Consider the following 144,179-nt stretch of genomic DNA (forward strand, 5'->3'; position numbering starts at 1 on the left):
CGGATTACTTCAGTGAAACTGTAAGCAACATGGTAGAAAAGGCTCTCTTCCTGGGCCCTGCAAGATGGCACTCTCTCATAGTTGGGAGCTGGATCTCACAGGACATTTTGCTTCTGCTGGATCTCACAGGACAGGTAGACACTACTAGGGAGAAATGCCCCAAGCCACTGAAAGACGTTAAAAGTATCCCTCAGCACCTTGAATTGCACCTAGAAGTATATGTTGGATAGAATACTTTTAAATATAATACCACATGCTTACTTTTTATACTACAAAGTCTGTCTTAGAAATGAAAACTTAAGTGTGCATCATTAACATATACTTTAGTTTTTAAAATCACTTTGCAGGTGCAATGGTATAATAGTGTACTCACAATCTTCCTAAATAGTTTAACAGTGTAACTGGAACTTTTATTAAAAGGTGGAAATTCATTGTCACTGGAAAAAGGGGCACAAAAACTAAATTGCATTGATTGCCCATTCTGGCTAACGAAGCACAACTGTCCTCACTGCATATATAATTTGTTTAGAGCAAAGTGTGCAAAATACCTAGTATGACATTCACTCAATTGTCCTTTATACGCATATTTTGTGTCTCTACTTTTTAGAAGTTATTTAAATGCACACAAACTGAAGCTACTGCCTATATATAGTCTTGCATTTGCAAATAGATATTCAGATAAAGATTGTTTTCCAGCACATATGTGGAAACTTTTTTCCAGTTTTCCAGCAGCAGGGTTTTTAGGAAAAGGGAAGTTGATCTACTAAGAAATGGCTTTCACGTATTAGGACCCGAATATTTATATAATTGAGGTTAAAATCCAACTAATTTTTTAGCCTAGGTTGATCCCTCTATCCCACAACCAGAAGTATCTTCATGCAGAAAGCCTTTCTGTGAAAAAGATTAACCCCAGTCTGGGAGCCAGAGTCACTCTCCTTTCCCAATCTCTTCCCTCTGTATGCAACATTCTAACATCCCTAAAAATATGCAGTGCTTAAATAAGACTTGAAGTTAAGTGACACATTACATAAAGGTCTGGTCCCCCTAACAGTTTTATTTAAACAAGGTTGTAAAAGTAAAAAAAAAGTAATGAATAGAACTTGGAAATCTATGACCTCCAGCAAAAAATCAAAAACAAATTTGCATCAGTCAGACATTAGGACCAAAAGTGAACATGAGATACCACAGTGGTTAATACAGAGCATCTGACTATATGTGTTTAGAAGATACAATGGCACCAGAATATAATGAATTAGTATGACTGAACTGTTGATGGTTTCTGTAAATATTTAAACTGCTCTGATTTTGTAGAAGCAATAGAATCTTTTCAAGTTAATTGCTTTCACAAAATGCTTACAAAAGTTAGACCCCCCCCCAAACACAATCTAAATAAATAGTTTCTCTTAAACATATTGGGTTAGTTGTTCAACAGTGGCATATCAGTGTCCATTGGCACAGGAGCAAGTTCACACAAATAAAATAATGTAGCTTCACTGGCTTCTGCTTCTGTCAGAGGTTCCAGACGAACGAGTTTACTTTGGGTTGGTTGAGGATCCAGACTGCTTTCAAGGAGTTCATCCACTTCTATTGATTTATCTACAGAAGATGTGGTTTCTTGCATACTCTCTGTTGCTGTGCTTGGGTTTCCATCAAACAATGCAAGGAGAGGGAAAGCAGTATATTGAATGAGCTGTTTATCTATAGTAGAAGAAAATAAATCAAACCAAAATCATTATTTTAAACAGACAGAAAGACCATTTTTGTATTTTTACAAAATGAAAGTGAAAAAAAAATAGAGCACGTTCAACATACTGTAGAAGGTTACCAGTATGCACTGATTGCATTTTGTTCCTATCTAAAAAATAATTTCCAAAAATTGTGAATACTGGACAAGCAAACAACTTTACAGTATGAAACCTCAGTCACCTGTTTTAGGGTTTGAATTAGGCACATTTTGTGAGTCTTGTTGAGGACTATGACTTTTCATAGTTTCAATTCCTTTTGTTTCCACCTGCATAAAAGATGAGATGAAGAAAATGTTATACTAGAGAACAGAGACTTTCAAAGTAAAATACAGGTAGCCCTCATTTAATAACCATTTGTTCTATGACTAAAGTTACAATGTCCCTGGACAAATGGTACTTTCAAGCTGATCCTTGAAGTTATGGGTGTTGCAGGGGCCCTGCGATCACATGATCAAAATCTAGGTGCTTGGTAACCTGCCCGCACTGTAACTGCAGGGTGCGTTGCAATTTCCCCAAACCCACCTATCTCTCCCCCCCAATTTCTACCCTTTTACCTGCCCTGCACTTCACAGCCCCTCCTCCCTTGGTTCTGCTGCTCCCAGCTAACCTTTGCCATCTTCCTTCACTGCTGATGAGGTGTGCCGGTCTGGCCCTTTGTGAGGCAGGTGCTGGCCACGTGATGCCTTCTTCCCAAGGCCGCATGCAGCCTTCCTGAAGTCACATATAGCCAGCATCTGCCTTGTGAGGGGAGGAAAGCAAAAGTGAATTTGAGATGGCAAGGGCAGGGCAGTGTAAGGGAACATGTGGACTCTTCGGCCCCTGGCGGTAGCCCCCCTTCCCCCTGGCCAAGCTGTATTAGTGTTCGGCCACAGCAGTTACTTAGTTGCACACTGCCCTGCTTATCTGCCATTGACTTTATTAGTTGGAAGCCACGAGAAAGTTGCAAGGAGGTCCTTGCTTAAAAGCCCATGATTCTCATTTAATGAAGACACAGGGACCACCAGGACCACCATAGCTAAGCTATGTGCTTTATGACTGCATTGCTTAAAATTCAGTCCTGATTACTGTAATTAACAGAGGACTATCTGTATTCTGCAGCAGTATTTAAAAATATGTGACATGCTCTAACTAGAATAAACAATAAGAATATTAAAAAAACAATGATAAACTAATGTGCCAAGAAATAAATTTTTGGAATTGTAGAAATCTTCATTTGTATTTGCTCTACATATATGAAAAAGAGACTGGGGACATTAATACCATAATATACAAATTGTAATTTTATTCCTAGCACATAAATACTTTACATTATAGGATGTGCAAAGCATTTGGTGCACAGAGCAGCTTGTTTTGGAAGGTTTGGTCCTGGACCAAAAACATACATATTTGGTATATTTTGGTACATCCATGGAACAAAATGGAGCTGTTTTGATATGGACAGAAATAGTTAAAAGGACTGAGGACAGAAAAAGCCAAGATGTTGGCAGATAAGAGACGGGGAGAAAAGGAAAGTTATTGGAAGGTTATGAGATTTGGATCAATCTTTGGAATATGCCGTGGCTGAAGGGAGGGAAAAGAAAAAAAAAATCTGAAAAAAAGGGGGGGGAGAAGGCAGGCTGGTGGCATGGGCACGCTTGGGGACAGCTAAAAGAAAGTGCAGGGAGATGAACTTTGCCCAATTTTCCTATCCAGATTTTGTTTCATCTGAAGCTTGAACACATTCAAGGTTTCAGTATTGCAAACCGAGTTCCCTGAAATTGCTTTAACAAAACGTCTGGAATACAAAATCTTGTTGCAGGTTCAAACCAAAATAATTTCCCCATTTTACAAACATTACTATTTTGATAGTTCCAGAAGCATTGCTATGAAATTGTAGCACATTCCTGTACTAGATAAGATACAGAACATGGAATCTAGTAAGCAATGTAAAAAGAAGCTGAGATCAGTACTAGAAAGCATGGCCATTCAAACAAACAAAAGTAGTCTTAAATTATGACCTCAGTAAAATTCAGACTTTTAAAAATACAAACATGTGATGTTTGAACACATTTCACTGATGTGCTAATGTAAACTTACTTTTGTACTACTGAGATGACTTGTAGGGTTCATCTGTACAGAACTTGAAAAAAGCTGAGCAAAACAAAATGTCACATTTTAAAAAGAAGATTCTAAATAATAAAGTTGGCTATTTTTAAACCACACCAATGTTTTATGAAAATGTCTACATTCAAAATATTCTTTAGAAAATTTAAGAATAGGGTTTTTTTTTATTGTCTCCGAAACGTTAAACTTTGCAGTTGGCATTAATATAGTACCTTGATGAAATATTTTAAAAGGAAAAAGTTTTATAAAATTGAAACAAAAAAAAAGCAGCAAATATTTACATCCACCAGAAGATCTGGATCTATGCTAAATTGCCGTCCTGACAGCATAGCCTGAAAGTCCTCTAAACTGCAATCAATGCTGTCAAGGTAATCCAGGAGTTCCACCCTAAAGGAAAAAGAAGACACTCTAGCTTTTTGAGCAGTAACTTATTCCCTGCTTGCCACTCTGGACTTCTAAAATAAAATCAAGAAAATTATACTCTTTTTCATATAATGTAAAAATGCTTGAGTATTTTTCTCTACAGTTTCCAGAATATCAGCTGGTACAAAGTATAAAACCCAAGGGCAGCAGCATATAACTACAACTGCCTTGGACACAACCACCCAGACTATCTGAAATTCATCTATAAGTGATCAATATTTATCAAGAATCGAGATACACATTGCCCATGGAAATTGATTTCACAGAAAAACCTAATTATTCAGGAATTTAAAGACTTAGAGTACATGTGTTATTGTGGATTCAAGTAAGTATTCAATTATTCTAAAACCACTGAATTCAAAATTCAATATTCTATAGTAAGCACATTGGAATTTTCTGAATTTAGCCTGTTCCAAACAGGAAAACAGATAATCAGCATATCTGAAATATATGCACAATGTAAAATATATGTGCAATTTTAAAGGAGGAAGAAAATAAGATTGTGCATAAACTTTAAAACTAAAAATAACGTAAGAAAGTATGACTCACTTTCCAAGAAGATTGATATTTTGTGAGATCACTCCATTTTCACTAAGAATAGAATCCATCATTGACACTGGATCTTCTGACGTTAAAGTTGATTGGTTGTTTAACTGAACAGCACTAGACATTAATGGGTTTGCACCATCCGAGGAAGGACTCATTGATTCATCACAGGAAATACCAACTGGTTCAGCGTTTGTATTTTCTTGAATTATAGGTGTATATTCATCCTCATTATCATCTTCTACTATTACAATGTCAGGACTATAGCTGCAACGAAAATGTAAGATTAACAAAAATAAAGTGTTTCTTTTGTAATTCGATTGGAAGTAAAACTATGAAACTGTCTTCCTAAGCTTTGCTCAGACAGCATTTCTGTTTCTGTATTTCCCTTCAAATAATTAGAAGTTCAACACATTTTGGGGAAGTAACAGAAGGGAGATTACAGATTTACACAACAGAATTCCACACATTCCACATGCACATTTTCTAAAACTGAATAATATGACATTTTAAAATTTAACTAGTGTATATTGCATAGACTTTAAAAAAAATCACAATCCATTTCACTAAATCCACGAAGTGTTTGCAACACTACATTTATTAGGCATTTAGAACATTTGCTTCAAAACAAAAACAAACAAAAACAAAACAAAAAAAATGGCCGCTTTAGGTTAGCTCTGCAAAGCAAGCCAGGATTATTAATAATTTTACTTTAGTTGTTTGCTACTAGTCCTAATGGCTGATGCAGTCTGAATCAGGTCTTGCCAGATCAAAGCATCAATGCAGGATTGCCCAAAATTATAATTATGTTTATAACATACATAGATGTTTCTTACTTGGAATCTGAAACGGTATCTTCACTGGTTTCTGGAGTAACAGGTGCCTTTTCTTCATCCCCACTATCATCAGTGATGTCATAAATAATAATGTCATCTGACAGTTGTTCTTTTTGCTTTAAACCGTCACTCCTGTTATGTGAAACCTGTCCATTTACAAGCGGTAATAACGTAATTACATATTAAAGATAAAACAGGAATAAGGATAGAAGTATCTTTAAAGTGAGTAAGAAACAATTTTAAAAGTAGTACATTCAGTGTATTTGAAATGGATTTATAAATCATTAGTTCAAACACCATAGCTATGGAATTAAAATATGATTTCTAACAGGATAATCATTCTTAAATAATTTAAGAGTCATAACCTAACCTCAACTTACAATAGTTTATTTAGTGATTGCTCAAAGTTACAATGGCTCTGAAAAAAAGTGACTTATGACCATTTTTCACACTTAGGATCGCTGAGCATCCCCATGGTCATATGATCAAAATTCAGGCGCTTGGCAACTGACATGTATTTATGATGGTTGCAGTGTCCTGGGGGTTATATGATCCACCTTTCAAGACCTTCTGATAAGCGAAGTCAATGGGGAAATCAGATTCACTTAACAATTGTGTTACTAACTTAACAACTGCAGTGATTCACTTAACTGTGGCAAGAAAGGTCATAAAGTGGGGCAAAACTCACTTAACAAATGTCTCAGCAACAGAAATTTTGGGCTCAACTGTTGTAAATTGAGGATTAGCTCTATTGTCTTGTATCACAGAGGCTCTTACTCGATTTCGGGGAAAGAAATGAGCACACTTGCACACTTGCACTCGCAGCCATCAATGAAAAATATTTCTTTATTCAAATGGTATTTATTAGTAGTTCTCACTTCTATCCTGGAGACATCAATTTAAGCCTTCATGGGATGATACATTCTGTCTTTTTTCTCTTCCGTCATCCAGCTACACCCTATTTACAACTCACTATGCAAGGAGCAGTGATCAATCTTTTTTCACATTTGAGTGACATAAATTACAAAACTCTAAAAGTGGGATTCCAGGTTAAAACAAGGCTTCAGTCTCTTAATATTCTAAGCCATTACTTTAAGTCTCTTCTAAGGTTCCTACCTATTGTCCTAAAGGTGCTGCAACCATCAAAATTAACTAAAGCCTATCAATAATTCTATTTTGTAAAGATGGTGCAATTTTGATTACTGGACTTTAACTAATGCTTTACTAGATATAAAACTGCCTTTTTGTCTTTTAAACTAGAAAAAAATAATTTTTAACCTAAGAATTTAAGGATACAATGCAACCCACAAAACTAAAAATCTTAGTTAAGGAAATGGAAATATGCCACAAATACAAGAATAATTAATCTCACGATCTTTATGGTTTTCTTTCTACTGAAACTCAAACATTTGCATTGAATTGTATAGTTTGGTTTAATATAAACCATTATTTAGTGTCTTTGTAACTGAAGTCATTATAGTGGAAGGAGAGTTGTTATATTCAACAGAGGAAATAAATATGTTATTCTCTTAAAAACTAATAATGGGCCCATGTTTACTAAAAAATGGCATGGTCATAGAAAAGAAATGCAAGTTTATTCCAGTGGAAACCATTTCTACTGATAAAACCATGGGATGGTGATGCCCTCTATTTCCTGCATCTTGAAAAAAAGAAAGAACTCAAAGTTTAAGGGCCGATTTAAGGGAGAATGTAGAACATCAGGGTAGAAAAAGTACACCTGTGCAAAGTGATTTGAATTTGCACAACTTTGATTCTGCAGTACAGGTAGTCCTTGACTTATGACTACAACTGAGCCCAAAATTTCTATTGCTAGGTGAGACCTTTGTTAAGCGAGTTTTGCCCCATTTTACAACCTTTCCTGCCAGTTAAGTGAATCACTGCAGTTATTAAGTTAGTAACACAGTTGTTGAGTGAATGCAGCTTCCCCATTGGCTTTGCTTATCAGAAGATCACAAATAAATGATCACAAGGCCCCAGAACACTGCAACAAAATTGTAAAATGAGTCAGTTGCTAAGTGTCTGAATTTTGATCATGTGACCATGGGGATGCTGCAACAGTCATAAGTGTGAAAAATTGTCATAAGTCACTTTTTTCAATGTCATTGTAACTTCAAATGATCACTAAATGAACTTGTGGACTACCTGTAATCTGTAGTCTACAGCCACAATGAAAATAGTTGGAAGTCTGTTTATAACTGCAATCACTAATCTCCTCATAACAAAACAAAACTTCATTTAAACTGTTTTTCACCTGTATCTCAAACATCCCTACTAAGATAGTCCCCCCAAGGTAGATAACTATTTACTGTTTTATTTTTAAATATGTTTTAAAATTAACTCACATGATGTTTGTTTTCTGATGAGTCTTTGACAATCTGCTGAAATAAATTAGACTTTGGAGCCCCATTATTATTCAGAAGCAGTGGGCTAAATCAGAAAAAAAATATGTTAATGCAGTTCTAAAAGCTACATTTTTAGAAAAAATTTTTCCAGAATTTTCAAAAATGAGCTTACCGTTTGCGTTTCAGACTCACAAGCTGATTATTCTGAACGAGAGTAACAATGAATTGCACAATCTGCAGAAAAAAACAGAATGTTTTAGTGCATTTCAATCTCAAACAAAACTACATATCTCTATGGAAATAAGTCTGAACTTAACAGAATTTGTTAATTTATACTGGAAATTAAGTTTCTTGTGCATAAGAGAACAAATTGTTTATCAATAGTTGCACAAAAACAAAAGAGAAGTTAATAATTTCTTTGAATCTCTTCAGCTAATTATCAAATATAAAAGCCTGTATTTCAATATTCATTCCAACTTGCAGATTGAGACAACATAGATAGGGTGCTCTACAGCATGAGCACTATCACTTTGGGACCATGTCATTCCTAGATGCTTCAGATGGCCTGGACATGTGAGGAATAGCTGGTTCAGGAAGCTGTCAACACCTCTGTGGTTCCTTGATACCTCTAAAGAAATATTGGTGCACTCCCTTCTAAAGAAACTTTCCCTAAAGTAAGCAATACCAGTAGTCCTCAATTTAGGACCATAATTGAGCCCAAAATTTCTGTTGTTAAATGAGACACTGCCCATTTTACGACTTTTCTCGCTACAGTTGTTAAGTGAATCACTGCAATTGGTAAATTAGTAACCTGGTTGTTAAGTGAATCTGGTTTTCCCATTCACTTTGCTTGTCAGAAGGTTGCAAAAGGTGATCACATGATCTTAGGACACAGCAACGGTCATAAATATAAACCAGTTGCCAAGCATCTGAATTTTAATCACATGATCATGGGGATGCTGCACAGGTTGTAACTGTGAAAAATGTTCATAAGTGACTTTTTTTGGTGCCGTTGCAATTTTGAACAGTCACTAAATGAACTATTGTAAGTCAAGGACTACCTGTATTAGGCAACTATTGTCCTGCTTCTAATCTTCCCCTTTAAGGGAAGTTGTTGAGAAGGTAATATGGTTCCAGATGCAGAATGCTCTAGATTTAACAGATTATAGATTATATGGATCTTTTTGATCAATTCTAGAAATGAACAAAATGGGACTGGTCATTTTGGTAGATGACCTTTGACACAGTTGTCTTGACCTCTTAGGAACTTTCTAGACTGCCTACTATTGTTGGGGATTAAAGTCAATGTTTTACAGTGGTTCCACTCCTTCCAAAACAAGCAGTTCCAGTCAATGGCAGTGAGAAGAAAGGGCTGGTTCCATGGATGTTCCCTTGTCAGCTTCTCTTGCCCCTTTTTGACATGTACATGAGGCTGCTGGGAAAAATTTCCAGATAGCGAGGTAAATTTTTCCCCTCAGAGCAAGCAAGGAACATTTTTTCAATATTCATTATGGTTTTTAGAAAGTTATCTGTATTGTGCTGTGTACATATTTTCTTAGTAACACCAACATTCACAAATAACTTGAGCTAGGGTTTCTGCAATGAGAATAACTGATGGATAGCCAATACTTGAAATAATTCCTGCATTACAGCATTAAAAAAGATAATGTATATAAAAAGACTTCTGCTGAAGTAATAAGGAATAAGACTTTTCCACACACATTCCATATCTGCCCTGTTTTATTCTGGAGAATTTTTTCAGAGCTTTTGGGATAGTGCTTAAGAATTTACTATCGTGACAAAGAAGAACAAAATGAATGCAACCCAATCAGTCCAAAGGTAGTGAGTGAGGCTACCCCTACCCCCATAAATTTATTTTTGTTACATCTTTTCCCCCAAAGAACTAATCATCATTTACAGCATTTGAGTTAATTTGTAGGAACCAATTAATATACTTTTAAGATTCTGATTTTGCAGGAATTTTTACTCTCCAATTGCTGTCAGTAAAAAGTATTTAATCTGTTAATTTGTATTATATTCACTAAAACCATATTGTTTCCTTCACATAGATTATACATGAAAATGAATCTCAGAAAAATTAAGATAATTACCTTTCGAATAACTTGTTGCTGCTGCAGATGTTTTGCTCTCAATTCTGCTACCTCCCGCCAAAGAGATTCATTCTCTCTGTTTCAAGACATTTATAATTAGGGCAAAGATTAAAATGTTTGCATGTGAATATTAGAAATGTATCCTGAAAAACAATACTAACAATCACTAATATGACACAGATAATCCCTTCTATTGGTATGAGACATATAATTTTTAAAGTTATAGAAATTTTCATGTTAAAACATTTGATATTGAAAGGCCAGTTTTTCCAGTTTTGATAAACAATAAAGTGACATCATATTGACCAACGTGTATTTACCTCTTCAGTGCAGAAAGCCTGGATTCAATGGTTTCTTGTTTAATTTGAACCTTCTGAGCGCTGCTTATAATTTTAGACAGATCTTCTTGGCGAATTTTATTTTCTTCAGGTTTCGAGGAAGAAACCTATTTTTTTAAAAAAACAACATTCCAGATACAAATGAGTAATGATATACAAGTTGATAACAGCTTGAAATAGGTCTTCTGTGATAATGGAAATGGAAATTTGTTTTGGAAATAAATTCCAAAATACTATGATGCCTGTGAGATATGCATAATATAGGTAAACTTTAGCAAAAGGTGTTCAAAGATCTATAAAACTTTTCACTAACCTTTCTTTTAATATGTTCCAATAAATCTTCCCGTCCTTGTTTGAAATAGGGATGTTGGAACTCAACAGGACCATCTCTTTCCAATTTAACAATACCAGAATCCACATGGACCACTTTACGGAAACCATCTGAAAAATTACACCCACAATGTAAAAATCAACAGGAATATTCAAAGGCTTCATTCAAACAAAGTGAAGATTTCCATACTTAAACAATGTAACAAACCTTGCAATTCTTATGTAAACAGTTTTGCTAATGCACAACTGTCCTCTACTATCACCAAAATCCATTCTATTAATTTCCACAGAAACCAGTATTATTATATAAGACAAAAAAATTAGCATAGGAAGCAGTGCCTGATCACTTCCCTTTCTAGCTTCACAGATATTGCTGTATTTATGGGAAGTATGGGGCGATTGTAAATGCAACAGTTTTGTTACTATACCGCTTGATGTGTATAAAAAATACTATAAAAGTATAGTTCATCACTTTTGATACTTATGAGCCAGATAGTTTAAATCTGGAAGCAAAACTAAGAAAAACACCATATCCTAATTAGTGTTAGGTTACAGGAAGTATGCCTATGTTCTAAATATGTTTAACAAATACATGCTATTATCCTAATACAGTCTAACACGGTATTATTGCAAGAAAACTGCACTGATATGTTTACTATCATGGATTTCATTTGAAATTTTAGCCAACCAGAACTTTCTCCCCAAAGAATTTTACTCAGTAAACTAATACCCATGAAAAGTGAACAGAAATAATTTTAATCAATCCCCATACTCTCAACACCTCTTTCTACCTGCCAAAGAATGCCCTAACCTTCTAGAATAGATTTATTTTAGACTTTGAGGTACAAAAGATTGCATGGATAGAGGGAAATCAGCAGAAACGGCTTCCTTTCCAAGTCAACCAATGGAAATATCACTGTATCAAACATTTTCCCTTGTTGGAAAGTATTCTTCCAATTTGCAGGAAGTCTATGATGAATCCAAGCCATAATATATAAAAAAGATTGACCCAGCTACAACTGAGCAAACCTAATTTTTCAGGTGATACTTATTATCAATACTTTTTCACAAGTATTCAATATACTTGTGAAAAAATAGTTCTGCTAACTGATGCTTAAGGACATATTACAAAAGTCAAGTCTTTTCATAACCCTGAACTATAATATTCAATAATGACACAAAGCATGAAAAGAAATATTAACTATTCTTCTTGGATTTTAGTGTTTCAGAGGACCTAGAACACTACGCATTGAAAATTTCAGCAAATGCAATTCCTAAAATATAGCAACTACATTCCTTAGAAAATTGTTTATATTCATGATCAAAATTTAATCTTGAATGACTATAGAATGTACTGGTGTAAAACAAAAAAAATGAATCTACTTCAAGATTAATAGTATAAAACACTCCACATTTTAAGTGCAGCTCTAAATATATAATATTACTGAAAAAAATCCTCACACATATTCAGCTGCCTCACAAAGCTTGCCATGTTGTTGTGCTTGAAGTACTTTGGAAGAATCTCTTTTGCAAACTTTTGTTCATCTAATACAAGGAAACTCTGGCCATTCTGAAATTAAAGAGTCACACACAATTATGATCAGAATCTATATAAAATGAAAAATGCTTTGTATATATTTACAACTAACTTCTCACTGAAGCATTCTTTAATACAAATATACATATATATATATATATATATATATATATATATATATATATATATATATATAGTTTAAAAAATAGTTAATATCAAAATTATAAGAGTTTTCAGTGAAAATATTAAAGATTATGAACAAGATTAACACAGAATCTTAAAGAGGCAAATCATGAATACATTAATGACAGTAACTCAGATTAAAGTACAGAACAGTTTAATATTGTGCTTGACCATATAAGAACTGCCTAACAAAGTGAATTTTGGTTACTGGTTAGGTTATTTGGTTGTTCTAAAACACGTGGTGGCGCAGTGGTTAGAATGCAGTATTGCACACTAATTCAGCTCACTGCCAGGAATTCGATTCTCATGGTCTCAAGTTTGACTCAGCCTTCCATCCTTCTGAGATCAGTAAAATGAGGAGTCAGATTGTTGGGGGCAATATGCTGATTCTGTAAACCACTTAGAGAGGGCTGTAAAAGCACTGTGAAGTGGTATATAAGTCTAAGTGCTATTGCTGTTGTTTTGCTGCTATGTGTCCTCGGGAAAAAATGTAATGATGGTGGCACAAGTAATGATAAGGTAACAAGCTTGGAAAGATGTTCTTCCTTTTTATTTATTCATTTGGGGAAATATCAATTGCCTAATGAGATAAGTAACTCAGACTATCAGGGAATATGGTTCTTAGTTTCTATGGAAAAAGGGTTTATACAAGTGAATAAATTTACGAGGAAAATTTAAGTTTGGAATGGGAGAATAAAATCTAGATGTCTAAGCAAAAACACAGTCTAATTAATAGGCTAAGAATAACAGAATAGCAAATTGATTAAGAACCGAGAGGATCTAACAGAAAATTATCTACTAGAAAAGCAGGTTAATAAATAATAATAAATTAACTTGTGGACTAGAAAGCAGAATATGAGGAAACATTGGGTAGCAGAAGTAAGAAAAAATGAGGAAACAAGATTACTGTAAGACTCAGACAAAGTTTTGGTATAAAAAGACTAAAGAAAAGAAAAAAGAAAAAGGAGGTAGGAGGAGACCTGGCACATCAAGCACTACAGTCAGACAGGGCCCTTGATTGATACTGCATAGTTTGGCATATGTGACACAAATTACTGTATTTTCCGGCGTATAAGACGACCCCCGACTTCAGAGAAGATTTGCATGGTTAGAAAGTCGTCTTATACGCCGGAAAATACGGTATTTTTAACTACTGTTTTAAAATAGTAGCTATAGTATCTCTAGCACAGGGGTGTCAAACTCAATTTCATTGAGGGCCGCATCAGCATTGTGGTTGCCCTTGGGGGGGTGTGGCCTGGGTAGGTGCAGCCTACTGGGTGGGCATGGAGTGGGTGTGGCTACTGGGCAGGCATGGCCAGCTCTACATCATTCGCGTCAAGAGTGCCTGTGGGGGCCTGGGCAGGAGTGGGACAGATCTGAGGATCTCTGGCAGAAGGGGGTGGGACCAGGGCAAGTGCCAAGGCATGGTCCACTGGAGGAGCCTCACTGTTCCTCTCAGGCCATGCGGGGGGACTGGATGGTGGTGTGGGCTGCCCAGAGCCCTGGGCAGCAGAGGTCAAACTCCCAGCCTGGCCCTCAAGCACCTGCAGCACCAAGCCCAGCCCCACTTCCCAAGGGGGCACCCAGCTGCACTTATCTCCTCCTCAAGGCTGCTGCTGCTGTGATTGCTCTCCTTAGCCAGGTTGCACATGATGCGTATGAGGGCAAAGTCAAAGGGAGGCCCATTTCCTCTCCATGGGAATAGACACGGCTTTGTATCCAAAGCTTCCTTAGCAATAAGATGGGAGACCCCCAGGATAGGCGAGGAGGAGGAAAGGGGATGGTGAAAGGACAGCAGGGCAGGACTAAGAAGGAGTTCCCTCAGACCCTTCCTCTCCTTCCTTCTTTCCTTCCTTCCTAAGTACAGAGTGGTGGGAAAATATTTGAGATGAGGGAGGGAAAAAACAGGCAAGAAACGCAGCTGGAGAGGTTGAGGAATGAAGAAATGTACCATCACCTGGAAGTAGCTAGCACATGGCCCTCATCTACTTCACATATCTGGCTTGGTGGGCTCTGGGAGAGGGGATGCCATGAGCAGCGTGAGAGTCAACATTACCTGCACAATGCTGCCCAGCCCCCAGCCTGCCCAGTTTTGGCAGGGAGTGGGGCGCTCTCCTCACAATGCCGAGAGGTTGAGCTGGGTGATGCGAAGCTCATCAGCTTTGCACCTTGCTGCCTGCTGAAACTGGGCAGACTGGGGGCTAGGCAGCATTGCACTTCTCATCAGATTTGCGCCACCCGGCTCAGCTCTTGGTGCTGTGAGGAGAGTGCCCCACTGCCTGCCGAAACTGGGCAGGCTGGGGGCTGGGCAGCCTCGCACTTCTTTTTGGATTCGCACTGCCCGGCTCAGCCTCTCAGCACTGTGAGGAGAGTGCCCTGCTGCCTGCCAAAACCCCTCCCCCAGAGCCCATCAACCAGATAGGTGAAGTAGGCGAGGGCCATTTGCTGGCCACTTCCAGGTCATGGTGCATTTCTTCATTCCTCACAAAGGGTGACACCTCCCCAGCATGCACCCAGGGGACAGGGCTGACACAGCAGGGGCTGGTTCCTCGCTGTTTCCAGACGGCCTTGTGGAGCTAAGACTGAATATGTTTCAGCATAGATGACCACCACAAAATTGTACATTGGCTCCCGGCTGGCGTGGGCCAAGGCCAAGGCAGAGGAGGTCGTTCCCTCACTGTTTCCAGGAAGGCTTCACGGGCCACATGAAACCACTTCGCGGGCCGCATCCAGCCCCCGGGCCTTGAGTTTGCCATGTCTGCTCTACCATATTACCAGATATCACTTTTTCCAATTACACAGATTTTATTGTGTGCATGTGTCTATGTGAACCAGCTTTGTGTAGTGGTTAAAGTACTAGATTAGACACTAGAAGGCCCAGTTCTAGTCCTGCCTTAGACACAAAGCTAGTTGGGTGATCTTCGACAATTCATGTTCTCTCAGCTCTAGGAAGAAGCAGGCAATGGCAAACCAATCCCAAAGTCTTGCCAAGAAAATTGTAGGGACACGTTCAGGCACTCAGGAGTCAACACTAGCTTTAAGGTACTCTCCCCTCCCCCACCAAAAGTGTGTATAGTGTTTTAAAATGTTTAAATAGTGTTATATGCAATCACAGTTAGGACTGGAATCTCAGTCACTGAGTAAGCAGTTACTAAGCAAGTTGTCATGCAACTATTTTGTTCTACATCCGCAGTCCTGGTTGTGATTAAGTGATGTTGTGGATCATTAAGCAAAGTCATAGGTAAGGACAGTAAGATGCCTGGGGAAGGCTTCGCTCAGAAGCTGAAAATACTCCCTGCCAAAATCCAAGCAGCATTTTCAGCCCTGAGCAGAGATACTCATCTGTGTTCTGTGATGGCCTTCTCCCATCAACCCAACTGAGACCCCCTGCCCTCTTTTCCTTACCAAATTGCATCTACATTCAATGCTTAGATTTCAGCTTCCTCTCGTCTTCGGTGGTGGCTGAAAGAGCTGCCTACCAAAGGAATTCAGCTTCCCTCTGCACACAGAATGGAGCTCCTTCAGCAGAGTGCAGGAATGGAGCTCCACTTTGGCAACCTGCTGAAGTTCAGTTTCCCTCTGTATGTGGAAAAAAACTTGTCCAAGTAAGGTACAGGAATACAGCCCAAATATTCAAGATTTGACTTTTTGTTTCTGCATCCTGCCAAAAGAGGTCAGCTATCCTCCATGGGAAGGAGAGAGTACTTTCAGCAGGGTGCAGAAATAAAGCAAAATCTTAAAGATTTGAGCTGTTTCTGCACCTCATCAAAGGAATTCAGCTCCCTTTGGCAGGCAGCTCTTTCAGCCAGCCTCCAGAGACAGGAGGCAGTTCTCTCAGCAAGAAGCAGCAGCTTGCAACCTTCCCTGAGGGCTTCCCCCCTTTCTAGATAAGTTGGCAAAGATTGCAAATAGCTATCAGTATGATCATGGGGTTCTTAGTAACCCCCTTGTAAATGCGAATAGATTGCCAAATACCAGATTGTGATCATGTGACCATAGGAATAGTGTTGCAATGTTTTGTGATGGCTGAAGTGCTTTATCGGCTATAAAGCACTATTTTTCAGGCCGTTATAATTCTGGACTGATGTTAAATGAATGGTCATAAGTTGAGGACTGTCTGTATATAAACTAATTTTTTTGTTAGAGGCTTATAATACAATTGAATATTATGTATATAATCCAAATGACAAACTAAACATTATGGCTTTCCCAAATTCAATATTTTAATTTGAGATTTTTCTGGCTATTTTTCTAAATTATATATTTTGGGGAGAGTAATCTTAAATATGGCTGTGATCCTTAATAGCCCCAGCAACAAAATCAAACACGTGACAATGGTTGCTAAAGAAATCCGCATAATAGCAATGACAGGTAACCTGCCTATCATTATTTCCAGAAATTCTACAACAATATTACTCTATCCCCTTCAGACATGAGACAAGATGATCATTTTATTTTTATACCAGAAATATGCCCTGCCACTTTATGTAGCTTACTAGCATAAATATAAAATCATACCAATATAGATTTAATATACCAGGGTATCATGGGTTCTGCCAACAAAGGAGATTTAGAAACAATTATATTCTAGAAGACTAGAATTTATAACCTATTTTTATATCATTAAGATGACCTAATGGCCTATTTTACCTACTAGTGATTAATCCAAAATTCAATATTAAAACAAAGAAAAAGAATAAAATATCCAACTTATACTAAAAATAAATAGACACATGCAAGTGGACATGACATAAAGGCAATGTAAACTATGAATGTCTCCTAGGATCTGCTCAATGTTTGTTTTAGTCATCCAAAGAGTATGTATGAAAACTGATCCCCCTAGTTTCCAATCCCTGTTGCAACCTGTAGAGAGCCAAAAATAACCTTACAAGTAGTAAAACAAATCTTATTCACTATGCCAGAAGAAATAAAGTGGTACAAGATAATTTCATATTTTTTCTAATATTATTTATATTCCTTTGAGAAAAAAACAACTTTGAAGTTGTAACAAGGAAGCAGTTACAACAGTTACACCATCTCTCCACTTTCAAACATAATTATTTGGCACAGGAACAGATGCACTTATAAATTCTCTCGCCCTTAATATCTAGGAATTTTTTTGTAAGCAATTTCCTCAAAACAAAACAGTAACTTAAACGTTACATTGTATTCTCTGTAATATTTTGATACCAAATACTGATCTGTGAAGCAACTATCTCTCCTAGTACCGTATTAGGCTATATATGCACTATTTCCACGTATTAAACAGACCCAAGACAAGGACATTCATATGCTGAAAATACTCCAATATCTACTGAAATAAGCCATATTTATGATACCTGAATCTATTGATATTTATACAAGTTTTTCCACATGGAGCTGAGGAAGCTACAGTATCTGTTTACAAAAAGATATGGGGCAGTATTATTACCCCAATTTTTTTGCAGTCAATAACTAAATCCTAATTCGGTTTGCTTGCATTTTCTTTACCATATTTGAACTCAACCACTGTAATTTATGGAATTACATATCTGACCCTATTTTATTTAAACAACACTCCTTTAGTAAATTGCTTCCTAATTCCAACAACCACTGACAGAAAATTAGCTACCAAGACTAAATTTTTAAATTTTATCTTCCAACAAATATTTAATGAGAGGCCCTGTCTGGCTGTGCAATCAACACAAGTATAATCAATCAATGGTGGGTTCCAGTTTAAAAATGGCAAAACAGAAGAATGTGGAGCACAAACTCCACTTCCTGTTTATTACAAGACAAACCCTCAAACACAAATATTTTTCTTGCAAAAACTTTGAGGCCAACACCTTCAGAAAAACTTTCAAATAAAATGCCAAACTGACTTGGTGAACAAGAAAAATAGCATAAACTGAGACAGCCTGAAGAGACTTATTGAAAATGCAGAATTATATCCTACTTGAGAAAGAAATGATGACAGCCTAATATAAAAGTGAGTTCTTTGGGTTACTGGCAACACATTCAAAAATTTTGGGCCAACTATAGGGAGAGATAGGACAATTACTGCATTCTTGGTCTATTTTAAAGACCTTGAAGGCAATTTCCCCAGGTGCATGAGCCAGGAGGCTAGGCCTGTCCAGCTGGTAATGTGGCTTTTATTATTGAAATTATTATTTACCTCAAATGTCAGACAGACATAAAAATTTAAATAAATAGCTCAGCCAGAGGCTCAGGGCATACAATCAGTATGAACGTTAAATGGATGAATTTAATGAATTAACATTAAATTCAACACCCTCTTTTGGATACTAAATTAACACTACTGGAAAGTATAATATTCCCAAAGTCAGACTTTTCCACGCACATTTCTTACTCGCAGAAGCAGTTTGATTTGGAGCAGAGATGTCAAGAGGGATGCTTGATTAGCTAAGAGATCAGCTTTCTCACCCAGGACTACTGGGCATGTCAGGATTCCCACTATCGGCACCAGTTCTGCATACACCCCAGAGACGTGCCCCGTGCCGGTCTCGGTCCAGGCCCTTCTGCAATGATGCTTTCCGTTCGGAGGACCCCTCGGCGCCCTTGCAGTCCTCTTTGGACGCCATGTGACAGTTGGGGCCTCCCAACGGCCTCGTCCCCAGGAAGGACGAGGGCGCAACACGGGGCCGGGGAAATGACTGATGCGGGGAACGGGGGCGGGAGAGTTTACATGGAGAGGTGACAGGATCCGAGGACCGTCGGTGATCTCGGGACAAACCTTCACCCGAAAAAAAAAAAAACCCCTTGACTCACGCCAGATCACGCCCCCTTCCTCTTACACCGCCGCCTGCCGGGCCTTTTTTCCCGCCGTACGGGCGAGAGGGAGCCTGACCGCCAAAGCAAGGCTCTAGGGCAAGTAAGGGAAGCAAAAGGCCGGTTCCCTTCTCTCTCCCCCCCACTTCGCGGCGGGCCCCTCTCAAGAACGCCTACCTGACTCCAGGTGATGAGCTGGTTACTGGGTGCGTCGCCCACCAGCGCCCAAAGTTTACTTAGAAAGGCCGGGACTGCCGTGGCGGCGGCGGCGGCAGCGGCACCCGTGCTGCCCGCCGACATGACCGGCTGCTGCTGCTGCTTCATTATGGCTCGGCGGAGGGGGGGGGCAGAGCGGAGGGACTCTGGACCGGTATCCTTCCTCCTCTCGCCGGCTGCGGCGGTGCCGATGGTTCCTTGCCTGGCGCGCCTGCGCAAGCTCGCGAGACACGCGCGAGGCCGGGAGCCGCTTCACCCAGTCTTTACATAACGGGACCACGTGCGCGGCCCTCACGAACCACAACAGCCAGAAGCTTTCGCTGCCATTGGATAAGGGCTCGCGGGCTCGCTATTGGCTTGGCGCGGCGGGAGACGGAAATTTCCACCGACTGGAATGCAAAAGAGAGACCCGAGACTGCCAATGAGAATAGCGTTCGCCTAATAAGAATGAAAGAGACGCGCGCGTCAGCTGAAAAAGGGGAGGGGGTTGCCTAATGCTGGAGTTGCGGAGGAAAAGTTACCATAGCAACAGGGGACAGCAACCACAGCAACGTTGGAGAAAACACACCGGTGCTTAATTGAAGATTAACTTTCACTCCGCTGTTCCTCTGTTTACATGTCCAATCCTATACTCTTTTAATCCCCAGGAACTAAATTGGACCTACTCAGCCATTGTCTATAAAACTCAGGAGTGAACTGTCAGCAGTGAAATATTTAAGTGTATTTCAGTGAAGATTTGGAAAGTTTGTAATGCCGTGGTCAGGGACGTGGTAGGCCAGGGGGACAAAAAATTTTTCAACCGAAATGCTAAAATGTATGCTGGGATCAGAGTCGGAGTTAAATTTCATGCTTTAAATGATGCTTTTTTTTTTTTGAAAAATTGACTCTATATGGTCCACAGTGACAAATATTTGTGCAGCCGGGATCAGAATCGTTAAATTTCATTGTATAGAATGGCTCTCCACTTTTATTAACAGGAAATAACTAAAGTGGCCTGAGCTTGAACACCTCTAGCAAAGGTGAGAATGTCAACTCCATGAGCATTTGGTTTTGCTGTTTAGCTTTTTTTCTCTAGACACTAGGTAGAGTTTTGGAAATCACCAAATTGTGATGTAAAAATTAGAAAGTTCAATAAAGATACTTGAGTTCCCTTTCCCATAAGCAGATGCATATCTATGTGTGTTTAGAACTCTGGCTCAAACAGCTATGTTACCAGATCAAGATCAGCAAAGGCAGGCATTTTCTTACTTATTTTGCATTTGACAGCCTGTTACAAATAGCAAGCTATTTTTATTGAGGAGATTACTCTGAAGAGGAGCTAGTGAGTCTATATAATTTAACACTATCTTTTCTTCTATATATCATAATCATCCTGTTTTTAACACTTTGTCCTTTTCAACCATGCCTCTTTTCATCTAAATGACTATTCACTGTTTTAAAAACTTAATTTATTTATGACTAGCTGCCTGCTTTCGTTAAGGACATTGCTTATTAATGGCTTAGCACAGATGCCAAATAATTTCTTTTATGTGCCTTCATAGGTAATAGTTGGAAGTCTCTTCTAAAGATATGAACAGGAGAAAGGTATGTTTAGTCTAGTGAAAAGAAGGATGGGGGAGTGAAATAGAATAGAATAGAACAGAACAGAATAGAATAGCAATTTTCCAGTATTTGAGGGCTGCCACATAGATGGGGGGGGGGCAAACTATTTTGCAAAGTACCAGAAGGCAAGCAAGAAACAATGGATGGAAACTAATCAAGCAGCAACCTAGAAATAAGGAGAAATTTCCTAATGGTAAGAACAATCAACCAGTGGAATGGTTTGCCTTCAGTGGTTGTGGGTGCTCCATCACTGCAGGCTTTCAAGAAGAGACTGGATCGCCATTAATCTGAAATGGTGTAGACCAGGTGTGTCAAACTGCTGGTCTGTGGGCTGGTTGCATCATGCGGAGACTGCGCCCACCCCAGCTCCAGCAATGCAAAAAAAGTTGCGATATGTCGCAACATGTCATGTGATGCGGCAAGTTTGACACCCGTGGTATAGACTGTCCTGCTTAAGCAGAAAGTTGGATTGGATGACCTACAAGATCCCTTCCAACTCTTAGCAAAAATCATCTTTAGTGCATAGCAGAGAAATTTGCCCAATGTTTTTCTACCATTTTTCATTCAGTTTAATAAAAGAAGTTACTTTCTAAATTGTTTCAATGGAGAAATTCTAATAGGAGGAATGTGGCATTCTAGTACTTATTTAATTACAGGATGGCCAAGAGATGTAATACTGGCTTATTAAGATATAGACCAGAATACAAATAAAAGTGAATAGATCAATAAAAGTTTAAATTAAATTTAAAACAGTGTAATTTATTTCAGCTTTATACTAAACATGCCATCATCAGGTAAGTTCCTGTCACTAATGAGCAAAATTTTGCAGCCATACATGTCACATCTATTGGACAGAAAATAATTATTGTAAAATTAATTCTGGCAGTCTGGCCAATTTTTTGGAATGGGAGGTGACAGAGTTAACCTAGATCAACTATCAGTCAAAAGATATGATAAAAACTCCATATCCCACAATGCATGTACAGACTCAACCATAGTTTCAACTTGGAATTGTGAAATCCTGGAATGGGTGGGCAACTAATTTTCCCAAGAGGACACATGAGAAACTGGGACTGTTTTAAGGTGCCACTGATGCCATCCTGCCCCCTGCTGATGCCACCCCACCACTGACACTGCACTAACCTTCACCTCCCTACTGATGCCATGGGCCAGGTGGGGACTGCCTGCAGGCCTGATGTGCCCCACAAGCTGTAAAATGCCTAGGTCTGTCCTAAAATCCAAGCGAATAAAGCTTCATCTGCGCATGTGTGGGATCTAGGTAGTGTGCGAAACCACTACCATCCCAGTCTGTGGAAAAATTGTTTTTCACAGAACCGGTCCCTGGTGCCACAAAGGTTGGGGACCATGCCATAGAGGCACACTGCTCAGCAGCTGGAAGAAAGAGTTTGTCCTAGAGTAGGTCTATTGCAGTGGTTCTCAACCTTTTTAATGCCACGACCCCCAACCAGTCATAAGTCGAGGACTACCCAACTGGTTGTAAGTCGAGGACTACCCAACCGGTCGTAGGTCGAGGACTTTCCCTGCCCGGGAGCGCCGCACATGCGTGGTGCCGTCCCCTGAGCTGGCCGAGGCATAGCTGGCAAGCGGCAGAGACGGTGCAGGCCGACCACCGGCTGGGCCACTAGCTGGCCCAGCCCAAGGGAGGTAAGGCACCCGCCGGGCCCCACGCACACCAGCAACCCTCCCTGTGCCCGCTGGCCTCCCACCTCCCACCCCTGGCCCTCTTTTACTTACATTTTTAGTAGTTGCTCAGCAGGGAGGGGTGGAAGCTTTCAGACAGCTCGCCTTCGCTGCAGACAACTTGCAGCACCGTTTGCAGAATGGGACTTTTGGTGGGCTCAGTAGGGCAGAGACAGCCTGGACAATTCGTATTGGCTTTTGAAAGCCAATAGAATTAAACTCTATTCAAGAGAGTCTATTCTATTGGCTTTCAAAAGCCAATAGAATAAAAGGGAGTAGCACAGCTAAGGAAAAGGGGAAAAATGGCGGACTGCATTGTTTGGCTACCCCATGAAATGGTCATTCGACCCCAAATGGGGTCCTGACCCACAGGTTGAGAACCACTGGTCTATTGTAACCTGCAAAGATTCTTCCTTCATGTGGCATGTAATGTCCTTATGAGAGATACTCTGTTGTGATATTTGGGAAAACACTACTTTCCTGCTGAAACATCTTGGGATGGCTTCATCTTAAATTAATGTTATGTACAAGTTACCTGCTTGAGTAAATTTTAGGGTAATTTTTTTCCATTCACAGTATGGCTTTTGGTTAGAATTAATCTAATATGAAGTTTATGGTTAATTGTAAGTACAGTAGAAACTTTCTGTTAACAATAGATTGAAGGTAAGATCAGGCTTTGGCATTCTGATGTTCTATAGTTTAGCATGAGGGTTAGATTAATAAAAGCTACTGAAGGTTTATTGATGAATCAAAATGATTCTGGATTTCTCTTGCAATCCCCCTATCTCTTTTTTTCCCATCAAGTTTACGTATTATTGTCGGTATTAATCTTTTGAGGTGTTTGTATCACAAACTCAATTATTTGACAATCATGATCACAGTTTATGCTCCTGTGTGCTCAGCTGAAAAGTTCAGTTAAAATGTATTAGCTTTTTTTCCTGTTAAAATTGCTATCTATAGACAGCAATCTTGCCAACTATGCTTTTTTTCTGCAAGATCTTCATGAAGCTGGAGAAACCTTCCTTTTCATCTACTGTAGATTTATGCAAAAGTTGTGATAATATTAGGATTGCTTATATTGGTTAGTGTAAACTGTATTTTTCATACCTTATACATAATTTTATTATGATATTGGTTTATGTCATATATCATTTAAATTCCCCTATACTGAGCTTTTTTTTATAAGCAGACATTAAATAAAACTAATATTATTACTACTAAGAGGGAAGCATGAAACAATATACCATAGAAGGGATGTTGGCTCAGAAAATGTTGACATTTCAGGTGAAATTACATAGGGTAAGAGCAGCTTTGTGTTGTTGAAGGAAAAGTCTTCATCATGGTTCAGTCCAAGCCAGGAATAAATAACATGGCGACTGCTTTAGGAAGAAGGTTGTAGTTTATTGAAGAGGAGAGCCAGACAGGAAGATGGCTCTGGAAGAAAAGAGAGAGAGCACATGTAGGGAGTGGTTTTTTATACTCTCTGGAGCCTTTTTTTTGGAGTTGTTCCTGTGGCATAAGAGATAAGATAAGATAAGATAAGATAAGATAAGATAAGATAAGATAAGATAAGATAAGATAAGATAAGATAAGACAGCCTTTATTGTCACTTTTTTTACTGTGAGCACAATGGCACAGATCAAAAATGAAATTTACTTGCCTACTCTCAAAGTGAAACATACATGACACACATCTAAACATACTATGTACAACATACGTATAGACCCACACCCCTACATATACATATCAAATAAATATTAAATACTGTCCATCTTGAATATATAATGGAAGGAAAAAGCTTGAGAGTTCACAAGGTTAATACTGTATGGAATGAAACTATGGCTGAATCTGGATGTTCTGCTACGGATACCACAAAGCCTCCTCCCAGAAGGTAACAAGGAAAACAGGTCATGAAGAGGATGTGTAGTGTTCCAGATGATCTTACAGACCCTGCTCAAGCAACGCTTCTGTGCTATGTCCTGGATGGAAGGGAGAGAGCTGCCAATGATCTTTTCGGCCATCCTCACCACTCTGCACCGTCTTCTTGTCTGAAGCAGTGATGCTTCCAGACTAGACTGTGATGCTGTATGACAGGATGCTCTTGATTGTCCCCCTGTAGAAAATGGTCAGGACAGGGAGATGTGCTTTTCTCATGTGACGCAGAAAATGCAGGCACTGCTGTGCCCGCTTCTCCAATTTCTCACTGTTGAGCAACCAAGCCAGCCTACTCGTTAGCTGCACACCCAGGAATTTGATGCTGGTAACCATCTCCAAAGGTGAATCATTAATACACAGAGAAGTGTGGCTGTGCCTGTGTTTTCTGAAATTGACAATGATCTCTTTGTTTTTTCTGGTATTTAAAACTAGGCTGTTTTCCTTGCACCAGTTCACCAACCCCTCAACCTCCTTGCGATAAGCTTCCACCTTGTCATCCTGAATAAGGTCCACTACTGTTGTATCATCTGCAAAATTCACAATGTGAACTTTGACTTGAGTCTAAGTGTGCCCTTTGGTATCTGTGGGTTAATCCTATTATGGCCTGTCTTAGAGTTTGGGTGGGATATGTAGATTTTAGGTGTCTTTGTCTTCCTAAGCTTCTAGCTGGATTAACCTTCCTAACCTTCCTGGATTATTTATATCTGTGTTTCTACAGAACTGGTTTCTGCCTGGGGGAGGGAGACTTGGGACTATTAAGAAAACTGGGCATGCTTTTCTGTCTCTTTAAGATCCTTTGAGAAAATATATTTTTCTGCCCTTTTAATATTTCCTTCTCTGAGGGGCTGACTTCCCACAGGGTGTTTAAAAGCAGCTGTATTACTGAACAATCTACAGTATCTGTACATGAGAGGCCTTGTTTAATCTTTCTGGTATTTGTGTACAGGATCCTAGAATAGATTCTTGTGACAGGGTTAGCTGGTGAATCCAGTTTGCTTTATTGAAAATATATCTGTGATATTGGGCTTCTTATTAGTCCTCCATACCAAAATAATCCAAGCCAAGAAATAAGGGTAATGCAAACAGACTAAAGCCATACCAATGGATACTAATCTATTTTCAGTCATTCTAATTCAGATATTTGAACATTGTGTAGATTCAGACCTAGATATTTAGCCTGCTGACATTTCAGGTTGTCAGCTCTGAACTGTGAGGATTAAAACTGGCAAGTCAGAAGCAGAAAGCTGAAGATCAGACAAGGCTATCATCAAACACAATTCAGGGACTCTTCATATTCAATGCTGAGAAGTAAGGTGACCAACCGTCCTCCTTTAGGGAGGACAGTCCTCCTTTTGTAAGTTCTGTCCTCTCTCAAAAAGTGTCCTCCTACATGTCCTCCTTTTCGATATTTGAAGACTAATCTGTAAATCTCCATATTTGATCAATGCCGATCCGATCTGTTGCGTGTGATGTGACATATTTGTATTTGACATGACAATTCGTCAAGGCTCGGAATAGTGTGGTGAGACGCGATTATGAGACGCATGCACTCCACACAGAAGAATTGTTTTGGGAGAGTGCGTCGCACACAAGAGTGCGCCGCATGCAACTGGCTTTATTTACTTCTTATCGAAACACGACACAGCACACACGCATGCATTAGACTCACTTTTTTTTCTTCAATTTATTTGTGTCCTCCTTCTCATTGTAAAAAAGTTGGTCACCTTAGAAGTGAGTGATAAAAAAAAAATCTATTACCAGATAAGAAAAGGAGAAAGGATAAAATAATTAAATCTCAGGGTTGATATAAATAGAGGCTTTGATTGCTTGATTCTGCAATAGAAGATCTATAGGAATTCTTGTATCAGCAATAAAAGCAATTTATCTTTCTAAGACTTGTTTATGATACTTCATTATGAGTGTGGGTTTCAGTTTGTGCAGAGAAATGTATTACAAAGCCCTGGGTGAAGGTCTGGCATGAAGAACTAGTCTACAGTTCCCTCTGGATGGGCCTCTGAAATTTGGAGCCAAGAACAGAAGGCTTTAATTATCACAGTGCACTGCAGTAGATGCACCCTATTTTGAAGCATTAGAGTAAGACTATTATTTCAGAAGTCAAAGTTGCTTGGCATGACTTTCCTCTGACATAACCATGTATAGAAGAAAGATATTCACACTTTGGCTTATCCCTGACAGTCTGATTGAAAGAACATCAGCATTTCCTTATAAATGCCGTCCAGGTTCATTGGGATAATGATGCTCAGAAATTTGGGGATCTGTAATCACTTCACAATTTGAGAATACCTGAATACAGAAAGACATAATATTTTTTGGGGGGGGAGAGAAATAATCCCAGCCATTTTCTTATTTGGTTTCATCTATAGCAGAGGTCCCCAAACTATGGGCTGCGGCCCGGGATGGGGCTATGGGCTCTTGGCCAGTGGGCTGTGGAAATGGCTGGCCAGTACATGCAGGTGTGGGTGTGCATTCCCCCCACTTGCGCTAGCACTCGCAGCCCATTTGCGCAAGCACACATGCGCAAATGGGACTGCTAGCACCGGGCGAGTGTGCGCGGCTCTTTGTGCAGGCATGAAAGGGGCCACTAGCCACTGCGGAGGTTGCATGGCCATTTATGCATCTGCACAGTGCCAGTGCATGCAGCATACGTGAATGGGGCCACTAGTGCCATGCCAGTGCACATGGCCTTGTTTGCATGCACATGTGTACACGCACCAATTTGGAAGCTTCTCTCCTTCCCTCCAGGCCACGAGCCTGAAAAGGTTGGAGACCACTGATCTATACCATAAAGCTACTTGAAGCTATTCTATAGAGCAGTATCTGTATCTGTGAATGGAGGAAGGTGTGTTTTACCTTTTCTGTTCTCTTAGTTGGAATTGTATCCTGTTTTTACAGGATTACCCCTCTAGTACCCACAGCTATTGATTCAATTAAAATCTGAAATGTTTCTATTATGCTGCTAAGAGGTGATCGCAATCACGTTACCATAGCATAAACTCTTGCCTAGAAACAATTGTCCGAATGAGGGCACTAAAATTACATAATTCAGAGGGTATCAAAAAGAGGCAAATGTTCTGAGAAGAAGAATATTATTTTATAATTTTGAAACGCTATGGAATAAAAGTCCAATCTTACTGTATTCTTAACTGTAACCTTTAGATGGCGTCAGTGCCATTCTTATCTATCTATCTATCTATCTATCTATCTATCTATCTATCTATCTATCTATCTATCTATATTTCAAAAAATCTTGACAGAAATATATCATATTTGGAATAAATCATGTACTATATATGTAATAATTCTGATTTGTGAATGTAAATACCACATATTAGTCATCTTTACTGAATAATGTACTCACACAGACACACACACACACACACAATTTATATAGACAGCCATTTTACTTTTGTGCACAGGTGAGGAGTAAATAGTTTGGAACCTAGCTTTGAAGGTGCTAAAAAAAAAGATGTTGGCAATGAGAAACCACTTCCATAATGCTAGGAAAAAAACACTAGGAACTTGGGGTCACAAGGTAGATTCCATCTTTCTAACATATAGTAACTTATGATTTGCAAGAATGGAAAGAATGTTTGTATAGAACTTAAAAGTGGTCTCTAAATGCTTTTAATATAAATATGTGTATACTTACCAGAAATATTCTCATCCTATGAATCCTAAGGTTGGCCTGAAACTGTCTTCTATATTTCTCAAAGTATTGTCCTCTGTAACAAATGTTGTAAGGCCGGATTCTTCAAATTTGGCCCTTTTATGACTTGTGGACTTCAACTCCCAGAATTCCTCAGCCAGCGTGCCTGGCTGAGGAATTCTGGGAGTTGAAGTCCACAAGTCATAAAAGGGCCACGTTTGAAGACACCTACTGTAAGGGGAAAAAAATACCAGATATTTCCTCCCACCTCTTTCTACTTTTAACTGCCCAAACAATTAGTATGTTTTCTTCCTAAATTTCTATCACTGACCATTAATCCATTGGGGGCTCCTGTCTCTCTTGTTTGATTGTTTCCTCTTGTCACCCAGAGTCATCCGCACATTCCATTACAACCCCTGACTCTCTCATACTTAATTTACTGAGGTCAAATTGAGACATATTTTTTCACCCATTGCCGGAACTAGCTGGAAACAACAGTCTCACTCTCTTTTGACCCTCCAATCACTCTCAAAGCAATTTCCACATATGTTTTTCTGCTCCCAAAATTCATTTTTTCTTTTTATGTCGATATTCAAGTATTTCTGTCTATTTGACTGGAGCACTTCAGTTTGCTGCAGGCTAATTTCTGAAGCTTATTGACTATGTTGTGGAGGAGAAAATGCCCCTTCAACTGAGGCAGTGCTTAGCAGTTTAATGGTTTATATATCACCCCTAGCAGCACTAAGAAAACAGTATAGCAGTTAAGATCTTCACTTATCTACTTTGAAACATTTATTTTGGTTGTCTTTTTAATTAGAATTTTTCTGGAATAAGTTGTGTCCCCCAGACTGCTTTTTTTTTTTAAAAAAATCAAGTATATCCAGAGTTTTACTCTTTTTATCATTTTTTTCAATATCTGAGGTAGGAAGATTTATCTCCCAGCTCCCAAATATTCCAAACAAATCTATGAATTTATCTGGAATGAAATTACATTTTCTCGTCACTGTTTTCCATCACTGTATAGATATGGCCATATATTTGGGAAAATGTTTTCAAAATATACTTGATCTATGAATGGCCATATATTAGAAAAGCTTGTAAAAATGCATTTGTATAAGAAGGAAACAATTCAAGTAGTTTTACCCCATTTGGGTCATCCTTAAACTAAGTACTATAGGCAGTTTCTTTGATGCTGCATTTAGCATCCTTTATCTTTATTCTCTGTAAAACAATGACCACTTGTAGGAGTTTGCATACTCATCTTTTCTTTTTTAAAGTATTTTATTAATTTTCTATTATTACAATTTGTTAGTGCTTAATGAACACCGTGTTGAATGGATTGATTTTTTGCTTAGTCACAAAAGTTAAGTTCTTACTCTCCATCTTGTTTTTCCAGCCATTGATAAAATAAATTCCATGTTTGGAAGTATTCTGTGTCTCTTTTTTCTTTGATTCTCAATGTAAGACTATCCATTCCAGCACAGTCCAATATTTTCTTCGTTATCACTTCATCCAATGGTGTTATCTCATTTTTCCAGTGCTGCGCAAATACAATCCTCACTGTTGTTAATACATGTAATGCTAAATATACATTTTGTTTATCAATTTTTTCTGGAATTATATCTAATGAAAAAATTTCAGATTTAAAATCTACTTGTTTGCATACACATCTTTTCTGACTTATTCTACTTTTTGTCTTTTCTTGACTCTATTTTCTTTCTTTTTTTTGTCAGTGTGGAAATTTTCTTTGTTTAAAATGATAGACATGATGCTCATGATCTTTCCACACAAGTCCTAGCACAAAGGAAGCAAAATATATTACAACCTTGATTTCATTCTCTTGTGGCTATTTCTCTCATTCCCATCTTTGAAAATCAGGGAGAGGAAGTCATTTGCAAATGAGCTCCACCTAGTGGCGGTGCAGGCTTATGTGGGTGAAGTCAAGCTGAATATAAATTAATCTTGCAATGAAATATAACTTGCATATACAGATGGTAAATATCATAGAGACAGTAATTATTTCTGACATTGCCATAAGCTAATGTAATATAGTCTGCTTTATGTATTGTATTTTTCCAGCAGTGTCTGCAGGATATGATTAAAAAAATGGCATCCACAATGATGCAATAGCCCTGATTCCTTTTTATCTGTGTTGAATTAAGATACATAGTCTGCTGAACTGAAGGAGAATTTTGTTTCTAATGTATAGATAGGCCTATCAAAATCTGTGTGGCTCCCTTTATTAATGCCAATCCTGAAACTTTTTTCATCATCACAGCAGAAAATATTCCAATCTAATAATGTTATTTTCAATTCAGTACCAAATTACTTTGTAATATTGCAGTATTGTTTTAAAACAAAATATCAATATGTAAGAATGACTAAATGTGACTTACTCTAGCTGAAGTGAGTGTTCTTTTATGGAGACACCTCCAAGGAACTGATACTGCTTTTTCATGTACACAAATATTTTCCTGATCTGAAAATAAGACTCGACGGAAGGTAAGGAAAGTAGAGAGTAGCAGAGAAACTTTGTTTAAATGTCATAAAATTTATGGAAATGTATTGTTATTCTATAACTTTAAAAGAGATGCAAGTATGTCTTCTGAAGATTATTAAATTCTAAAGATTAACTTCTTTACAGTATTCTCTTAATGTACAGCAAGGTAAGTTAAACTAGTAACTTAAACCAAAAAAATATTCAAGCTACAAATCTTTGTCTTCCTAGGTAATAAATATTTGTTTCAAACCTATCATTCTCCATGTGATTATATAGAAAGTTTTGTAACAGGTTTACACAAAGACCCAATAATAAAGCATTACAATTGTGAGAAAAACAAATACACAACCCCCTCCCATAAATTGCATAGTGAGCTGAGTGTATTTTGATTTGAGCTAAAAAATTACCATAGAAATTTACTGTTTGAATCTGAAAAAACATCTGAAGCTACCAAGCCATTTCAATGGATCCACTTTGGCTTTTTTGAATTTGCCAGTAAAGGTTTTTTTTTTTTTTGTCCTTCTTAGCTTAATCATCATTTGATCTACCCAGATTCTCATCCTATAAATATTCAGTACTGGCTGTATGAAATGAAAAACTACTTCATATTCTTCCTATCTGTGTTTGGAATGTTCCTGGTAGGGATTTTATGTCTGGAAAATACCAATTCTTGCTGAGGGAAAGACTCAGTAGGATTTCTTCTTCTTCAACTAATGTAGATTATATGAGTAAACCACGCAGTTCAGCAGCTGCAACCAAGCATATATTCCATTACTGCAAATTCATCTTTAGAAATAGTCAAATTTTCAATATATTTTTGTGACCCAGATATGTGTCAATAGGATTTTAACTGTTTCTTTTGCATAATTAGGATGGCTGCAGAACTAAAAACCCAACTAATTACTTTGTGCAGGGATGCACTTTTTTTAGATTTTGAATATTTCGATTAGCTTCTAAAATCAACAAATATCTGCCAATTTTCATATGAAAATCTATGCAAACACTGACCCTTAGGCACAAAGCTAGTTGGGTGACCTTGGGCCAGTCCCTCTCTCTCAGCCCTAGGAAGAGGTAGACCAGGGGTAGGCAACCTTGGCTCTTTTATGACTCATGGACTTCAACTGAGCTGATGCTGGCTTAGGAATTCTGGGAGTTCAAGTCCACGAGTCATAAAAGAGCCAAGGTTGCCTACCCCTGAGGTAGACAATGGCAAGCCACTTTAGAAAAATCTTGCCAAGAAAATTGCAGGAACTAGTCTAGGCAGTCATCAAGAGTCAGCACTAACCTGAAGGCACCTAATTTTAGGAGTACTTATCATAAGCAAAAATGCTGCCATCTGAACATTGATGTACCACTTATAAGGATTTGAACAGGTATTTATCATATGGTTTGGCCTAGCAAGTGAGGTTCACCTTCCCGGTTTGGCATGTTATATCTGTATAATTTTTTAGTTATAGTTTTATATATATTTGTTGTTGTTGTTAATTGAGAAGTCGTGTCTGACCATATATATATATATATATATAGTTATAGTTAGTTTAGTTATATAGGAAAAACAGGTCTTTCCTATAGCATTTTCTCAAAATATTACACTAATATACTGTAATATCTGCCTTGCACATTGAAGAACTTGAATGAAAAGCTGGTAAACAGATGCGTAATTGTACATTGTTTAACTCTATTACTCCTATTTTAGGCTTACACTACATTTTTCATGTTTTTTTTCCCTTAAACTTTTGGGAAATCATAAATCACTGTTGTAGTAACAGATGTTGTGGAGCCTATTGGAAAGGTCAAGCACTCTGGGAGCTTCAAGTGAGAATAAAAGGCCGCTAACCTTCGCATCCTATCATTTCAGCTACTGAAAGTTTTGCTCTTGTCTTCCAGATGAATTCAAGGTGTTGGTCTTAAGCCATTTAAAGCCTTACAGGCTTTCCTGGATGTTGGTGGGACTTTGTGTCTTGTTCTCAGTCTGCCTGGATATTATAATCTGCAGGACAGGCCACAGAGAGGTCTGGCTGTCAGGTTTGTGGATAAGGAATTTCAACATCTCTCCCAAACTGTAGGATGCATGAGGTAGCAGAACTTTGATTTTGCTTTATTTCCAATCTATAAATGAAGGCATTTGCAGGGAAGGAAGACATCCCTAAGGGATGCAACTCATGGAAATGGTTTCTTTTCTCAGCCTTCAAAGAAAGAAAGGAATCAGGTCCTCTACCCTATAAACAAAACTGACAAAACAAGAATTAGCACACTGCCTGCATTTTGTGCTATAATACAATGAAGGATTGCTGCTTGTTGTGGCATAGATGCCAGTCATTTTAAGACAAGACATTATCAACTTGTAAAATAAAGTCTCACCAGTAGAGTTCTATTTTCAGTTTAAGGAGATATTCTATGCTATTCAAAAAATTTTATTTCCAGAAAGGGATAAACTCAATGACATGTGATGAAAGTGCTTGATACTGGTAGAAAATGATTGTCCATTTGATTACAATAAATAAAAGTGTAAAGTATAAAATCATGGATGAAAAGAAATGTAGTTGGTTGGCTTGCTTTAGTATTTGTATTCTTAGTATTTCCCAGTCCTGCTCAGGAAAGAAACCATTCCCATGGGTTGCATCCATTAGGTATTTCTTCCTTCTCTGCAAATGTCTTCACTTATGGTTTGAAAGAGATTGCCTAGTGAATCATTGCTGTCCTTTCTCAGTATTTTGGTATCTTAATTTTTTAATTCAGTCTACTTGAACATAAGACTTGCCTGAAAATATAAATAAAGAATATAAAATTTGAAAGTGGCAATGAACTATGCACTGTATGCCACCACTTTATGGTTACTGTTATTGTCTTTTGTGCTCCTATAGCAAGAAAAATTACAATCTGCACAAACCCATGTACCCCAAAATGTTTTAGACTTCTAAGATTCCAGGTTGTTTCTTAATGTGTTTGTAAGTGTCAGTAAGGATGTGGCTATATGGTATCTTCCAATCACACAGAATCATGCTTTCTGCTGCAGATCCAAATGGATGACACCTTGGACCTTGTCAAGATGAAACCCTACTTTTATATCCTGTTGTATTTTTTTTCTTTTGGCACTAGCTAGAATTGCCAATTAATTTGCTACCTTTACACATCTTTAGGATCCCAATTTCCCCTCTGAAAAATATTGTGGCATACATTTTTGTACAAAAGAAAAATTAGTCAAAAACATTGTTTAATTTGTGCTAGATTTTATTACTGAAAATTGATAGTTTATTTTAAAAATGAAAAATGGGCTATCTACAGAACACCCAAAAGCACTGTTGCAGCTCCTTATGGTATAGAATGGTAAGTTTAACAACATCAACAAATCCACATTTCTGTGTTCTAAATTTTCACATGATATTTTCACATACTATTGGATGAAATTAATTACCACGGGTAGTTAGATATTAGCTTCCAACCAATTTCTTTGCCTTTAGAACCTATAATAATCCTTTTATTGTTGGTTATTGTCTTTCTCCAGATTGATCAGGTAGCACTTGGTTATGAAACAATCCCTTTCTGGCAAGTATTTTGGGATTATATTGCACAGAATACACTATATAAATCTCAAGTGTTGTTATATCAGCAGACTGTAAGGAGGCACTGAAGAAACCATTTCTGAGGAAAATATTTTCAGTCATTTATTTTGGTATGATTTTATGAGGACAAAGCTAATTTTTGTGGTCAGCTGTCTACTTTTATTCTAAGACTTAGTTTCAGGAGCTATGAAGTGGAACCACTGCTGCTTAATAGTTCCCAGACACTGGCAGTGGTAAGTTCATTTTTCATAATTTTTCATGAGGTTGAACAGTTAAGGCTCAAAGCAAATGTTATACTTGCTTAGTCAGGATTCTAAAAAGATGTTCTTTTGTTCTAAAATGCTTTCCAGTGATTTTATATATATGGTATCCATGCTCAGTTCACTCCAGTTATTTTACTTGTCAGTTTTATACAAATGCAACTGGAGTGGTATTTTTATAGGAACTATTGAAGCAAAATGGTATATAGGGCTTTTCATGTTTAATGTGTACATTTTTTTATTGACACCTTGGCTGATAAAACATTGCCTGACCTTCAAAAGGCCCAGCACTGAATTTTCCTTGCCAGTTACTGTAGGTATGGAGAAATCTTTGTATGACACCACAGCATTTAGTCTTTTTTTAGTTATCCATTGAATTCTGTTTTCTTGTGGTCCACAAGCAGAATCGCCTTGAGATGTGTATGGATGAGACCAACTCCTTCAAGTAACATCAAGAATCTTTTATTTGCATATTCTTAGTGACATTGTTGGAGAGCAAGTTAACAAGCAAAGGGCTGATCAGTGCCAAAGAATTTTTGTGTGTAAAATAAGAGATATAATGTATAGAACAGAGGTTTTCAATCTTTTTAGGCTGCAGAACCTGTTAATTAAAATAAATTCCTAGAATCCTTGATCCAAAGACAAAGTTCTATCTAGTGGTAAAAAATTGGCCACATTAGAGTTATTCCTTTTCTTTCTTTCTTTCTTTCTTTCTTTCTTTCTTTCTTTCTTTCTTTCTTTCTTTCTTTCTTTCTTTCTCTCTCTCTCTCTCTCCTTTCTTTCTTTTTCTTTCTCTCTCTCTTTTTCTTTCTTTTTCTCTCTCTCTTCTTTCTTTCTATCTTTCCCCTCCCTTCCTTCTTTTCCTCTCCCTCCCTCCCTCCCTCCCTCTCTCACACACACAATCTCATCAAATTACTGGAAAAGAGTTTGAAAAACCCTGATTTAGAAGACTATCCTTCTAGTGTCTGGTAGCAAAAAAGGGAGGGGGAATAAACATTTGAGAAGCTAATTGAATGACTTTGGTACTGCCATTAAAGATGACTCAGGAGACTCAGCAAGTTCAAAGGCTAGTTCAACCATGTCTCATTCGAGGATTTTAAGAGAGACTACACATTATATTCATCTTGTAACCCTCACATGTTTCTACCGATTCCATGTTCTTAGTTTACACAATATAACTGCATTGCTGTTTATGGAGTGGAAAAACAAGGAATTCCCTATCAGGAAGAGAGTAGAGGTTAGTCTGCCTTTACATTACACTTCAGAAGAGCTCTTAATAGAACCCTCTTGAAAGTACTGAACCATGTGACTTACATTAAAATAGAAAATTGGTTTGTTCCACTAATATTCCTACAACTACAGTTATTAATGTTGCTAATGGTCTTAGTAAGGCTTCTGTGGCAGATTCTAACAAAGGAGTTCCATGTGTTTCTGGTTAATTCTTGCATGTGTTTGACTAATAAGCTCTTTCAAGGTAACCCCCCCTCCCCTCTTTGTTGGTCACAGACCTTGCTGTACCAGTTCTTGAATCTATATCCTGTCTAACATTCTGCTTCAAGGATTCTGAATAGATGGTATCGGTCTTGTATTGGCTCTTGATAGCATTGTGTGATATGATACAGCTTAAATGCTTGTTAAATGAAAGCTGCCCCTTCAGGTTATTAAAGTTAATCCACATAATTGCTCTTTTGGAATTCGTGCAAATTGCAACAATACTCTGATATTCTGACAGAGGTAAGGATCTGTCACCAGTAGGAAGACCATAGACATTCTGTACATAGTTTTGTACAACCCTGTTGAGATAGAAAAGATGATACAGACAAGGGGGATGGATGGTTTTAGTGATTTTTCCAAGGCCATATAGGAAATGTATATGATTATCCTTTTGTGTATGATCGGCCAAAGCTGTTGTATAAAATGTGTTTTCACTGAAAATAATCAGGATTAGTGAACATAATCAGTACTGTAGAGCCATGGATTCTTCATGTGGCATATATTGAAATAGTTGTGATAAATATCTATTATCCTTGCTTCCTTGTGTGCATGTTTGTGTGTGAGAGAGCTAGTTATCTAACAGTAATATTGTTATTAACCCTTTTATATTAAGAAATACAAAGAACAGTTTCATAATGCTTCAAAACATGAGCACTGTTAATTAGGAATGAATGGCATATTATATTAAAAGACTTGAAAAATGAAGCTTAAATGGCAGTAATTGCCTGCCTTTCTGATTTTGAAGCGGACCAAGAAAGGAGCCACAGAAATGAACTTCAACTCACTTTATAAAGTATAAAGCAAATTTGTATTGCAGTTTTGGACTTCAGGGCTCATATACAATGCCTGTGCCATTGTGAGTTTTTACAATAACACTCTAAATCAGTCTTCCCCATCTGCCTTCCAGATATGCTAGAGTAAAATCCCAGAATTTCCAGCCAGTTCTGGTGAAATAATGCTGTATTTAATACTTGCAACTCAATTTTCTCTGATGGTTTCAGTTTATCTCCCCAGTGCCTTTTTTCCATCAGTCAACTGGGAAATTTTTGTGCTTCCAATGTTTTTGCAATCTTTTATGTTCTTTTTCTTACTGCAGACTCCACCAGTTGTGGTGAAGGTAGGGAATATAAAAAGTATGCTTCTTGTTAAAGCCTCACTGCACTATTTTATATAGATGGTAGAAATAAATGCCAAAATTCTTCTCTACAGCCTGGCTGCACATTTCACTTTGTTTGTCTCATTTCATTAGCTTACAATTAATTCAGTACAGAAGAACATGATCCTCTTTTTACCTATGGCTATATGTGACATCTAATAAGCTTTCTTGAGACCAATGTGTGTGTGTGGGGGGGAGGCAAAATAAGTAATTATATGACAGGAACAACTCTGGCAAATGTTTTCATATTGTCATTATTCTGGGTGGCCTTTCTCCTACACCTGGGAAGTTTTGCTGGATGAGATCACTGACTTAGCTAATCTGCTTCCAACTAGACACTTATAGTAAGCATCTTATTACAGGTGTGCAGTTGTATCCCTAGTTCATCTTCTCTAGGAACTGATATTAGAGACATGTTGCCAATTTTATTTATTGATTAAATTTAGAAACTGATCTTCCTCCAGGAGTTGGGGGAATGTAGACAATGTACATGCTTTTTCCTTTGATTTTTTACTACCACAACAACCCCACATGTAAGTACGGCTAAGAGAAAGATAGAAATTGGCCCAAAATCACCCCATGAGATTTCATGACTCAAGAAAACCTGAATCTCTCTGGTCCTAATTCCATATCATAACCAGCATATCCTGCCTAAGATACTGGAGTCAAATACAGTTGCCCTTGAAAGTCAGATCCACCATGAAATCCAGACTGTACTGAAGGTGGCTTGTAAAACAAAGCTGACTTTCCTATTGCAGATCTCAGAACTTTGTTCTCTGCATTCCTGAGTGACTCTCTAGCAAGAGACTCTAAAACACATTTTTAAATCTTACTGAAATAGTGCTGCGATCCTGATTTCAGAAAATTTTCTGCCCTTGATCCTGTTATGGAAAAGGATAACTTGTTTCAATCATAGAAAATGTGTGCAGCTAGATGTATGGTTTTAGGCAACATTTTTTGTTTTTTGTTTTAAAGACTCCTTTTTCTTTTTCTTGGTTTACTGAGTAGATGGAAAGTTAACAAACATTATGAGAATAATTAGTATCAATTATTGCATGAAGCATGGGAGAAAGCCGAAAGAGAAAATGAACAGAATGTACTGGCCAAGATTTCTGGGTATTGGCTCTGTATTGGTATGACAGAAAAGGAATTAATCTGCGATGAGCATAGCGTTCTTTCCCTTTGTAGAAAGTCCTTTTTCCTTGTTCATAATTTGGATACTGTAGCAGTAATGAAACATGAGGATCCATTTTTTTTTAAAAAAATAACTGCCTTAATTAGAATGTATTTAATCTGAAAAGCTTTGCATGCAAAGACACAGAGATGGATCATTATGGACCTCCCTGAGTTCAGTTTGATTTCCAGTTGTTTTTTTCAGCAACAGCTTTTGTTTCACAGTTCTTCCTGACAAATTGTCCTCATAACTTGGAGAAGGTGTCTCTGGATATAATGTAAGGGTTCCTAAGGATAGGAACAAGTCATTTTCCAGCATCTGGAATGTCTCAAGCAGTCAAAGTCAGTTTCTCCCCTGTCCTGGGAGCCAGAAGAGTATAGATATGTGTATGTCACTCTCACTTACCCACTCACTCTGCTTTTGCACAATACTGTTTGTGGCAAAGTATATGGTCAATGTAACAGCAGGCAATGCCCCAAACTAGGTTGTCAATAAAATAATCTCTCCAGACAAACATGTGCTACAAAGATGTTATGATTTATGCATCAGTTATGCATTTGTGATGAAGGCAAAAGCCCAACTTTATGTGATAATTGCAACACAATTCTATTTTTGTCATCTTTCAGTTCCTTGAATAGGTGTGGACCTCTTCTGAGTTCATGCATGTGCTTTTGGCTGCTGCAAAAACCAAGACCAATTATGGTTAACTGGAATTGCAAATAAATGAGGAAATGTTTGATTTGGATCCAGTAGTTTGGTTCCAAAATTAATATATTTAACACTGCTGAGACTCTATGATTCAGTATTAGTTGAGTGATCAGATAATGTGCTGGTAACAATATCATTGGAATAAATGGTTAGCTTGCTAAGTGTGCCACAAAGTTGTTTGCTTGCTATGCATTCTAGGAGAAAATACTTCATTTCTTCCAGTCATATGTTTTAGGAATTAGTGTTGATTTTGGATATTTCTATTCTGCCCTTTAAACAAAGCACTTGAAGATGCCATGTCTTCAATAGGCTGGCTTGCCAACATTAAACATAACAGTGGATATGAAGCAATTTATCAAAATGAGTGAGAAAAAAAGCAAACTCAGCCATCTTTAAGCAACTGAAATAAAGCAGCTAAGGACCCTCTTTGGGGATGTAATTCTTCTAGATCAGACATGTCAAACTCACAACGTCACATGATGTTGTGCAATGTATCGGGACGGTTTTGCCATTGCTGGTGATAGGGTGGGCACGGCTTCCGGTTTGACACCCCGTTCTAGATAGATATTGCTAGGTACTCCAATTCCACCTCAGAGGCTTCAGACAACAAGCTTATACAAGAGTACTGTAGCCTCTAGATCAGGGTGTCAAACTGCTGGCCTGCGGGCTGGTTGCATCATATGGAGGCCGTGCCCAGCTCAGCTCTGGCAATGCAAAAAAAATTGCGAAATATTGCAAAATGTCACGTGTGCCGAGTTTGACACCTGTGCTCTAGATGAAAACACCGTGTTAGGAGTTCCTTCAACCCCTCTTGTGATATAGAGATGCTCATTAAATTGTTCTTTAATATGGAGTAAGGACCTCTGAATTTCTCTTACCCAATGTGCTACTCATGCTCAACCCCATTAGTAATCCACCAGCTTTATTTTTTAAACAGTACTTTCCAAACAGTTTTCAAGAACACCACCATGCAGAATGCACAGCAGCAAGCAATAAAGAAATGAAGGCATAGAGGGGGAATATTGTTAGTTTTATTGATTGATACCCCACCTTTCTACTCATAAGAGTATTTAAGACAGCTGGAAAATTATGGGGAGAAGCACAAAGTGGTCAGTCAACATAAATAGAGAAGACTGTTACATTGATCAAATGGAGAACTTGTCTACAGCTGGGATTTGTTAGATGGATTACTTATTGGCTGATATGTAAGAAGCTTTAATTGAATTTTAGGTGGAGGGAGTCTTTGATATGTACTTTCATTACCACTTCCCTTCCGCTGTCATAGTGTCTCAGTTTTCAGCTGTTCTATGTAAACCAGTCTTCCTGGACAGCTACTAACTCCCATCTGTTTTGCATTATATCCAATATAATTCTTTAGTCCATTGTCTGTTGCTTGAGTTTTGCTTCACTAATATCAATGGGGCTGTTGATTCCTTATCAGATTTTTTTCCTTATCCTTGACTTTTGACCTGTTGTTTATTGAACATTCAATGTTACAATGCCTTAGAAAGGGTGCTTTGTGGCCCGTAAAGAACTTCTAGCCATCATAAAATATTGTGCAGTCCTGTCTCTGGTCACATGACTGCATTTTGGGTGCTTGGCTATTGACTCTCATTTATGACTGGTTGCCAAGTGCCCAATGATCATGTGAAAGAGTATCACAGGAAGAGCCTCATACATCCTTCCTCCCAATGTTCTTGCTCCAGGTAGTTGCTCCGCACAGTTTAGTTGCATGAGTCATCATCCAGCTGGTTCAAATTTATAATTTTTGCAAGCTGAAAAAAGGACAACCATGGGTTGTGATTGCCCCATTCCCCATTCCATAGGAAAATGAGTTCTTTTATGAAGTAGATGACAACAGTATATAGAGGCAGATATACCTGAACTATGGAAAGCTTGGCCAGTTACCGTATTTTTTGGTGTATAAGATGACTTTCTAACCATGCAAATCTTCTCCAAAGTCAGGGGTCGTCTTATACGCTGAGTCGTCTTATACCCCAGAAAATACGGTAAGTATTTGAGATTGTAAACCCCATTTTCCACTTTTGGTGGAAAGTTCTAAGGATCTAATTTTGTTTCTTTTAAATAATCCTTCACACTAATCCTTTAGGCTGACTTTTTATCTCAAGAATAAAACTGAATATGCAAATAGAAACATGTCGTATTTTATTTCAGTATTTATAAATGAGAAGAATTCTTTTCAGTCTCCAGCTCTGAACATTTAAAAGAGAGAAATGAATGTGCTTCCTTCTGGAGCGAACAGGGTAACCTACTGATGACCTGTAACATTCAGGGGAAATGTTTGAAAAAGAGGTAGGTGGAGAGATGGGAGATTATGTGCCTTCTTCGTGTGAGCATGTGTAGCTGATTGAAAGAATTCTGTTTAAGTTTGTATGAATTATATAGCCAGTTAAACTATTTTCTTGCCATGGATAAAACAAAATGTGCTCTGAGCTATTTAAATCAAAGACATAGGATAAAATACATTTCTCTCCTGCTGCAGGGAAACAGAGTTTCTGGGACTAAAAAAGGTTCAGTCAGACTTTCCAACCTCTTGGGAGATTTTTTTTTGTTTTTGTGAGAAGCTGGAAGGTCTGACTGAACTTTTTTTAGCCCCACAAACTCCCTTTCCCTATAGCAGGAGAGAAACGTTCCAGAGCTGGAAAGCAGGCTAGTGAAGAAATATTTTCTTTCAGGAAGAGAGAGGAGCTGGGTGGTGGTGAGCTAAACTCTACAGCAGTGCCGGAAGGAGATGCGGCAGAAAACAGGGCAGCCATTTCCATAACAGAGAAGGGAGACGGGAGGGCGATGCAGGATGGCAAGCAAGTGCTCTTCTCTGCTCTGCATCCCTGCACAGAGCCGCTCTGGTCCCCGTTCTCCATGCTTTCCAATGGTGATGATGGAGGGCTGGCAGAGGAAGGCAGCAGGGGAGGCTTGTGCTGCCCGGTCATGGCGCAAGCCACAGGAGAGTTGGCGGAGGAGGTGGCGGCAGCCGCCTCTGGGTAGGTGATCTGTGGGGCAAAGCACGAAGAAATCCCCTTCAGTGGTGCACAGCAGCAGCGGAGACTTTCACCGTCACTCCCCCTGGCTCCGAAATGGCAGAGGGGGATTGTGCCTGCCCATCCTCTTTAGCATGGCAATCCAGCTCAGGAGGGGAGTGATAGGGACGGTTGCCAAGCAAGGAATGGCCTGGCTGGGGGGCCCTGAAGGAAGTGGGTTCAGGACGCATGGGGCAGCTCCACCCCCTCCCCCACCTGCCTCGCCTCATTGTGGTGGCAGTGGCACGACAGACGTTCTCCTGCCCCATTGCGGCAGCGAGGTGGGACGGAGTGGGCGGGGTCTTATGGGGCAGCTCCACCCCCTCCCCCACCTGCCTCGCCTCATTGTGGTGGCAGTGGCACGACAGACGTTCTCCTGCCCCATTGCGGCAGCGAGGTGGGACGGAGTGGGCGGGGTCTTAACTAGGGCTTATTTTGGGGGTAGGGCTTATATTAGGCCCACCTCTAAAAATCAGGGTAGGTCTTATTTTTGGGGTGGGGCTTATTTTCAGGGAAACACGGAAGTATCGAGGGACAAGATATACGCCACCATCTATAGTTAGGTGTGTTTTAAATCCTATAAAGTGTTCTTGTGTCTGATACAATCAGTACTGTAAATCATTTGAAACATATGTTCAGTGGATGAGCAAATCCTGGGAATGAATCACTGACACGAAAACAGACTGTGCCAGCCCAAATTATATTTGAGCTGGGAATGTTGCATCCTTTAACTAGATTGAGCAAATGGAATGGCTCTACTCATAAAGATTTTATCTGTGCTGTAATAATGGGAGATTAGGATGGATCTCTTCATGCTTTCAAAGAAGGTGACAAACAAGCAGTTTGTATCTGTATATTATGTAACACACACATAATTGTCCTTTTTTCATGGTACCATTTGGGGCAGAAGGACAAACAGGTTTCTTCAATGTCTCCTAGCTTGGACTCGATGTGTATCTAGATCAAATCTATGGTCTATATCATTTATTTAATAGTTAATATCAAGAAATTTTTATAATTTTCAGAACAAATTATAATGAATGACCACATTGTTAGACATAAATACATATGACTAAAATATACTGTATGTTACATTTCAAAGACATTGAATTGGATTTCTTTTAAAAATATGATTATAAACAAGCATTTTAAAATAATAATAATAATAATAATAATAATAATAATAGTACCCCAGTGAGGCACTACCTTGACGTGGTTGTGGGGCTTGTGTACTCTGAGGAAGATGAGAGCTATGCCAGAGGTTCAACCATACTGGACAGGTCTCATCAGAGGAGTCAGACAAAGAGTGTCTCTCCCATAAAAAATATGGTGAGACGTAAATTTCAGAATGCCATACCAGCTTGGATGTTGTCTGGGTTAACAAGGTCTGCACTAGATATTGGAGTTCCTGGATATCTGGTGAAAAATGGGTTACAGGACTCAGGACTGTTGGCTGAGCAGCCAGGGCCAGCAGCTGCAGAACTACTGGAAGAAAAGGTGTTTACCCGTCGCAGATACACAGTGATTGAAAACAAAGAAATAATGATCTGTTACTACAGATCAAGTCCAACAAGAGGAGAATATCTAAAATGAATGCACCAGTTCTGGAAAGAACAACATGCAGAATCAGAAATAACAGAACAGAGACTAGCAGATCAACGCCGATTTATAACACGAAATAAAGTATTCACAGAAACAGAATTGGACGAACTGCAAAGGTTTACCCAGGGCAAAGAAATCAAAGCCTTACCAGAAGTAATTCAGAATGTAGAGGCAAACCAGGGGGGAGTTGGCAGTGAAGGAATCCAGCAGAGATATACAACTGTTCTCATTTGGAAACCAGGCACCTCTTCCTCAGGAAGAACAAAACCCTCTAACTAAAGAAATGAAATTGAAACAAAGAATAACTGAGCATCTAGAATAGCACAAAAACAACAGAATAAGGCTGCCTGCATTGAAGCTTGTTCCAAAGAAACAGCTAGCACAAGCATTAAAAGATGCAAATACTGCAATATCAAGTATAAGCACCAATTCACTGCAACTAATGTGCAGCACAGCTGCAGTTATAACTGAATACCTGTGATGCAAAATCAACAAAGAAGAAAAACAAACAGTGCACCACAAAAATGGAAGGTTAGACTAGAAAATAAGATCAGCAAGTTAAGATCACATGCAAGCAAGTTAGAACAGATGAAAGAAAAGAAGCTAAAGAACAAGAAGACCAAAGAATACCTAATCAAGAAATACCACTTAGAAACAAGGAAGATCAAGGAAGCACTGGAAATAATAAAGCAACAAATAACAGCTATAGCCAGGAAAATCAGTAGATATGAAGCTCGAATTGCAAACTATAGGCAGAACCTCCAATTTCAATCCAATCAGAAATGTTTCTACCAATCCATCAATGGAGAAACTGCAAGGAATCAGTCAGTACCTGACAAGGAAGAAACAGTGCAGTTCTGGAAGCAGATATGGGATAACCCAAAGAAATACAACAAGGATGCGGCTTGGTTAAAAGAGGTGGATGCAAATAAAACAAAGTTGAAATGAAAGAACTAGTAATAACAACAAAAATGGTAGAAAAAAGAGCAAAGAAAATCAAAAATTGGTCAGCACCAGGTGAAGATGAACTGCATGGGTTTTGGTTGAAACATCTAACTGTTATACACCCACTCATTGCCAAACAGTTCAACAATATACTACAAGGAGGAGAAATTGAAAAGTGGCTAACAACTGGGAAAACCTACCTAATAATGAAAAATCCAGCAAAAGGGGCAACACCAGGTAACTACAGGCCAATTACCTGCTTACCAACAACTTTCAAATTACTAACTGGTGTGGTAGCTGATGCAGTACAACAGCATCTAGTTGAAAACAATCTCTTTCCACCTGAGCAGAAAGGAAACCGCCCCAATAGCAGAGGAACAAAAGATCAACTCCTAATAGACAAAATGATCTTGGAAAACTGCAAGAGAAGGAAGACCAACCTGAATGTGGCATGGATTGACTACAAAAAGGCATTTGACTCTCTGCCACATGATTGGATAATAAAGTGCCTAGAAATAACAGGAGTCAGTAGAAACATCAGAAAATTTGTGCAAAGATCGATGGCACAATGGAAGACACAGTTGCAGATCAATGGTGAGAGGCTGGGAGAGGTTAATATCAAGAGAGGAATATTTCAAGGAGATTCATTATCACCATTACTATTTGTTATTGCACTGTTTCCTCTGTCAACAATACTGAATAACTCAGGACATGGCTGTCAAACATCAAAAACATCTGCCAGACTATCCCACCTCCTTTATATGGATGATCTGAAGCTGTATGGAAAAACATCATCTGAAATAGAATCGCTGCTCAACACTGTCCGTATATATAGCCAAGATATTGTAATGGAGTTTGGCTTGGACAAATGTGCCACACTTACTATCAAACAAGGAAAAATAATGAAAACTGAAGGAATCAAGATGCCCCACGAAAATAACATTAAGAGTCTGGATGAGGAAGAGTACTACAAATACTTGGGTATCCTTCAAGCTGACAACATCAAGCACACTGAAGTCAAGAAAAAGATTAGAGGTGAATACATCAAGAGAGTGAAGAAGATCTTAAAGTCCAAACTCAATGGAGGAAATACCATAAAGGCAATCAACACCTGGGCAATCCCAGTCATTAGGTACACAGCTGGAATAGTGGACTGGACTCAAGCAGAACTAAAAGCAATGGATAGGCAGACCAGAAAAATAATGACAATGAATCATGCCCTTCATCCACGCAGTGACATTGATAGACTTTATCTACCAAGGCAAATAGGTGGGCGTGGAATGCTACAAGTACATCAGATGGTTGAAGAAGAAAAAATGGCTTTGGAAGAATATCTGAAGAACAATGATGAAGATGCACTGAAATTAGTATATCAGGAAGGCTTACTGACTACTGGAGAGACCAAACTGGCCTACAAGAAAGACCAAATGAAGAACAGAATAGAGGCATGGGAAGACAAAGCACTACATGGCCAATACATGAAAAAAATAGCTGGGAAAGCAGATAATAATAAAACCTGGCAATGGCTAAGAGCAGGAAAATTGAAGAAAGAGACCGAGGGACTAATTCTGGCTGCACAAGACCAAGCCTTAAGGACAAATGCATACAAAGTCAAAATTGAGAAGACAGCAACAGACAGTAAGTGCCGCCTATGCAAAGAAGCTGAAGAAACAGTGGACCACTTGGTAAGCTGTTGCAAGAAGATTGCACAGACTGATTACAAGCAGCGGCATGACAAAGTAGCAACAATGGTGCATTGGAAGATCTGCAAAAAATATCATTTGCCTGTAAGCAAAAACTGGTGGGATCATAAAATAGAGAAAGTCATAGAAAATGATAAAATTAAACTGCTCTGGGACTTCAGAATTCAAACAGACAAGCACCTGCAACATAACACCCCAGACTTAACAATTGTCGATAAGAAAGACAAAAAAGTCTGGATAGTGGACGTGGCAGTGCCTGGAGACAGCAGAATAGAAGAGAAAGAACTGGAGAAGATAACAAAATACAAAGACCTACAAATAGAAATAGAAAGACTGTGGCAAAAGCAAGCAAGGGTAGTACCAATAGTCATAGGCTCCTTGGGTGCAATCCCAAAACAACTGGAGCACCACTTGAACACCATTGGCATTGACAAATTCGCTATTAGTCAATTGCAAAAGGCAGCCTTATTAGGAACTGCTTCCATCCTGCGACGATATCTGTAATACCATCAAACATCCACATCTGCCTATCCCAGGTCCTGGGTAAGGACTCGATAGGTAGACAAAATGCCAAATCCAGTCTGAACATCTGGCTGACTGTGCGATGATCGATAATAAAGTTGGAAGGGACCTTGGAGGTCATCTAGTCCAACCCCCTGCTCAGGCAGGAAACTTTATACCATTTCAGACAAATGGCTGTCCAATCTCTTCTTAAAAACTTCTGGTGTTGGGGCATTCACCACTTCTAGAGGCAGGTTGTTCCACTGGTTAATTGTTCTAACTGTCAGGAAGTTTCTCCTTAGTTCTAGGTTGCTTCTCTCCTTGATCAGTTTCCATCTGTTGCTTCTTATCCTGCCTTCAGGCACCTTGGAGAATAGTTTGACTCCCTCTTCTTTGTGGCAGCCCCTGAGATATTGGAACACTGCTATCATGTCCCCACTTGTCCTTCTCTTCATTAAACTAGACATACTCAATTCCAGCAACCATTCCTTATATGCTTTAGCTTCCAGTCCCCTAATCCTCTTTGTTGATCTTCTCTGTACTCTTTCTACAGTTTCAACATCTTTTTTGCATCGTGGTGACCAAAACTGGATGCACTATTCCAAGTGTGGCCTTACCAAGGCATTGTAAAGTGGTATTAATACTTCACGAGATCTTGATTCTATCCCTCTGTTAATGCAGCCTAGCACTGTGTTGGCTTTTTTGGCAGCTGCAACACACTGCTGGCTCATATTTAAGTGATTGTCCACTAGGACTCCGAAATCCGTCTCACAGTTACTACTATTGAGCAAGGTACCTCCTAAACTATACCTGTACATTTGGTTTTTCTTGCCTAAATGTAGAACCTTTCTTTTTTCACCACTGAATTTCATTTTGTTAGTTAGTTAGTTGTTCAATTCTGTCCAGATCCTTCTGTATCTTAAGCCTGTCTTCTGGCGTCTTGGCTATTCCTGCCAGCTTGGTGTCGTCTGCAAATTTGATGAGTTCCCCATCTATCCTCTCATCCAAAACATTGATAAAGATGTTGAAGAGCACTGGGCCCAGAACAAAATAAAATAAAACTTGAAATGTTTTATTTAAGAAGTGGGGAACTATACGTTTAATGGCATAAACCTTTTAATATGGGTTGTATCCAGTGACCAAACCATTCATTCTCTTAAACATTTGCATCTGTTTTTCATTTTATAGGATGTCGGTCATACATCCCTTGTATGTAAAATCATGTCTGTCTAGTGCAGTGGTTTTCAACCTTTTTAATGCTGCGACCCCCAACCGGTCGTAAGTCGAGGACTACTCAACTGGTGCAGCACCGTTTGCAGAATGGGAGTTTTGGCGGGCTCAGCAGGGCAGAGACAGCCTGGACAATTCCTATTGGCTTTTGAAAGCCAATAGAATTAGACTCTATTCAAGAGAGTCTATTCTATTGGCTTTCGAAAGCCAATAGAATAAAAGGGAGTAGCACAGCTAAGGAAAAGGGGAACAAAATGGCGGACTGCATTGTTTGGCGACCCCCGTGAAATGGTCGTTCGACCCCAAATGGAGTCCCGACCCACAGGTTGAGAACCACTGGTCTAGTGATTAGGGCTAGAAGCAAAAAGACTGAAAGCCAACTAGGTGACCTTGGGTCAGTCACTCTCTCTCAGCCCAACTCATCTCACGAGGTTGTTGTGGTGGGGAAAATAGGAAGAGGAAAGAGTATTGTGTGTGCTTGCCAACTTGAGTTATTTATGAAAACTAATAAAGATGGGCTATTAAATAAATGTCTATGGATTCTTCATTTACCACATCCCAGTAGTACTGAACAGACTATTTATTACAGACAGAAGTGAATGACAATTATAGAACTGAAAGAAACAGAAAAGGTTTCCTATTTAGCTATTTCCTTTCCCCACTCTAGTTTCCTTCAGATGTGCCAGACTACTTCCAGATTTTGTAGCTTGGATGACTGTTGACCATGCTAGTTGACAAAAGTAGGAGATATAGTCCAAAAGAGCTGGAGGCCTCTCCAATAAGGAAGCCTATATTATAATACCCATAATCTATCAGTTTCCTGTACATCAGCATTTATTGGATTATCAAATCATGAATTTATCAAGAAACCCATTTCCATTGGGATAGAAAAGGAAAGTTAAAAGAATGATAAATCAGAAGTTGAAGAACCATTTGCCTGTCCTGTTTGTGATACATTTTCTGATAATTTGAAAGAAGCAATATTCTAGCGAAATATAAATTAAGATAGGACTTCTTATAATGTATTTTTTTAAAAAAATATTGTATTTAAAGCTGTATATTCACTCATATATTTAAAACCAGAAAATTGGCTTAATTCATTTTTTAAAATTTTATTCATTTATAACATAAAATGTGAAAATACAAAAGCAAATAGTAGGAGACAACAGTAGAAAAAGGGAAAACAAAGAAGGTGTGAAGGAAGGGGGGGGGAGAAACAAAAGGCATTGATTCCCTACTCTGTTGCAGTAAAATCAGTCATTGATCAAATCTCAACTTTTTACATTGGTATAGTAGTATGCACTAGCCATTTCTGTATTGGCAAATGTCTAATTGGTAAAACCCAAAATCATAATATCATTTTTTTCCACCTCAGTCACGAAGTTCAGAAGTGATTTCCATCAGCTTTTGTAACAATTTGTCCATGGTAGGAATTGCGGCATCCTTCCACTTTTGTGCATAGAGCAATCTTGCTGCCGTCACCATATATAAAATCAGAGTTCCAATCCCCCCCCCCAGTTCTTTTTCCATTGGGCCTAGAAGGAAAGTTTCTGGTTTAATTTTTATGTTCACTTTAATAATTTTCTCTATTAATATATGAATCCTATTCCAATATTTCTTTGCCTTCTCACATGTTCACCTTAAATGATAAAAAGTCCCTTCTTTACATTTACATTTCCAACATTCATTTGAAATACCTTTATACATTCTAGATAACTTATCTGGTGTTAAATACATCATTCTGTAGAAATTTTCTTTTAGGTTATAATTTAATGTGAATTTTAAGCCTTTTATCCACATATTCTCCCATTGTTCAAACATCACATTATACCCAAAATTCCTTGCCCACTGTATCATACAGTGTTTTACATGTGCATTTTCCAAATTCAATTTTAATAATGTTTTATAGACCTTGACAATTATATGAACATCACTACCACATAGTAGGATTTCCAATTCATTTTTAGCTAACTGAAAACCATGGCCTTTTTTGTCTAGTTTCCTTCCAATCTTTCCTTCATTTGTTGATATGTAAACCAGTGACAAGCGTGACCTTCTAATTCTAATTCTTCCCTAGACTTGAGGATGCGGTTTCCAGAATTGAAAGATACTATTTTACCATATGTCCATATGCTTCTTGGGGGGGGGGAACACCCATAGGAGCAATTTCATAAAAAACCTTGTTTTATATTTATTCCAAGCTCTTAATATGGTGCATCTAATAAAATGACTATTAAAATCAACATTTACTTTAACTTTATTGCAGCATAAATACCCATGCCATCCAAACCTTAATTCATGGCCTTCCAAATCGAACAGCCTCTTATTCTGGAGGTTCACCCACTCTTTTAACCAAACCAAACAGCATGCATCAAAATACAATTCCAAGTCTGGTAAACCCAGACCCCCTGTTTCCTTGGCATTTTGCAATAACTTATATTTGATTCTTGGTTTCTTTCCTTGCCGTATGAATTTAGAGATATGATATCCCTCTGCCACTGTTTAAATGAAAATGTCTGTTGCAAGTATTGGTATTGTCTGGAACAGAAATAGCATCTGTGGTAAAACATTCATTTTAATTACTGAAATTCTGCCCAGTAATGATAAATGTAGTCCCATCTTTGTAAATCCTTTTTTATATCATTCCAAAGAGGTACATAATTATTTTAAAGCAATTTTGTGTTTGTATTTGTCAGCATAACCCCCAAATATCTCACCTTTTTCTCAACCTTGAAACCAGATCTTTTACTCAATATATCACCATCCTGGGAGGACATATTCTTGATCACCATTGTTGTTTTCTGTTTGTTTATTTTAAAACCTGCTAGAACCCCAAACTCATTTAATTTCCTCAACGTATATTCTAACTTATTTTTTGAGTCCTGAATTGGCCTTTTATGACATTCATATACTTATTTTGATCTGTAGATGGCAGCAATCTTCTGTAGAAATGATATTTCAAATATAACAGAGTCTAGACTGCCTGCTTGGTTTGCAAGGACAGGAAATTCAGAGGATGCCTTATTTTATTATACTCTCTCTCTCTCTCTCTCTCTCTCTCTCTCTCTCTCTCTCTGTGTGTGTGTGTGTATGTATCTATCTATGTATGTATGTATATTTAAGGCTGGCTTTCAGCTTGAAATTTGCTTCCAATGCAAGTTTAAAGCTGAAGTTACTAACTGTATGTAAATATGTATGCGTATTTCTGTTTCCATCTTGAAAATGCCAGTTGACAGTTCCTGGTATTCTCCATTATTTTCAGTTTCCTTTGACTTGTAAAGGTTTACTTCTTCAATTTTCAAAACAGTTTTCCAACAATTCCCCTTTTATAGATAGTTTTTGCTTTTGCTGCTTTTAAGATGTTTCCTATGTAAAATGCAACGAGTATTTTCTCTTTGCTTGCCTAATCATTTAGTCCATGTTTTCCTTCTTCAGCTGCCTGTTTGCCTGCAGTAAACCTCAGCATCCTTTTTTCATACTAAGGATAGTCAATGTCACTTTCTGAATATAATATGTGATTAGTTTTCAGAAATTTATCCTAATTTTCCAATTCAAGCTGTGCTCAGTTTATCATTTCAACATATCCAATTCATATGTGTTTATGGCTTTGATTGTATTTCACCATATAACTTTGAATTTATAAATTTTCACACTAATTTTATGTACTAGTAGTAGTTAAAATGGAAACCATTTAGAAATGTTTTCCATTTAGCTTTCTATTTTTCTGTTATTATATTTCTATGGCTTCCAATTCTATTAACATTATATTTCAAAACTGTATTTTGTATTCTAAAAGAACACTTTATAAGAAATTCAGGCACTGATATTGAAATACAGATAGACAAACAACAAATACAACTTATATATTTTAATATATCATTAGAAGCTTACAGTATTATGTGATAATCATATTAATTTCCTAATTTAGAAAACACATATCTCTGTGGATTTAGAGTCTGGACAGTCATCAATCAAGGATGGTTCAGGGAATCCTGCAATGTGCAGGGAGTTAGACTTGATGACTTCTGGGGTACTTTCCAACTCTATGATTTTGTTGAGCTTTAAACCAGAGTTAAACCGGCAGTGGGCCGCAGCACACAGGTTGGGGACCCCTGCTTCAAACTATAAAAAAGTTGCTTAACACTGTTCAAATCAGGAAGAGAAACTAAAGTAGTAGATAATGCATTCTACTAATACTGTAAATTTAAACAGGTTAATTTGGCATATAACTCCATTGACAATTGCCAGGAAAGACAAATTATAAAACAATAGATCCTGGAAATGCTATAAGAAAACAGGAATGTTCTATCATATTTGGTGGTCATCCAAAAGAAAGGGGGAAAAAAGAAAAAAAGTACCGGAAAGAAATACATGAAAATATTGAGGGTGCCACTAGGAAGATACAGGTTACTACTACTACTACTACTACTACTACTACTACTACTACTACTACTACTAGAGTTGGAAGGGACTTCTGTACCATGAACTCCATTGGTTGCCAGTTTGCTTCTGTGTACAATTTAATGTCCTAATTTTGAGCTTTAAAACCCTACATGGCATAGGACCGAGTTATTTGAGTGACCACTTCTCCCCAATTACATCTACCTGTCCCACCAGGTGAAGCAGGAGGGGTATGCAGAAGGTCCCAACTGCAAAGGAACTCCATCTGGTGGGACCCAAGTGGCCTGTCTTTCCTGCTGGGGCCCCATCCTCTGGAACATCATTCCCCCTGAGGTAATATTAATCCTATCTCTATTAACCTTCTGGAAGGCCTTTAATGCATTTTTCCCCCACCAGACTTGGAAGTCCCAGGGAAAGCCTGCAAGGTGGAATTATGAGATTAATTTGAATTAAATTCTATATCAGATTTACTTTTAAAAACAAAGATATTTTAGAAAATCAAGACATGGTTCCACATCTTTCTCCTCCTCCTGCTGACTGCCTGCAGGGTAAACAATCACTTCTAGACTTCCATAATTAGACCTGAATGGATGTGAAGATGGTAGAGATAAGACATCTTTTTAAGCCTCGTATAGAAGCCCATAAATATAGATGTAAAAACACTTACATATTCCCTATAGTCCCCATAGTATCAACAGATTCATTTAGGATGGTTATCTTTTTTAAAGATCTGTTACTTTCTTGATCACACAGTTAGTCCTTTTTATCCTGCTGGCTGTAATCTTCAGACTAGACTGTTTGGCCTTAGGAATTTTGCCTGGTGATAAATTCATCACAAGCAAGTCAAAAGAGGAGTTGGGGCAAGTCTTTCTATGAAGCCTCCCAGGGTCTGGCCTCAGTTCACAAAACAAGTAATGTAAGCTACCCCCAGCTGGGCTTCCCAAATTATATGAGGCAAATTTTCTGGTTTCCTTAGCGGGAGCCAGAAAAGTTTTTTTTTTCCTTTTTCAGGTTCCCAAACTTCTTTAGAAAAAACTTGTAATCAGCCTTCCTTTGGGGGGTGTGTGTGTGTGTGTGTAACAATTTAGGACAGATAGTAATCTAAGCAGAATCCAATTCTTCTACACACTTGCTGGAGGGTGAAAGATTTAAAGTCAGCGATAGTTTTGTGAGATGGATTAGGTTGATGGGTAGTGACTAGCCCAGTAAATGTCAAGCTTGACTGAGGATTTGAACTTCTGCTCTCAGCTCCTAAGCAAACACACAGATTGTTCCGCCACACTGACTTTTGTGTTGGGGGACTAATTCTGCAAAAGGAGGGGTGTGTGTTCATGATGGCTGCGTTTCTCTCTCATCTTCTTTCTTTCAAAACATTTTCTTTCTTCAAAGTAATTTCCCAGAGATTCTTCTTGCCTGGAGTTGTGTTCAAACAAGAGGATCACAGAGTAAGGAAGTTACTGAGTCCAACTCTTCTCTCAGGGCAGAAAACCTCTCCACTTTTTGGCCTGTTGTGGAATCAAGAAATGTGACAGAACACAAACAGCAATGAGGACTTTGTTAAGGCGTTTCAGGATTAACTTGTTTCCATACAGTTCAGGTGATAATTATAAAGTATCAGACTTGCCCACAAATTTCCTTAAGAAAATTCAGTTTATATTCTTTGTGCTACTTAGGGTGCTTCTCTGTTGCATTTCAGTTGGGCTTATGTTCCTTGTATTGTTCTGGAAGGGACTCAGCCTTCAATGGCAAAAGAAATACAAAAGTCCTGCTCCTGGACAAATGGGGAAAAAAAAACAAGGCTAGATTGAAATTGTGAGATATCTTCCAGGAATACTATGCTAAAAATAAATCCTTCTTCTATTATGTTTTGTGGAGAGCTCTTAAAAAGTCATGATAATGTGCTGCTCCCATATTCTGAGGGAGGCTAATACAAATTAATGAAGCATTATTTCTGCTCTGAACTGGCATCCACACATTAAGTCAGTGCACAATATATTTGATTGACTCCAAAACACTAGGACAATTTCATGTGTAGAACAGAAAGCCACATGGTACAAGTGGCATTGTCCTGTCAATATACTGGTTTTGGTTTATTTTAGTGATATCATCATGAAACAAAATAAAAAAAAAATGGTTATCTGGTGATGTGACAAACCTCAGCTGTAACTGGTAACTCTGAAATCAACAGCAAAGAAAGAAGACCCCAAGTTAAAGAAGCAACAATTACAGAAGGTGTATGAGTGAAAAAGTGAAATGAGTAATGAACAGTGAGATTTTATTACCATAAAATCTTTAATCCTACCAGTTGGGTAAGATAATATGGATTAAAGAGAGCCACTTTGGTATAATGGTTAAAATGCTAAGATGGAAACTGGGAGATTGTGAGGTTAAGTCCTCTCTTGAGTATGAAAGCTGGCTGGGTGACTTCATTCTCTTTCAATCCTACCCACCTATTTTCTGAGGAAAATAGAATATTTGCCACTTTGAGTTAAGTATAAAAATGTGGGATTAATAATTATGGTAATTGATTTCTTTGTGTTACAATGTTACTGGTTTGTCTTTGTTCCTTTGGACATCTTACTGCTGTGCTGATGTCTGTTATTTTAGATCTTACTATGGATGTTTTATTATTTATGCATGTTGTATCATGTACATTTTAATCTTTGATGTAAACCATATGAGTCTTTATGCAGTTGGAAACTAACTAAATAAATGCCAAAATCTAGGCTAAATAAGAATTAAAGTATAATTATAATAGTAATGCATTCAACTTAATTTATTAAACGTGTGTGCTACACAACTCTCAATGACTCTGGCAGCTCACAACAATATAATAAGGAAATTAAAATAAAACATGAAAAATAAAGATAAAAGATGGCAAGTGCAATTAATGGAGGGGCCTCACTTACTATAGGAAATGTTTCAGAGTAACTTCATAATTTAAAAATGTAAATTATACCTTCTAGCAGATATATCCTTAGGGTAAAATGACATATTTTTCCTACAGATCTTAGCAGCTATTCAGAGTGCACTTTAAAATCAGTTTTCTGATATTGCCTCTGAGAAACCTTGATTAAGGCATCAGATTAGCATATTTTTCCTTTAGAAAAATTTGAGTAATTGGATTTTGAGTGGTAACAACACTTCAAAATTTATCAAAACTAACACAGTTGGGCTAACAACAGAAAGCTCTAACTGCTGTTGCAGATGTGTTGGAACACAACTTCAGGAACAGTTTAATAAGAAATCCTGAGAGTGCAGCTCTAAAGACTGACAGTTACTAGGCAACTTTGCTGAAAGTGAGCAGCTTACAAGTAGTCCTTGATTTACAAACATTTGTTTAGAGACTGTTGGAAGTTACAACAGCACTGAAAAAAAGTGACTTATGACTGGTCCTTGCACTTACAACCTTTGCAGCACTCCCATGATCACATGATCAGAATTTGGGTGCTTGGCAACTGGAATGTATTTACAACAGTTGCAGTGTCTTGGGATCATCATCATCATTATCATTCCTGGCTGGCTTCTGACAAGCAAAATTAATGGGAGAAGCTAGGTTCGCTTACTGACTGCATGATTCACTTAACAACTGCAGTGATTTGCTTAGCAACCATTGGCCAAAAAAGATGATAAAATTGAGAGCAACTTACTTAAGAATCGTCTTGCTTAGTGGAAATTCTGTTCCCTTGATTGTAAGTTAAGGACTATCTGTATGTCCAAAATGGCCCAGGTAAAATATGAATGGTATCTTGAATTTCATGGAAGGATGTCATAACCTGTTTCTCATCCATATGAAAATAAAGATCAATAGTGAATAGTAATGCCAGGGCTGAACCCACTGGGTGAAAAGTTGGAAACTTCCTCTCATAGAGTTTTTCCTAGAATCCCTTGGTGCTATTCTTCTTATTAACCCCACTGGCTCCTGTTTCTTAGAGTTTCCTGCCTAAGCAGGGGGTTGGACTAGAAGACCTCCAAGGTCCCTTCCAACTCTGTTATTCTCTTCTATTCTTCCTTAATCCCAATGGTTTCTTTGCGTTCTTTGCAAATGAAGGAGTTGGAGGCAGTGGAGTTAAAATAAATTCTAGCATATATGGAGACCGTAAATATCTGAATCCATAAAACATTAACTAGCACCAGGGGGAAAATAAATAAACCTAGGTCAGTTCTTTGCTAACTTTTCCCTTTGCCTCTGGAGAGTAGAAAGCCCTTGGAACATATATTACTTCTGCACCAATTTAATTATCCAGCTTCCTCCAAATATCATCTTAGAACTAAGGCTGAGCAAAGATGGTAATAGCAAATTCTACTTAATTTTCAAAAAGAGAAGTCATTATTCTATTCAGAAGAAATCGAGGAGTTTGGGGAAGATATGTATAATTCATATTTGCATATGTATGCTTTGTGAATTCCATGTTTGGGAAGTAGCTTTAAATTTTGTAGATGCCAGGTGGCAATACAACAATAGCATTGTGTTCTTTTGGTTTTGTAGTTATTAGCAAAGAGAGATAAAGCAGTCACAATTTGTTTATATCTCTGTTTCACATAAGTTTTATATCATCATAATTCTCCACATGAACACTCATGTTCATTACCGTGTTGCAAAATTCAATACGCTGTACAATTGAAAGGACAACTTTATTTTAACTCCATATTTGAAGGGCTGTTGAAATTAGGCCAGCTCAATTAAAAATATGGGCCAAATGATATCCTCATTTAGCCCAAGAAATCAACTCGCATGACAGTGAAATATCTTGTGAAGTTGCTTCGCACTATGGTATATTCACTGCCTAACATAGCATCAACCCTTAAACCATGAAGGAGAAGTGTAAAATTAGGAACGCAGGGGAGAAAGTAGCAATAAGGAGTTTATTTCATCTCTTGTAGTGCAGTGGTGGCAATAATCCTTGACTTACAACAGTTCATTTGGTGACCGTTCAAAGTTACAACAGGATTGAAAAAAATGACTCATGACTGTTTTTCACACTTATGTCCGTTGTAGCATCCCCATGATTGCATGATCAAAATTCAGATGCTTGGGAACTGATTCATATTTATGACCTTTGCAGTGTCCTGGGGGGGGGTCATGTGATCACTTTCTGTGACCTTCTGACAAGCAAAGTCAGTGGGGCAGCCAGATTCACTTAACAACCATGTTACTAATTTAACAACTTCAGAGATTCACTTAACAACTGTGGCAAGAAAAGTCATAAAATGGGGCAAAACTCACTTAATCAAATGTTTCACTTAACAACAGAAATCTGGAGTTCAATTGTGGTAGTAAGTCAAGGACTACCTGTAATGAAATAGAATGATCAGATTTTTATGATCACAAAAATAGACCTTTGCAAGACAACCTAATTCAGCAGTGTTGTCCAATCATTAAGATGTAGAATTAGGACTATGGAGATTTAATTTACAAATTGTTCAAAAGAAACAGAACTACAAAAAGAGGAGGGGGAGTTGCACTATATGTAAAAGAATACTACATATCTACAGAAATGCTCATGATCAAAGATAAAAGCTGTCCAGAATCTATATGGGTCAATATAAAAGGGAAAAAAAAGTGACATTGCCATAGGGGTATACTACAGGCCACCCAACCAATCAGAAGAAATAGATGGACTCTTTGCCAACAGTTAACAAATGTATGTAAGAAGCATACCACAGTAGTAATGGAGGCTTCACCTATCCAGATATCAGCTGGGAGACAAACTCTGCAGTGAGCGGGAGATCAAACACATTACTAACCAACCTAGCCAACAACTTTGTCATCCAAAAGGTAGAGGAGGGAACTAGAAGTAAAACTATACTGGACCTAATTCTTACTAACAGAGAAGAAGTGATAGAGTTGAAGTTGCCGGAACCTTGAGGAAAAGCAAACACATCATATTGGAATTCAATATAATGCAAACACAAGCAATAGAAAATAATTCAACCAATGTTTAAATTTCAATAGAGCTGATTTTAACAAACTCAGAGAGAATGTAGGAAAGATTCCATGGATGAAAATTCTAAAGGAGAAAACAACTCAAGAAGCATGGGAAACTTTGAAAAATGCTATCATAAAAGCCCATTCCAGCATAATACCACTGAAAAAGAAAAACAAGAAAGTCAGGAAGAAACTAGCATGGCTGCACAAAGATCTCTCAGACAAACTGAAATACAAAAAGGACAAATACAAAAAATGGAAAGAGGGACACATAACTAAGGCTGATTATCAGCAGACAGCCAGAACATGCAAAGATGAGGTCAGGAAAGCAAAGGCTCTGAATGAACAAAAACTTGCAACAGAAATCAAGCATAATAAAAAAAGTTTATTTCAACATATTAATAACAAGAAAAAAATCAAGAAAATGTAGGTCCACTAAAGAGAGAAGATGTCAAGGAAATAACAAGCAATAAGGAGAAAGCAGAATTGCTTAACTCATTCTTTGCATCAGTCTTCACACAAAAAGAAATTATAGCACAACATACCAAAAAATACTGCAAAAACAAACTAGAAACAAAAATTAAAATAAGCAAGAGAATTGTAAGAGAACACCTATCCAACCTTGACAAATATAAATCACTAGGACCCAACAGATTATATCCCAGAGTTCTGAAGGAGCTGGCATATGCTATCTTAGAACCATTGCATCACATCTTTCAAAAATCCTGGAACACTGGGGAAGTACCTGAGGATTGGAAAACCATCTTCAAGAAAGGGAAAAAAGAGACCAATCAGTCTAACATCAATACCTGGGAAGATCCTAGAAAAGATAATCAAAAAACAGATCTGCGAACAACTAGAAGCTATAACTGGTAGCCAGTATGGGTTTGTTAAAAACAGATCATGCCAAACCAATCTTATTTCAGTCCTTGATAAAGTGACCAAATTAGTAGATCTGTGAAACGTTGTGAACATAGTATACTTAGATTTCAGTAAGGCATTCAACAAAGTAGACCACAATCTACTGCTTGGTAAGTTATAAAAAGGTGGAATAGACAACATCACTACCAGATGGATTTGTAGCCGGCTGATAAACCATACTCAGTTAGTAGTCTTCAATGGTACTACATCCACATGGACAGAAGTAAGCAGTGGGGTACCACAAGATTCCATCTTAGGCCCAATACTCTTCAATATCTTCATCAATGACTTAGATGAGGGAATAGAAAGGGAACTCATCAAATTTGCAGATGACACTAAACTGGCAGGAATAGCCAACACCCCAGGATTCAAAAAGATCTTGATAAACTTGAACAATGGGCCCTGTCCAACAAAATGAGTTTTAATGTGGAGAAAAGCAAAGTTTTACATTTAAGCAGGAAAAAAAATCAAAGATATAAGTACAGATTAGGTGAGACCTGGCTCAAAAACAGTAACTGTGAGAAGGATCTTGGAGTCCTAATGGATGATCACTTGGCTATGAGCCAGCAGTATGCTAATACAATCCTGGATTGTATAAACAGAGGCATAGAATCAAGATCATGTGAAGTATTAGTACAACTTTATAAAACCCTAGTATGACCACACTTGGAATACTGCAGCCAATTTTGGTCACCATATCACAAAAAAGATGTCGAGAGTTTGGAAAAAAATCAGAGAAGAGCAACCAAGATGTTCAAAGGCCTGGAGACTAAAACATATGAAGAATGGATGCAGTACTTGGATTTGTCTAGTCTAAGAAAAGAAGAAATAAGGGTGACATGATAGCAGTATTCCAGTATTTGAGAGGCTGCCACAAAGAAGAGAGGGTCAAATTATTCTCCTAAGCACCAGAGGGCAGGACAAGAAACAATGGCTGGAAACTGATCAAAGAGAGAAGCAACCTGGAATTAAGGAGAAAGTACCTAACAGTGAGGACAATTAACCAGTGGAACGGCTTGCCTTCAGAAATTGTGGGCGTTCCATCACTGGAGGTTTTAAAGAAGAGACTGGACAGTCATTTGTCTGAGATGGTATAGGTTCTCCTGCTTGAGTGGGGGGCTGGACTAGAAGACCTCCAAGGTCCCTTTCTATTCTGTTCTGTTCGGTTCTATGTTCAAATACCCATGGGAATTCACTGAGTCATTCTGTCTCAGTCCCATCAATTTAACAGAGTTGTTATTCTGGTGAAAAATTGAAGAGGCAAGGCGAGATGGCATCTAAGAAGTTATCCATCTAGGTATCATGTAGATTGTCTTGTAGGTACCAGGGCATCCATTGCACCTTAACAAAAGACACCATCTTTCAAGATGACTAAGATAATGTACTGAAACTTTTGCTGCTTGGACTCTCCCTGAAGCTGACTTAATAAAGTCCAATCCAGAGGTTTGGCAACAGGGCCAGGTTTGTCACAATTCAGACTATGACCACTGCAGAGCTTGATTAGTTTATTTCTTTGCTTCTTGGCTTTCCCATATGTGCTTTGAAGGCAAACTTTGCTGGCTGGCTCTATATGGGAGATTTCCCAGAACCTTCCCTTTCTTTTTAGAAATTGTTCCCTTTTCACTAGCCTCTTTGCTTTCACATGTTGAAACTCCCCTACTCCCTTTCCCTGTTCTTTCCTTTGACACTAATGCAGACCCTTTCTTTCTTGCTCTGATGTTCCAAAACTCCAAGCAAAAGGAACGGGTTGTTCCTTTGTTTCTTTCTAGGTTCCACTACAGGTCCATAGAAACTTCAGAGCATGGAAAAACTGATGACTGAGCTTCATTGAAGCAAAGAAACATAATTCATTGAAACTTTGTAACTTTGTTCTAACATGCACCTTAATTTTAAAATTAATGAAAGAGAAACATTAGTGCACAGAGGGCACAAGGTGGAAAAAAAAAACCCAAAGGGCACTTCCTGGGAGATATAAGATGGAATGGAAATATGCTGGCAGAAGAGGTGGGAAGAAATATGACATCCAGCAGACTTTACTGGATTTCAGAGTCATTATCAGCCACTGCTGGATCAAAAGAGGAGTAAAAAAAACCAGGAAGTGATAAGCTGAGAACAATGTGGAATGAAATGTCCATTTAGGGGGCATTTGGAGGGGTGGTGGTGGTGTCTGTGAGGTGCTATGGCCAATCATATCTGAAGATACTACTAGGTAAAAATGAAGACTAACCACTAATCAGTCAGAGAAGCTTAAGGTGACTCAGGATGGAATACAGCATTTTGGAAACAGTGCTTCAAAATACAGGTGAGAGATACATTTGCGATGGGTTGGGAGGGATAGAGAAGATTTTGACTTTTCTTGCCCTCAAGAAACTGCGAGCAGATCATGCTAGAAATTGGATAAGCAAAAAGTACAGCTCTGGATAACTTCCAGTTAGGTTGACTTTTAGGAAATGAGATTTTGGAAGGGTAAAGTAATAAATACTGTATATATTAATCAGCATGGCTGTGCCAGAATCAGATGCAGCATACTGCTGAAAACCACTCATTTGAAGAATGTCTCAGGGAATGACTGTGGTTTTCATATTTTGCCTACTGACTTCTCCTATGCTTTTAGTTGAGGGTGCTATACTAAATAGGTATTTTTTCTGGTTCCAAGCAATGATTCTATGTTCCCATAAACAGTAATTATAGTATAACAAGAATAGGCCAAAATAATAGCTGGCTATTAATATAACTGGGGATATGGAAGCCTTCTGGCCTTATTTCAGACACACCACTGAAATAAGTTCTACACTAGAGCAAAAGTGGTATAAGGGCTTTAAATGCAGCTCATTTTAAATCAATTTTTTTTAAAAAAGCCACTCTCTTCAAGACCTAAGAAAACACAAGAAACCTGACATGTATTTAAAGATGTAACTTCTTTAAGAACCCCATGATGATGGATGATTTCATCAAATTCTTCTTCTTTCTTCAATCAATATTTGAGTTTCTTGGGCCAACTGTGGTATAGGAATAGCAACTTATTGCCCTCAGAAACCTACAAGGTTCTTAATGAATTTCAAATGTGCCCAGACTGCATGAACAATACCAGGACATATTTCTTGCTTTATTCACTAGTCAAAGATTTATGTAGGTGCTCAATATCATTTATTAACTTCCTTTCCATTTTTCATTTGCTGCATAGATTTTCTGTAGGTTCCAGTAAAAGCAGTGCATTTACAAGAAAGGTAATTGGAGTAATTCTTTAATTATATTATTCAGTTCACAGGGAATTAGATGCCATAACTTAAGGCATGTCTGCTTCTATATTACAGACACAATCTCTTATATTGGTGGAAATGACAAAGAATACAATGACAAATGTGGAGGCTAGATCACTCTGAAATAATAATGATGATAAAAAAAACATGGCTGGAAAGGAGTACATTTTTGATCTTGCATGCTTTGTGTGCAGAGAAGAGGCATGTCCTTCAAAATAGCAATATGATACTAGAGCACTGCAGCAGTCATTCTGCTCCACATATAGGATTACAACTGTTGTATAGCAAGTGGGCCCATTGGTTTTCTGATTACTCAATATAGCTCAATCTCCCTCAGTAGAATATTTGATTTATAGAAGAACCTGACACCAAGAATGGTTTTACATTGTTATGTCTCAAAAACAAATATGCCTATACATGTTCACAACATTCAGAAGTATTAAATGCAAGGTGACATATACAGATTATTAATTGATGGGCTCGGCATTGTTCCCAAGGGGTAATGATCTTATTTGCATCTGTTGAGCAATAACAGCTTCCATAGAGCAACACTTTAGTTTATACGAGGGATTAATAGAAAGAGTGATATGGGAACAAATACTGGTCAATACTTGTCTTCAAAAACAGGAAAAATGGTAGACTAATTTCATTGGATGATCACCATACTTTTGAAGGACAGGGTGACCAAGTTTGATAAAGTTTAGTTTTGCAAATATATTCCACTGGAAAGTCTTTTAATAGAGATGCCAAACAACATCCATTATAGTAATATTAATGGATTGGAAGGATTCCAAACATTCAATGGGATTTCTGAAATGGCCTATCCCATTTTAATTACTTTGAAAACTCTTATATATGAGACAAAGCTATTTATTATAATGTCTAGATAGAAATTCTGCCTCTTACAAATAACTGAACTAATCATTTTTCCTATTTATACCCATACATCCTGCTTACTATTAAGCAATTCCCAATCAGTATCAACAGCCTTTGCTTTTTCTCTAATTCCCGATTCCACAACTCTGTGTCTTTCAAGCGTGTTGTGATTATAACTTGCAGAACTGACAGCCAACATGAATACCTAGAAGGCCCCAGACTGAATAAGACTATTTTAGTCATTTAACTGTTTATATGCAATTATTCCTAGCTGGTCATTTCTCTTTTCTTATTATTGCTGGTTTATAAATAACAGTTCTCCAAATTGTGTCTTTGTTGCCAAAAATATTAAAATGTAGATTAGATATTAATTCACTTACTGAATAGCACTGTTACATGCAGCATATGTGTTGAAGGGACCTGAGATGCATCCACTGAGCAATCAATGTACAGAGATAATATCCTCCTTTTTCTTTCATAAAGTCAGATATTTATTTCTATTATGTGTTACTTAATGTTCTGTCGCAGCAAATATACAGCCTACGATCAAATCTGAGAAAGAATGATAATATGTTAGCAAAATGTGATCAGTATCTACTCAAAGCTTAACTTCACTGGAACTTAATTAGAATAAATATGAATGGATCACCATTACAGGACTAGCATTTGTTTAATTGGATGGATGTCTATAATGCTGTTTTGAGCAAGCAGGACCAGTTCCTAACTGTATATTATATTAATGTTGTTAACCTTGTTTCTCCATCTCCTCTCTCTATTATATAACAAGATATCCTCAATGGAATTATTATATATGCGTGTATGACAGAGAGTGAGAGTTCTGATTCACACCTCATACTAAGGTTTACTTTGTTTCAACGTGGTCTGATGAATAATCTGTAATTGGCTGAGTTCCCTGTAATGCTCAGCTGTCATTGCTGTGCAAATCTTCAAAGGGATTTATTCAAGCTCCCCTTTGAAGTGATGCAAGAAATCACGGTGCCCTTCTAAAGGGCAGAACAATCCCATCTCATGCTGTTTTGCTTTGGGTTGATGAGAATCTTATCAAATTAAATGGTCAGCTGAGTATGTAATGCTTCATGGAAGTAGGTTGTATTCCCTCCGCAAGGCAATGCATCTCACTGAGGCAGTGGATACGTAGATTCAAGACCGTCCAATTTCTGTAGGCCTACAAGGCAGGGTTTACACAACACAGTAAGTCAGGAAGAAATAATCACATGTTGTACCATGATGAATGAACTTGGCAATGGGCTGGTCTCCATAGAGTAACCTCCAGGTATCCATGTTTGAGGAATCTCTAGAAAGATAAAACTGATCATACTGTTCCTCCTGGCAGTCAGTATAATTCTACACACACATACTCCTTTTTCATTTTTTCCAGCAGCACAATGAAAATTGCCCCGAAGAAAAAGAAAATTGGGCATTTCCCCAGCTTTGTTTCAGAACCTTATGGCAGAAAGGTGGAATGTAGATTGAATTATTATTTGTAATAGAAAAAAATAACCTCTTAACATTGTAGTTCAGCAACATCTGGAGGGCAAGAAATTCCCTACTTTTGCGATAAAGGTTTCTTTATGGAGCAATCTGCAGGCTGAAATACTTGAGAAATATATCCTTTGAAATATCAGAGTAATCAGTCAGCAGAATCTCAATAACTCTCTTGTCCAAAATATTAGGGAGAATTCTGTGTAAGGCCTAATGAAATTTATACTTTATTGATAGCAATAATGCTACATTTCTGTTGCCTACGGCAAGGGGAAAAAGAATCCCCCTATATTTAGTGGGAACAGCCTGGCTGTTCAGCCTTGGAGTTCTTTTTGATTAAGTAGTAAATTTGTTTGTCCAAATCACACAATTTCCTCCCCTCGCCACCACTGTATACAATTAAAACCAATGCTTCACTGCCACTGGTACTGATAAAGAATTAACAACTTTGAGTCAATAATTTATTGGACAATATAGCATTTTCAGAGACACACTTCTTTTGGGGACGTTGTTCCCATGAGTTTGACAGGTATTTGTTCATTTGCCAGTATACTCCAGTATTCAGTGAAAATGAAGCAAATGTATCCTGTACATACATTATGACACATTTATGGGAAATGTGTCAGAAATTATTATGGGCCACATTTCCACTGATTCTGGATAATTTCGAAATTCAGTCAGCAAGACTGAAATTGTTTGGGATAGAAAAGTATCCTATTATGTCAAAATAGTGAAATAATCTTTGGGTAGTTTTAGAATTTGTAAATTTTGTTGTACTGCTGTGGTATAATTCTAAGATTTGCTAAAATAAGAGAATTTCCATGATCTTTCATAAGCTACATTATAAATACATACAGGGCACAATTTATTCAACTTAATCAAATTTGGGTCCCATTAATGGCAGAAAATGAATTATCCACTCACAAAGGGCAGAAGATTTCAGTACTTTTCAGCAGCAGGGAATCATCACTGTATAAATTTAGTAGTGACATTCCCAGTGACACAAAACTTCCATCAGTGAGAAAATAATTAATCCTCTGGATTTAGTGTTCAGTTTTTTTTTCGTTGTTTGGGTCATCCCTTGATTTTGAGTTTTTGCTTTATCATTTTTTTAAATGGTCTTTATAATTTAGGAATATCTTCTTGCATTGTAGTTGAAGGATTACTTTTATAAGTAAATTTTGATCCAATTTTGCCAATTATCCTGATTTCTATAAAAATGGGGCAACTTTTGACTGCTAGATTATGGAGTTGACCTCTAGCTTTCTAAATAAAGAATAAATCCCAAGTGTGGGAAATTTTAAGGAACATTGAACATCCAAGAGTATAAGTGCAATTATGCGTTAACATTAAATAGATCTTGTGCTGCTGGAAAGATAGAGAGGCTCTAGGGCATATAAATCGCAAATACAGAAAAAAATAGCCGTGTTTAACTCAGAATGAGTAAAGGCTAGAAATGAAATCAAATTAGGGTTTGTTTTCATTCCTAATAAATGTTCACCGTTGTTATGACAGAACATTTATACACAATGAGATAATAAACTCATACCAAAATCTTAAATTTCATAAGTTTGAGTGATGTTATGCTATTAAATATATGTTAATAGGGCTAAACCTTGTAAGACTGTGCCAAAGCAAAACTGGAAATTATAGTACTTAACTATTTTTGTATGGAGAAAATAATGGGCTGTTCTTGTTTCACATGCTGATTGTTATTATTATTAAAGTGGGGGAAGGCCATTATTCAAATTTCACTCAAATTCCAGCCAGTTCTTTAGAAACATAATTTCATAGTTTTATTTATGTCTCCCACTATCATTTATTTCCACTACTCATAAATTTTTTATCCCTAGGAAATTTATTAGGGCAGCTGAAGGTGCAAAATGGAAGTTTAGTCCATCAAAATATTTTTTTTCCTGTTGAATGCAATATGCAATATAGCCAGTGGGATTTTTCTTACAGTACCACAAAGAAAACAAAATGTGTTACCCTTTTTTCTTTGTCCAAATAGGTATGTGTTTGTGTGTCTGTGTGCGCAGATGCCAAAGAGGAAGTCTTAAACACTTCATATTTTCCAATAATTTAACTTGACAGCTTTTAGCTGGTAAATAATAAAAACAGGCAAAAGTATGGATGTTCTGTATATGTTCTGTATATGACACATTCACAGTCAAATCCACATGAATTATTCTGTTTAAGGGACAAAGATGCAGAGGTGCATGAAGCTGTCTTTTCAATAGACAAGAAATGGGTCAAAGGCTCATTATATCATTATAATGAACCTGAATCAGTTTTTAAAAGGTTATTTTTGATTGGACTACTGTAGAGGAAGCCAATGGCACTTATTATTCAGAAATATATAAGAGCAGAAGTTGTAGCTTTACTTGGGAGTAAATTCTCTTTGAAAGCTATGGGTTTCTTTATGACCCTGTAAAAATATGATTGGGATGGTATAAGGGAAATGCTACACCAACGATCTGCTGTTTTTTCCTGCTTTCCTCATATGTCCCACTGCATCATATTAGAATGGGTGGCATGGTCTGAATGAAGTAAAAGGTAAAGGTTTCCCTGTCAGTTGTGTCTGACTCTAGGGCAGGGTACTCATTTCCATTGCTTGACCAAGGGAGATAACGTTGTCCAAAGTCAATTTCCATGGTCATTTGGTCAGCATGGCTATTGGCATGGAATAGGCACATGGAACACTGCTACCTTCCCACCAAACTGGTACTTATTTATCTACTTGGGTTTGCATGCTTTTGAACTGCTAGGTGGGCAGGAGCTGGAGCAAGTAATGGAAGCTCAACTTGTTGTGTGAAGCTCGGGTCTTGAACTCTGGCTGTCAGCTCTCCAGCTGACAAGCTCAGCATCTTTAACTGGCTGGCAAAAGGAAGAGCAATCTCCATTATTGTGGGGGGAGGGGCTTAGGCCTCTTGTAGTTGGGGCAGGTAGAAAGCCCATCATCTGGATTTGAAATGGAGGATTCGAAATGCTAGATCAACACAATTTGGATGAGCTATGCCTTTCTCTTGTATCAAAACTAGTCTCAAGGTATCACCAAATCACAATTTGTTGTTAAAAATGCCATATAAAGTTTTTTTTTTAAAAAAAGCTTCAGATGCAGATGAGAATTTTAGTGCCCTCCTTTCATAGTGTCCAAAACAAAGCAGCGTGCTTCCTGAACCATTGTGAAGTTGGCAGAGATATAAAGCAATGAATGACAACAGTGGAAAAATGGTTAACAGTAAGACAAACAAATTAGAAATACACTCCTGAGAAAATAATATCAAAGCAAACTACAAATGTGTTCAGATTATTCAAAAATTAAAAGCATGATTGGTCTTGCTTCAGTATTTAAAACATATGCAGCTGCTTTCTGTGGCTTTAATGTCTTCAAAGAAGTTGTTTCAGTATAATATACTTCATAAACTGGAGATCCACAAAGAATAGTATGTGGATTTTCCTATAACAATGTTTGTGTATAAAGTTGAAATCATTGGTTTGAAAATATAGTGAATGGCCTAGCCCAGGCCTAGCCTTTTCCTGCTATTTGAGTACAAATTAACATCATTCCTCAACTATTATAAGTGATCAAGCACCAGGTGACCTTCCATTGCCTCGTAGGAAGACTAATTTCAAGATATTGAGTTCTTCCTGGGCAGGTTAGGGAAGGAAGTCAACTTTTTCAGAGGCAACCATTGAAAAATAAAGTAATGAGAAACACTTGATCTAATAAAATGTTTCATAGTTCTTAGAAACCTAGACCTCAGCTGAATAAAATAGAGCGACAAGTTTTGTTCCATGCATATGGACTTGTGATCTCTTCTTCATGAACTTCTCCCAACTTCAATAGAAGTAAGAAGCAAAACATCCATAAGAGGCACCCTAATAAATTATTCCATATCAGACACAACTATATAATCCATTCTTATTTTTCTCTTTCTGATAGTCTCCTTAAACCGAGAGATATGGCGAGAATGAGTCAATATTAACAGAAATACCTATGTCTCTCTGGCCCTTTTAATGTCCTAAAGTTTCTGGAGCAGTTCTTTTAATGTAAGCTACTTCAGGGGATTATTTCTGACAAAAGTTCGGGTTACAGTCTTAACCACCCAGGGGCATCCGCAGGGTATAGTAAAAGTATCATGATGAAAGTCAGAATGATACAATTGAAGCTCTGCTTGTTTTTTAAGTGTATCACACATAAAAAGTGGGGGGAGCTTCTATTGCACCATTGTGCAATAATGACTTTAACCACATGCTGTAAATATCCTTGCTTCCTAAGCATTCTGCTCCAGAATCTGAAATGTATCAAAATTTGTACTTTTGCTTCATATGCTTGATACAATACATCCTTAAATCTACAGTTGAAGTGGGAGAGAAGACAGATAAATGTCTTTGCATCCATGCCTTCCTTTTTATCAGCCTTTAATCTCATAGGATATATTTGTGTTGACATGAAGGTTTTGACTGCACAGTAGTGAAATAAGCATGTATAATTCCCAGAGTTATTTCAATAGTTTGTGTATCTTCACATAGTCCGTACCATTAAATTCAAGAGGAAAAGAAACTGGAGAAAAGAGTGAGAACTGTGTAAGGAAAAAAAAAAAAAAGAAAGAAAGAAAAAAGGAAGACTTGTAGAGCATTTTGTACCAGGTAGGATACCATATCAGATCTGGAAAAAAAAAATCCCTACCACCCATATATGACAGCAAAAAGGGGTAGAAACTCTTTGTGACCCTTTAATGTCCTTTGAATTTTTGAAGCCTAACTATAATAGTTCTAATCCCTGGGCTCTGAGTCTTAGAAAGATGAAGGGATATTTGGAAGATCAGCTGAGGTAGAAGTGCTATATAACCCACATGGACATAATAATTCAGGTTTCTGGACTGAATGGAGCAAAAACGATCTAATATATTTAGAACAGGGTTATGGTTTCACAAAATTTGACAGACTTGTATTGAATGTCTTTTATTCTGAGCTCTAAAAAAACATAAAAGCACATCAGTCAGCCTCAATTAATGTGAAAAAGTTTGAGCACCACCAAGAATGTGTTTTTTCACCATCAAAGTGGTCTCAGCTGAACCATGTCCATAAACAGCGATCTGGTTTCATTTACTGTATGGGACCTTGATTATTCCTTTGTTCTGAGGAGAAAGATAAAAAGCAGGAATATGCATTCTATCCATCTGAAGAGTTTAAGGCAATCCTGTGTGGCTTCTGTTGAAGAATAATAGTATATATATATACTATTATATATATATATACTATTATATATATATGTTTTCTGAGGTTTTCGCGGGTATTTGTATGTAGGTCTTTGGTTGTTCGGGTTTTCTCCCACGTAAAATTGGAAGTGTCTTGGCGACGTTTCGACGAAGTCCCATTCGTCATCTTCAGGCTGGTGTTTTCAGCTTCGTGCTTTGAGCAGCAATGTGTGGTCTTAGCTGTTTCTTCCTTTTAACTGCCAGTGGGGGTATGAACTGATTGGGTGGGAGCTTGGCTGTGTTCTGATTGGGTGGAGGTGTGTTCTGAATGGTTAGGGGCTTGGCTGTGCTCTGATTGGCTGGGGGAGTGTTCTGTTTGGTTGTGCTCAGGTTAGTCTGAGTTGCAGAGGGGTTTAAGATTTTGGGCTGCCTTGCTATTTTTTGGCTTCGCGTTCGTGGTCGTGCCTCCTCTTCATTGAGGGTGTCAGTTTGCTTCATGTATGGATTGGAGGGGTTTAAAGTGGCTAATGATGCAGCTGTGGTCTGGCTTCTGGTTTGTGGTCGTGCCTCGTCATCGGTGTGGCTTTGGGTTTGTTTTTTGCGTGGATGTGTGGTGGTGACATCCTGTGTGGTTTTTGTGAGTGTGGGTCTGGTATCATTTTTTGTGTTAGGGAGTCGTTTGTCAATAAGGGCGGGTTTCCAAATGGCTGGTAGGCGGGAGGTATCATCTCGCTTGTTCATGCTGTGTGGGCGTTTTTCTATCTCGATGGCTTCTCTGATTATTCTGTTATTAAAATGTTCACTTTTGGCAATGGTTCTGGTATTTTTAAAGTCAATTTCATGTCCTGTGGCTTTAAGGTGTTGGACCAGGGAAGATGTTGGTTCCTCTTTTTTGACTGAGTTCTTATGTTCTTCAATGCGTGCACTTATTCTTCTGTTGGTTTGTCCGATGTATGTGGTGGGACAAGTGGTGCATGGGATTTCGTATACTCCTTGATTTTCTAATTCAATTTTATCTTTGGGGTTTCTAAGGATGGTGGATATTTTTCTGTTTGTGCAGAATGCTGTTTTGATGTTGTGTTTATGGAGGATCTTACTGATTCTGTCTGTGGTGCCTTTTATGTATGGGAGGAGGGCTTTGCCGTTTTCTTGTTCTTTGTCTTGGATTTTAGTGGGGGTTTCTTTTTGGATTAGGTTTGTAATCTTATTTCTATGGAATCCATTGGATGTTAGTACATTGGTGAGAGTGTGTAGTTCGGGTTTTAGGTGTTGTTCGTCAGCTAAGCGTTTTGTTCTGGAGATGAGTGTCTTGGCTACAGAGTTGATCTGTGCTGGGTGGTGGTGTGAGAGAGCGTGCAGATAGCGGTTTGTGTGTGTTTTCTTCTGGTAGATGGTGTGTCCTAGGGAGCCATTGGATTTCTTGTAGACTAAGACATCCAGGAAGGGAAGTTGGTTGTTAGCTTCTGTTTCCATGGTGAACTGTATTTTGGGGTGTAGGCTGTTGAGGTGTGTGAGGAAGTTGTCCAGTTTTTCTTTCCCATGTGGCCAGATTATGAAGGTGTCGTCTACGTATCTGAGCCAGAGTTTGGGTTTGTGATCCGATTTTTCTAGAGCTTGGGTTTCAAAGTGTTCCATGTAGAGGTTGGCAATGACAGGTGAGAGGGGTGATCCCATGGGTGCTCCTTCTGTTTGTTTGTATTTTTGTCCATTATAGATGAAGTATGTGTTGGATAGGCAGTGGTTGGTCAGATCTAAGATGTGTTTGGGGGGGTTATATTTATTTTGAATAGCTGTCAAGGCTTCTTTGATAGGCACTTGGGTGAAGAGGGATATGACATCGAAGCTCACTAGTAGGTTGCTGGGCTGTAAGTTTTGTTTCTTTATGATCTCTATAAACTGGAATGAGTTTTTTACGTGTGAGGTGATGGATTCTGCATAGGGCTGTAGTTGTTTGGCGAGAAATTTGGCTAGGTTTTGTAGAGGTGAGCCTATGGAGCTGACTATAGGTCTGAGTGGGGTTCCTTCTTTGTGTATCTTGGGGAGACCATAGAGTTTGGGGCATCTGGATGATTTCTCTCTGGGAATGATTCTTTGCTGGATCTCTTCGCTAATGGGGGAGGCTTTTATTTTGGATCTGGTGGTTTTTTCCAGGTAGGTGGTGGGATCTGTATTTAGGGGTTTGTATGTGGAGTCTTGGAGTAGGTTGGTTAATTTGGTTTGGTAGTCAGATGTGTTCATAACCACCGTGGCGTTGCCCTTGTCTGCTGGTAGGATTATTATGCTGGTGTCTTCTTTCAGGTTACGTAGTGCTGTCTGTTCCTCTTTGGGTAAGTTGCTTTTGGGTGGCTTGCTGGTGCAGAGGATGTTGGTGATTTCGAGTCTGATTCTGTTGGCGTCGTCGGGGTTGATTTTGGTCAGGCTGGTTTCAACTAGCACAACCAAACAGAACACTCCCCCAGCCAATCAGAGCACAGCCAAGCCCCTAACCATTCAGAACACACCTCCACCCAATCAGAACACAGCCAAGCTCCCACCCAATCAGTTCATACCCCCACTGGCAGTTAAAAGGAAGAAACAGCTAAGACCACACATTGCTGCTCAAAACACGAAGCTGAAAACACCAGCCTGAAGATGACGAATGGGACTTCGTCGAAACGTTGCCAAGACACTTCCAATTTTACGCAGGAGAAAACCCGAACACCTACATACAAACACCCGCGAAAACCTCAGAAAACATATATATATATATATATATATATATATATATATATATATATATATATATATATATATATATATATGAAGCTGCAATTTCTTCTATAACGAGACACACTCCAGAGGTGCCACAAAATTTTTGCAGGGAAATCATTCTAAGGAACATGATTTATATCAGAGTGAGTGTGGAGTAGGGGACAATATCGATTATGAATAGGTCGGTGACACTCTATGGAAGGCATTCTCTGCAGGTAGTCCTTAATTTACAACAGTTTGCTTAGTGACCAAGTTACAACGGCACTGAAAAAAGTGACCTATGACCATTTTTCACACTTAAGACTGTTGCAGTATCCTCATGGTCACGTGATTTACAATTGGATGCTTGACAACTGACTCAATTTATGACGGTTGCAGTGTCCCGGGGTCATGTGATCACCTTTTGCAAACTTCTGACAAGCAAACTCAATGGGGAAGCTAGATTCAAGTAACAACATGTTTTTAAACAACTGCAGTGATTCACTTGCCTGCCTCCAGAAGCAGTAAATGCTCCAACACTGGAAGTTTTTAAGAAGAGACTGGACAGCCATTTGTCCGAAATGGTGTAGGGTTTCCTGCCTGAGCAGGGGGTTGGACTAGATGACCTCCAAGGTCCCTTCCAACTTTACTACTATTACTTAACAAATGTGGTGAGAAAAGTCGTAAAATGGGGCAAAATTCACTTAACAAATTTCTCACTTAGCAATATAAACTTTGGGATCAATTGTGGTCATATGTTGAGGACTACCTAGAAGTTGAATTATAATACCTATTCCACACACTACGGAATCTATATAACATTTAGGCCAAACCAAAGGTAACAACACTAGTAGTAACACAATCAACTTGTTTCTGTGGATATTTGAAAGTTTTCCATTAAGACATGAAAATAAATAAAAAAGAAAAATGTTTGATACTGCTGATAGGGAATACCTAAAAAACCTATACCTACTTGACTACATGGAACACAATAATTACACCAGGAAATGAGCTACAGTTCGCACTAATAGGGGGCATTCAGGGGTAGGAAAGATTGTCTGCTGTATGTTCCTTCCCACTTCAGGTTTTCATAATGCCTGACTAGAGTTTGCATGAAATGTCTAGCATATAGTCCTAAAAACACCTCCAGTTTTGAAATTCTCCAAAATTATGTACACGCACACACATTTTCATTTTTCACAACAACAACAACAACAACAACAAAAATGAACAGCCAAATGAACCCATTTGTAGCCTGTGTTCCAAACACACCGATAAGATTGGTCATAGGATCAGACAATTTATCATGGTAGAAGCAAGAGGCAATTTTCCATCTGGACTCAAGGTACAGGATAAATAGGCTTGTCTCAAAAATGATAGCTATGCTGTGAATGATGATGTGTCATTGATACCTCTGGACGTTTTCCACTAGTGTTTCATAACAATGCATCAGCAACACTTGTTGGATTCTTCTCATGTGGTCACAAACATATTACAGAGCCTATTGTTTTGTATTTTATCACTATACTTTACAAAGTTTTTAAAAGATTTAAAAAGTCTGCACTTTCCTTCTTCTCTGATAAGCTTGATAAGTTTTTGTCTGTAGTTTTCTTTTGGTTTATTTGAAACAGATGCATATCCAACAAGTCAGTCAAGATTATTTGATTGAAGATAATTTTATCTTCTTGGAATTATTGAAAATTTTGCAATCTTTTGATTTTTTTTTTTGTATAAATGATTTGAATATTGTATTAACTTGTGTTTCCAGTTTCATATCTTTAAGGCATAATTAATTATAAAAGGTGTAGTTTTGATATGTTTTTTTCTTATTTTTAAAAACATTGTTTATATGTAAATTTGTGCTTAATTGGTTGTGTACTGTGCTGTTTGTTCTCTATTTATGCTTCTGTTGGACCAGATTATCCAAGCTGACATTTGTTTGAAGAGAGCAATTGGTTCTGCTGTTACTTAATTTTATTTATTATTTTCAGTTGTTTTATGCTTTCTGTTTTAGTTTTTGCAAGTTTTTACAAAAATATCTTTATGCTCATTTGTTTTATAAACTATTTGGAACTATTCCTTTTTTTTAAAACAGAAAGAATTGCAAAATGTAATGGAGAAAACAAAAGCAAAAATGGACAAAAGCAGACCATTTATAGTTCAAATCATATCATACCTATAATCTTATGGGCTCACCTTATGTTAATTGTTACTTCTCAGCTATGGCTGCTATTTGGGAAGAAGAGACTATTGGCAATTGAATTTTTGCAAACTTTTTATAACAAAAGGAGCTGTTTAAATGGTTTAATTAGTATCACTATTAGGTTCTACTCATTAACACATCTTTCCCTCCCTGATGTTCTCATGATGTATTTGGATGACAGCTCCCATGATTCCCAGCCAATGTATGGCAGCTCTGATCTTTTTCTTGTTGTTGTGGATTTCCCAAGTCTTTCTTCAGAATAGAGTCTTGAGCCACCATAGCAACAACAATGCAAAGCAAATCCGAGCTGAGAACATCCAAGCTTTCTGCAACAAAAGTGGTACTCAGACTCTGCTGCTGCAGGTTGATGTCTTTTCATTTCATAGAATCATATCACGGTGTATATTTTTTCACAGGGAAGCCTAAGTCATCTAATTTGCTTTATACTTCCACAGAATCTTCAGGAAACATGGGAAGTTAAAGCAGAGGCGGTAGAAGAATAAGAAAATAGACTAATAGCAAGCACAACAGTTAGAAGTAGGACAGTAATTTATTCCACTTCTAGAAGGGTATCTAAAAGGGTTTTTGGATAGCCAGTCTTCAAAGGAGATCCAGTAGGGTCAACCATACCACAGGCTAATTTATGTTGTCTATTTCTGCCAGTTTGGTGTCATCTGCAAATTTGATGAGTTGCCCATCTATCCCCTCATCCAAATCATTGATGAAGATGTTGAAGAGCACGGGACCCAGAACAGAGCCCTGGGGCACCCCACTACACACTTCTCTCCATGTAGATGCAGTTCCATTGAGTACAGCCGGTCAGCCAGCTATGAATCCATCTGGTAGTGATGTTGTCTAACCCACATTTTTCTATCTTATCAAATAGTAGGTTGTGATCTACTTACTGAAGTCCAAGTAAATTATATCCACAGCATTCCTCTGATCCACTAATTTTGTTACCTGGTCAAAGAAGGCAATAAGATTTGTCTGGCATGATTGATTTTTGATGCACCCATGTTGGCTTTTGTAATGAGTTTGTTTGCCTCTAGGTGTTCACTGATCTGTTGCTTGATTATCTTTTCCAGAATCTTCCCAGTTATTGAGGTCAGGCTGATAGGTCTGTATTTCCTGGATCCATTTTTTCCCCTTTTTGAAGATGGGAACTAAATCAGCTCTTTTCCAGTCCTCTGATAGTTCCCCAGTGCTCCAGGATCTTTGAAAGATATAGTTCAGTGATTCTGAAATCACATCTGCCAGTTCCTTCAGAACCTTGGGATATAGTCCATTTGGTCCTGGTGATTTGAACTCATTCAGGGATGACAGGTGCTCAATTACCATTTTCTTGCCTATCTTAACTTGTGTTTCTAATCTGTTTTTTATGGTACTGTTTTTCCCTTTGTGTAAAGACAGATGCAAAAAAGGAGTTAAGTAGTTCTGCTTTCTCCCTGTTGCTTGTCACCTTCTTGCCACTTTCTCCCACTAATGGACCAATCATTTCCTTAACCTTTTTCTTGTTTTTTACACGTTGAAAGAAGCTTTTTGTTGTTATTTTTTACTTTTGTCGCAAGCCTTAGTTCATTTGGAGGCTTAGCTTTCCTCACTTCATCTTTGCAAGCTCAGGCTGTTTGCTGATATTCTGCCTTAGTTATGTGCCCTTCTTTCCACTTTTTATAATTGTCTTTTTTGTCTTTCAATTTATCAGAGAGTTCTTTATGCAGCCATGCTGGTTTCTTTTGAGAGCTGTTATTTTTCTTCTTTGTTGTTATTGTGCAAGACTGGGCTTTTATAATCTCACTTTTCAAAATTTCCCAAACTTCTTGAGTTGCTTTCCCCTTGAGGACTCTCATCCATTATACCTGATGTAAGTACAAGGGTGGTTGTAAGTACCATGTGTTCAGCACCATCATAAGTTCAGTTGGTAGCTGGATAAGTAGTTGTTAGGTGAGGCACATCTGTAATGAGGTACCAACAGTATTAAAAAGAAAGAAAAGGAATGGGAGTTTTGCAATACTGTGGGCAGATGTTAAGAAAGGAAGGAGAGCAGGCTTCTCCCAGCTTGGGCGGAATTTCAATAGGAGGCCCAATGGAAAAGATAAGGGTTGAATGATGCATGCATTTCTAATGGTGAGAATATTTCATTGACAGTGAACTATAGTTTGATCAACTGCAACATTATAGAAAAATGCAGATGACCTAGTCCAGGGGTAGGCAACCTTGGCTCTTTTATGACTCGTGGACTTCAACTCCCAGAATTCCTGAGACAGCCATGCTGTCTCAGGAATTCTGGGAGTTGAAGTCTACAAGTCATAAAAGAGCCAAGGTTGCCTACCCCTGACCTAGTCACTTGGCAGTCTGGTACCATAGGGCTTGCTAGGCCCTTCAACCATGGCTGTAATTAGATTAGAACAAAGCTCTGGAGACCATCCATTCTGAAGGCCTTAAGACAGCTTTGGTCAGAATACAGTCATTTTTGAATGGAGGCTGTAAATGTCAGCCATGAGGTGTGTTTACAATAGGCTGAAAGTGGAAGGAGAATGACACCATTCATTCCTATATTTGGGGAGTGGTGGGAGGCCTGTATTGGCCACGCAACAAGTAGAAGGTACAGATTTGTCCTATGAATACCCGGGTCCTATTTTACAGCTTGTCTTCTGCCTCCCTAGCCCCCAAAGGACGGGGAGGAGGAGCGAGGGAGATTTAGCAGAAATGGCTTTCTTTAAACCCTATTTGCTTTGCAAATAGATCAGAAAATGATTTATTTTGAATTCAAATGTTCCAGAGCAAAGGCTTAGGTGAAATCTTGAGCTCAAAGACTCCACCAGCGTGGCTGATGGTGAGGTATGTTGACAGCTCTAGTTGAGCAATATTTGAAAGACTCTAGATTCTTACCAATACTGTTATGCAGTGTTATGGTTCTATAAACCCTGTGGTAAAATTTGCAGTCTTCTCCCATATTTGTTTCATTATCTATGAAAACATTTTCAAATTCATTTTGTGGCTTCCTCTGTATGTTGTTACACTTGATGTGCTTTTGTTTTTGACTTTGAATGTTGAACTTAACTTTTATATTGATAATTCATGTTGACACTTACCAGCAAGGAATTTCTTTTTGTGGTCTAATTAAACCAGGGGAAAAAAAAATAAACATCATCTTCAAGGATGCATGCAGAAATGTAAGGATTTTTTTTTTTAAAAAAAGATTAAATTGAGAACCATCTGACTGTCATTCAAAGTTAAAGATCATCCAAACAGTTCTAGAAAGGAGAATGATTTGCTGCATCTGGACATGTTAAGAATACAATCTGTCCTGATTTGTCTAGGAGTAAACCCATTGAATTTAACAAGACTTTGCACCAACAGGCATGTGCTGTATAATTCATTAATATAAATGAAAAATAATTCAGAGAAATTAGATTATGCTGGAAACGGCTTTTAATACATTTTTACTCAAGTCAGAAAATGTACCCAGCTTTTGGGATGGTTTTGCTATATAAGTCTTCTATGTAAGTATCTATGAGTTCAGTCACAGAGGATCGATTCTGTCCAATGGATGGATTAGACTGCTTAAAATTCATCATTCAAAATGTTCAATCAAGTTATATATTAGAAGCACCAAAACAGTACAAACGTGTATGCAAGTTTTCATGTTTTCATCTTCATCAGGGAAATTTAAAAAATGCAGGGGAAGGAAAGAAAATCCAATTTTGAGTTCAAAATCATTTTCAGAATAAAGACTATAGAATGAATGGATTATAGAATGATAAATATTATAGACAGCTTTCAGGGACAAGGAAAACTGTTTTCTCTTTCCATCTCTTAAAACAAAAGGTCATTCATTGCTAATCTGTTTTGTACCCAGTGTAGCCTTATCGATTTTCCTGAGTTTTATATTCTTAGCTTTGCTTAGAAAAAATAAATCAAACATATTTCCTTGAATAAAACTATTCAACTTCTTACCTTCACTCCCTTCATAAAGAGTTAATATCTTTAATAGCTAATATTGCAATTTAAAAACTGTTTGCCCATGTGAAGCGAATATACAATGTATGCAAGCTGTTTCTTACCTCCCTGAATCTATTTTAAACATATGGTATTATGCTACTAATGACATCTCTGTACATAAAATATGTTCACTTAATGACTCGGTGCATTGTCCTGTGACAATGATTGCAAGCCTTAAGGCATTTAATATCTATTTTTAATCAGAAAAACATCACATATATTCAGGTTCCTATGGTGTCCTTGAGATAAGAGTAGACTTCACCACTGGTTATGTTGGCTATAGATATGGGAGATGAATACCAGTTGGGAAAAGAAGACTCTGTGAATATTTCTTTTAGAAGATGGAATCTTTATCATTTCTTATTTTGAGGTGGCTTTTGGGCAATTATATCAGATTAGCTATGGGAACTAATTAAGGAGCAACCTAGAACTAAGCAGAAATTTCCTAACTGTGAGAACAATCAACCAATGGAATGGCTTGCCTTCAAAGGTTGTGGGTGCCCCATCTCTGGAGCTTTCAAGAAGAGCCTAGACAGCCATTTGTCTGAAATGGTATAGACTTTCCTGCTCGAGCAGGAGGTTGGACCAGATGACCTCTAAGGCCCCTTCCAACTCTGTTATTCTATGTTCTGTCAGATGACCCTCTCCATTTCAGCTGGTGTAAATGTACCAGCAAGCATGTAAGAAAGAACTGTTGGGAGGGAGTGTTTCTCAGAACTGTGGAAAATGCTTGGATTTCTTAATCATTAGCTCTCTTCAGTTTTAGTTTTAGCCTTCTGCATGGAAGAGGACTATTTGGAAAAGATATTTTGCGAGTGAATGTGAGTGAGAGGAATTCCTTTTGGAATTATAAGAATATAGCATGTATAAACTGTACAAGGACTTGTCTGCAAGGCTAAAGAGATGTTAGGAGTTAGTCTTTCAAAACAGTGGGATTTAGTGTAACAGGTTTGGCAGTTGAACTGGTGTAGTTCATTCAGCTGATGAACTGATGCAGATCTGTCTGCCTAACATGTACCATGTGTTTGCTTTGGCAGCAGAAGTGGAAAAATCATTTGGAGGGGAAAAAAATCCTGTGTTATTCAACAGATTTTGTTTTGTTTTGTTTGCACTTGTGGTTTGTTTTTTTTTAAAGTTTCTCTTTAATTGAAATCACAAAAGGTAGAGTTCAGAGAGATCTTCTCTTGATTAGAGTCACATTCATGCCATGGAGATAAATGGAAGGAGACAGCAAACGAATTTGCATACCACAGCTGGTCCTAGAAGCTGCTTAAAAGCAACCATATGTGCATACAAACAGGCACAGAGCAGAAACAAAATGCAAAAGAAAACTTTCAAAAAGCAGATTGTTCACTGTTTTTAGCTGTGAAAACTCACACCATCATCAACACCACTAAGAGGAAGCTCTTGGATCCAGACGCTTGTCAGCAATGCAGAGAATCTGTGCGTTCATTTGAACATTTTTTTTAATAAAGATGCTGAATTCCAGTAAACATTTTTTTAAAAAAGCTTCTTGGAAAAATATCATTTAGAAACAAAAAGAACTAATTTTCTGAATACAGCAGATGACACAGGCCAAAAGTCAAACTGTTCTAATGCGGGTGTGGGGTGTGTGGAGTGTGTGAGACTTGTCTGTCTATCTAGCAGATGTTGGAGAAGAAGCTACTTCACAGATTATTTTTCATATCCTTTTATTGTATTGCAAACCTGGCCTGGTGACTATTTTGAAATGACAAAATCCTCATAACATGGCTTTCCTGTCATCCCTAGCTCAGAGCTGAGACAGTTTAATATCATCTTTAGTTAAAGTAGCATTTCCCTTCTTCAGACTATACAATTTGCCATGCATACAATCTAGTACTCTTAAATAATTGTGAGAACCAATTTGGTTTAGTGGTGAAGGCATCAGGCTAGAAACCAGGAAATGGTGAGTTCTAGTCCTATGTTAGCCAGCTGGGTGATTTTCAGCCAGTCACATTCTCTCAGCCCAACCCACCTCATAGGGTTGTGGTGTGGAAAATAGGAGGACGAAGGAATATTAGGCATAGTTGCTACTTAGAAGACAAACACAAACCAGGAAAAAGAAGTTGATTCTGCCAGCTATGAATTGCTACTGCTGTCACCAATAAGTACATTACAGGTTTTCTGCTGCTGCTTCTTCATGCAAAGAGTTTTGCATGGACATGATGTTTTTTGGGGGTAGGACACTACCATTCCCTTGCAGCACTACTTCATTTGTTATAGATCAATTCCTCTTGCTTCACACCTTCTCTGTGTTTATTGACCCAACTGACAAGTCTGACAGAATGGTAGATAGCATTTTAGAATAGTTGCCTGTGTGGGTTCCAAGTTCAAATGGCACTTTGTAAATCACATGTAAACTGCTAGAACAGGGGGGTTGGACTAGAAGTCATCCAAGGTGCCTTCCAGCTGTGTTATTCTGTAAGTTTATTCTATGTTTTGTAAATACAGGCATGGAAAAAAAAAGATCAGAGAAATAGCAGGGAACATGGGACCGGCAAGCACGCAGCTTGCCTTCTGCTGAATGTTGTGAATCTAGGGCGAAGATTGAAATGCATTAAGGATGGTGAAATGGAACACAAAGTAATGGGATGAATGCACTAATAGTAGGATGAATACTAATCAGAAGACTAATAAAAAATCGCTAATGCTTTGCCAAAATCTTCTTTGTTCAAATTGTCTTCTGTGAAAGAAACTTCCTATTTATTTATTTGTTCATTCAACAAACACACACAAAGACACACTTCTGTTCCACACCATCCCATCTGCTGTAACTCCTTAAGGTGTTCTTATTTCCCAGTCTGAAAAACCTCTGTAAGAAGAGTTTCCTTGCTTCAGGCTTTTGGAAAACAGTTTGTAGGTATGAAGGACAGGACATTCTGTCTGTCTCTCTGCACCTCTCTTTCCCTGACCACTTCATAGCTAAGTGTGCAGGATCATCATGCTACACTTTCAAGAATTTCACTGAAATCATCTCTATAGATCAGAGGTCCCCAACCTTTTGGGCAGCAGGGACTGGTTTTGTGGAGAGAGGTTTTTCCACGGACCAGAGGGGGCATGGTTTTGTGTGCTGCCTGCATCCCATGAATGGGTCTTTGCTTGTTTGTGTGGCCCGGTTGCTGGCGTGCCGTGGCCTGATACCAGTCCACAGACCAGGGGTTGGGGATCCCTGCTATAGATAATCTGCAATTTACAAATGATCATTTAATGACTGTTGGAAGCAGGACTTTGGAAAGGGTATTTAATAGCACACAAAGAATTTCCAGACATTCTAAAATGGCATGCTGTTTCCCCCACTCTTCCATGGTAACATTACTACATTTTGAGTAGTGTTTGGCAACTAACTCAAATTCACAGCATCCTATAACCATTATTTGCTACTTTTTGTTGATTTCCAGCAGTATTTGCTTACCTGCTTCCAAAAAAGGTGCTCATTCAAGAGAGTGGATTCACTTAATGACCACATGAATCCTTAATGACTGATGTAAAAAAGGGTCAAAAAGTTGGGTCTGACCATGTGCCTCATTTTATGACTGCAATGTCTTATGACCAGAATTCTGAACCTAGTTGTAGTCATAAATTGAGGACTACTTGTATTGAAAAAGCAAACTGAATGAAAACAGATAGAAATAAATGGCAGATTGTTTTTTTTCTACATAACACAAGATACTATATTTCTGTAGTACAAGAGATGATTCGAAGACATAGAGCAGGGGTTTTCAAACTTGGCCCTTTTATGACTTGTGGACTTCAACTCCCAGAATTCCTCAGCCAGTGTGACTGGCTGAGGAATTCTGGGAGTTGAAGTTCATAAGTCATAAAAGAGCCAAGTTTGAAGATCTCTGACATAGAGCATATCATGCAGCAAATGTAATGTACCATCCTTAAATCTATGAGGCATCTTAGAAGCAGGCCAGCATAATTTTCTCCCTCTCAACCATCAATCATTCTTCTGTTTTAGTAATGAGGTAGGTCTGTAGTGTTGTCCTACTGAAATCAAGTAAACTTTAAAAAAAAATTATAAGCAAACATAACAGTAAATAACATAAGGCTGCAATTCTCTCCATGGTGATTGTGGAATAAGTCTCCTGGTAAATGTTCTGCATTTTTATGTTATTTATGGTTTTAGCTTTCTGTTTTTATTTTGTTTTTAACTGTTAGCTACCCAGAGTTATGTGTTTGAGATAGGCATCCATATAAATTGAAGGCAGGCAGGCAGGCAGAGAGAGAGGGAGAGAGAAAGAGAGAGAGAGAGAGAGGATCAGTGTAGGGCTGTAAAGATATATTAGTTTGCTAGATGGATTAACTTTATTACAAGTCTATGTATAAGATTTCTCTATAAAGCTAATGTGTTATTGGGATAAATCAATTAAAGCTTATAGATCTGGTTAAATAGTTGCTTTCTCAGAAGACATCATTGCAACCTATAATAGTTTATTAGTCCTTGATATTTTGTACACTAGTACAGCTCTATCTGGGGGCAGGGTGGCTTAGCAGTTAAAGACTGTGAACCTGGGTTCAAGACTCAAGTGCCATTCAACGGGGTGAGCTCCTGTTACTTGCCCCAATTCCTGCCCACTTAGCAATTTGAAAACATGCAAATGATAAATAAGTACCCCTTTAGTGGGAAGGTAACAGTATTCTGTGAACCTTGGCATATAGTTATTCTGGCCACATGACCATGGAAATGTCTTTGGACAATGCTGGTTCACAGAGATGAGCATCTTTCCTAGAGTTGGAAATGACTGGATGGGAGAAACCTTTATCTTTACAGCTCTACCTGTGTATCATCTGTCTTTCTAACTGTCTGTCCAACTCTCATGTCAATTATTCCTAAATCTGCAAATTATTGACACTCACCTGAACTCACTAGTCTTTTTCTTTTCTGAGAGGACTACTTGGTAAAGAAGAATTAACCCTGCCTATTTCAGGGGTGCCTGAGACATTTGGAATGTCAAGCGTGGCTTAAGTCAAATGAAGTGCTTAAGATCACCAGAACACTTTATTTAATTTGATTTCCTTTCACTTAATTTAATTTTCTTCCCTTTAATTTAATTTCCCTTTGTTATTCTTTTCAATCGTTCAAAATGTATCAATGGAAACATAATAATAAATATCTAGGATTTAAAAAGTGGCAAAACCACTTTCCATCTGCCTCTTTCATTAAATGGCTTCGGGAATGAAGTCATGACTATCAAGACTGAACAAGCAAACTTCTCATTCCTGAAGGTTTTCATCAGAGGTCTGATCTACATATAGGTCCCATAGTGGGGTGGGGGAACCCAGGGTACATTCAAACTTTTGCTCTGAAATCTCTCTTTGTGTGGGGCCAGGCTGAGCCTGAGATTGGGGTCAAATGCATCATTGGTTTGATGTTTCTGTGCCTCCATAAGAGACTTAAATCAACCCTCCCCAAAGTCTGTTATCTGGTGCCAATTAACCTTGACTATTAGTAGTTCAGACTCTTGTGTATAGGTAGCATGAAATAAACTTGTAGTACTTTTGAACTCCATCCTGGTTCCTGACTTTTTGCACCTGGAATTGTGTGAGAATATTACTATGAAGATTTGAAGAAGAGTACAAAGTGCTGTGAATGCGTGCTGAGACACCTCTTCATGCATACAGTATTGTAGAAGCAAAAGTTGGAAGACGTCATTGAGTCTAGTCCTTTGTTCATTATAGGAATCTATATTAAAACTTCTCAGACAGATGGTTGTCTAACTTCTGGCTGAGCACAACCAATGAAAGGAAGTCCACCATCTTTTTAGGTTTGGTTCTGCAGTTGAGCTGCTCTCACTCTGACAGCTGAATCAATTTAGTGATAAGGCAACACTTCTGAGGATGTTGGAACTTCAAACCATGTCCAGCTGAATAAGCTTGGGTGTTAGCCTTGTAAGGCAGACCAGATGGGAAGCATGGCCCGATGACTTATTCTACTTTATGGTAAGTTCATATTAAAGAATCTTGCAAGTCTAAACATACATTTCTCTACCTTTCCCCTTTACAGCTCAAGAAATTAGAAAGGGTCCCTTCTGATATATTTGTCTTGCCTAGATTCCTGCTATGGGCTAAGTTGGCTTTTATCTGACTGTTCCCTTGGTCGTGTCTCTTCTCTCTGTTTCCCAAAGTGATTCCTTCATACCATTATACCTGGAAACCCTTTGTGTATCTCAGATATTTGAAGATTAGCCTGTGCATGGTGTTAGATTGGAATGAAGTCCGTAAAGGTTTAGCTACAACATTTTCTTTATTTAGAATCATTGTGTATAAACAACTCAGCAAATATAAGGTTAAGCACACATTTAAATTAACCCAAACAATAAAAACCAAAATTATTTCTTTGCGGAGAGAAATGCTGTTCCTACTTTCAACTTTGTAGGCAACAAGCACAAAAGCTCTCTCCCAAGATTTAGACAATCTAGTAAGACGGGGTAACAAGATAATAAGAGTAGGTATTTATTTATTTATTTCTAAAATTTATATGCCGCCCAATCCCAAGGGACTCAGGGCGGCGTACAAAATTAAAACAATAATCTGACAATAAAACAATAAAATAAATACATTCATACAGCGTGTCCGATCATATCCCCCCCCCCCGGGGACATCAGCCCCAGGCCTGCCGGAATAGGAGAGTTTTAATAGCTTTCTTAAAGGCTGGCAGGGTGGGAGTAGTTCGAACCTTGGGGGGAAGTTGATTCCACCAGGTCGGAGCCACCACAGAAAAGGCCCTTCTCCGAGGGCCCGCCAGCTGACATTGTCTGGCCGACGGGACCTGAAGGAGGCCCAATCTATGGGACCTCACCGGTCTCTGGGAACTGTGCGGCAATTTGCGGTCCTGTAAGTAACCTGGCCCTATGCCACGAAGGGCTTTAAAGGTGATAACCAACACATTGAATTGCGTCCGGAGACCCACAGGAAGCCAGTGCAGCTCGCGGAGGATAGGTGACACGTGGGCATACCTTGGCGCGCCCACAATCGCTCTCGCGGCTGCATTCTGAACCAACTGCAGCCTCCAAACGCTCTTCAAGGGTAGCCCCAGGTTCACATTTGTAGCTCTCCAATTAACTATGCAAATTAAACCAACATTAGAGTTGCAAGATTTGTTTTCCCTTCTATATCTCTTTACAACTGAGCCATGCACATCTGCAAGTGATCAGAGCTCATAATTACTATATGAACTAATAATCATCATCCCAATAGAAGGAGATTATTTTTCCATTGAATGTTGATTCTATTCTTTCAGAGTTTAAGCAAACATTTCATGGGTGATTAAGAAAGATTTTTGTTCTCTACAGAGACTATACATAGTGTAATTCTGAATCAGATGCATATCAGACACCCTTTTCTTTTTCACTACTTATTAATAACAAATAAAAATATTAATTGTATATATTGGAGGTGCAAGTTCCATAATAAAAAATGAGCTGCCTAGGGTTGAAAAATTTCCCAAGCTCTACGTGATATAGTATTTTTGTTTTTCAAGAGAATAAAAGAGGAAGGAGAAGATGGTGTGTGAGTAGATAAAGGGGAATTTTTTTTTCCCTTTGCAACATCAATCTGCTGAACACTTAATTTTCACAGTGCTGTCTAATGTCTATGTATATTTATCCATGTAATATGGCAGTAGTATTATTATGTATCCTTATTATCTTTACTCCCCCCCTCTTATTGAAATGATGATGGAGATGATGAAGAGCCTGTTGCTTTGCATGTGCACTGAGAGCTATCAGAGACAAATTCTTTGTGTGTTTAATCACACTTGGCCAATAAAGCTGTTCTGTTCTATTCTGTTCTGTTCTGTTCATCTCTGTTTCTCTCTGTATGTGTCTGAAGAAGTAATCCCATTTAAACTCCATTCACTTTTTCTGGCCACTCTTAAAAGCATAAGCCTTGGAGCATTGTTCACTCCTGAAATATCTCATCCTAAACTAGATGGACTGGTGATATGTCATAAAGTGAATATAGAAATATAGACAACTCTGTTTGTCCCAACTATGAAGGCTATCAGGGAAAGCAGTTAATCTACTTTACATTCAAACATTCCACCAGGACAATAAATTTTTCTGGAATGGAACATGAATTTTGTATATTAAGAGAAATAACCCAGAACAACATCTTTTTGTTGAAGAGTTGGGAGCATTCGGGGGGATTCAGTGATGGGAATTTTGTTGATGGAAAAGTAATTTCTTTATAATCTAGATCAAACATAATAGAAATCTCCCTTGAACTTCATCTGCACTGCTACTATTGGGTAGCAAGGATTAGGCACCCTTAAAGAAAAGCCAGAGTAGATGTGATCTTTGTGATCAGTCTAGCATTGGTTAGAATTTGTATGTGCAATATCCAGAGAGAATTACCAAAAGAAATAGCATTAAGAAAAAAAGGATTAAAACATAAAACACAATTCAAATTGAATATACATGCAGAGTAACGTCAGTGCAAGGCTAGATAAAAGGGAAACCACTGACTATTAATGCCATAAATAAACTAATTTCTACAATATTTAGCCCCATGATGTTTAAATACTAGGGCATTGCCTGAGAAATGAAAATGGTAGCATAAAAGGTGTCTATTTTTAATATGTGATCAATGTGAAGTTAATTTTGCAAGGGAAGGATAGATTAAATTACTTTTCCTTGGGATTCTTATTTTATCCATATGAAATAACATATTAAAGTAATATTTATTTACTTACATACACATATATTAGAAAATAGTATGCCATTTTTGTCTTTGAAAAAGAAAAGTATTCATCTTTTAATGCTTCCCCCCTGGGGGGGGGGCTTTGTGTGAATGGATACTTGTTCTCATAATCACAATAGCTTTCAGCTCCATTTTTGCCATTTATCATTTAGGTAAGGTTTATTTCTCCCTTTGAACTAGAGAGCTCTTGAGATTAATTCAGTAGCTGATGAAATTTAGAAATATCCCAGTTCTTTGGGGAGTGAACAATATGGCCTTTTTGAATGCATTGTAACAAATGAACATAAAACGGTCAAATGGATTCGAAGAGTATGACTCACCCCTTCAATAAGGCTACATTAAAGTGCCAATAATTGTAAGGTATCCATGAACCACATAAGAGTCAGATAATTAAGTGGCGCTTCCTGAAGAGAAACTTTGTGATTCAAAATTCATAGCATCCCACTAATCACTAACTATGTCTTTTGATGATTTCAGATGTAATTACTACTTCATAATCTGCAGAACATGCAATTTCTGAGTATTTATTATATGGTCATTTTTATTTGAGTGTGGAACACAATAAGGCTTTAAAATTTAACAGTGAATGTAACTAACTGTTTCCATTGTCATCCTCTAAAGCAAGGGTCCCTAATCCCTGGTCTGAGGCCCAGTGCTGGGGTGCAGCCTGTTCGGAACTGGGTGGCAGAAGTGGTGGGCGAGTGCGCACATGTGTGCGCCTGAAGTTGAATTTGTGAAAGTAGCACATGTGAAAACATCCCCTTCTCCCCCCCCCCGCCTCCTCCACCAATCTGCTGAGCTGGAAAGGCTGGAGACTGCTGCTCTAAAGTTTTCATCACTAAGAGTTTCTACAGTATATTGGCAATACAGCAAAGTACTATAGTTACATGAGCTTGTAAAAACGTTTCTTCATTTGTATCTTCTATAGAAATATAGCTGTGTCCTAAAAGAATGCTTTGTGTGCTTTCATTCATATAAACCTTTGGCTGTTAGAAGCAGCCAAAAACTCTAGGATGAGCTGAATCAGTCAAAGACTTATGTGGGTTCATTTCCCTTTTCCTATTTCATGTAGTTCTTTGTTGGTTTATAATGAGATCCACATGTTTAAAAAGAAATTCTACCTCTTTTTCAGCTATTCTTTATTCTGCAAAGACCTTCTCTTGATTTCTCTGGCTTTTTTTCTTTTATGAATTGTGTGTATTTTTGTAAACCCTTCATGCTTATCTTACTGAAATGCAAAGCTTAACTTCAGATATTGACCACAGGCAGAGCTAATTGTAAAGGTAGCTTCCATGTTGGAATCCATCAAGTGCTGTGAAACATTGCTTTTACATAGTTACATAGAAATCCAGGGCAATGGCAATGGAATTTCCTATGTAATATTTAATATCATGCTATATAAATAATATTATCCAACAATTCCTCTCCTCATTGCCAAATCCTCTATCCTTCAACAACCTATACAATGCTGATTAAAATTTTATGTTTGCAGGCCCTTGTATTATTGATTACTGCTGAATGCTTCAGAGGAACTGAATGTCTTCTTAATTCTCCTGGGAAGAGTTATTTAACTACCCTTTTTAAAAAAGAGTCTGTTCCTGAGTGGCTGTCTGCTGGGGTTTACTGAATTTATCTAAAAAGAAGATGAATTTATATCATTTACTTTGATAGACCCAGTGGAATGCATACTTATAATAAATTCATGCAAAATTTGATTGGTTGTAGATACTTACTTTTTTTGTTGAGATTTTGACCAGATGTCATCTTAAAAACAATAGGACATGAACTTTAGTTTGTATTAAATCCAGAAAGAAATTGAATCTTCTTTCTTGTGATGCTAGATTAATTCTCAGAACTGGAAGAAAGGGATTGCTTTTATTAATTTTTACTTGATCTCCTTTGTGTAATACTGAATGACTCATGTTACTTTTTTTCTAACATTTTCAAAACAAAACATTTTTTCTGCTTCTTACCAAGAAAAAAAGTTATTACGAATCTCTCTTCTTTTTCTGTCACTATTTTTCCCCACTTTTCACTTTTTCAGTAGAAAAAAGTAAAAAAAAGGCTCTGTCAAAATAATTTCTGGATGTATTAGATGTGATACCTTGTGATTCAAAAGCTGGCCTTAGGAAACATCATAAAGTAATAAAGCATAGTCAACTTAGTGGCTTTAAAGAAGTATGTTGAGGAAAACTGGATTTCCATTTTTCCTTGATTGTTCCTATCTCCACACATTTTAGAAAAATGAAAGAAGCCTGAATCCAAAATTGTGATTAAAATTCATCATGCCATCTATGGGTGATAAAAGTATGAAAGCCATGTTGCCCAATATTCTTCTAGATTCTAGAATGACAGGACTACTGGCATCCCCAGAGAGAATCAATAGGATCAAACTGTGGATTATGACTGATTAATCTAAGTGCCCTCTTTTTATGTGCATGTAATATGCACATGTATAGTCTGGATTTCAACTATTGGGTCATGCCTATTATTCTAATATTTTTGACTCTAATCTAGTCCTCACCCCCTAGATGCTCTTGGGCTGGAGGAATTATTGAAATCATGTAGCTTTTATTATTTTTAGTTTAACTATTTAACAGAGTAACAAAGTTGGAAGGGACCTTGGGGTCATCTAATCCAAATTTACTTATTTAATTGTAATTATTGAATATCTATAACTTTGAAGAGAAACTCAAATGTTTAAACATTGTTGATTTCTTTTTTTCTGATGAATTTGGTCTCAAATCTAAATCAAGAGACTTAACAGGCTTCACTGGTTGAAATTTTTATCCCCTCCAATATAAATCATTAGTTAAGTAAAATCTGGCAGAGAAGGCTCCAGATTTTAAATGTTTAAAAATGAAAGAATGCCTATCACTACTGAAAACATCCATGAATTTTTATCTAATCACTGTACTTTAAAACAAATATTGCACTCTTGAAAAACGTCGGAAAATGTTTTGGTGGCCATGGCTAATGTGAGAATGGCCCATTAGTCCTGGGTTGTTTAAAAAAATCTTATGTTATGTATATCTCTGTTCCTTCATATGATCTTTAATGTGAATTTTTCTGAAGATCATTGTGTCAGGGCAATGGAAAGCTGAACAGCTCTATTAAAAGAGATTTGCCATTTTCTTCAGACATTCATATGTTTATTTTTATTAAACTTTGCTGTTCAGTAAAAATCTGTTTTTCATAGTCTCAGCAATCAGGTTTATATTCATAGAGAATGTGCCAAATCTAGAAATTAATCTATAAATAACAATAGCTCCTCTAAAACCACAGGTCAAAAATAGGGCTTTGGCATGTCTTATTTTTCAAAATGACGAAGTAGATATCTGAAATTATGGCACAGAGACATTTCATATTTAAACTTTCAATTGAATGGACACAGTTTATGAACATCCTTCCTGGCTGAAAATCAACAAATGGAAAATGTAGACAGTTGTGGAAGAGAAAAGAAAAGAGTCTCCTGGTGGAAAAATTCAATACGAATTGAGATTTCCATGAAAAAGCAAGACTTGTGATCTTTTAAGGAGGGTGATATCAGAAATGAAAAGCAAAACATATAGATTTAAATTAACATGAAATATGATGTATCCATGAGATGAATAATTATGGACTTAAATTTCTCTTATTTCTTTAAGTAATGTGACTTCCACTGCATTTCCCCCCTCTTCCATTATGAGGATGAGAGAATTGTTTTGACCAGTCCATATCTCAAGCCATTAAACAGCAGCAATATCTTAAGAAAATATATAAAAAAACACAACTGGAGATACAAAACATATATACTTGAATCCACCTTAACAAAAGAATAGCTTATTGGAAAAATATACATATGTGGTTAGAAAAAATATTGGGCGAACAAATGGATTTTGAAACTGAACTTTTTCTACTAGGCATTATGCCTGAAAAGACTAATAAGCAGAAATTATATTTAATTTTACACATCACCACAGCAGCGAGAATAATTTTTTGCACAATACTGGAAGATTGAAGGATTGCCATCAGAAGAAGAAATAATCAGGAAAATACTGGAATGTGCAGAGAGTGACAGATTAACTACGAGGTTGAAAGACAAAGAAGATACAGACTTCTATCAAATTTGGAATTTATTTTATTCTTGGTTAGAGAAAAGAATGAAGGATTAGGAATTGAACATGTATTAATTTAGCAAACTTCCAGACAACTTTGTTGATTGGAAAAATTAACATATGTTGATGAAAAAAATTTAATAAAAAATAAAACAAACAAACAAACAAAAGAATAGCTTGATGGAGATTGGACTATTCTGAGAATGGGTGAACATCTAAGGAATAACCACTCTAAGGAGTCCCTCCAACCACAGCTTAAGGTGACACTCAATTTTGGGATATATCTTGAATGTCAAAATGTAGAGACACAAGTTATTCCTTCCCCATTGAATAACAATAGCCAATAGGCTTGCATGTTGCGATAAGGTCTACAGCATCTTCTATTTTTTTAGATATTTTAGGAGTACAATATCCAAAAATTCTAGACAGCATGAAGTAGTTTTATTCATGGCCTATTATTTTCAATAAGGTTTGACTTTCAGGAGCATTGCTCTTAAAATCAAGTTACAGTTTCATCCAAATCCTCTTTTTATTTGCACAACTGGGTGTAATGTATGATCTGGCAATATGAAAACAACTCCTTGAGAGGCTTGCTTAAGAACTGATTTTGCAATCTCTGGAATGCAACAAAAGCAGATAATTGAACTATTGTGGGACAGAGAGCTCCATTATTGGATAATAAAATTAATTGACTTGATGGATGATGGTTGTACCATCTTGACTTATTATTTGATGGTTTTTCCAGGCTGTAAATTCAGTCTTATTGGCCTCATGCTGGAAACTTGTTCTTAATAGCTGTGGTTTTCTTTTCTGCTCACTGAATTTCTGTGCTTAAGAAACTTTGCCATTGTGCTCAAATAGCTAATGTTGACACCTTCAAGAACTGATTTAATGCCAGTTAAATGCAGGGCCATAGAGATTGGCTTGTTTTGATTAGCATTTTCCTTACAAAAGCAACAGCCAATGATGATGGAAGAAATCCAGAACTAAAAATCCTTCTTCCGTTAGGGGTCACTGTCATGCAACTGCTAGCAAACATACCCAGCTGCCATTAAAGAGTCAAGTTATTGAAAAGCTGGGTTCAACTGTTCCCTGTGGATGAGATGTCACTGTTCTGCCCTTGAATAACTTGACAAGCTGAGGCAAGAGCTTTTGACTGGGCTGATTTATTTTTACAGCCCCAGTGAAACTTCCTTTACTGCAGGGAGGAAAGAAGGAAGCATTTGAAAGTGCTCTCAAAGAGAATAGCTGTTTACAGCAATCAGCAGCCTCATGTTTTTTGTCTTATGTAACTTAGCATCCATGACTGGCAAAAGGCCCCCGAGTCCTGGTACTCCCAGTCCTCCTGAATAATTCATCAGGAGAATGTCGGCTGAATCACTTGCTCTGCAACAAAGCAGTTGCTAAGCTGAAGGATAGGGAGAGGGAATAATGCTAGCTCACTCACCCAGCTCTCCAGGGAGCTCCGTCACTTACAGAGATGTGTTAGGCATTCACCAGTAGAGCAAACCTGCAGTGAAGAGAAAGGGGCAAATGATTTCATTGGATCAATGAACTAAGTGCAAAGTCATGGTGGAAAGATGCTTAAGGATGTTTGAAATGATGGTTGCTTCCCCACTCCCTCCTACAACTGAACAGAAATGTCAAACTATAGAAGATATCTTTGAACATCAAATCTGAGGACCACTTTAGATGTTCTGTCAAGACTAATTCTGTAATTAAGCAGAGGAGTCTCAGGCTTAGTTCTCAAAAGTTTATTGCTATTTCTGCAGACCACAGCAGGGATGTAGGAAGATGAGATGGGAAATATTCCAAGATTTCTCCAGAAAGAGCAACTTAGCCCAGTTTTCCATTTTCTCTGAGTGATTTCCAGATGGTCATCTTAAGCATCTTAGATTTAGGATTTTTTTTCTTTGCTGTCTTCAGTCCATTTTTTCTTTTGTAATCTGGATTGTCATCTTGAAGGCAGCAAATTCTTTACTTATAGTGACTCTTAACAACTATTTGGGCTGAAGAATGGAACAAAAACTTTGCCAGTTATTACAATCCCTTCAAAGCAAAATCTGAAGTACCCCTTTTGATGTTTCCTTAAACTAAATTGTCAGAAGTGGCTGGGGATAGAACACAGAATACTGAGATCCCTTCAGAGGTCTTCTAGTCCATTCCCCTGCATAGAAGACATATATCATCTGGTCAAAAGGTTGTCCAATCTATTTTATTTTTAAATCCAGTGATGGAGCACCCACAACTCTGGGAGGCAAGGTATTTCACTGATTAATTGTTCTCAATTTCTCCTTACTTCTAGGTTAGATATCTCTTTAATGAGCTTCTACTCATTATTTCTTACACTGCTCTCTTTGGAAAATAAGTTAATCCCCTCTTTGTGACAGTCCTTCAAGTACTGGAAGACAGTTATCATGTCACCTTTAATCCTTCTCTTTGATAGGCTGGACATATCTAGCCCCCACCTCCATTTGTCATACAATTTAGCCTCTAGGTCCTTTATCATCTTTGTTGCTTTTCTCTGCACACTTTCTGATGACGCTGTTATGAGATACTAACTGAGAGGTATTGTTAAGTCTTGAATCTTGAAATAATAGCTTTTCATTGGTCTTCTACATCAGCAGAGTAACTGACTTAGAATTCAACAAACTGAGGACAAATCATTCTTGGGTAGGGCTTCACTCTACAAACATATGAATGCATGCCAAGTAGTAAGAACAGTTGTGAGTGAATTCTGCAATCACTGTGGACAAATATTTTTTTAAAAAACAGTTAAATGTTTTAGAAATGTCATAGTGGCCAGAACTAACACACCATCACTTTATGAGCCCTAGAGTTCATTAGGATGTGATGGTTGTAGTGTGTATGTATGTATGTATGTATGTATGTATGTATGTATGTATGTATGTATGTATATTCTTGCTCTTAGAAGCACGAAGCTGAAAACACTAGCCTGAAGATGACGAATGGGACTTCGTCGAAACGTCGCCAAGACACTTCCAATTTTACGCGGGAGAAAACCCGAACAACCAAAGACCTATATATATATATATATATATATATATATATATATATATATATATATATATGAATGATTAGTGATATCAGTAAAAATATGACTCCTGGGTACATTCATATTACAAAATAAATAACTCACGATCACCAGGAGAATCCAATCAGGAAAAACTTTTAATAAAACCAAGCTTTCATCGGAAACTTCTGACATCGAAAGAGTTAGATGCGAACGTCAAGGAAATGACAACAGTACAATCTAGCCAGCTGGGACTGGTAACATGATCTAGAAGCCGGATGCAAGCATTAGGCAGCCTTATATAGGTTACTCCTGTCAACTAGCCCCAACCCTGATGATGTCGGGTGTTTGTATGTAGGTCTTTGGTTATTCAGGTTTTCTCCCGCGTAAAATTGGAAGTGTCTTGGCGACGTTTCGATGAAGCCCCATTCGTCACCTTCAGGCTGGTGTTTTCAGCTTCGTGCTTTGAAGTAAAAAAGTAAGCGATCACCAGGAAATAAAACACCAAGGTTTTAATAAATAAAATCAAGCTTTCGATGGCTAGCATCTGCCATCATCGTCAGGATACAAGCTAGCTAGTGAGGAAACCTGTTTATAAGCATAGCCACGCCTAAACTCTATGCATGGACCTTGTAACAGGTCCAAGCCGACTAATCCTTACTTCACTTACAGCCTTCAGTGATTCTTTCTTATAGCTCTTACTTACATTCACACAACCACCCATGTTTCCCAAAGTTAAAGGGTCCTCTGCGCTATTGATTGGTTCTTCTTCCTCTGTTCCTCAGGACATTTCTCTTCTCCACTCCTCCTGCACACATCGTATTTCATGCCGGGGATTCCGTCTCGGTTCTCATTTTTTAGCGCCTTCAATCCTGTCACTCCTCCAACCCCCCCACAATCCTTGCCATCAATCTCATCCACACTTTTATTTCCCCCCACTGTGTCGCATCCTCCATGCTCCTCCTTCGTGCCATCCGGTGCAACTCTCAATCTGGTTGCCTCTCTTTCAGTCTTCCGTAACGCCACTCTCCGGGAGCACGTGACCACCCCCATAACGGGGCGGCTGTAAGTATTGATCTTCTGTACATCCATTGAAGGCATGTCTCTGTCTCGGTGGCTCTGATCAGTGTGGCCGCATAGCAAAGGTGTTATTCTGCTGTCGCTCATAATAGGTGTTGCCTTTTTTGAATTCCTATCCATTTCCAAGGCACCGGCAACCAGGTGCGTTGCAGCGGAGGCACCATTGGGGACAGTGGAGCCGATATGGTCACTGGGGTAGCGATTTTGTTTTGTATTAATTGGGACACAATTCTATGTAGTTAAATGTGCACTGTCTGTGTTTATGTTGTTTATTCCCCTCATCCTCCTTCTTAGTACTCCCTATTTCCATTCTCCTCCCCGTTTCTCTGTTTACGATCCTCCTTCACTTAATTCTATGTAGTTAAATGTGCACTGTCTGTGTTTATGTGAAGGAGGATCGTAAACAGAGAAACAGGGGGAGGAGAATGGAAAATAGGGAGTACTAAGAGGGAGGATGAGGGGAATAAACAACATAAACACAGACAGTGCACATTTAACTATGTAGAATTAAAGAGTCCCCCCGACTTACAGTCATACGAAGAAGGGAGGAAGAGCTGCGGTATCGGCACAAGCAAGAAAAGTGAGGAAATTACAGCTTGCAATACAGAAACTACGATCAAAACGCAGGTGGATTGGCTGGGACCCATGACGAGGTCAAGAAGCCGGGCGCAAAGAGCACCACATTTATAAATAGCTTCTCCCATCGACTGGACGCTACCCTGATGATGGTGGCAGAAGCCAGCGAAAGCTTGGTTTTATTCTGGTTTTATTCTATTAAAACTTTTTATAGTTTTGTAACTTCCTGGTGTTCGTATATTTTATATTATATATATATAGGTCTTTGGTTATTCGGGTTTTCTCCCGCATCAAATTGGAAGTGTCTTGGCGACGTTTCGACGAAGTCTCATTCATCATCTTCAGGCTGGTGTCTACACATACACACTACAACCATCACTTGTTTTTATATTTTTAAAAACATATATATATACATACTGTCCTCTGTTCCTCAGGACATTTCTCTTCTCCACTCCTCCTGCACACATCGTATTTCATGCCGGGGATTCCGTCTCGGTTCCCAAGGCACTTCCAATTTTACGCGGGAGAAAACCTGAACAACCAAAGATATATATATATATATATATATATATATATATATATATATATATACACACACATATACATATACATATACATATACATACATACATCATACATACATACGTATGTATGCCAAGAAGATCAAGAAGAACAAGGATGGATGCATTATCCCCATCCTGCTCCCACCAGAGATCATCTACAAGTGTGACCAAGGCCATTCCTGTTCCATAATCGGGCCTAAACCTGATTGAAAGGGGTTCAGATAATCCATTTCAGCCAGAGCTCTCTGGAACTGCAAGGCAATCATTTTTCTCATCACATTCCCTAACCTCATAGAAAAGAATCTCATATTTAATTACCTGTTTTGCCTCTCCTCTCACCCCTCTTATATAACTCCAGCCTGGGAAAGTTCCAAAATGAAGAAGATGTGAAAAGGACTAGAAAAATCCAAGGGATTCTCAGGACTTCCAGTTTTATTAAGGTGACCAACCGTCCTCCTTTAGGGAGGACAGTCCTCCTTTTGTAAGTTCTGTCTTCCCTCGAAAAGTGTCCTCCTGCATGTCCTCCTTTTCAATATTTGAAGACTAATCTGCAAGGCTTTTTTTTTCTCATAGAATGCTCAGAACGTCGTTCGGGCACCTTTTTTTGATGTTTTTTTTTTTCAACCTTTGCATGAGCTGTGCTACTCCCACTATTGGATTTTGAAAGCCAATAGGAATTGCTGCTGAGCGTGCCAAAACACCTGGCTGGCAAACTTTGCACATGCAAGTTGTCTGTATTATTGTTGCAATGAATAAAATGGTTCTTTTATTTACGATATTTTTTTCTTCAATTTATTTTTGTCCTCCTTTTCATTGCAAAAAAGTTGGTCACCTTAGTTTTATGTCTTACTTGCAAACCTGAAATATGTCTGGGCCAGCTGCAAGTTGGTCTCAATATATTCCTTCCTATGGCTACACGTCTGATTCTCTGGGTTCTTTCTTGCCTTGTAGTCATCATAGAAATTGGGAAAAATTATTTATTTTAGATTTTTTAAAAAATAAAATTGGAGTATTCTGATATGAAGCAAGTCGAATGTAGGCTTTGCCTATTTAAGAAGTGGTTCATAGAGTTTCTGGTTGGCAAAATAAACAATGAGCTAACAATAGAGAAGTCAAATGGCATCTGAGACAACAGCAATATTTCAGTCACATTTGACTCATTGAATGCTGTAAAGCTCCACAGTATATTTATGTGATTAATGGCTGATATTATCAAGTGACTTATGATGCTTGTCCTTATATAGGATAAGAAAAGTATAGGCCCTTTATGCTAGCTGTTTTGAAGTGTGCTTTATTAGGTTAATAATACAAAGAAGCAGTTTATACAAAGAATATTTTGCAATAATACACTGACCTGTACACTCAAGATGGTTGGCCTTTATATAATTTTGGCCTTTAAAAATCTTCCCATAATAGGAATCAATATTGCTATTGCCTCAGTTTTGAAATAAGGGTTTATTATTAAAACTAGTAGTAATAGTAACATTTTCCCCATTCACTGTTTAGCCTCATTCAATAGATCACCAATAGATCACCAAACACCTAAGTCTGAACATAACCTTAATTCACTTGAAAGAAAATACACAACAAGATGCAGCCTATCTGTCTTGGTACTTTTCAAACCTGTTAATCTTAAGAAAGAAGTGTAAGCATTTGCTTAAGTTTCTTAGTGAAATGTAGGACTCTGTCAGTGCCATCTTCCAGAGTTCTCTGGTAAACGAGAATAAATTTGCAGCTTAAAAGCTTTCATTTTTGGCTAACTGCTTTTTAAAGATAAACCAATGTGTATTCCAAACCCCTGTTGTATTCAGTAGAGTTAATCCCTCACTATTATTTGATTTATAGCTCAACCCTTTTAATTGTATGTTAAAAGACCCCTTTAGAGTTTTAAGGTAGAAAAGGTAGCTCTTTTGATGTTGCACAAAACCAGGAAATCTCTCCTCAATAATCTCTTTAACTCACATGTATTTTAGGAATACAAATATATAGTACTTCTAGAATTGAGAGATTCTTAAAGCAAACCAATTCATGTTTTTCTCTAGGGTTTTAGTTCGTTTCATAATTGAACAATATGTTGCATATATCTATTGATATCCTTTTTGATGATGCCAAAATAATAATAATAAAACACTTCCTTCTAGGTATAAAATAAAGTGGTTGCATAATTTTTTTAAATATCCTTTAGGCCTTGCTTTCCCCTCTTCCATTCAGTCATATTCAATTGAAACACCTTGGTTACATTATCCAAAAAGGATGTCTTCAGTAAAATCATATGTATACGTGTGTGTGTGTGTGTGTGTGTGTGTGTGTGTGTATTATACATACATACATATGGTAGAGAAAGAGAGAAAATTCTGTTCTGTAATACAAATTAAACTGATTTATTTTTTGCTTCACAAAACAGCAGCAGTAATTCCAAAACTAGTGTGGTAACATTAAATGTTCAGGTGCCATTAAGCTATGCTTTTTTTTCCAATTTACTTTTTTATGAAAATGGGTTTCCTATTCATATCCCAATAGTGTTTTTCTCTAATATTGCAATTTCCAAATGATTTATGATTAGACCTTTGAAAATTCTGCATAACCAAGTGCTGAACATAATGACTGGGTAACTCTGAAAATTGCTATCCCAACATATAATAGTTCCTTTTCAACACAACAGATTGTTAGATATTACAGTAGCAGAAAAATACTTATCCTGGTTTTGGATGTATGCTTAATAGGTAAAGCAGAACATGGGTTTTTCCAGAATCCCTTCTCTGAGATTTCATCACTTAGGCAGCTTAGTTCCATTCAATTAAATGGCTCTCTTTTTCTTGGCTACCTCTTTTAACCAATGCAGAAAGAAAAGGAGACCCACAGAAATCAATCATGTAAAATGCGTGCATGAATGATAGGAATCAGGCACAAAAGTTGGAACTTTTGCTACTAAGGGAGCAACACAACCATAGGGACACTAAGCATGGAGAGGAGCAGAGAGGAGAAGAGAGGAGAAAGAGAGAAGAGAGAGAATTTTTACTATTTAAGGGAGCATCAAGCCCATAGGACCACTAAACAGAGAGAGGAGAGAGAGAGAGAGAGAGAGAGAGAGGAGAGGAGAGAAAATAATTAAATAATCATACAAACTATTTCAGGAAAAAATAATCTGATAGGTACAGCATATTTATCCTAACTTCCCTCCAGTAAATTCAAGGAAGTTTGACCAACTGTTTTATCTTCATAATAACTCTGTGAGGCATTTAAAGCTCAACACCTACAAATGAGCTTAATAAATAATTTGGTGTTGAACTTAAGTTGCCCTGGACCAAATCCTATCATCTGACTCTCTAGAAATTACATTACTTCTCCTTCAGTTGTTGTATTAAAGGATAGTGACACTACCATTAATTACAATATCTTTTCAGGCATAGGTTGACTCAGTAAAACCCCAAATTTCCTAGAATATACAGTATCTCTAGCATTTACGAGTCCTCTGTAGGGAACAGGGCTTGATTGCATTTAAAAAAAAAAAAAGGAGGAGGAGGAGGAAATCAGAGCTCAGTCTGTCCTTGGACAACTCCAGAAACATTATATCATCTTTGACAAATATAGAATCTTTGACTATACTCATTTTTTTCCCCTTTGGAGATATCTATTGAATCAGTTTTCAGATATTTTAACCATTACCACAAAAATGCAGCTATGCAGCTACGATTAAAATTCTTCTAAGTGGCGCTTTAGCTACTTTGAAGCAAAGCAATATGTAAAGGTTCATACACTATTTCTGAAAACTGTTTTTTGCCTTTTTGAAAAAAAAAATCTCTAATACTTTTGAAACAAACAGAGTGTGAAAGTGGTATTCTACGAAAGCGGTATCCTCTAAGATAGCTTTTCTCAACATATCCTCTGGATGTGCATTGAAACTGCAATTATTGGAATTTCTATCCAGTTTGTATTGCCCTAGGAATGCATGATGCCTATTTGATTAACTTTAATCTGAACAGAAATGTTTTGACAATATGCATTATCCTATTCTTCTAACTCTCACTATTCTTTTAACAATGAAATACCAAATTTAGTAAAATATCATAGTACCAATAAAATAAAATAAGCTGAATTAGGTGGAGAGCTCCTGCATAGCCAATGGGTTTCCTTCAGTGCAGAGAATGGAGTAGAAAGAAGAAAAGAAGGTGATTTGATAGCTTTATAACACCATAAAGATCAGAATTTAGAAGATGGGAGAATATTAAAATTAGACTTTACCTACTGTTTTTATTCATAAGAGCTCTTAGGGCTGTTAGGATGAAGAAGCAATAAGTATAAGTATTTACTGTATGAATACATGAAAAATATTTGCCATTTTTCTACATTCTAAATTTAATTTTGTGCTGGCTAAACAGTACATTTGAGGCTACAATTCTATGCATGTTTAACTCAGAAGTAAATGTCAAATGATTTCATATGGCTTACATATGTATTCATAGGCTTTTATCCTTATTAATTCACTAGAATGATTGATGATTTTTTATTGTAAGTCTCAAAATAGTCAGGTACCAAAATAATAACTGTGTTTCAAATTAATGCATAAAAGTAGGAGAGGTCATCTAAGAACTTCTTAGACATTATATTGATCTCTATCATACAAAATAATGTAATCTGTCCTAAAAATAATTGGAGAAAATTTTAGATGTGCAACCCACCTCCAGAAGCGGTGAATGCTCCAACACTGGAAGTTTTTAAGAAGAGACTGGACAGCCATTTGTCTGAAATGGTGTAGGGTTCCTGCCTGAGTAGGGGGTTGGACTCAATGACCTCCAAGGTCCCTTACAACTTCTTCTTCTTCTTCTTCTTCTTCTTCTTCTTCTTCTTCTTCTTCTTCTTCTTCTTCTTCTTCTTCTTCTTCTTCTTCTTCTTCTTCTTCTTCTTCTTCTTCTTCTTCTTCTTCTTCTTCTTCTTCTTCTTCTTCTTCTTCTTCTTCTTCTTCTTCTTCTTCTTCTTCTTATTCTTATTCTTATTCTTATTATTATTATTATTATTATTATTATTATCGATCATCGCACAGTCAGCCAGATGTTCAGACTGGATTTGGCATTTTGTCTACCTATCAAGTCCTTACCCAGGACCTGGGATAGGCAGATGTGGATGTTTGATGGTATTACAGATATCGTCTCAGGATGGAAGCAGTTCCTAGTAAGGCCGCCTTTTGCAATTGACTAATAGCGAATTTGTCAATGCCAATGGTGTTCAAGTGGTGCTCCAGTTGTTTTGGGATTGCACCCAAGGAGCCTATGACTATTGGTACTACCCTTGCTTGCTTTTGCCACAGTCTTTCTATTTCTATTTGTAGGTCTTTGTATTTTGTTATCTTCTCCAGTTCTTTCTCTTCTATTCTGCTATCTCCAGGCACTGCCACGTCCACTATCCAGACTTTTTTGTCTTTCTTATCGACAATTGTTAAGTCTGGGGTGTTATGTTGCAGGTGCTTGTCTGTTTGAATTCTGAAGTCCCAGAGCAGTTTAATTTTATCATTTTCTATGACTTTCTCTATTTTATGATTCCACCAGTTTTTGCTTACAGGCAAATGATATTTTTTGCAGATCTTCCAATGCACCATTGTTGCTACTTTGTCATGCCGCTGCTTGTAATCAGTTTGTGCAATCTTCTTGCAACAGCTTACCAAGTGGTCCACTGTTTCTTCAGCTTCTTTGCATAGGCGGCACTTACTGTCTGTTGCTGTCTTCTCAATTTTGACTTTGTATGCATTTGTCCTTAAGGCTTGGTCTTGTGCAGCCAGAATTAGTCCCTCGGTCTCTTTCTTCAATTTTCCTGCTCTTAGCCATTGCCAGGTTTTATTATTATCTGCTTTCCCAGCTATTTTTTTATGTATTGGCCATGTAGTGCTTTGTCTTCCCATGCCTCTATTCTGTTCTTCATTTGGTCTTTCTTGTAGGCCAGTTTGGTCTCTCCAGTAGTTAGTAAGCCTTCCTGATATACTAATTTCAGTGCATCTTCATCATTGTTCTTCAGATATTCTTCCAAAGCCATTTTTTCTTCTTCAACCATCTGATGTACTTGTAGCATTCCACGCCCACCTATTTGCCTTGGTAGATAAAGTCTATCAATGTCACTGCGTGGATGAAGGGCATGATTCATTGTCATTATTTTTCTGGTCTGCCTATCCATTGCTTTTAGTTCTGCTTGAGTCCAGTCCACTATTCCAGCTGTGTACCTAATGACTGGGATTGCCCAGGTGTTGATTGCCTTTATGGTATTTCCTCCATTGAGTTTGGATTTTAAGATCTTCTTCACTCTCTTGATGTATTCACCTCTAATCTTTTTCTTTACTTCAGTGTGCTTGATGTTGTCAGCTTGAAGGATACCCAAGTATTTGTAGTACTCTTCTTCATCCAGACTCTTAATGTTATTTTCGTGGGACATCTTGATTCCTTCAGTTTTCATTATTTTTCCTTGTTTGATAGTAAGTGTGGCACATTTGTCCAAGCCAAACTCCATTACAATATCTTGGCTATATATACAGACAGTGTTGAGCAGCGATTCTATTTCAGATGATGTTTTTCCATACAGCTTCAGATCATCCATATAAAGGAGGTGGGATAGTCTGGCAGATGTTTTTGATGTTTGATAGCCATGTCCTGAGTTATTCAGTATTGTTGACAGAGGAAACAGTGCAATAACAAATAGTAATGGTGATAATGAATCTCCTTGAAATATTCCTCTCTTGATATTAACCTCTCCCAGCCTCTCACCATTGATCTGCAACTGTGTCTTCCATTGTGCCATCGATCTTTGCACAAATTTTCTGATGTTTCTACTGACTCCTGTTATTTCTAGGCACTTTATTATCCAATCATGTGGCAGAGAGTCAAATGCCTTTTTGTAGTCAATCCATGCCACATTCAGGTTGGTCTTCCTTCTCTTGCAGTTTTCCAAGATCATTTTGTCTATTAGGAGTTGATCTTTTGTTCCTCTGCTATTGGGGCGGTTTCCTTTCTGCTCAGGTGGAAAGAGATTGTTTTCAACTAGATGCTGTTGCACTGCATCAGCTACTACACCAGTTAGTAATTTGAAAGTTGTTGGTAAGCAGGTAATTGGCCTGTAGTTACCTGGTGTTGCCCCTTTTGCTGGATTTTTCATTATTAGGTAGGTTTTCCCAGTTGTTAGCCACTTTTCAATTTCTCCTCCTTGTAGTATATTGTTGAACTGTTTGGCAATGAGTGGGTGTATAACAGTTAGATGTTTCAACCAAAACCCATGCAGTTCATCTTCACCTGGTGCTGACCAATTTTTGATTTTCTTGCTCTTTTTTCTACCATTTTTGTTGTTATTACTAGTTCTTTCATTTCAACTTCTGTTTTATTTGCATCCACCTCTTTTAACCAAGCCGCATCCTTGTTGTATTTCTTTGGGTTATCCCATATCTGCTTCCAGAACTGCACTGTTTCTTCCTTGTCAGGTACTGACTGATTCCTTGCAGTTTCTCCATTGATGGATTGGTAGAAACGTTTCTGATTGGATTGAAATTGGAGGTTCTGCCTATAGTTTGCAATTCGAGCTTCATATCTACTGATTTTCCTGGCTATAGCTGTTATTTGTTGCTTTATTATTTCCAGTGCTTCCTTGATCTTCCTTGTTTCTAAGTGGTATTTCTTGATTAGGTATTCTTTGGTCTTCTTGTTCTTCAGCTTCTTTTCTTTCATCTGTTCTAGCTTGCTTGCATGTGATCTTAACTTGCTGATCTTATTTTCTAGTCTAACCTTCCATTTTTGTGGTGCACTGTTTGTTTGTTTTTCTTCTTTGTTGATTTTGCATCCCAGGTATTCTGTTATAACTGCAGCTGTGCTGTACATTAGTTGGTTTGTTTCTTGCAGTGAATTGGTGCTTATACTTGATATTGCAGTATTTGCATCTTTTAATGCTTGTGCTAGCTGTTTCTTTGGAACAAGCTTCAATGCAAGTAGCCTTATTCTGTTGTTTTTGTGCTGTTCTAGATGCTCAGTTATTCTTTGTTTCAATTCTTTTATTTCTTTAGTTAGAGGGTTTTGTTCTTCCTGAGGAAGAGGTGCCTGGTTTCCAAATGAGAACAGTTGTATATCTCTGCTGGGTTCCTTCACTGCCAACTCCCCCTGGTTTGCCTCTACATTCTGAATGACTTCTGGTAAGGCTTTGATTTCTTTGCCCGGGGTAAACCTTTGCAGTTCGTCCAATTCTGTTTCTGTGAATACTTTATTTCGTGTTATAAATCGGCGTTGATCTGCTAGTCTCTATTCTGTTATTTCTGATTCTGGATGTTGTTCTTTCCAGAACTGGTGCATTCGTTTTAGATATCCTCTTCTTGTTGGACTTGATCTGTAGTAACAGATCATTATTTCTTTGTTTTCATCACTGTGTATCTGCGACGGGTAAACATCTTTTCTTCCAGTAGTTCTGCAGCTGCTGGCCCTGGTTGCTCAGCCAACAGTCCTGAGTCCTGTAACCCATTTTTCACCAGATATCCAGGAACTCCAATATCTAGCGCGGACCTTGTTAACCCGGGCGACGTCCGAGCCGGTATGGCATTCTGAAATTTACGTCTCACCATATTTTTTATGGGAGAGACACTCTTTGTCTGACTCCTCTGATGAGACCTGTCCAGTATGGTTGAACCTCTGGCATAGCTCTCATCTTCCTCAGAGTTCACAAGCCCCACAACCACGTCAAGGTAGTGCCTCACTGGGGGATTATTATTATTATTATTATTATTATAAAATAAGCAGTCAGTATTATATGATCTGCTACAAGGAATTTGGGTCTTCTGCATGAAAGTTTGTTGAAAGAAATGAAAAATGTCTGGGCACTAGAGCATGCTTCTGCTTAATTTGTTACATTAAATGAGAGTTTAGTATGCCAAAAGAAACATAAAACTGAATGTAATGCAAATGGAATTCAAAAGAAGTGCTTTGGGTAAATTAAGAAGAGATCAGTCAAAAATGAATGAGCAAGTAATGAATGAACATGGATTAAATACAGAAGCAATCAACCAGTAAGATAGTGCAAATATAATGCAAGTTCTACCTATATTTGTTGTGACGTGGCCCACATGGCCCACATGTGTGAAAATAGTAAAACTTGCAAACAACTCCATTTTCATCACTTTGATTGAAACTGGATCCTGTGGATGCCTCTGAGAAGGAGTAAATGGATTGGGACTATAGGTTGGATGGGGTTAATGAGATCTTAAAAAGAGAAAGATGAGTAGTTTAAAAAACAAAAGGCAAGGGATAAAGCAATGGATAACCATAGTGGAAGCAAGAATGGTTCCTAAGGATAGAAGAATTTGATGAGGTTCAGGAGAAGGATCTGGTACAAACTTGTTAAGCCATGTTTTCTTATCTTCTGTGCTTTGCATAATGCTGATTACTCTGAACTAGAAGATAGTTATGTATATATCTATGTTCTTAAGAGCTATAAATTCTCAATATAATTTACCAAATATTTCTATTTCAGTATGAAAGATCTGAATGTGTAACTAAAATTAGACTCCTAGAAGATAATTGGGATGGTGTTCTCTGAAATTAGAGGGAGGCTCCAAGGTCAGCTGTCCTGCTGGTTGCTAAGATTGAATCTTTCCAATATCAGAGATGAAAGGCAGATCTCTCTCTCTCTCTCTCTCTCTCTCTCTCTCTCTCTCTCTCTCTCTCTCTCTCTCCATAAGAGAAAGAATTGAGTGGGAGGTGTGCCAGGCTGGTCATAAATTAATTGGTCTAATGGCCCTGTGGTCATTTGTTAACATAGATAGTTCTCATGATGGGAGAGGAAGAACAGTGGAAATAGCAAACTGATATGAAGAGCAATAAATGTGTTTCCAGGTTAGTTGTCTATGCTAGCAGAGCATGACATTTGACTGTGAAGATCTCGATTTGGACAATAAGATTGTTCTTTCTTATAGCATATCATACTTATTTGGTACAGAAAGTCCCACATTGATGTCTACGCAATATCTACAGTGTACTGATGCCAACTTTTCATTCTTTATTTACATTTCCTGTACATATACAGAAAAGAAATACTGGATCTCCTTCCTTCCTTCCTTCCTTCCTTCCTTCCTTCCTTCCTTCCTTCCTTCCTTCCTTCCTTCCTTCCTGCCTTCCTGCCTTCCTGCCTTCCTGCCTTCCTGCCTTCCTTCCTTCCCATAGTTAAAAAGGACACTGTCATATGTCTGATTAACAAAATACTTCAAAGAACTTTCAGGCATTTTTTTAACCTAAAAAGCCTTTATTAGTGTTACAGAGATGTCAGCACGGCATAGTGGAAATGCTAAGATCTGAATTTCTCTTCCTTTGCACATAACATTCCAGGCATTTCCCCTCCCCTATTTTGGGGTCATGATTCACATCTTCCAATTAACTTGGAGGGCAAAGATTCACTTCCGTTTCTTTTTCCTGGGCTTTCCTTATATTCTCCTCCCCTTTCCCTGCCACCTGATTTAACTCTAAAAATACCAGACAGTTCTGCATATATTGTCAAAGCAAGAATATTCAGTATTAGCAGCGTTGACAGACACATTTTCTTTCCTAGCATAAGAATAAAGTGGTGGCTTTTTTCCTCTTATTTCTCAGCTATTATCTAAGAAACATATTATTGTTTAGATCCATATTTTGCAGGGGCTATATAATTTTAATTTCTACATTATATTGGTTGGTATCCTGTAGTTACATATGTTGAAGACCTATCATATAATCAGTCATACTTTTTTAGTATTTTTCATTTTTCCTAGTACTGTAAATTTTGCTTCAAAATATATACCTTTCTAATAAATTAAACCTGCTTGATTTTTATAGCTTTTTCTTCTACTTAAAATGTTCAGGTAAGAAATGTTTAATATAAACTAAACTCCATCAGTTCCACCTATTTTACTGAGTACATCATAGATGTGCTAATTCTTTTAAATTAATCATCAAGATGATTCACTTCCCATTTTGTATAGGCATGCTACATAATAAGAATAGAATAGAATAGAATAGAATAGAATAGAATAGAATAGAATAGAATAGAATAGAGCTGGAAGGGACCTTGGAAGTCTTCTAGTCCAGCCCCCCACTCAAGCAGGAGAACCTATACCATCACAGACAGGTGAAGGTCCAGTCTCTTCTTAAAAATCTCCAGTGATGGAGCACCCACAATTTCTGGGGGCAAGCTGTTCCACTGACTGATTGTCCTCAGTGTCATGAAGTTTTTCCTTAGTTCCAGGTTGCTTCTCTCTTTGATCAGTTTCCAACCATTGTTTCTTGTCCTTCCCTCTGGTGCTTTGGTGAACAACCTGGCCCCCTCTGCCTTGTGGCAGCCCCTCAGATACTGGAATACTGCTATCATGTCTCCCCTATTTCTTCTTTTCTTTAGACTAGCCAAACCCAAGTCCTGTAGCCGTCCTTTGTATGTTTTAGTTTCCAAGCCTTTGATTATCTTAGTTTCTCTTCTCTGATTTTTTTCCAAACTCTCAACATCTTTTTTGTGATACGATGACCAAAACTGGCTGCAGTATTCCAGGTGTGGGCTTTTTAGGGTTTTATAAAACAATAATAATTCTTTGTGTGATCTTGATTCTATGCGTCTGTTTATACAACCCAGGATTGTATTAGCTTTTTTGGTTGCTGCTGCATACTGCTGGCTCATAGTCAAGTGATTGTGCACTCAGACTCCAAGGTCCCTCTCACAGTTACTGTTTTTAAGCCAGGTCTCACCCAATCTGTATTTGTGCCTTTGGTTTTTCCTGCCTAAGTGTAAGACTTTGCTTTTCTCCACATTGAAACTCATTTTGTTGGATAGGGCCTATTGTATACTTCATTTGCGTGCGAATGATGAAGACACATGGCGATGTTGAACAACTCTTTATTCTCCTTCTAACAACACCCAAGCAAAAACAAAAGGCACGCAAGCCTTTTTATATGGCCAGAAACCTGGACAACGTCAACCAACGAAACAGAGTGTTTTTGCGCCATGCGCATGCGCACAAGGCTGGCGCCACTCTGTCTGGTCCAGGGCAGCTTTTGGAATGCCCGGGACCAATGCAACATCCCGAGCCTGCTTTTGCAGGCTCAGGACACAACAGGGCCGATCGTTCAAGTTTGTCTTTGCTATTCCTGCCAGTTTGGTGTCATCTGCAAATTTGATGAGTTCCCCTTCAGTTCTCTCATCTAAGTCATTGATGAAGATATTGAAGAGTACTGGGCCTAAGACAGAACCTTGTGGTATCTGACTGCTTACTTCTCTCCATGTGGATGTAGTGCCATTGAGGACTACTCGTTGAGTACAGTTTGTTAGCCTGCTGCAGATCCATCTGGTGGTGATGTTATCTATTCCACCTTTTCTTAGTTTACCAAGGAGTATGTTGTGGTCTACCTTGTCAAATGCCTTACTGAAATCTAAGTATACTATGTCCACTGCGTTTCACTGGTCTACTAGTTTAGTTTAAATGCATTAAACTTAAAGGGGCTTATTTTGAAAAATAATTAATAGAATTGCATTGCATTGCAAGTTATGTAAGAGATTATAAATTCTTTACTTATTATGAACTGCAAATAAATGAGGAAAGAAGGAAGATGCCTGTTTGCTACCAATATTTTATTCAGGTTATTTGTTTATGGTTCTTTATTTTTAAAGTCCAACATTATGGATAGAATTAGAAAAACCTTGCTAACACCAGAAACACATCCATCTGATCATCTGAAAGGTATCTGGTCAGGGAAATAGGTTACATGAGATCCCAAATTAAATATTTATGTAAGACTGGGTAATATGAATGACTTCAGCTATTTGATTTTTTAAAAAATCACTACTATTTAAATCAGAGTTTGGACTCTGTTCCTTCTTGCATTGTCAGAGTTTCATTATTTTATTTCAGTATTTCAGAGTTATATATTGGGGTATATCTTGAATGTTATTAATAATGTAAATCAGAAAAATAAGGTGGCTATGAATTATCTTGATGGAAAGAAAGCTTATGATCATTTTGAATGTTCCTTCATGCTTACAGTTCTGAAGAAAATTAATTGTGGGTCAAACTTTCTCAGATGAATATCACATATTTATAAAGACAAAAAGCCAAGATAATCATAAATGTTTTTTTAATCATAAAACTGTTCCAATATGAGGAGGACAAGACAAGCTGCCCCCTTTTTTCTTATTTTTATTGGCATCAGAGCCATTGACAAAGAAGATATAGAAAAGAAAAGAACATTTTAGGAGTTAAATTAACAATTCAAGAACATAAACTGAAACTGTATGATGTTGATGTACTTATAGTTAGACAAGGATGCTTTAGAACTGATAATGAAATGTATGCAGCAGTATAATTTTCTGTTAGAATATCAGATTAATAAGAATAAAACTCATACATTGACATGGAACTTAACTAAAAACAGCAATACTTGCAGCAAATAAAAAGATCTGATACCATTGCTAAAATATATTTCTGAGAATTTATTTTACAAAAAACAATAAACATTGAGATAAAAGTGACTTTTATTGATATTTTAGCAAGTCCCACATGAGACTATTGCAATATGTTTTACCTAAGGCTACCCTTGAGAAATGGTATTTTAAATGCTGTAAAATGCCACAGCTGGACAATTGACTGCCTATGATGCTTTGAATGAATTATGCCTCTTTTGTTTGTACAGTGTAGGAACTTACATACGTGATCCATTCGGCATCCAAGACTTTGTTCTAGATGTCTTGGCTGCCCTCATCAATACAGTACTTCCAAGTCAGATCCCTTGGGCTCATGACTCAAATAATGACTATTCACAGAGAGTTTCGGCTGAATGTTGATCCTCATAATGGCTATTGTTTATAGTTGCCTTAAATAATAATAAAAAAATGATTTGAATCATGTTGATGATCTTATTTTTAAGATATTCTTTTGTGAGCTATCCTGAGTCCACGGTGAGAAAAATGTAGGATACATTTTTTTAGATACCTCAATGATTCTACACAAAAATGTTATTAAAGCAAAGCAAACATATTATTAAAGAAAAGCAATTAGTAATTTCCATAATTCAGTCTTCCCTAACTTCTAACATTCCCTTCCAGTAACTATGTTGGCTCTACAATTGTTGGCTCTACAATTGCAGCCCTACAATCAGGAAAGAGAACCAGTTTGGCCTAGTGGTTAAGGCATCAGACTTGAACTCAAGAGACTGTGAATTCCAGCCCTGCCTTAGCCATGAAAGCCAGCTGAATAATCTCTCTCAGCCCAACTTACGTCACCGGATGGTTGTTGTGGGGAAAAGAGGAGGAGGAAGGAGTATTGTGTGAGAGTTATTATAAAAATAACTTTAGTTATTATAAGCATATTGATATACATTAAATAAACATTCCATATGTATATGGAATATACATAAAATAAAGTACCAGATTGATAAAAAATGAACAGCTGCTTAACATAGGGAATCACGGAGGTGGATAGCTGATACCTCAAGCTTGGAAGTGATAGAACACTGAAGTCACAATTTATGAAAAGTGGAGCCTCCATTATCTTTTTGAAGTTCTTCTTATGGATTTGTAGACTATTGTTGCTATTATTGTTATCTGCTTGGAGGCTGAAAGACATTACATGCTCTTTGCAAGGCATGTTTAAATGATTGTCACATGTTTTCAACAATCAATTGTACCTGGTCTTAATTATCATGGTTATCCCTAAAGCAGAGCTCAGAATTAATAGTTCTGTTGATATTAATGTTAATAACCATTTTTGCTTTTTACTTTGCGTATTTAACTTCCTGAATATTTTATCCAAGATAATTTTGAGCTCTCTAAGGGCATTTGTTTTAAGTTCTCCATTTTGCAGGGGGAAATGAATAATCTCTAACGACTTTGCATCATAAACATTTCTTATTTTCCAGCCTAAGCTAAACTATAACTGTTTTCACACAAAATTCTTAGTGTAGAGCTTCTGTTACATTAACAGTTCTGGGTTAATGAGTGAGTGCTTTTTATAAAAAAAAAAACATAAGGCATTTATTACAAATATATTCCAGATAATTATTGCAGGAGATCATGAACTGTTCATAGGAGAAAAAAATTACTTGAGGTATACTGGAAGCAGGAGGAGGATCGAGACATTAATGGCTTGGCTGTACTATTGCTTATCCCTAAGGGGATCTTTTACAGGTGGTTTCTATTTTTGAAATATCAAAACCTGCTGAATGCAACGGAAAATTGGTCTTAATATTTTTTTCCACAACACAATTCTTCTTTCATCTGCTGTTCTTGAGGGAGTAAATGGTTGGTGCATTATTGCTTTATTATGACCACCTTGTTTTAAGGAAATAGACGTCTTTTATAGATCTCTTTGCATTTCATTTTTAGAGCACTTTTTTCCCTTTAGAAATGATTAATGTGAATACACATTAAAATGATTAAAGTTGCTAACATCAAATGTTAGCATTTGATGTATTTATTTTATATAGAATATACATCTATTATCAGAAATAATGTCTCCCATGATATCTTTTAAGTGCCTAATAAAACCATATTAAAACTTCACCCAGTTTACATGCAAGTACACATTTTATATCTTCCTCTTCTTCCCACTTTTTAAATTCACATATTTTATATCAACTCTTTGTAGCATATTGGCAATATATTGACAATTTATTGAATTGTCCAGTATTTCATAACTTCAAGATGGTTATACAGAAAGTGGCATAGCCAAATAAATAAATCTGATTACATGTGATGAATTAAATGTTCATTTACATCTAAATAAAACCGCGAATATATCTATCCATTCTGTGATGCATTTTCAGTGTCAGCAAAGTTATGCAGAGTTGTAGGAAATCATCAGTGAAATAAATTACAGCATGAGATTAAAAAAAAAAAGAAAAGTAAAAATATCTTTGCATCTCTTTAGAACAGGGGTGTCAAACTGCTGGCCTGCGGGCCAGATACATCATAGCGAAATAGCGCCCAGCCCATTGCCGGCAATGGCAAAAAAGTCGTGATACGTTACGACACATCACGTGACGTTGTGAATTTGACACCCCTGCTTTAAAAGATCTCATCAATTCTATCCAACCATTATTTTTTCAATCTTTTCTTTCCTCTCAAGCCATTCATACTTCCTTTGTATATTTCTTTTGCAATTTAGTCCTCATTCATTCTCTCTTCCTATGATCCTCCCAGCTCAGTATATTGAATACTAACTTCTGTATGTGATCCATTCATCGCTATTTATCCTTGACTCTTATCTTTTCTTGTTTTACCACTCATGCTTCTTAATTTTCCCATTTCTTTTGCATTCACCTTGATATTCATTTTTCTCCCATCAAATAACAAAGTGAGCAGAAACACATTCTTCTGTATAGCAATTTTAGCTGTTTTTCAGCATGAATTCCTTCAACAGAGCACATAGTACGCACCACTTTTCTAGCAGATTTATGTGTCTGAAGTTCCCCTATTTTTCCTATCCATCTTTGTGATGCACAAATTCATCCATTTGTTCTGTTTTTTTAACTTTATCCACAAACATCAATTCATGATTCAAGCCTATCACATCCATAAGCTAAATTAACAAATAAACAATAACATTTCTTGTTCTGTTCATACATTGCCCACTGAACTTCTAAAGAGCAAGAATCTTTCCGTTTTGAAATTGAGAAATAAAAGGAAAACAAAGACATTTGAGGAGCACTTCTGCGTAGTGCTGGGGAGAAAATATCACTTTCTTATATAGTCGGAGGAAGGAGATTAAAAAGCTCTGTAAATATAAGGAGATATGAAAGGCACGTCCAAGAACAGACAAAGACATTTGTAATATTGTTTGGTTGTTTTATATCTTGTTTAAAACATTTAATTTCTTTAGATGATTATAACTTTTGTTTATGTCTGCATACATTATTTTTTGCCCCCCAAATAGTTCAAATCCTTCCTAAGCCATGAAAGCCAGCTGGGTGACTCTGGACCACTCATTCTCTATCAGCCCAACCCACCTCACAGGGTTATTGCTGGGGGGAGGAATAAGAGGGGGGGGGGTGTTGGAAAAGTTCACTGCCTTGAATTATTTGTAAAAATAATAAAGGTGGGCTACAAATAATGAATGAATGAATGAATGAATGAATGAACGAATGAAATATTTCATTTCTGGGCCACGTTTCTAACAAAGAATAAAGGGAGAACTGGAATAGCTATTTCGAGTTTCTTAACTCTCTTCAGCCAGACTTACCCTTCTGAGATTTGAACCTGGGCTGTGTGCATGTTAGGCAGCTGTATTAACCTCTAGGCCACAGACTCTTTCTCACTTTGTCAGCTGTATCAGGGAGGGAAGAGACAGGGGGAGGAGATTTACCTTGAGTGTTTCTTGATGCACCCTGTCGGCCCAAATATGGGAGAAAGAAATCTTCTTTCTTTTTCTTTTGCCTGTATCAGCTCAATCTAGAGCCATCCACAGGCAGCAGTCACCAACCGCGACATTATTTACATATACATATATTCAAATGGATTAGATTAACTGCTGTATGTATTATATTGTAGATAATAAATTGCTGTCAAGAAAGTCTTGTCTTATTTAATAGATTTATATGCCTTTAATATTTTATACAAATGAAGGTAGCATCTCCAGATTTCTAGTCCAACACCTTAACTACTATATTGCACTGGTTCTCTGAGGACTCGTGTTTACCTTCTGATTCAATTGTTTTGCAAATTCAGTTACCCAGCCAATAATAATTGGTTTAGGATAACAATATTGGTTTAAAATAGAGTAGGAGAGCATATTCTAAGCCAGCAGTGGCCAACCTTTCTAGCTCTGTCAACCGGCAGTGGTAGCAGCAGTGTGTGTGTGGGGGGGAGGGGATGTTTTAGCATATTAGTCCGATGCTTGTGCAAATGGAGCTTCACGTGCTTGCCTGTGCTTGGCCCAGTTCCCAATGGGCCACAGATCGGTACTGGTCTGTGGACTGGGGGTTGGGGACCCCTGCTGTAAGCAAAATAGTTTTCAAAAGCATCCAAACTTTCAAAGACATATAGTATTTATTTCACAAAAACTAGATCAATTTTTTTTATCAATGTCATTCTAAATGAGTCTAAAAGAAGACAAGAAATCAAGAGAATGACAACTATTCCTATTGTGAGATTGATTCCTAGTGATTCGGCAGACAACAGTTAATCAATAAAATGTCGCTATTAATTTAAGTACCATTTTGCGCTATTAATGTATCAGCTGTGGTCTATGAGTTGAACTGTTTTAAATAATAGATTTCCTCTCAGAATTAAAGACAAAATACTTGACTGAAGGAATCTTTTCATTCTTTAATAAGTATTTTCTTTAGAACTCATCTAAGTATAACTGCTTTGAATTCTATTCATTACTTCAGATATTTAATCCCCAAATTACCTACTTAGTTGGTAAGTTTAAAATACCATCATTTCAAATCCCTTATTTGTGCTATATTTTCTTAATGAATTTAAGTGAAAAATGTTTGATCTTGACTAGGATTTCAAATATTGTTTGAGTTAGAAAAAATACAGCAAAGACAGAACATTTGATAGAAAAAGAGTAATTCAAACTTAAAATCAGAAAGATTTTAACTCATATTTTTATATTCCATATTTTTGAAACGTAGAGAAACATATGATTTCTCTATGCAGCATGATTCATCTGTTGAAAGAAAAATCTTCAGGTCCAGTCCAAGTTGGGAGTAAATAAGATGCTGGAAATAAAAATGGAGGCTGCTTGGGAAAGAAGGTTCTTGTTTATTTACTTGCCAGAAACTTCATGACACAGCATGTTTCTGGGATGGCTGACAAAATGGAGTTGGGAGTGAGTGGGTTTTTATACCTTCTTTGGACTTTGTATTTGAGGTTGTTCCTGCTCCTGTGCAATGTACTTTGACCTGAGCTTGAGTCTGCCCTTTTGGTGTTCTAATGGTGGTGAGTTAATCCTATTATGTCCTAAAGGTCATGTTCCTGTCCTTGGAGTCTTTGTTTTTCTAATCCCCTCAGCTCCAGCCTTCCTGCCCCAATTTCCCTGAATGAATTACCAAATCTGCATTTCTAAAAGCTGGCCTGCTTGGGAGAGACTGGGGCAGAAAAGTCTTTTAAGATTTTTTCCCCCATTATTCCTTTTGGGGAAATATAATATTCTGTCTTTTTTAATATCCCCTAAAATATTTCCTTCTTGTAGGGGGAGGTGCTGACTTCCTACACATCAAATGGAGATAACAGTACAATTCAGATTTAGAACATTTATTTATTTTATTCTATTTATTCAATTTCTATAGCTATCTCAGCCAAATGATTCTAGGTGGCAAACAGTTTTAAAACTGTAAAGCAGTTAAAAGAATTAAAAACAATAAAGTATTAAAAATATCTCCCCCAAAATACATACAGCAAGTTTAGAATGCTTAAACAGGTTCCAAATGCATTGGGATAAAACTAATCTAATAAGAACAGAAAAAGTTAAATCCATAATTTAATAGTCCTGATATTATCAATGATTAAGTGGTGATGCAATTTGTAATTGATCTGGATATCTCACAAATAATATTGTTGCAAGCAGACCATCTAGTACCATCCCTCAGCCAAAAGGTGGGCCAAGTTTGAAGACCCTTGCATTAGACTTTTTCATGTTTTTCTAGAGTTCAGTCTCTACTCCCCATTTCTCTATCCTTGTTCTTGTCTGTTAAGTTTGTACATATGAAGACAGAACCAGTGGCTGGATTTACATACATTGTTAAATTCTTACCACATCCTTTGGAGGAAGGATTAGTATACAATTGTCACTGGTAATTAATTATGGGAAGACACAGAGTTGGGCTTTTTTTGCCTTCTGGTCTTTTAATATTTCTTGAGTTTTAACTTCTTTAAAAAAAAATTCTTAGTCTGGAACAACAAAATAATCTGAAAATGCTTTAGTTATATCAGCTACAGAAACTGAAGGTGTGCCTGTGATTAAAACAAGTCTAACATCAGCAGAGTCAAATGACATTCATTGGAATGGTGAACATTATGGAAAGTGTGCCTTGAGTCATAAATCCTTTTAAAGCCCCAACAGAGTAGCCTGATTCTGATTACTCAGTGTGGATTGGGGGTTAGAGGTGGGTGGCAATGTTCTCTGAAACATAAATTAATTCAAGGCAGGCAGCTTCTACAGTCTCCCTAGAATTAAGCCCTGGGCATATTGATGCCATTATATCCATCCCACATGGATCCCAAGACCTATAGGTAAAAAAATATTAATGACTCTGAGTTGTGAGTCTTCCAAACTGGCCAGTAAATAAATTTAAGGAGTAGAAAAAGTTGATAAAAAAGAAATTACTAGGAAGCAGAATTTACTGCTCCCATTTTGAGAAAAAGCCAAAGAAATTTATGAAGAACTAATAAATCTATTTTAAAATGTTCTGGTAGTTTAAGGAGTCTAAACAGCTCTAAACCTGACCTTCATTAAATGACTACTGAAATATGAATATCACGATAGGCTCATTAAACCAGCTTTTAACTGCCATGCTTTTTATAATGCTCATAGGGCAAATGTTTGAAAATATTAGAAAATGCATTTGAAAGCCCAGAGTTTATGTTTAGGGGAAGTATGCGTAGTTGGTTGAATGTTCATTAAAATGTCTACCTAAATGCAGAGGCATTCATCTCGGTTTAACAGCCAATTTAACAGCACTCCTGCAGAAACTTTACATTGAAACCAAGTGTTTGGCCAACACTTCAGATGACATTTTCACTATTACCAGCACCACCAGTGCCCTGATGTCAATAACCTTTGGGTCAAAGGTCAGATATACACTACAAAAGGCATAACAGGTAGTCGTTGACTTACAGCAATTTTTTTAGTGACTGTTCAAAATTACAACGACACTGAAAAAAATGACTTATGACCATTTTTCACACTTACAACAATTGCAGCTTCCCCATAGTCACGTGATCAAAATTCAGCCTCTTGGCAACTGACTCATATTTATGACAGTTGCAGTATGCCAGAGTCATATGATTTCCTTTTGTGACCTTCTGACAAACAAAGTCAATGGGGAAGCCAGATTCACTTAACAACCATGTTACTAACTAAACAACTTCAGTGATTCACTTAACCTCTGTGACAAGAAAGCTTGTAGAACCGGGCAAAACTCACTTAACAAATATTTCACTTAGCAATAGAAATTTTGGGATCAGTTATGATCATAAGTCATAGTACTACCCGTATTATTATGCTGTTCCTACTACAAACGGATAAGGAGAAGAGGGAAACTGATGCTTTTCTGAAAAAAAAAATATTCTTCATATTTAGAGTGTAGACTTTCAACTTCTCTCACTGGAAGTGCTGCATGGATTTCACTGGAGAGAATGCTGGATCAAGCAGGTTAAAGATTCCAGCATTCAGTTTCATTTTGAAGTGGAAATAAAACAGCAGTAGAATTTCATGGCCAAAGTCTGTTTCCATGGAGTTAGCAGCCTAGTCACAAGAACAGAATCCCAGCTTCCAAACTTCTGAGTGTTGCTCCAAAGCTTATTCTAAGAGGTTTGCCCATTCCTTTTCAAATTTTAGATTTTTCTTTTCCCTTTATGTGTTTTACGATGTGCAGAATATGTACTTTAAATGAACAATTTGTTCTTCTGTTCCCAAACACATCCCTGGGCAACATTTAATTTCCCTGCAGAAGTATTGTTATAATAATTTTTTAAAAACGGGTCATGATCCTCACCAGAAATAATGACTCAAACCTACAGAATGGAAAACATTTCTTCAGTATTTTCAGCGCTCTTACCTTAAGCATGTATTAAAGCCAACTCCCAGTTTCTGTGCTCTGAAAGCTTTATTGTGGCCATATTTGTTTGAATTGCAAACCATGCAATGTGAAGAAACCCTTTAAGTTCATAACTGAAACAATTTAAGGCTCTGTTAGGTTATGCTATGAACAAGCGTTCATTCTTCAGCCACACATGTCTGCTCTTTTTAAAGGTTTCTTTCCAATGTTAAACTGACAGCATGGATGCTACGTGGTGGACTCTTCACCAATAATATGGAGTCTTCCAACTATCTTGGAATAGTCAGGAAAAATATGTTGTCTCTCTAGGTCTACTCCAGGATAATACCCACAACTGAAAATTGCATATAGTGGATAAGGAACTGGATTAAGATGGAAAGATTCAAGTTTATTGCAGTGGAGCTCACTTTGACTAATAAATAATCTTATTTACATATTGTGTTATATTCCTCCTAATTTAAAGGCCAACTCACCTCACAAGGTTGTTGTTGTGAAAATAGGAAGAGGGAGTTGTGCTTGATATGTTTGCCACCTTGAGTTATTTATAAAAATAATAAAGGCAGAATATGAATAAATAGCATTAAGCTTGACACATTTAGGAATGTGGCCATATTAGTCTAATTAGATTTTAGCAATATTCCCTTTTGTGTTTAAATGTGTACTTATATGCTGCAAAGACAAAGTCTCAGTATAAAGAAACCTAGCAAGGTCTAGAAGAGTATGTTTGATTAGGTAGCAAACTATACCGAAGGACTGATCATCCTAGGAGGACATTTTAATTCAAAATTAGGTCCCATAATTACCCTCCAGAAAATTGTCCACAGGCACCATTGAGCCAGTGGTAATCTGAAGATGGGATATATAACTTTTGCATGATACAATGCATCAATACATTGGATTTTTGCCTCTTAAATGGAGCTGCTTCTGGAAATAGACTAGACGCCTAGAGAAACTCATGTTTTGTCCAATTCAAAAGCAAATGGCCCTCTGTTGAGGACTTTTGAAGTCTCTAAAAGATTTTACAGTGATGGTCTAGAGCAGACATGTCAAACTCGTGATGTCACGTGACATCGTACAACATATCAGAACTTTTTCCCCATTGCCAGCAATGGGGTGGGTGCAGTTTCCTCATGATGCATCCGGCCTGTTGGCCAGCAGTTTGACACCCCTGGTCTAGAATCTACTTCTGTCTTTGTCTTTTCATTTAAGTGACAAAATGGAGCTGGTAGGACAAAACTGGAAAAAAAACCCACTAAAGAGTTGGAGCCACATCTATGAAAAAGAGATCAAGTAACCATTATCTGTAACAGGTATGTATACATATTATTAGTTTATTTATTTAAATTTATGGGGTGTCCAGTGGACTCTTGCATACCAAACTTCAAGGAATGTGAAAACAAACTGTAGGAGATTGGAAAGATGATCTTGGAAGAATGAGGACATTGGCTAGAGACATAAATATTTAAAGTGACAATGTGTAAATTATGTTATGCATGACAATTAGACCAGCAGCTGGCAAGAGTATAAAAGACCCAAAATAAAAGAGTTTAGCCAGGCTTCTCTGTTGGAATAGAGGACCCTACGTTCTTGGACTAAATATTTGGCCAACACTGAGTTGCAAGAGCCAGGTATATGAAAGCAGGAATGGGTGTGTTTGTGGAGAATGTTCTTTCTTTGATAAAGTTTGTGATGTAAAGAACTCTGGGCTCTCAAAATTTGCTGCTGTACTACCAAGTGCCTTAGGGATATAGAGAAAAGAGTTCCACTATTTGGCATGTACTTGTAATCCCATCATAAAATCCTGTCTTCTTTATTCCAGCTGTGCAAAATTAGTTCCTTCAAGATGCCTTGCTATTGTCATTTGTTAACAATTGATCAAAGCAAGTAGAAGAAACTTTAGTGGATGCCTGAAGAAGAGACAAAAAAAGAATGCTTGATCAGTGAGGCTATTCAGAACACTGTGTAACATTGGTAGATCTCTTGCCTAATGGATTTAGGGACAGTTATTTGCTCAGGCAGCATAAGATGATTGATAAGGCAAGCATAGCCTTAGAAAAGCTTTTGAATGCTACACATCTAAAGGAGACATGTCTGGAAATAACTGCAAATCCACCTAATGAAACCACACCTAAACATTAAGACTGCTGGATCCAGTCCTGTAAAGCGATTGTAAATGCAAATGGTCATTGTACATTAAGTGAGGACTAACTGTACTTGGATTTTGTGCTATATTATTCAGACAAGCAGCACACTCATATTTCATGCGTCCTACATTGTACTTTGTATTATATACTGTAATTTATTTTATTAACTCTGGGTTGTGATTTGTAATAAAGTTGGATTGACTGGCATATTGCACTAGGACCCAGTGTGTCATTTGTCTGGTATTGGCATAATACATTGTTTGAATTTAACCAATAGCATGTATTTCTTTAAACCACAGTTAAGTGAACTATGACTTACTTCGATATATTACTCTCTCAGTTCAATTCATGTGACAGAGCTGTCATTACCAAAATAAAGCTGGCATAAAGAATACTATAACCAAGCTGGTGTAAAGAATTCTACTACAACCATACATCAAACACCCCTAGACACATGCTGCTAGGTGAGTTATGAACTTATGTACCCATCATATTGGCTGCAATTTGCATAACATATTAAAAACAAATTTCAGACATATTTTTAGCTTTAAAAGATGTGGAGACCTAGTTAACCAGAACAGCGCTTGTCAAACTTGGCAACTTCAAGATGTAAGGACTTCAACTCTCAAAATTCTGGGAATTGAAGTCCACATATCTTAAGTTGCCAAGTTTGACAAACACTGACCTAGAAAATTGAATTAATTGGGTAAATGAGATTTCAGTTGATCACAGATAAGCATGTCCTATAAACAAAACTATTATTTTTCTTTTTCCAGTAGAGATTAGTCTGAAGGCAGTTAATCTACCTGATCTGTTTGTTGACACTCCTGGAGGAAAGAACTTGATTTTTGCTCAGCTGCACTGGGCAAAGCTGATGAAAAGCAGAGGAATCTCTTTGCTTTTTTAAGTCAGCTCACCTCAGTCCTACAATCATTTCTATATGAACAAGGGCAGCTGTGTTTGCTGAAAAAATAGGAGAAAGGATATTTTGGCTATAATCCAGAAAATCACATTCATCATTCTATTCTTGTGTTTTTTCATGAAGACAAAGAACAGGAGGCATGAGCCAGTTTAAGGGATCAGTTTTAGTTTCACTGGAAAAAAAATGAAATTTCAGAAGATTGGAAGAAAATTTAGAGCTTTGCTCAAGACAGATTAAAAGCAAAAAGTGAGTTTAAGATATTCTGGTTTTATAGTTCATAATAGCATTAGCAAATACATTCCTTTGGATTTGCATTTTTTTTTAAGCAGCAGGAGGGAAATTTATCTTTTTGGCATGTGTAGATTTTTAATTCTTGATAACACTCGGGTTATCAAACCAAAGACTTGAAGAGAAATAATCTTGAGACTGAAATTTAAAAAAAAAACAATTGTTTCCTTCTCTGCCTTATCTCAATGACATTTCATGTTATTTGGTAGTAAAAATGTAAGAAAAACATGCACATAAAATGATTGCTGTTGCATCATCACTTTCCTGTCTGGCTCCAAGTACTGTAGGTATCAAATCAGAATATTTGATTATTGTGTCTGAATTAATGTTCTCAAAATAGAGAAGAATCTGGATTGAGTTTGTCAACGTCTAGATGCATCTTTTCATTCTTAGAATGAAGAAATAATATTTACTTTGAAGGTAATTCTTTCCATATTACAGTTAGGCTGCTTGCTTGCATCTAGGTTATAAAATGAGTACATCCAATTTATTTCAGTGGGACACTTCTGTTGCTCATATATAGGCTACATGCCACACATAGGAAAAGCACTTCTCTCTGGCAAATGTGCCCTGGGAGATTTCAGTATGTAGTTTGCTCCTGCAACTTGGATTAGTTTGCTATGATAGCTAGGCCTGTGCTGATCACTGAGATATGTTGGGTATCTAAGCAAAGGCCTCCTTTGAATCACCTCTGTGAAGCACTGATGTGCTCCCCCTCTATTTGGTGGAGAGGGAGATTTGTCGCATATCAACTCTTCATCAAGGCAGTATGCTACATCTCCATGGGGCAAAGCACTTCAAGATAAATCTTTTATGGTCCCAATAATCCTAGCGATGGCTAGGCCATGTTCACAGAGCCATGCAAGGGTGATGGTCAGTATAGATATTTGATAAATAAAACAAAACAAATATTCTCAGACAAAGCCATCATGTGATTTTTTAGGTTTTCACTTCACTATGAAAATTCGGCAACTGTGGCTTACTAACAAGCTATGGCTAAACTGTTGGTTAGCAAACGTACTGTATATGGAAAGATGGTTCTTGGCAATTTGGGAATCAATTCATCTATTGTAATGTATAGTCTCTGCAAATAGTACTGAAGGGAGAGATTTATTTTCTGGTATAAGTTACCTGAGCAATATATTGCAGGCACAAGATGGGCTGGCCCTTACAAAAATTGGTAGCAATATGCTTGGTCAACACAAAGCATATGAAACTTGAACAGGAGATAATTAATTTATCCTGAAAGATCCAAATAAAGATTTATGCAGTATAGAAGGAAATGAGAATGTTTCTGTAAAGAACCCTTTTAAAGTATTTAATAAAAATTTGGAGGAGCATTAATTCTTGCTCTTTGTTGTATATGTAGTAATATATGGAGTGCAGGAAATGAGCAAGATGAGCTTTGGCTCTTGGTACAAGTGGCCAGATAGATATAAAACTCTTGGTGGGAGGGTTTTCAGGACTGGAATAGAGCAACTGAAGAATACTACTTGTTTTTTTTTTAAGGTAAAACTAATAGAAAGTAAAGACTGAGGCTGATGAGGTGAGCAAGAGAGTATTGTTATATAAATATGTCTCAGGAAATCTCCAAATACCAGTTAATTTAGAAGGTTAGAAGAAAAAGACCTAGAGTTTAAACTCTAGGACAGAATCTTCTTCCTTCCTTCCTTCCTTCCTTCCTTCCTTCCTTCCTTCCTTCCTTCCTTCCTTCCTTCCTTCCTTCCTTCCTCCCTCCCTCCCTCCCTCCCTCCCTCCTTCTCCTTTCCTTTCCTTTCCTTTCCTTTCCTTTCCTTTCCTTTCCTTTCCCTGCTGTAATTTGAGAAATTTTTGGAAGGTTACAATCACATTAAAATGTTCATGGTATCAATACAATTGTGTAGCAGTAAAAAAAGACACCCCTCAAAATCAATCCACAGATAAAATAATCATAAAGCAATAAAAATAAACAGCATTGTAATATCTTTAATTTCCTCCTACTGCAATGGGCATTCAACTGCTAGTTTTGAGATTTCATTTATATCTGCAATAAAGATATTAATCTAACTGAATCATGTCTGGAGTCTTCTGCCAAGTCTAGCAAAAAACGAATGTAGGATTAAATGCACTTGCTATTTACTGCCAAAATCAGGTGTGATGCCCAAAAGGGAAGATCAGGTTGCACGATATATTAAAAATATCCACACTGCTAAAATGTCAAATAAATGATTCTAGTGATGGTGAAAGTGATAGAAAGCATCTTCAAATAGGTGGAGAAAAAAATAATTAATTATATATTGATATCTACTATAATGTACTCAGCCATGCAAAATATACGGATTATGCTTTTCAGAAGCAAACTGCATTGTTCCCAAAAGCAGGGGTATCTATCTTCATTACTAAAACCCATCTCTGCCAAGCATAGTCCTTCTAGGAATTTCCTGACTTGCTTCACTTGCAGGTATAGGATGGAACAAATTTGATTCCATATGAAAGACTTAGTGAACAAATCAAGTAACAGGTGCACTGGGGAAAAGAGACTATGCTAAATAGAGATGAACACATACCTTATAATTCAAGAAAGTAGATGTAATAATTCTGAGCAATAAAAAGCTAGCATTCCATGCTAGGAAAAGCTAATTAGAAAAACAGCTTAGCATACCACAAGAGTTTCCTTTAAAAAAAAGGCTAAAAGCAGAGATTTGCCTGAAATGGTAGAGATAACATCAACAAAACTAAGCTGGCTTGGTGAGGGATGCTAGGAAAAACATAATGGACTTATGCCAGATTAAAGAAGAAAAAAAGAATCAATCTACCAAATATTCCGTAAATATAACAATAAACATATCAAAGAAAAGCCAGGATCATCCATTTTCACTTTAGTTTCTTCTCCAAGAAGAGACATATGTTCACTGAGCAAGTCAGGCTTGTGATTGATAAAGCACATCAAAGCATATCTCTTTACTTTAAATCAGCTTAAACATGCAGGGCTATTTGACTTTGAGAATGTCTGGAGAAATGCCAGACAACTATTGTCACTACCTTCAGGAAATGGAGTAGGAAATCCTGACCAGTTGTTTTGACATTGGTACTTGGGAAGATACTAGAGCAGATCATCAATTCATCTATAGCCACCTTATGTCTAGAAACTATTAGAAGTCAATTATTAGAATTGTCAAGAACAAGTCTTGCTTAATAAATCTGATCTCATTTACTGATTAAGTGATTTCCTTGGTAGATTATAAGAATATTGGTAGATTAGAGAACATCCTTTGTTACAGGAGGATTTTCACCAAGCATTTGATTAAGTATCACAGGAATATTCCAATAAGGAAAAGAGAAAGCTGTAGCTGATTAAGAAGTTAAGGAGATAAATAAATGGTTCAAGAAAATTATACCCAAAATATACTTATAAGCAGTTCTTTATCAAATTGGAGTGGGATATTTGTGCAAGGGCGTAGGAGTAGATTGATTCCAGAGTGGAAGACATGGAACAAAGGATTTAAGGAAGAAAAGAATTATAGTCAGAAAATTCTGATTAAATATGTGAGATGAGGATGGAGCAATAGTCCCAAACAGTAAGTACTGATTAAAAATAACAACAACAACAATAACAGAAACTAATTACCTAGAGAGATGATGGGGTCCCTATCATTGGATGTATGGAAGCATCTTTTGTTAAGCAGCCAGGACACTTTAATATGGATACTTCCAATGGCCTATACATTCATTATTCTGCCTTCAGAGTAAAAAAAAGACACCAGGGAAGAACTTCCTACATTCTTTATAGAAGAAAGGAATGCTTAAATTAATTCTTCACCCCAGGAATATCAATTTTATTATTGTTAAGCTTACACATGTTGTACCTTCTCATAATTTTTCTTCTATATTCAGTAGAATAGTTACAGAACCTACCATAGGATAGCCTTCAAGAGCCAAGGAGATATTTATTTTCATAGCTTGGTGATAAATGTTTCCATTAGTAAAATTGCCATTTCTATAAAGAAAAAAAAATCTGTATGGGCGTCAGTGTTTATTTTTCTTTGATTCTATAAAATCACCTCATGTTACAAAGGAGACATATTTTTCTAACTTTCCTCTCCCTGAAATTGGAAACTTTATTCTCTTTGTTCTGGCATCTTTACTATAAGAATTGTTTGGTCTTGAAATAGTTGGGGAAGTGGTAGATAATATTCCTGTCAGTAAAATATAGCAGGACCTGCAGATAGTTTCCAACCCTTAGTACCAACACAAGGTAAAACCTTCTTCCGGTCAGGATTGATTCTGGTTACTTCATGAACATAGGCCTGTACAGAAGTTTTCTTGGCAACATTCCAAAACTCCATGACATTCCCCCTCCCCCCAATTTTTCAGTAGTCCTCTGATTTTTTTTGGGGGGGATCTCACTTTTTAAGATCAGTCAAGGTTTGTTTGGTGTTGCCATTAGCTGACAGATCCAATGAAATCTGTAATAATATATATATATATATATATATATATATATATATATATATATATATATAATTTTAAATAAGTTCTCCTATCCCCAAGCAATGGAATGTCAATGTAACTATCTGAATGTTGACCGTTTTGTATTGCTTGTTATATTCTCAATATTGATATTGCTATTTGCATCCAAAAGCTTTAAACGTTCCTGCAATGTTCCACTTGCATTCATAACAGGGTTTGCAACTTACATGCAGTTATTTTTAATTATAAACATAAAGATGAATTAATACCACATATACCACAGCATGATAATTTTCTCCCTAGTTTCTTATACACTGATATTTTCTCCTGAAAGAAAGGCTTTTTGCACACAGTCTGGACAATAAAAGTCAACACAGATTACTTGAAAAAAAATATTGTACCATACATATGGAAGTACTTAAACTACAGTGCTCAAACACAGTAACATTATTATTTTAATTAGATGCAAATTTACAATTGGCACAAAAATGGAGAAATTATTTTTTAAATTGCAATAACAAAGGAATACCATTCCTCCAGAAGCAGAAACGTGTCAGCACTTTGAATGGAAAATGAACTTAAAAGTAGACCCAACTGTGGACCTTGGACCCAACTGTGCCATTAACTTAATGAAGAATTAAACTGTTCATTAAAAAAAGTCATCAGATTGCAAATTTCATTTAAATGCCAGTAGAAGTTTCAAATTGGTTATTCAAATATATATACAGGCTTTCCTGAAAGTAACAACAGAGAGTGTAGCAAACAGCTCCTTTCATTACTGAAAATAATTGCCGGAGCCATGTTCAGGGACAGGTTCTCCCACTTGGGACTTTGCATGAAATGTTAATCCATCCATTTTGGTTCAAGACTATGGCTTAGTTTATGACTTAAGTGCAGTGAGTAGTTAAACATAAATCCTTTGCCTCCTGGTGACTTCATGGACACAACCCATGTAGTTTTCTTGACAAGACAGAAGTGGTTCACTGTGGTCTTCTGGTATTTTTTTTTTTGTTTAGATTTCCAGTTTAGCTAGTATACTACCTGTAAAATTCACATCTGTACACCAAGTACAACTGTGCTTAGATTCTGAACCTAGCAAAGATTCTTTAAGTATTACCACCTGCTAAACAATGATTAGTGGCATATGTCAGTATGACCATTCATGTCTGGTATTTCTTGCACTTATTCTAGCAACTCAGCTTGACAAAACCTGTAGCTAGTTTGTAGAACTCAGTTCCTGAAGAAAGAAGATTTTTGTCCAATTCAGGCTCTCTGTTTGTATTTATAAGAGCTGCTTATATTTTGCTTAAGATGGTTGACAATAGTAAAACAAACAAAAAGTAACCTTACAAAGCTTACCAACCAAGAACAATACATAAACATTAAAGCCACCAAGAATTAAAAGTCCATTAAAACAGTCCATTACTGTCCTGATGCTCAGCTAAGAAAAATGTCTAATTTGGATTTCTAAAAGTCTAATACAATGGGGGGTCCATCACTTCAGTGCATAAATGATTCCACTATTTCTGGGCAACATAGAAAAGATTGCTCTTCAGATGCCTGACCCTCTTAATTCTCACAGAGTCAGGTCTTTCAACATCCTCTTTCTCAAAGGAGATTGAGTAAAATCACTTCAAGGTTATTTATGAACCAAACTATAAAGCTCTATACAGAAAAGGTTAAAACCAGCACTTTGGACTTGTAAACCTTTAGTAACTACTGAACCAACCATAGCACTAGTGGTATGCAGTTAAAATGGCTCATACTTGTTAGCATTTATTATGATTGGTTGTAGTCAGCCATATGTATAGACTGGATATGGTATTTTTGCCCCCTATCATATCTTTCTCAAGGACCTAGAATAGGTAGATGTTGTTGTTTAATAATATCAAAGGTATTATTGCAGAGTGTAAACTGTTCTAAATAAAGTTGCCTTTTACAATTAGCTGATGGTGATTTGGTCAATGCCAATGTTGTTCAAATGGTGCTCCAGATGTTTTGGAATTGCACCCAAGGCACCTATTACTATGACACTATTTTTGCTTTCTTCTGTCACGGTCATTCTACTTCTATTTACAAGTCTTTATATTATATTCCAAATTGCATACTTGAGTGATCCTCTGGGATTCACGGTTTCTGCCCAAGCAGCAGATGGAACCTGTGGTTGGGAGAGCCATTGATCAGTTTCAGTGGCTGCAGCAACTGCACTGATCTCTGGCAATTGTCACTCATGCCCTCATCACGTGATCACTGTAATGCACTCTACTTGGATCTTCCAAGATTATTCAGAAACTATAGTTGGTCCCCAAAGCAGCGGCCTGGCTACAATGCCACCCAGAATCTATTGGAGTTGTGCAGCTAATACATTCAAACAAATTATTCATACAATCCCGTTTGGTTTAATGCTTAAGGCATTAAACTAGAAACCAGGAAACTATGAATTCCAGTCCTGCCTTAAGGACAAGCCAATTTAGAATCTTGTCTTGAAATCTAAGGGCACCAGAAACTTTTATATGTTTGTTTATTTTTGTTTGAGAGTGATTTTAATCTTCTGGTTTGGTTTACAAAAAGTGTTCTTTGTGGTTCATGTCTTGGTTTACAAGGTGGAGATGGGCTATTGCACTTTGTGTTGATGGATACTTTTAATCTGGACTGTCTTGTTTAATTTTATGTCTTTAATTGTTTTGATTTTATATTAAATTTTATATTAAAAATATATCTGGAGGCTAAATAAAAATATAACAAATAGTAGTTATAACAACACAATTTTTATGACAATTCAGTTTGCAGTTATTATTTAAATGTAGTAATGCCTAAAGTGATTAAATTCTCTAATATACATTTACATATTTAATTTTCAACAAGATGGTGGGATTCATTATAAATAGTTAAAATGCTTTCAAAATAATTCAAAATGTCATTCCAAATGGACTGCCGCCACACCTAAACCTTAGCTAATTAAAAGCCAGTGCTACATTTTAAAACAGTTACAGATGTTAAAAAATTGTGTCACAAGCATAAGTCCACTCTGCAACTAGAAGCTGTGCATTTCTCTTGGGCAAAAGTGTTAGAAAGTGATTCTAGACCAATTCCCTTGATGTCTGCAGCCAAAGAGATTTTTCTAATTTTGCCTATTACGCGACTGACAAAGTCGCACTACACTGTAGCCTCAGTGGCTTAAGCACACATGCTGGATTACAGCCTTAAAAACAAGTTGGAAGGCACAGCAATTATGTAAATGTTGGCTTCTTTCTCAGTTCTAATTGGGCACAATATTTTAGAGAGTATTATTAAGTCACAATTAAGCAGGGTTCAGTTCAGTGTGGCTAAATCTCATGGGAACTAAAATATTAAGGCAATGAATGCCAAAACAACCTAATGTGTTAATGGACACTATTTCTGTCCATTAAAGAATCTGATCAAATGGATAGATTGGTATTACATAATGAAAAACGTTGTTTGGCTAAGGCTGAGTGTTTAAGTAACTTATGAAATGATGTTGTAGACAAAGACAATTTTGCATTAGGAAAATATTTTGTCTTAAGATATAAATGAGCTTTTTATCAGGGGTTTATCAATCATTGTTTATTGTCTCTTGTTATATGCAAACCAGGTGACCATAGGTAAAAATAAACTATGGTTTAATAGTAATTTTGCCACTTTCTTTGAGAGATCCAAGCAAACAATCTGTCTTCAGACTGCTAGAGTTAACTATTGCATAAAATACAGCAACAGCCACATTTCAAATGGTATCCTGGCTATAGCAGATACTATAATTAAGTGAAGCTTGCCTGACCTGTTCCTTATTAAGTCAAGATTTGCTCATTTGAGCACAGCTAATGGCTTGACTTGCTTACAGGATTAAGCATGGCATAATTACTTTGAGAACATGTGGAATTTTAATAATTTAGGCTAGTTACATGATATGTTTGCCCATAGTTAACTAAGCATATATGCAACCTGATTTTCTGGTTTTCGTGACACATTGGCTCATAAACTAATCTCAGAGGGTGAGTTTGTTCAACATAAAATGTGGATGGGTAGTTTATGCTTAATGTATTAATGAAAATAATCTTACATTCACTTCAATATAAAATAAAATAAGTTAAAAGGATGCAAGAAAAAACTTACCAGCTAAACATGGGTGGGTATAACCTCTCTCCAGCCATTTCAAAGTCCTTTCAACTATTAAAACAGTTTGCAAATATTGATAATTGCTCTGTGAAGTCCTTGATGCTCTCCAAGTTTGGTTGTTCATTTGAAACATCAGTACAATACAAACTGTGATGTTGCTTAGTCAGGCAATGAAATGTTTGCAAGAAAACAACCAAACTCAGACAAAACAAAGGGTTCCATAGTTTAATTCTGAGCCTCAGATACTCTCTTATATTGAAACTGGTCATTGCAGTTAAATCCAATCTGAAATCTATCCCAGTCTTCTTCCATACTGAGTCTACCTGGGCAGGTTTTGAGAGTGAATATATAGGCTTCAGTATTTTAGTTCAAATAACCTGAACAACCAGTAGACAAGTCTCAAAAATAGTGTTGATAAACTTAAAAGACCCTGTCTTACTGATAGACCTACTGTGCAGAAACATCTCTTTCTGTTGCTTCACATAATTCAGAAGCTTATGTGAATCTATTGATGCTGTTCACACATTTTTGTTAGCCTCTGTTGAAAGAAACCCACTTCACTTGCCTGCATAAGTGGTCCTTGTCATCTGGATGTACAGTACAGTGTGATTTTTCAAGATGTGACATTCTTGCACTAGGAAATGGCTGCTCTAAGATGAGAAAATAAGCTACCCAGATTCCCCAAGCATTTGTATTTAAAAGATACACATGTACTTTGAGGTGTATTTCTGTTTCAAAACTCACTATTATTTAAGCTGGAAGAGAAGTCATTTTGATTGGCTTTTAAATGCAAAGGAGGGGGAGAGCTTTAAAAAAAAGCATCTCCAGTATATCCCTTGTAATCAGTGGGGAAGAATGCCATCCTGAGATCATCCAAAACTCTTAACAGTGAACAGAATGCCTATTTATTTTTCATACTGTTATCTGATTGTCCAGAAATGTGTTTCAGTTTTGGAGAGGTGCAGAAGAAGATGTTATGAGCAAAGAGACACATTAATGACTCCAGCAACAACAGAACAGAATTTTCCATGACTGAAATTGATAAAACAAACTGAAGGAGTAGTATAATTCTCCTTAGAATGAATGGATGATCCAAACAGATTCCCTGAGTCCTTACTTGTTGCTCAACTTTGGACTGGAAGCAGTGTTTGCAGTCCCTTTTCTGTTTAGAGGCACCCTTCTGTATCTTATCTGGACACCTTGCTAAAATGTCATGTATTTGTTTCACTGTTTTCCCATTGAATGGGATTCATCAGAACATAGTTAAATTAAAGTAACAGAGATGAAGATCTTAACTATTCAGTAAACTTCTTGGATTTACTCTCCATGCTCCCACTGCTGTTTACTCTCCATGCTCCCACTGCTTTCTATACTCTCTAGTGTAAACATGGTGGCACAGTGGTTAGAAGGCAGTACTGCAGGCTAATTCTGCCAACTGCCAGCAGTTCAATACTGACTGGCTCAAGATTGTCTCAGTCTTCCATCCTTCTGAGGTCAGCAAAATGAGGATCCAGATGGTTGGGGGCCATATGATGATTCTATAAACCACTCAGAGTGCTGTAAAGCACTATGAAGTGGTATATAAGTCTAAGTCAGTGTTTCTCAACCTTGGCAACTTGAAGAGGTATGGACTTCAATTCCCAGAATTCCCCAGCCAGCACAGCTGGCTGGGGAATTCTGGGAGTTGAAGTCCATACCTCTTCAAGTTGCCAAGGTTGAGAAACACTGGTCTAAGTGCTATTGCTAGGGTAAACTTTAAGCCTTTTCTACTTTCAACCCCATGCTATTATTAGTAAGCTATTGCTTCTTTCTGGGATAGCTGCCACAATGAACCTTTGCAGATACTTCAACAATCTTAAACTGAATTTTGCATTATGAAAGCAAATACGGGAGAGTAAATGGGGGCATTGGAAATTGATGAGTAAGAAAGGGGTTGGAGACTTTTAGAAGGGAATAGAGGTAAATGGAATAAGGTGTTTTTTTTTTTAATAAATGGTTTTGGGGGAACAGAGCTGTAGGAGATGGAAATGCTATCATGAATACTGAAAACACATGTGCTAATAGTTTTGTTTTGCTTGGTCAGTAATGAGTGTCACAAAGGAGTTTCTTCTCAGAGTTCATTCATCTTTCAGTGTATACTTTCCTGCCACACATTTCCTGCCCTGGGCATTACCTGGTTCTTATGAATTTCAGTATGGAAGGCTTAGACTCAGGCTTAATGTTTGCTCAGTCTCATAATGTACCATATGCATTTTCTCCCTTCCAACAGCTTAAAAAGCAAAATGGGAAGGAATAGCAAGAAATTCCCTATTCATGCATTTCACTATTTTATTTGGTTTTTTTCCTACCCTAGAGGGCTAGAAAACATCTATAAAGAGGAGTGTCAATTGAGATTTTCCTGGCATTCTGGTTATTATTGGCACATGACATCCTGAGTTTGTTGGTTTCAAGACATTTTCTAGGGATAATCTATCCAGACTACAGAAACCTGGAAAAGCAGTAGAAGACAGCAAAAGTTGTTTAGCTATTTGCTGGTCAGGTGTATTGGCTGTCATCTGACGTGATTTTGGACAGCCACTCGGTTGGTTGACCATATGGATTTGGTTTTCTTGTTCATTATATTCCACAGGTTGTAAATTGGGCAATTCAATGAAATTTATTTTCTTACATTTTCTGTTATTTCTGGAGTTTAACTTCAAGATATTGAAGATAATCTTCTTGAATATAGTACAGTGTTGGATGACATTTTTCCTGTTGATTTTAATAGTACAGTTGATGCATCAGTAGATGGTGCTATTTGTTTCTCTATTAAAAGTAAGTCTAGCTTTTTAATAAGTAATTGACCAAAGCCTCAGAAAGATCTCCCTGTAAGGTACCAACATTTCTAGTTAGAGGAAATCTGAAAGTAAATCCAGGATATTTGTTTGTTTGATTGTTTATTTGATCTTCATAAAGTAGAGCAGTTTGAGGGGTCCTTGGTGCTCTCAGAGCTTGGTTGTTGTTTCTTGCAGATGTTTCATTACTTAACATTATCAGTGCTCAGGTTTGGGGGATGAAACATCTGCAAGAAAACAACCAAGTTCAGAGAACACCGAGGACCCCCTCATTTCAACCCTGGGCTACAAATATTCTCCTTTATCAGTAAAGCAGTTTAATAATACAATTCCAGCTTCTGATGATCCTTTAATAAATTGAATATATTGATGCTTATGTAAGATAATATAAAGATGCAGATATTTCTTCATGGGGTGGAGGTGAACTGTTTGAGAGAGAACACATCTGATTTTACTGTTAGAATTATATTTTGGAAATGAATAAATTTTGCCAGGGCTGAGTTGAAGCATACTGTGTCCCATACAAACTCTCACAGCCTTCAGGCACTGGGAAAGAACTCCATGGCATCCATCAGATAATCTGGGATGGAGATGTAAAGCTGGATGATTAGGCCATGGATTAGATTTCTCCCTCCATTAACACTGATGGGAACTGACTCTGAAGGAAGAGAATCAATACAACATGGTGCCACCCAACCCAATTTCACAGCAAGAAGGATAGCATGCTTGATAAGAATCAAAACCATTCAAAGGTCAAGAAGAGCAAGGGTAGATGCTCCATCATCTTCCAGCACCATTAGAGGTCATTCAAGAGTGCAATCAATGCTATTTCAATTTCTTATCCTAGTCTGAACTGGGACTGAAAGGGGACAGATAATCTGCTTCTTCCAGAGTCCTCTACAGCTGCAGTGCAACTTCCTTTTTAAATAACCTTACAGGTTACTTAGGGCAGTGTTTCCCAAACTTGACAATTTTAAGGCATGAGGACTTCAACTCCCAGAATTCCACAGCCAGCAACACTGGCTGTGGAATTCTGGGAGTTGAAGTCCACATGCCTTAAAATTGTCAAGTTTGGGAAACACTGACTTAGGGTATTGTCTCGCTTCAGTGGTGTCTATCTGTCCTGTTTGAAATGGCAGGACAGGCATCCTGTGAGTCCCACCTGTGAGAGAGCAGCACCTGTCAGGAGCCAGGAGCAGATCCTTTTCTGCTTTAGCACTTGCCTTCTGGAACATCATCCCTCCCAGACATAAGGCACACTCCAATCTTGCTGACCTTTTTGCAAGCCACTAAAAACTGGCTTTACATTAAGCCTGATTGTATGGGACTGTTGCTAAGTGTTTATGTGTTCTCAGCTGCTGTCATTACACTATTTCTATTGTTTTTAAATTTGGTTGTTTTCCTTGTTTTTACCATGTTTTCACTGTTAGACCTCTCATTACATATATGGGATATGTGGCCTATAAATTCATTAAATAAATATAGCAACCTTCCTGAAGAAAAAAAGTTTGGAAACTGGAGAAAAAAAAAATGGGTCGGATTCCTAATGTTCTGACTCAAAAGAAGAGACCATGTAGTGTGAAACTGAAAAGGAAGGAAGTCAAAAAGTATCTTTTCAGCACAAAAATGGAAAACAACTGTCTTAGGGAGGGCAATAGAATTTAAAGTGACCTTCACATAATTGATTCACATGTACCATGCATTAATTGCTCCTCTTAGGAAGTCAGGTAAAAGAAAAATGTGAAGATGCACACATTTTAAGTAACACATGTTTCTAACTGCTAAGTTTTAGTGCTACTGAGCTGCTGGTTTTGTCCCTGTTTATGAAATCATATACATTAAGTTGGTATCATATATCATACATAAATGGTTTAACCACTGCTGAATAGCAGAGAATAATGTGGACTATACTGTAAAATTGCAAATCATTATTACAGTAATAGGGAAGTTGAAATTATCCCTAAAGACACAATGCCCCCTATTGGGATTCAGAAAGATAATCAACTATTTTATACAGATAGATTCACACATTGTCCTAATTTATGGTGTGCTTTAAAAATGGTTGGTTGACTAAGTCCCAAAATAAGACCACAGTAAACCATAATGTAATTTGTCTGGATCCAACTTAGCTTGATGTGTAAACCCAACTATTGTGCTTGGTTTACCATGGTTTATAATTTAGCATGGTTGCTACATCTATCAATTGCTTCATCAATAAATCATGATTAAGCAAACCATAGCTAAGTTTGATATGTGAACTAGCTAGACAGACAGACTTTTCATCCATTTAGTTCAATTTTATATATTGTGACAGAGTTTCTAGGACAAGTGTGAGCTGTTTGTCACACCCATACTTCTTTTATACCTCACAAAGAATCCAGAGATTTACCAACATTTACCAGCAAAATTTCTTAATCTCAGAGACACAAATTTCAGCCCTAAAGGATAATGAAAATAAGAGTGGAAGTGGGAGTATAATGTCTATGGAACATGAAGTACTCTAATTCCAGCCTTTAAAATTCTCACAAATCCATAAAATGGCAAAAAAGATGTTCAACCCTATTCTTTCTGTGGACATGATCCTGTAACAGAAGATTTTTGGTCACTTGGAATTTGATTGACAAACTATATTGCAACTCATAACTGAAGAACATTGTCTGAAATACCACAGAATTGCTAGTTATACCAGTTTTTATGAAAAAAAACTTTCTTTATTTCAGAAACACTATGGCTGTCTATGGCTGTCTATTAAATTTACTGTAATAAGGTATGATTTCCTATGATTTTACACATAACTGGAAGCTCAAAATTAAGAAAATCTATACCAAACAAGATGTGAACATTTGCTTTCTTTACATGAAACAAAACAAATACTTAACAAAAACTTATTAGGTAAGCTTTAAAGTTAGTCTTCAGAATATGCCAGGATAGTAAACCTTACTAGAAGTTGGCTTAATAGCTTGTCTCATTCTCTAATTAGTAACTTACTTTTCCATGTTCAGATAGTTAATTCACTTTCATATTTATTAGATTTTTGTGCTGCTCATCTTGTCTAGAATCTAGAAGAGGATAGCGTTCACAAGATTTATTTAAGTCATGGCTTACTAATCTGAGATACTCTATATTCAGTCAAACCAGATTCACATTAAGATGAGCTGCTTCTCTCTTGAATACTTAGCATCAAGCCTCTGCTATGCATCCCATTTCTTTTGATAGCAAAACTGCTCTATTGAGAAATGTCATTTCTTCTCTCCCACTTCTTTGGCTCAGATCAATTAATATGTTACTAGTTTTGGTTAAACCATCAATCCTGTTGGCTAGCTCTGAAGTATGTTGTAGTATTCATTTGCTTATTTTATCTCTTATGTATTACTGTAGTTTAAATTATCATTGTTTAATTTGCTGTTCCCTGAATGAGTAATCCTTGCTGATAACCACTGTGAGAATTGAGAGACTTGATGTCCATATATCAGCAAATCCAGGTTGGGAATACCAATTGTAGGGCAAAATATATGTGCAGCTTTGCTTAATATGCAAATAGGGACTCTAGAGTAATCTTAGCTTTTCTTGCAACAGTAGGGCAGAAGTGATTTCTACTACTTTTTCTGAGTTTGATCCTGAATCTTGCTTTACTAAGTCTGTTTGGTTTGATCATTCTATGTTGCCAACATGGTTATGAGTCTGAATTAATGCAATAGCTGTTATCTTCCAAGGAAGACAGAACCATATGCTTCTTCCTTCTGGTTGGGAAACTTCTACCAAGGTCTTTATATTCATCAGAAATCAGCAGTCTTATATAATTGAACTCTTTTAATCCCCCATAGCACTAATGCCATAGTTGTGACAACACCTTGATAAAGTTGACAGCTCTTGAACAATTTAGGCAGGGTTGAACTTAATTAATTCTTAGATTAAGGTAACCAACTGTCCTCCTTTAGGGAGGACAGTCCTCCTTTTGTAAGTTCTGTCTTCCCTCGAAAAGTGTCCTCCTGCATGTCCTCCTTTTCAATATTTGAAGACTAATCTGCAAGGCTTTTTTTTTTTTTTTCTCATAGAACGCTCAGAACAGCATTCGGGCACCTTTTTTTTGATTTTTTTTCCCAACTTTTGCATGAGCTGTGCTACTCCCACTATTGGCTTTCGGAAGCCAATAGGAATTGCTGCTGAGAACGCCAAAACACCCGGCTGGCAAACTTTGCACATGCAAGTTGTCTGTATTATTGTTGCAATGAATAAAATGATTCTTTTATTTACGATATTTTTTTCTTCAATTTATTTGTGTCCTCCTTTTCATTGCAAAAAAGTTGGTCACCTTACTTAGATGAAAAATCACCAGGAAATCCCAGAACTGCAGACAGAACAGAAAAGTAAAACAATATTGTAAAATAAAATTCTGGAGAAGGCAGTGGAAACCCTGTTTATATCACTGCTAAGAAAATTATATGTTTCTGCATAATTAACAGAAATTAGCAGTTAAGCTTAACTCAAGGAACACGTTGTTTTATTTAATCTCAAGGGTCTGAGAAATAGGTATGAGAAAAATCCAGCTAATTCCTATTTTCTGTTATTTGGAAATAAGTTCTACTTCACTCAGTAATAGCATTGTATGTGCAAGTTACCATGAAAAGGGTTGCCAGTTTCCATGTACTCTTGATATCACTCTTCTAGCTATTCACCATTTTATTTTTGCTGATTCCTCTGAAGGGCTTGTACCTTTCCAGACTTAATTTCATGTTTTTATAACTTTAAAACTTCATTTTTTTAAACATGAAGATATATTTGGATCTTATAGTTGAGCACACAGAATAATGGGAAAGGACTGTTATCAGTTAAAAGGACAGACCTTAGCAGGGAAAACCTAATGATTGTGAGGCTACACATTATGATCCCCAATTAATGTACTTGGCCTTTATAGTTTATCTGATACGAATCATCCTTCCTGCTATTGTTTTCTTTACAATAAAAGTGGGTGAGAAAGAGACAGAATACATATCGATTTTTAAAATGTGCATTACATTTGTTAATATAATAACCTTGTTACTGTACTATTATATTCCTTGTAGATACCCAGGAAATGCAAAAGAGCGAAGTCTCTTGTAATAGCAGTCTGTAAAATTTCTCATCTGGATAGGATTTGGCATATTTTGAGAACAACAAATAATGGTTGTGAAAAAGTTTCAGAGGAGGGTGGGAGAAAAGGAATTCATTGCATCTGTTAATTGTTATGAAATCACACATTTTTCTGATCTTAATATTTCCAATGGCTCTATCCATGTGCTGACGCAGACCAACATCCATATGTACACAGAATATTCCCTTTCCTGAGTATTCCTTTAAGTTTTTACAAGTCACCCAAGCTGCAGTCTGTCTGATTGTGTGATAAACTAAAAAGCAGGCTGGAATGATGAACTTTGGATTTTTACGTGGACTTTTGCAGAGAATCTTGAAATGTCAGCAGGAAATGAACTACTTAGAAACAAATCAGCTGCAGATTCAGTTTTAGATATTTGTATGAAGGTGCTGTGAGACATGCCATATCTACATTTGGTGAACAGATGTGGATGGAGCAACATTGGGTTTTGCTAACATACATCTACTGATAAATTATCTCCCCAGTCTCTGAGGAGAGCTTTGTGTGTGTTTTTGCAGACATACACATGTATTTATTTGAAAACAGGAAAACTTTAAAACTCTTAGTTTTAAGCACAAATGTTTAGCCATGCTGTTAAAATTTCAAGATGATTTCCTTTAGCTGATTTCATTAGCTGAACCAGACTTTTCTGACAGAAATTTAACAAAAGGTCCACATTCTTCATTTGTGATGGCATGAACTTGCAATTGGCCAAATATAAATGTGTGATGTTGCAGAAATAATTGCTGTCATTATTAAGAGAAACTGATATTTAGATGGGTTTTTAAAAAACCTATTCACAAAGAGGACTCTATTAATGAGATTTAATAGTCTTCCACCACAAGGCATCACTCCACGTGTTGGGGGTGAACACTGGAGAAGGCAATCATTCTAATGCTTGGTTTTCCCAACCTTGTTCTTGGCTTTAAAAACATAATAGTAGACTAGAAAGAGATGTATTTCATCCCATAAAATATTTATATGATTTAAATTTAATCACACATTAAATATTCAGTGCTCATTTCTGGATCTGTAATATTTCACTTCTGAGCTAAAGGAACAATTGTATCTCTTCATCATTAGGCCCTCTAATTACACGGAAACCTGGTTCACATTTATTCTTACTCTTTTAACTGAAGGGCAACCATTTCATTGTTCTCCCAAGCTCTGAGTGCGTAACTCAGTGGCCTCATATTGAAAACTGGGATCAGAATCACATGCTTGTCATCTCAACTCATGACATTATAAACCAATCAGAACTGCATTGTCAAGATTGCATGAAAGTATAAATGCCAGCTCTTAGTAAGGCTGTCACTTTGTTCACATCACTGCCTTTAACTCTGTCTAGACTCTCTGTAATATCACACAAATCTGATCTTGTAGGCCCTGATGACTTTGTGCTCATTATGTGGGTCCTGATAAGCTGCAAAACTTTAAACATAAACTATTAAAAACAGTATTGGAATAGTAACCGTTGACCTTCAGTTCCTCTTTCTACCTCCCTGATTGTCTGGTCTTTCAAATCAAGTAATAACAGACCTTGGAAAACTTCAAAATAATAAATAATGATGGGATGGCAAAACACAGCTGAGCTCCCCCAAAATCTAATTTCTCAATAAGGTTTCAAACATTTGTCACATTTATAGTACCTCAAAAGGTGTTCCCTTCGATTTTTTAACAACAACAAAAAGGAAGAACCAACAGTTACTATATCTTGCCATCTTGAAATTTCCAAGCTTTGGCAGTTTGCTAATGTATTGAAACATTTTGATCACTAATCAGGATTCTTTAGCAAGCTTTCAGGATTTTCATTTCTCATTATTTTAATATAAATCTATCAAAGAGCTGTTTACCAAATTGTTGAATTGTAGCTTGTTGAAGCCTTATCGGGGCTCCACTTTAAGACCTCCCCTGAAGGAAGCACTGGGCCCCTCATAGTTGCAGGGCAGACCCACTATGAAGTAAAACGTATTCTTGATTCTAGAATTTTTAAAGGAAAATTGCAGTACCTAATCCAATGGAAGGGATACCCATTGTCTGAAGCCACCTGGGTGAAATCCAGTGAAGTGAAAGCTGACAGATTGGTCAAAAGGTTTCATATGAAACACCCCAACAAACTGAAAGATAACCCTTAACATATGCTTTTGTTTACTTTACAGGATTTGTCCTTCTTGTAAGGGGGGCTGGATGTCAACGCTGCAAATATTGTATATTCTTGCTTTTGACAATATGCAGAACTGTTTGGTATTTTTAGAGTTAATTCAGAAGCCAAAGAAAGGGAACGGAAGTGAATCTCTGCCCTCCGGGCTAATTGGAAGATGTGACTTGTGACTGCAAGATAAGGGAGGGGTTTAGCAAGAAAAGTTAGATGCCAGCAAGAGGAATTCAGATTCTGGCAAAAAAAACCTCCGTTGTGCCTGTGCCGACATTTTGTAACAATAAAAGACTTTTAGGAAAATAAATGCCTGGAAATTCTTTGGAATGTTTCATTAGTCGGAACATGACAATTGTATTTGGGGTATTTTCATTCAATTGCAAACCTAAAAATTCTCATAAAGCAGTGATGGCGAACCTTTTAGAGACTGAGTGCCCAACCTGCAACCCAAAACCCACTTATGTATCGTCAGGTGCCAGGTGGGCGTGACCCATTCATGGGTGTGGCCCATTGGGTGGGCGAGGCTGCAGTGGTAACAGCAGATTGGATGGGACTAAAATCAATCAATCAATTCCAACTTTGCGAGATCTTTTTTTTCTCCTGAAAAGTTGAAATTGATTGATTGATTGAACCTTTTTTTTTTGCGCATGGAAGTGGAGGCCTAAAGCAAAAAGGTTTTATAAAACCCAACTGAAGGCCTAGGACTGGGGCGACAGCCCGCATGCCCACAGAAAGGGCTCTGCGTGCCACCTGTGGCACGCATGCCATAGGTTCGCCACCATGGCCATAAAGGATATTAAAAAAGAAAAGTACTATTTTTTCTACTCATCTAAAAGTACAAACACATACTGAGGATTATGACAAATATTCATAAAGATTACAAAAATTCTTGAACATTTAGATTCATGTAACATTGTGAACTTGCAGTCATAGACTTGCATGAAACAAGTAATACAAATTCCACATTTTTAAACGTTTTAATTGGCAGGTAGATCTTCTGCATATTGATCTGGAAATAATTTTCTTTGAATTCAAAGGGATTGTTTCCTAAATAAAATGAATATTGCAGTTCTTAAAGTTCCAGTTAAAAGTGCAATTGTAAGAATGTGAAAAGGGAAGGAAAAGAAATTAACTTCTGGTTAATTTATGTTTCTGAAACTAAGTTTTGCAAATAGATTTTCTTATTTTCAGTAAGAGAGATTTTCTCTTAATACAAATAACCTTATCAAGGGGATCATGCACATACAAGATCAAGCAGTGCTGATTTAATATGATTTAAAACATCCAACCTGTTTTATATGCAATGTACAATATATTGCATTGATGGCCTTAACATGAAATATATTCTTATTTTCCTGATTGTTTCATTGTGTGCCATCAAATCAATGTCAACTCTTAGCAACCATATGTTGATGTAATTGAATCTAACCATCCTTCTGTTAGTTGTCTCTTTTCCTTCCTTCCACCTTTTCCAGCATTTTTAGAGAGCTAGTTCTTTGCATAATGTGTCCAAAGTAGGGTCATCTGAGTCTTGTCATTTGTGCCTTGAGCAAAAATTTTAGATTTATTTGATGATATTTGGGGGGTCTCCCTCAACACCAAAGTGGTATTTTGGGCATATTTTTTGACAGCTTGTTTGTTTAGTGTAGATAGTTGTTCCTAAAAGACAGAAATTATCCAGTACTTTAGTATCTTCATTGTCTAAGGCTGGCTATTGTAAATATTTCCATAATTTGATCTTTTATTTTTAATTTTAGTCTCAAGTTTTCACTGCTGTCCTGGACTGATATTACTAGAGCTTGCAAATCATTTCTATTGTCAGCTTGCAAAATAGAGTATTCATACATATTATTGATGGTTCCTCCTCCAATTTTAAAACTATGCTCATCTTCATCCAATCAAGTTTCCTTGAATATCTCTTTATCATATAGCATTTTTCATTATGTTTTCTGATTGTTAATTGGTGTTCATGGATGCATTCTGCTAGTGATCTGCCTGTTTGTCCTATGTAGTGGCTGTTGTAGTCTTTATACTGTATGTTGTAGATGACTTCTGTTTTTTCTTTTGGGGCTGTTGGGTCTTCTGGTTTACTTAGAAAGTTTTGGAGACCTTTAGTTGGCTTGTATCCTACACTGATGCCATGTGGTTGTAATAGTCTGTTGGTGGTTTCTGAGATGTTTTTGATATATGGCAGTGTTATCCTTTTACAGGTTGGGTTGGTTGCGCTATATTGGGTTGAGTCATCAGGCATGGTTTGATGAAGTTGTGTGGATATCCATTTTGTTGGAATATGTTAAATAGATGATCTGTTTCCATTTTGTATACAACTTATCTTGTAGGAGGTTGGGTTATTACTTTGGTAGTAGAGCACTAGATTGATGTCAGTGGGTTGTTTTGGTTCACTTGTGTTTCTAGTTTGCCATCATAATCTTTGCTGATAAATATATCCAGGAAGGGTAGTGTGTTGTTATTTTCTTCTTCCTTTTTGAATTGGATTCCTTTGAAGATGTTGGTGGTTTTATGGGTATTCTATAATTGGTCCTTTTTAAAAATTAGGATAAAGTTGTTGTCAACATACCTGATCCATATGTTGGGCTGTATGTCTATAAGTGTTCTTTTACCAATTTCTTACCTATTTTGACCTGGTCCTGCCTTCTTTTGAATTGTTGCCCCTGATGGGCTATCAATGGCCAAGTAAAATCTTGAAATATTATATGTGCACCTGCTTTAATTAAATCTTGTCCAAATGCTTTATGAGACAAGAAATACTGCTGAATACCATATACTAGAAACAAATAAATAAAATGTATGTTGTCTTGCTACCTTTTTGTGAAATTTCTAGAAGTATCTGACTAACCAGTCTGTCTAAAGAAAAGAAATAGGGGAGACATGATAGCAGTGTTCCAGTATTTGAGGGGCTGCCACAAAGAAGAGGGGGTCACATTATTCTCCAAAGCACCAGAGGGCAGGACAAGAAGCAATGGTTGTAAACTGA

The 144,179-nt window shown here is 37.3% G+C and overlaps 1 protein-coding gene and 1 long non-coding RNA gene across 3 annotated transcripts; one reads left to right on the forward strand and one right to left on the reverse strand.

Moving 5' to 3' along the window:
* Nucleotides 1-1,028: 1,028 nt before the first annotated feature.
* On the reverse strand, nucleotides 1,029-19,817 carry HSF2 (heat shock transcription factor 2). Of its 2 annotated transcripts, XR_005556730.1 has the most exons (14): nucleotides 19,461-19,817; nucleotides 12,257-12,365; nucleotides 10,779-10,906; nucleotides 10,448-10,572; nucleotides 10,128-10,203; nucleotides 8,189-8,250; nucleotides 8,017-8,101; nucleotides 5,654-5,799; nucleotides 4,821-5,084; nucleotides 4,130-4,235; nucleotides 3,822-3,875; nucleotides 2,353-2,483; nucleotides 1,927-2,011; nucleotides 1,643-1,698 (listed from the first exon to the last, which is right to left on the reverse strand). XR_005556730.1 is itself a non-coding variant. In XM_039343543.1 (13 exons), the coding sequence occupies exons 1-13, from the start codon at nucleotides 19,605-19,607 to the stop codon at nucleotides 1,418-1,420; spliced, it is 1,668 nt and encodes a 555-aa protein (XP_039199477.1). In that variant the 5' UTR covers nucleotides 19,608-19,814; the 3' UTR covers nucleotides 1,029-1,417. The 2 variants fall into 2 exon arrangements, 1 of the variants encoding a protein (XP_039199477.1); XM_039343543.1 differs by lacking the exon at nucleotides 2,353-2,483 and having other exon boundaries at nucleotides 1,029-1,698; nucleotides 19,461-19,814.
* A 14,721-nt stretch (nucleotides 19,818-34,538) lies between these two features.
* On the forward strand, nucleotides 34,539-121,485 carry LOC120308069. The gene is made up of 3 exons (XR_005556734.1): nucleotides 34,539-34,700; nucleotides 120,337-120,437; nucleotides 120,947-121,485. It is a non-coding gene; the product is annotated as an uncharacterized LOC120308069 (long non-coding RNA).
* The last annotated feature ends 22,694 nt before the right edge of the window (nucleotides 121,486-144,179 follow it).

Source organism: Crotalus tigris, unplaced genomic scaffold (assembly GCF_016545835.1).
Source record: "Crotalus tigris isolate CLP2741 ecotype Arizona unplaced genomic scaffold, ASM1654583v1 scf7180000017861.769447, whole genome shotgun sequence".
Classification (NCBI taxonomy): Eukaryota; Metazoa; Chordata; class Lepidosauria; order Squamata; family Viperidae; genus Crotalus; species Crotalus tigris.

Coding starts and splice junctions, on each gene's coding strand:
- HSF2 (XM_039343543.1), bottom strand. CDS start 19,607: ATGAAGCAGCAGCAGCAGCCGGTCATGTCGGCGGGCAGCACGGGTGCC. Junction 12,366..19,460: donor AGCTCATCACCTGGAGTCAG/GTAGGCGTTCTT, acceptor CTTTAATTTCAG/AATGGCCAGAGTTTCCTTGT. Junction 5,085..5,653: donor GATACCGTTTCAGATTCCAA/GTAAGAAACATC, acceptor TTTTCGTTGCAG/CTATAGTCCTGACATTGTAA.